Source organism: Phyllobates terribilis, unplaced genomic scaffold, assembly GCF_046119375.1.
Source record: "Phyllobates terribilis strain yellow unplaced genomic scaffold, ASM4611937v1 Scaffold_1__5_contigs__length_1240528914, whole genome shotgun sequence".
Taxonomy (NCBI): domain Eukaryota; kingdom Metazoa; phylum Chordata; class Amphibia; order Anura; family Dendrobatidae; genus Phyllobates; species Phyllobates terribilis.
The window spans coordinates 1,116,072,362-1,116,216,540 of NW_027362761.1; the positions used below are offsets into that span (position 1 = coordinate 1,116,072,362).

Here is a 144,179-nt window from a genome sequence, read left to right on the forward strand (position 1 = left end):
TTTGTGCAGAATATTAGCTGTATTTATTCGATTATGAAGGAGTCAATACTAGAGAACAGAAACAAAGCTATAGTGCCACCTAGTGGTGACTACACTATAAATCCTAGTAAGGAGTACTGTACTCATTGAGAACGTTATTACTTTTGCGAGCTACCCCTTTATTTTCAGTTACATAGTGACGATCCTGGATATGGTGATTGTAGCATTGCTTACTGCACATGCAGCTTCATATGGTCAGTGTATGTACCTCGCACAGACATTAGTCCATATCTTCTGGGTGCACAAAGTGAATAATAAATGTCACTTTTGGGATCTTAAAGATCTTTATGTGTAACCTTCATTTTAATTTTTTTTCTTTCATAAATCAATAGTATACATGAAAATAAGAAACTTTGCAACATTTTATCAGAGAAATCTGCTCCTTCCTCCTCCTGGACTGTCTTCAGTGAATACAGACTTTCCCATTACTGAGATAGGAGATGGCAGTTGGTGCATATAAAGTTCTATGGAGACCAGTAACTGTCACTTCAGGAGAACTTGCAGCAGAATGTTTGTGTTTGCCTCCACCTCCTCCATAGAATTTTAAATTACCAACTGCCATCTCCTATCTCAGTAATAGAAAAGTCTATCTTCACCAAATACAGAGTTTACGGAATAAAACATCAGTCCTGGAGGAGAAAGAAGCAGATTTCAAAGAAAAGATATATCACAAAGTTTCTTATTTTCTTGTGTAACTATTGATTTATGAAATAAAAACAGTTACTCTTTAACCCCTTCATGACATTTGACGCAAGTTTATGTCATGGTGGGGAAGGGGTTCCCACAAACTGCTGTAAATTTACGTCATAGCGAGGACAGAAGCACAATCACCTCTGGGAGCTTGACTTAAATGAAAGCCGAGCCTCTGCTGTCACTGGCAGGAGTGGTGCTCTCACCGCCCTGGGCCTTTTAGCTCCCTAAATGCCGCGATCGAGAGAGATTGCAGCATTCAGAAGTCAGGAACAGGGAGAGGCTCCCTGTCCCTTCAAATTGGCACCACACGACGTCATCACGAGGCCTGATCGTTGCCATGGCAACCCGAGGTCATGACGATCTCCAGGTAAGCCAGCTACGGCAAGCCTGTTAGACCATGCTCAGAGCATATTCTGACTCAATAACTAGACTGCAAGTGTAGAGCGCTTGAGACACTGTTTCTAGGCTGCCTCTATGAACCAGTACCTACACATAGAAATATCTTCAGATAGCTTGAACTCGACTGCAGGAGGCACGTATGAAGATTTCAGGAGAGGATTTATTTTCCAGCTGAATTCTTGTAGTTCTGCACAAATACATCAGGTAAAAAAAATACTTTTCTAAGTCAGAGCTGCAAACACATTATTATTATTTATTATTATAGCGCCATTTATTCCATGGCGCTTTACATGTGAAAAAGGGGTATAATACAAGAACAATTACAATAATCTTGAACACAATGTGACAGCGACTGGTACAGGAGGAGAGAGGACCCTGCAGGCGAGGGCTCACAATCTACGAGGGATGGGTGAGGATACAGTAGGTGAGGGTAGAGCTGGTCGTGCAGCGGTATGGTGGAGCGGTGGTTACTGCAGCTTGTAGGCTTGTCGGAAGAGGTGGATCTTCAGGTTCCTTTTGAAGGTTTCCACGGTAGGCGAGAGTCTGATATGTTGGGGTAGAGAGTTCCAGAGTAGGGGGATGCATGGGAGAAATCTTGTATACGGTTGTGGGAGGAGGAGATAAGAGGGGAGTAGAGAAGGAGATCTTGTGAGGATCGGAGGTTGCGTGCGGGTATGTAACGGGAGACTAGGTCAGAGATATATGGAGGAGACAGGTTGTGAATGGCTTTGCATGTCATGGTTAGGGTTTTGAGTCTCAGAGCGATGGGGAGCCAGTGAAGGGATTGACAGAGAGGAGAGGCCGGGCAATAGCGGGGGGATAGGTGGATTAGTCGGGCAGCAGAGTTTAGGATAGATTGGAGGGGTGCGAGAGTGTTAGAGGGGAGGCCACAGAGCAAGAGGTTGCCGTAGTCGAGGCGGGAGATGATGAGGGCGTGCACTAGTGTTTTTGCAGATTCATGGTTGAGGAATGTGCGGATCCGGGAGATACTTTTGAGTTGGAGTCGGCAGGAAGTGGAAAGGGCTTGGATATGTGGTTTGAAGAAGAGTTCAGAGTCCAGGGTTACCCCCAAGGCAGCGAGCTTGAGGGACTGGGGAGAGTGGGCAGCCATTGACTATGATGGATAGGTCAGTTGGGGGGGTTGAATGAGATGGCGGAAAGATGATGAATTCTGTTTTGTCCATGTTAAGTTTTAGAAATCTGGCAGAGAAGAAGGATGAAATAGAAGACAGACATTGTGGGATTTTGGTTAGTAAGGAGGTGATATCGGTGTCACGCTGTCTCTGTATACTGGAGGTAGGGGGCCTAAGCTGACCCTAAGCTGGGGCCCTGACTAATCCCTCAACCTGGAGGTACTGTTAAAGGTACAGAGGTCCAGGCCGCCAGCGTAACCCCTACCTCCTGAAGATCCCTGCACCTCAGTAATCTAGTCCTGAGAAGGACCCCGATCACAACCAAAGGGAACAAGAAATAATATGCCCAAACACAGTATTTAGACGAACGAGACAGTACAAGGGAAAAACCAAAACCACCTTGCATACAAACAACTTCTCAACTACAACAGAGGGAAAACCAACGGGAAAGGAGATAAATGATAAAGCGAGGAAAGGGAAAAAACACTTCCAAATACACTTATCTCAGCAACTCCAAACACCACGATCCGCTCTGTCAGTCTGAATGAAATGCTTTCACCGACACCTCCCAAACAGACCAGCAGGTATATGAAGGAGTCTCACTACAGAAGTATTGATTGCAGCTGGGCGAGGCTGGACCTCATCTAGCCCAGAGAGAGAGAGAGAATTAACTCCCTCACTGCCGAGAAACACAAAGCACCAACAAGTCAGCTGCGAGAAGTCAGGCTGTGTACTCGTGACGATCTTCGTGGCGACACACCCGTGACAATCGGGTCCAGAGAGGTAGATCTGTGTGTCATCAGCATAGAGGTGATAATGAAAGCCATGAGATTCTATGAGCTGTCCCAGGCCTAAGGTGTAGATGGAGAAGAGCAGAGGTCCTAGAACTGAAACTTGGGGGACACCGACAGATAGGGGGCGAGATGAGGAGGTGGTGTGTGAGTGGGAGACACTGAATGTCCGGTCTGTTAGGTATGAGGAGATCCAGGATAGGGCCAAGTCTGTGATGCCGAGAGATGAGAGAGTCTGTAGTAAGAGGGAATGGTCCACTGTGTCAAAGGCAGATGACAGGTCTAGGAGGAGGAGGACAGAGTAGTGTCGCTTAGATTTGGCGGTTAGTAGGTCGTTGGTGACTTTAGTCAGTGCAGTTTCAGTACAATGGTGCGGTCGGAAACCAGTTTGTAGGCGGTCGAAGAGGGAGCAGGAGGAGAGGTGGGAGGACAGCTCAGAGTGGACATGTTGTTCCAGTAGTTTTGAGGCATAGGGGAGAAGTGATCCTTAGAACACATGGGCTTCTAAGAATGACAGACAGTGAATGAGGATTAAAAGAGGGGTTAGTGACATTAGAGCTAGAGGGAGAGATAGGGAGAGAAGAAGGACACACTTCTAAAGAGGGCAAACCTTATTGCATAGCAATGAAACAGCACAATATAACGACAAAATGATAATACAATACTCTCTATATGATTCCAAAATCATGGGACATGACACTCCCCATTTGAAATCTTTAGATTTCACGATGATCTAATCTTGACATAAAGTCCTTCTATGATGTCCGTCGATCTGTAACCTGAAAGATAAAAAAGAAACACACAAACATGGAACAATAAACTACACTGCTCAAAAAAATAAAGGGAACACTCATATAACACATCCTAGATCTGAATGAATGAAATATTCTCATTGAATACTTTGTTCTGTACAAAGTTGAATTTGTTGTCAGCACAATCACACAAAAATCATCAATGCAAATCAAATTTATTAACCAATGGAGGCCTGGATTTGTAGTCACCCCCAAAATTAAACTGGAAAAACACACTACAGGCTGATCCAACTTTGATATAATGTCCTTAAAACAAGTCAAAATGAGGCTCAGTATTGTGTGTGGCCTCCACGTGCCTGTATGACCTCCCTACAACGCCTGGGCATGCTCCTGATGAGGTTGCGGATGGTCTCCTGTGGGATCTCCTCCCAGACCTGGACTAAAGCATCCGCCAACTCCTGGACAGTCTGTGATGCAACGTGACGTTGGTGGATGGAGCGAGACATGATGTCCCAGATGTGCTCAATCGGATTCAGGCAGCAGATCGCTCTCCACGGCGTCTCCAGGCTCTGTCACGTCTGTCACATGTGCTCAGTGTGAACCTGCTTTCATCTGTGAAGAGCACAGGGCACCAGTGGCGACTTTGCCAATCCTGCTGTTCTGTGGCAAATGCAAAGCGTCCTGCACGGTGTTGGGCTGCGAGCACAACCCCCATCTGTGGACGTCGGGCCCTCATACCACCCTCATGGAGTCGGTTTCTAACCGTTTGTGCAGACACATGCACATTTGTGGCCTGCTGCTCCTCCTGTTCCTCCTTGCACAAAGGCGGGGGTAGCAGTCCTGCTGCTGGGTTGTTGCCCTCCTACGGCTCCTGGTGTGCTGGCCTGTCACGTGGAAGTGCCTCCAGCCTCGGGACACTACGCTGACAGACCCAGCAAACCTTCTTGCCACAGCTCGCATTGATGTGCCATCCTGGATGAGCTGCACTAACTGAGCAACTTCTGTGGGTTGTAGAGTCCGTCTCATGCTACCACGAGTGTGAAAGCACAACCAACATTCAAAAGTGACCAAAACATCAGCCAGAAAGCATTGGTACTGAGATGTGGTCTGTGGTCCCCACCTGCAGAAACACTCTTTTATTGAGGGTGTCTTGATAATTGCCTATAATTTCCATATATTATCTATTCCATTTGCACAACAGCATGTGAAATTGATTGTCAATCAGTGTTGCTTCCTAAGTGGACTTTTTGATTTCACAGAAGTTTGATTTACTTGGAGCTATATTCTGTTGTTTAAGTGTTCCCTTTATTTTTTTGAGCAGTGTATAACAGTTGTATGTCCAAATTCGTGGTTGGTGGCCTGAAGTCCACAACAGTATCATAATCCAAGTCCAATTGGAAACCCATCTTCGGGTTGGGGAAGCCGCAACTTGCAAACACTTCACACCAACCCAACAATCCAAATGGTGAAAGTTCCATGTCCTAACACAGCTGGAGGTGTATACCTGTATGCTTCCCGCCGTGAGCTGTGTCCAGTAGTAATGTCCTTGATGCCTTCTCCCGCAAAGCATTGAGCGATGTGAATAAGACGAGCTATGACCCACACAACAGATGACCAGGCCTCAGCTTCAACCGTGGTACCACACATGTGCAGTATGTAGGGTTAGCTACCCTGATCGCTCTGTCGGACTCTGATTCCACAGGATCAAATGCATTGCTTGCATTGAGAAAACAAGGATACTTGTGTAGCGAGCTTGGTGCTGCTGCAAAGGCTAGATGCAGGGCCGGCTCCAGGTTTTTCTGGGCCCCGGGCGAAAGAGTCTCAGTGGGCCCCTTTAATACATACCACGATTCATGATGCACAGATACCGCAGAGAAATATATATATAAATATATATATATATATATATATATATATATATATATATATATATATATATATATATAGTACAATGCAAAGATTTCACTTCTTACATTACATGAGCGATATCTATTGTAAATTCCACAATAGCTCAGAAACCAGCGAATCGCTCCACACAGAATACTGGCCCCCATATAAGGGCCCCATACGGAATACTGGCCCCCATATAAGGCCCCATACGGAATACTGGCCCCCATATAAGGCCCCATACGGAATACTGACCCCCATATAAGGCCCCATACGGAATACTGACCCCCATATAAGGCCCCATACGGAATACTGGCCCCCATATAAGGCCCCATACGGAATACTTGGCCCCCATATAAGGCTCCATACAGAATACTGGCCTCCATATAAGGCTCCATATGGAAAACTGGCCCCCATATAAGGCTCCATACAGAATACTGGCCCCCATATAACGCTCCATACAGGATACTGGTCCCCTTATAAAGCTCCATACAGGATACTGGCCCCCATATAACGCTCCATACAGGATACTGGTCCCCTTATAAAGCTCCATACAGGATACTGGCCCCCATATAACGCTCCATACAGGATACTGGTCCCCATATAATGCTGCATGCAGGCTGTTACCCCCCACATAATCCCCCATACAGGCTGTCCCCCCCCCCTTATAATGCTCCATGCAGGCTGTTACCCCACACATAATGCCTCATACAGGCTGTCCCCCCCTTATAATGCTCCATGCAGGCTGTCCCCCCCCACATAATGCACTATGCAGGCTGTCCCCCCCCTTATAATGTACCATGCAGGCTGTCACCCCTCCTCTTTATAAGGCCTCAAGCAGGATGTCACCCCCTCTCTCTTTATAATGCCCCATGCAGGATGTCACCCCCTCTCTTTATAATGCCCCATGCAGAATGTCACCCCCTCTATTTATAATGCCCCATGCAGGATGTACCCCCCCCCTTTATGAGGCCTCATGCAGGATGTCACCCCCTCTCTCTATAATGCCCCATGCAAGCAGGATGTCACCCCCCCTCTCTTTATAATGCCCCATGCAAGCAGGATGTCACCCCCCTCTCTTTATAATGCCCCATGCAGGATGTACCCCCCCTCTTTATAAGGCCCCATGCAGGCTGTCACCCCATCTCTCTAAAATTCCCCATGCAGGATGTCACCCCTCCTCTCTTTATAATGCCCCATGCAAGATGTCACCCCCCCATATTATGCCCCATGCAGGATGTCACCCCCCCCCATATTATGCCCCATGCCTCCATACATTAAAAAAAAAAAAATCAAATACCTCCCTCCTCCTCACCTGCTGCCCGCTGTTCGGGTCCGGACTCCAGCGTTGCCGGCGTCGTCCCGCTCTGCGCTCCCTGTGACAGCTCAGGGGAGCGCGCGGTGGAAAGACGTCACCGCGCCCTCTGACCTGAGACGTCACATAGAGCGCAGAGCAGGAAGACAGCGGATCTGCGGAGGCACGGGGAGAGGTAAGTATCCGGCTGCCGGGGCCCTGAGCAAGCGGCGGAGAAGGGCGGGCGTTGACACCGCTCTCCTCCGCCCATAGCCCAGCGGGGTGCGCGACCGCCAGTGGGCTCCCCTGCCTGCTCAGGGCCCCGGCACTTGCCCGGGTGCGCCGGGTGCTGACGCTGGCCCTGGCTAGATGCAGCCATGAGTCCTGTTCCTCAATCAGCTTTTTTCAGGCCAGTGGAGAAGTGGTGCCACTGTCCAGTACAGCATCACAAAGTCCAAACCCTGGTAGAGAGTGTGCAGGCTTTGGAGATAGTTTGGCCTTGTCCAGGACAAATCTGCAATTAACCCTGTTGCTGGCCTCCGAGGTCTTCAGCCAGGCCACTACAGCCATGGCCTCTGTAGATGCATCAGGGAAGACATGTACTGTATTTTTTTAGACTAGAAGAGGAACCGGACCATAAGACACACCACACCTTTTGGGGTGGAAAATGGGAAAAAATATTTTTTTTTTATAAGATGGGGATCTGTCTTATAGTCCAAAAAGGTATCTTATCTGGGGGGGGGGGGGGCGGCGGCGATGGAGCGGGGCCACAGAAAGCATGGTCCCTCAGGAAGCCGGCAGAAGAGTAGCAATGCTGCGAGCCCTGGGTGGGAGAAGAGGGTGCCCCAGCAGCGGGGAGTTGCAGCGATGGTGGAGCGTAATAGCAAGAAGCAGGGTCCCTCCCTCAGGAACCCGGTGGCGGCAGAAGCGGTGAGATGCTGTGGGCCCGGTGTCGGCGGTGAGTGCACTGCTTTTCCGGCGGCCATCTTACAGAAGCCGTGGTCTACAGGGAAATGGCCGCCCTAGCCGGCGCATACACAGACTGGGATATCGGCGGCCATTTCCCTGAGGCCCATGGCTTCAGGAAGATGGGCGCCGGAGGCAGCGCATGCGCTGTTGAGATCTTGGCTGGGCCAAGATCCCAGTTTGGCGTTGGAGCCCACAGCTTCAGGAAAATGGCCGCCATGAAAGCGCTGCCTGACGGTCGATACCAGGCCCGCAGCATTGAATAATGGACCGCATATAATGCTCCATACAGAATAATGGACACCATATAATGCTCCATATGAAATAATGGGCCCATATAATGCTCCATACAGAATGGGCCCCATACAGAAGGGGCCCCATATAATGTTCCTGTAGGGATGGTACTCACTCAGGTGCGGTTTGAGGCAAACAGGAGGCATGTTCCTTTAAATGTCCATAGTGGTTTATTGGCTTCATAAACCGTTCAAAAGGAAAATGCAAACAAAACAGCCTTTAGTGCAGGCAAAAGCAAAGATAACAACAAAGCCTCTGGATGTCCAGTGCTGTGGTCACACAAGCTGGTGTAGCGTCCAGTGTCCTAGCATGGTCTGGAGGCAAAGCATACAACGGAGGCCTTCTCCCTCCACACACAGACCATGTGACAAACAACAGCCTCCATTATATAGGCTGGAAACCACACCTAGAGGTGAAGTATGTGGGTTGCTGGACCCTCCCATCTCTCCTAGCAACCCGTACCCCGGCTCCCAGGTGCAACAATTAGACCTCTTAGTGCAGGCGTGCACTAGAGAAAATACACCGGGTTACATCACAGAAACCAGCCATCTCTGCGATACTTACCGCCCATCGACTACAGGACCATTAGCCACCTTACATACCTCCCCCCTCTGCCTAAAGCCATGGGGCTTGGCACCTTCTATCACTAGACAGGGGATTCTCGAGAGGGCATCAGCGTTACCATGTAGCTTCCCTGCTCTATGTTCTACATGGAAGGTGAAATCCCGCAGGGCTAAAAACCAGCGGGTGACCATGGCATTTTTCCCCTTTGTTTCCCTCATTCATCTGAGTGGGGCATAGTCAGATACGAATCTAAATTTTCGACCTAGCAAATAGTACCGCAATGTGTCCACCGCCCACTTTATGGCCAAGCACTCCTTCTCTATGACCGCATAATTTTTCTCACAGGAGGACAGCTTCCTACTCAGGTAGAGGACAGGGTGCTCCTCCCTGTGTATCTCCTTGGAAAGGACTGCTCCCAAACCAACATTTGAGGCATCTGTCTGGAATGTAAACTATTTCTTAAAGTCAGGGGCAAGCAGGACCGGTTGTCTACACAGAGCCACTTTCATCTCTTGAAAGGCCATCTTCGCCTCTACAGTCCACTTGGTCATGGCTTATTTTGTCCCCTTAAGAAGGTCAGTCAGGGGTACGGCCATCATGGCAAAGTTTGGGATGAACCTTCTGTAGTATCCCACGATCCCCAGGAAGGCTCTAACCTGTTTTTTTGACAGCGGTCTCGGCCAGGTTTGGATTGCCTCCACTTTACTGATTTGGGGTTTGCTCTCGCCTCTACCGACCACATAACCCAGGTATTTGGCTTCTTCTTTCCCCATGGCACATTTCTTCGGGTTTATTGAAAACCCCGTCTTCCTGAGAGCATCAAACACCACCTGGACCTTTTCCAGATGACTCTCCCAGTCCGGGCTGATGATAGCAATATCATCCAGGTATGCCGTGGCGTATTGCTTATGGGGTGCAAGAACTCGATCCATAGCTCTCTGGAAGGTTGCAGGGGCCCCCTGCAGTCCAAACAGAATCCGGACACACTGGAAGCATCCATCCGGCGTAGAAAACGCAGTCTTCTCTTTGGCTCCCTGTGCCATGGGGATCTGCCAATATCCCTTTGTGAAATCCAAGGTGGTTATGTACCTTGCTGGCCCAAGTCGCTCGATCAGCTCATCGACGCGTGGCATCGGATATGCATCAAACTTGGAAACCTCATTCAACTTTCGATAGTCATTGAAGAACCTCCATTACCCATTGGGCTTTGGGACCAGGACAATCGAGCTCGACCACCCACTCTTGGATTCCTCAATGACTCCGAGCTTTAGCATGCGAACCATCTCTTTGGAGATCAACTCTCGTCGGGCCTCAGGTATCCGATAGGACTTAAAGTTAACCCACACCTGTGGCTCCGTCAAAGCCTCGTGTTCTATGACCCCCGTGCAGCCCGGCAGTTCTGAAAACAGATCCCGGTTCTTCTGTAGCAACTCCCGACACTGCTGTTTCTGGGCCTTCATTAGCATTTCCACTATTGCGACTCCTCCAACGTCACCTTCTGGTTTTCCCAGCAAGAATGGAGTCTCCACCGCCTCTCTGTCTTGCCAGGGCTTGATGAGGTTGACGTGGTATATCTGATACGGCTTACGTCGTCCTGGTTGATGAAACTTGTAGTTCACTTCACCAACTTTTTCCACCACTTCATATGGCCCTTGCCATTTGGCCAAGAACTTACTCTCCACTGTAGGTATTAGCATGAGTATTCAGTCTCCCGGATTGAATTGCCTCACCCTGGCTGACCGTTTGTAGATCCTGGCCTAAGCTTTATGTGCCTGGAGATGTTATTTTACAATGGGTATCACCGTCGCCATCCTCTCCTGAATCAGAGCGGCGTGCTCGATGACACTCCTGTGGGGCGTGACCTAGACTTCCCAGGTTTCCTTTGCGACATCCAGGAGACCCAGCGGATGTCGACCATACAGGAGTTCGAATGGCGAGAACTCTGTAGAGGCCTGTGGAAGCTCTCGGATGGAGAACAATAAATACGGAAGCAGACAGTCCCAGTCTCTACCGTCCTTTTCTATGGCATTCCTGAGCATACTCTTCAGAGTCTTGTTAAACCTTTCCACAAGGCCATCTCAAGGGGATGGTATACTGAAGTCCTCAGTTGGGAGATTTGAAGGACTTTGCATAGCTCTCTCATCACCTTACTCATAAAAGGGAGTTCCCTGGTCATAAAGGGAGTTCCTTTGGTAAGCCTGTTCGAGAAAACACATGGACCAACTCGCAGGCTATACACTTTGCAGAGAAGTTTCTCAGTGGAATCGCTTCAGGATTGCATGTGGCATAGTCGAGGATGACCAATACATATTGATGCCCACAAGCAGATTTAACCAGGTCCATAGAAATTCTCTCAAACGGCACTTCAATAATGGGCAATGGCACGAGGGGACTTCGAAAGTGAGAGGTGGGGGCGGTTAACTGACATGTAGGGCAAGACCTGCAATACTTCAGTATTTCCCGGTGACACCCGGGCCAATAGAACCTTTGCACGATCCTTTCCTGCGTTTTTTCCACTCCCAGATGTCCCCCCAAGACATGTGAATGAGCCATGTCCAACACCTGCCGTCTATAGGATCCTGGCACTATTAACTGCTCCACACGCTCCTCCCGCACTTTTGTGACGTGGTACAACAACTCCCCACTCATCATAAAATGGGGAAACCTTGTATCAGCCCCCGGCTCCTGTGAAACCCCATTTATGACAGTGACATTATTAAAGGCTTCCTTCAGAGTTAGGTCCTTATGTTGTGCAGACCCAAAATTTTCGCTGCCAACCCCTAACTCTGAAATGTCAGGCTCAGGGGGCACTACCTCCTCATCCCCCACAAAAACACAAAAGGGAAACCGGTTGATTCTGGGTGTGGTGATACCTCTTCAGGGTTACCTCTTCTGGCTTCTCAACCGCGCCAATAGACTCTGAACCCTTCCCCCACAGATCCCAAAATAAACAAGAGTCCTGGCTTATAATGATAGGGTGCAACAAGTCCTGAACGACGCCGACCTCATGGGACTCGGTACCATGGGCTGTTTCAATGCCCACTCTAGCCATTGGATAGTCCTTATCGCCATGAATGTACCATACGCTGACTTTTTTCCCCGGGATCAGTTGGAGGGGAAGAGTGGCCCTCACAAGGGTCACCAGACTCCTGGAGTCTAGCAGTGCTGTTACCTGCCACCCGCTCACTTTCACAGGACATGCTTGTGGCCCCTCGCTGGGTGGACAGTTCACACTGCAGGCCGGATACGCATAAATAGGAACAACGGCGTCCTATGCTGCAATCCATCTGCTCAGGGGACAACGGGCGGCTATATGGCCTGGACTGTGGCAACTCCAACAGATCACATCACCTGTAGGGACCTTGGGCACCACCTCCCCCGCCCATTTGGACCTTGGATGCACCACCCCCTTTTGGGCCTCCGCCCCTTGCTGTGCTTCCCAGTATGGAGTGCTGCCTCCCAAAGGAGCCCTCAACCCCCTGGTATCTTTCGACCAGTCCAATTAGTTCATCGGCATTTCGGGGATCACCCTGGGCAACCCAAGTCTGTATGGGCTTCGGTAGGGAGTGCACAAAATGGTCCATCACCACCCGCTCTACCATCTGCGCAGGCGTAGAGAACTCTGGCTGCAGCCACTTCTGGACCAGGTGCAAAAGGTCAAACATTTGGGAGCGTGGTAGTTTGTCCCGATCATACGCCCAGCGATGAACCCGCTGCGTCCCGATAGTCATTGTCACCCCAAAACATGCAAGAATCTCAGTTTTTAGCTTGCCGTACTCTTTGGCGTCCTGCAAAGCTAAATCATAGTACACCTTCTGGGGCTCTCCCATCAAGTATGGCGCCAGTACCCCTGCCCACTACTCTGGCGGAAGTTTCTCCCTCTCGGCGACCCTTACAAACAAGGTCAGGAAGGCCTCAACGTCATCTCCTGGGGTCATTTTCTGCCACGCCCGTCTTACCGCCTTCCGGATGTGGGAGTCATCAGCCGGACTCGGGGTTGGGGCGCTCGTCCTGCCCTGGATGGTGGTTGCCAGAAGCTCCATCTTCTGCCGTTGTTCCTGCCGGTGCTGCTGCATCTGCTGTAACAAAAGCCGGTTGGTCTCCTGCTGCTGCTGCGACTGGACCAAGTGTTTCAGCAGGTCCTCCATTTTGTCTGGCGATGCTTGCTGGCTTGCGACAGACTTGACCCAGGAAATGCAGTCCTTCCTGTAGCAGTCATACGTCTCTGCTGGGAACACTGCCCGCATGTCTATCACCAATTGTAGGGCTGGTACTCACTCAGGTGCAGCCTTTAGTGCAGGCAAAAGCAAAGATAACAGTCCTTATAGCAAAGCCTCTGGATGGCTAGCGCTGTGGTCACACAGGCTGGTGTAGCGTCCAGTGTTCTGGCTTGGTCTGGAGGCAAAACATGCATACCATACCATGTACAAATATATGGGGGGACAGTACAAAGACCTTTCTACTGATCTTTTTACTCTGAGGCCTGAGAAGGGGACAAGGGGGCATCTTCTACATCTGGAGGAAAGAAGGTTTAATCATAATCACAAACGCGAATTCTTTACTGTAAGAGCAGTGAGACTATGGAACTCTCTGCCGCGTGATGTTGTAATGAGTGATTCACTACTAAAATTTAAGAAGGGCATGGATGCCTTTCTTGAAAAGTATAATATTACAGGTTATATATACTAGATTCCTTGATAGGGTGCTGATCCAGGGAACTAGTCTGATTGTCGTATGGAGTCAGGAAGGAATTTTTTTTTCCCCAATGTGGAGCTCAGTGTTTGCCACATTGTTTTTTTTTGCCTTCCTCTGGATCAACATGTTAGGCTATCGGTTGAACTAGATGGACTTAGTCTTCCTTCAACCTTAAAAACTATGTTACTAGGAGGCCTTCTCCCTCGACACACACAGAACATGTGACAATCAACAGCCTCCATTATATAGGCTGGAAACCACACCCCGAGGTGAGGTATGTGGGTTGCATATAATACTCCATACAGAATGGGCCCCATATAATGCTCCATACAGAATAATGAACCCATCTAATGCTCCATACAGAATGGGCCCTATATAATGCTCCATACAGAATAATGGACCCAATATAATGCTCCATACAGAATAATGGACCCAATATAATGCTCCATACAGAATAACGGGCTCCATATAGTGCTCCATACGGAATAATTGACTCATTATAATGCTCCATACAGAATAATGGACCCATTCTAATGCTGCACACAGAATAATGGGCCCCATATAATGCTCCATACAGAATAATGGGCCCCATTCAAAGCTCCATACAGAATAATGGGCCCCATATAATGCTCCATACAGAATAATGGGCCCCATATAATGCTCCATACAGAATAATGGGCCCAATATAATGCTCCATACAGAATAATGGACCCCATATAATGCTCCATACAGAATAATGGACCCCATATAATGCTCCATACAGAATAATGGACCCCATATAAAGCTCCATATAGAATAATGGACCCCATATAATGCACCATACAGAATAATGGACCCCATATAATGCTGCATACAGAATAATGGGCCCCATATAATGCTCCATACAGAATAATGGACCCCATATAATGTTCCATACAGAATAACGGACCCCATATAATGCTCCATACAGAATGGGCCCCATATAATGCCCCATACAAAATAATGGACCCATTATAATGCTCCATACAGAATTATAGACCAATATAATACTCTATATAGAATAATGAACCCCATACAATTCTCCATACAGAATAATGGACCCCATATAATGTTCTATACAGAATAATGAGCACCATATAATGCGCCATACAGAAGGGGCCCCATATAATGCTCCATACAGAATGGGCCCCATATAATTCTCCATATATAATGGGACCCATCTAATGCTCCATACAGAATGGGCCCCATATAATGCTCCATACAGAATAATGGACCCATCTAATGCTCCATACAGAATAATGAACCCAGTATAATGCTCCATACAAAATAATGGACCCCATATAATGCTCCATGCAGAATAATGGACCCATTCTAATGCTCCATACAGAATAATGGACCCATTATAATGCTCCATACTGAATTATAGACCCCATATAATGTTCCATACAGAATTATGGACCCCATATAATGCTCCATACAGAATAATGGACCCCATATAATGTTCCATACAGCATAATGAACCCCATATAATGCTCCATACAGAATAATGGACCCCATATAATGCTCCATACAGAATAATGGGCCCCATATAATGCTCCATACAGAATAATGGACTCCTTATAATGCTCCATACAGAATAATGGACCCCATATAATGCTCCATACAGAATAATGGACCCAATACAATGCTCCATACAAAATAATGGACCCCATATAATGCTCCATAAGGAATGGGCACCATATAATGCTCCATACAGAATAATGGACTCATTATAATGCTCCATACAGAATAATGGACCCATTATAATGCTCCATACAGAATTATAGACCCATTATAATGCTCCATACAGAATTATAGACCCATTATAATGCTCCATCCAGAATAATGAACCCCTATATAATGCTCCATACAGAATAATGGACCCAATACAATGCTCCATACAAAATAATGGACCCCATATAATGCTCCATATGGAATGGGCACCATATAATGCTCCATACAGAATAATGGACTCATTATAATGCTCCATACAGAATAATGGACTCATTATAATGCTCCATGCAGAATATTGGACCCCATATAATGCTCCATACAGAATAATGGACCCCATATAATGCTGCATACAAAATTATAGACCCCATATAATGCTCTATATAGAATAATGAACCCCATACAATTCTCCATACAGAATAATGGACCCCATATAATGTTCTATACAGAATAATGGGCACCATATAATGCGCCATACAGAATAATGGACCCATTATAATGCTCCATACAGAAGGGGCCCCATATAATGCTCCATACAGAATGGGCCCCATATAATTCTCCATATATAATGGGACCCATCTAATGCTCCATACAGAATGGGCCCCATATAATGCTCCATACAGAATAATGGACCCATCTAATGCTCCATACAGAATAATGGACCAGTATAATGCTCCATACAAAATAATGGACCCCATATAATGCTCCATGCAGAATAATGGACTCATTATAATGCTCCATGCAGAATAATGAACCCATTCTAATGCTCCATACAGAATAATGGACCCATTATAATGCTCCATACAGAATTATAGACCCCATATAATGTTCCATACAGAATTATGGACCTCATATAATGCTCCATACAGAATAATGGACCCCATATAATGCTCCATACAGCATAATGAACCCCATATAATGCTCCATACAGAATAATGGACCCCATACAAAATAATGGACCCCATATAATGCTCCATATAATATGGGCCCCATACAGAATAACGGGCCCATATATTTCTCCATATATAGAAAAAATCAAATACCTCTCCTCACTGGCCGCAGCTCCGCACTCCGCAGTGTCATCCCGCCCTCTGCACTATGACTGCTCAGCACAGAGGGCGCGCTGTAGTGACGTCATCACACTCTCTGCCGAGACATCAGAATCAGAGGACACGGAAGACACCGGAGCTGCGATGGAACAGGGAGAGTTAAGTATTGCAAGTGCCGGAGCCCTAAGCAAGCTCAGGACCCCGGCACTTTCCCGGGGGTGCTGGGTGGTGAGGCCGGCCCTGCATACATAAATGACGAGGTAAGCAAGACATACATGGTTTAAATACTAAAAAAAAAAAATTCAAAAAAAGGGAGCCAAGACTAGAGGGAGGAGTATATACAGTCACATGTCAAAACACAGCACATGAGGTTGTATAATTACATATATTTTTAAGTTAACCAACAGAAGGACATACATATATTTGATTGTGCTGAAAATGACATAATAAAAATATATAATAAAGTGAATTATTCAAAAACTGTTATCTGTATGATGTGATGCGCTCAAAGATATATGATCACAGTGATTAGTGGGGGAGAGAAAAGAGAGAAGAGATGCACAGTGACTTGCTACAAGTGAGGCTATATCCCAATCTGATTCATCAGTGTCAATAAACTATGAAAAGTACTAAAAACTTTCAGTCAGAAATATATGATAGATATATCCTTTATATTCAAATATTTTTTATTAAATTTTCAAGTAGAATGAAAAAAAATATATATATATAGATTTCATACAAACAGTACATATATAGTGAAATAGAGGTACACAAGTAAACAAGGTGAATACCGTTGTAAACCTGAAATTATTCGGTTGGTGATATGATTCATAGCTTTAGATATGTAAGCTATATCTTATAGGTGCATTTTATAGACGGGTAACTTGATTGATTCGTTCATAACATAAGTTGCCAAGGTATACAAAGATAACTATTTATATATTTGGAAGTACACAGAAATGTTTCAGGAAAACAAGGAGGAAGGGAAAATCGGATGGTGATATTAAGACACGATATGCCCACTATGACTATCCTGTAAGTTAGATACAATTAGATGAATGAGGATGATGAGTCGAGTTAGATTGAGACTAATAAAGTCTTAAACAACGCTAAGGTCTCTACGGTGAATGTTTTGGAATCATAATAGAGTTCCAATCCTCCCATTTTCTGAAGTATTTTTTTAAAAGATTGTTTCTAAGGGCGTATGTATATTCATACATGTTGTGGCATGCTAATTTTTCTATAGTTGTTTCCACAGTTGGGGGAAGAGGGTCTTTCCAAAGGGCAGCAATATTGCTTTTTGCTGTAAGGAGTATATGAGTGATGATAGGTCTGTATCTGCATGGGAGGGTTTCAAGGCCCAAAAGGAGGAGCACCAGTTCTGGTGAAAGATGTATGTTTAAACCTGTGATGTTGTTAATTAAGGATTCATTTCCAGACCATTATGATTTGAGAGCTTTACAGCACCAAAAGATGTGAGTCAGACTGCTAGTAGCATTACAATTCCTCCTGCAAAGGGGGGAGTTAGTGTTCTGAATTTTATGAAGTTTAAGCGGAGTAAAATACCAGCGTGTGTAGATCTTGTAGTGGGTTTCTACAAGGGATGAGCAGGGAATGTCAGTATAGATAGAGTCGAAGACTTTGTGCAGAAGATCGGTCGTTATTTCTATACTTCGTTCTTTTTTCCATGCTTCTATATTTGTTGTATGTGGAAAGTGAGTGTCTTGGTTGAAGTTCTGATATATGTGACCAGTTTTCCAGAAAAGGGGAGTTTGTGGGTATTTGAACATCTGAGCTAGATTTTGAGGGAGAAAAAAGTTTAGGTTGTGAGAGTTGAGGATGTTTTGAATCTTCTTCCATCTCTAAGAGATTGAAAAGGTATGAGTTGTTTCTTCTCATCCATTATATCTGAGATAAATTTAATGCCTACAGTAACTTCTTCCATGAATCTAGTTTGATTCTTGAGGATAACAGTTCAAGAATATCTACAACTATCCAGGTTGGAGAAACCGTGGGGTAGCTTTTGTGAGGTAGTTTTAGTAGTAATCTCCAAGAGAGAATTGCAGATTTAACTGTGATTTCTTCTGGAAGTCTCTTAGTTTTGTAGCATAAGTAGGAGAGGGTGATTAGGCCAAGTCTGCCACTGGGTTTCAAAGGTTCTTCTAGGGCTATCCAGGTCGGCTTTTCTTTTTCTGCCCACCAATTCTGGCTAAGTTTGACTAAGGTGGCGTGGTAGTAGGCAGTTAAGTTGGGCAAGGCGAGTCCACCTCTTTTTTTGTTCTTTTCTAGGACAGACCTAGCTAGCCTAGGTTTCTTTTTAGCGCAGGTAAAGGTGACCAGCTGTCTATGAAATTTTTGTAGTCACTTCTTCGGGATTAATAGAGGGATAGATCTAAAGATGTATAGGAATTTTGGTAAAAGGCTCATTTTGTAGGCATTAATTTTGCCAAGCCAGGAGACTTCTAGTTTAGCTATATGCATAATGTCGATCTGTATGGTTTTGTAAATATCATTTAAATTTGTGTCTATGATTGATGTTAATGGTTTGGTGAGTTTTATTCCAAGATAGCTGATATTATTTTCCCAGGACAGTTCAAACTCCATTTTAAGAGTTTCCAAGATTTGTGGATCAAGGTTTAGGTGGAGGAGTTGGGTTTTAATCAAATTTATTTTGTAATATGAAATTTTGGAGAAGTGTTTAATTGCGTCCAGTAGATTTCTAATTGAGTTAAGTGGGTTTGAAAGAGTTATAATATCATCTGCGAACAATGAAATTTTGTATTGTCTCCGATGTATCTGGATACCACTTATTAGGGGATTTGCTCGAATTTTCTCAGCCAGAGGTTCTATATAGAGATCGAAAAGGGTGGGAGAAAGGGGACAACCTTGCCTCGTGCCATTGGTAAGTGCAATTCCATCTGACAGAACATTGTTGGTCAGAATTTTGGCTGAGGGGCAAGAATAGAGAGATGCGATAGCATTTAAGATGTTTCCCTCAAATTCAAATTTTTTATATATATATCCTTTATAATAATACATCAACGTAATCACATATTTTTGGACTACCTCGCTATTTATGTATGGTTATCTTGAAGAAGGAGTCAGAAAACTCTGAACCACGTCGACAATAAACTTACATTTTTACGTACCACTTACAATCCTGATACTTTACATATGAGGTATCGGTGCACTCAGCAGAAATTGCACAACAAATTGTACGCTCCATTTTCTTCTGTTCCCTTGTGAAAATGAAAAATTTTGGGGAAAACCAATATTTTTGCAGCAAAAATGTATTATTTCATTTTCACGGCTCAACGTTGTAAAATTTATTGAAGCACCTGTAGGTTCAAGGTGCTCACCATACCTCTAGATAAATTCCCTGAGGGGTCTAGTTTCCAAAATGGTGTCACTTCTGGGGGGGTTTCCACTGTTTAGGCACATCAGGGGCTCTGCAAATGATATCAATTCAGCCAATTTTGCATTCCAAAAGTCAAATGGCGCTCCACTCCCTTCCGTGCGCCCAAACAGTAGTTTTCCACCACATATGGGGTATCTGCGTAGCTCAGGAGAAATTGCACAACAAATTGGATGGTCGATAGTCTCCTGTTGACCTTTTGAAAATGCAAAAATTGGAGCTAAATCAAAAATTTTTGAAGGAAAAATTAAAAATTTTAATTTTTTCCTTCTACATTGCTTTAATTCTGGTAAAGCACCTGAAGGGTTCATAAACTTCTTGAATATGGTTTTGTGCACTTTGAGGGGGTGTAGTTTTTAAAATCGTGTCACTTTGAAGCATTTTCAGTCATATAGGCCCCTCAAAGCAATTTAAAATTTGATGTGGTTCCTACAAAAATTGGTTTCGTAAATTTTGTTGGAAAATTGAGAAATCGCTGGTCAACTTAACTTCCTAACAAAAAAAATGTTTCATAATTGTGCTGATGAAAAGTAGACATGTGGGAAATATTTATTAACTATTTTGTGTGATATAACTCTTTGGTTTAAGGACCTACAAATTAAAAGTTTGAAAATTGCAAAATTTTCAAAATTTGGCCAAAATTCCGATATTTTCACAAGTAAACGCAAAAAATATTGGCCTAAATTTACCGCTAAAATGAAGTGCAATCTCAGAATCAGTGGGATCCATTGAAGCATTCCAGAGTTATTACCCCATAAAACAACATTGGTCAGAATAGTAAAATTTGGCCTGGTCAGGAAGGTGAAAGCAGGGTTGGAACATAAAAATATATATATTTTTTAAAAACTTTATTTTTAAAACCCCTCACAGGACTTTAACCTGCGATCATTCGATATCGCAGGATATAGCTGAGCTTCAGAGGAGATACAATATAGCAGCTGCAGACGCGACTCTGCTCTCTGAAGGCGGCTGGTTCATCTGACTTAACTAATGTGTACAGGGTCCTTTAGAATATACATAATTATGCCCCAACAACAGGAAATATAACATGAGAGACTTGGGGTCTTTAAATAAATCCTGCTGTGTGACCATATAATCGGGGTCACAGGGTCCTTGTAACAAAATTAAATGGACGTCCCCTTCTACTCTCTTCCTTCTAATGCTGCAATCAAGGGTTGAAAGGGAGAGATGGGGAGCTCCTCTAATTGCTGTGATTACAGTGGGTCTGTGGCTCTTTATCACAGCTGTTGCCCCAGCCCGAGGATTTCACGATTCAGATCCTGGCTGCCATTTTCCTATCACAGACAACTGTGTCCAGAAGTGATGTCGTCATTAAAAGAAGAATTACAAAATGAAAAGATATATTGCTGTGGTTTCCCTTTATGTATACTTTAATTTTAACAGATTCCATACCGAAAGCTGAAAATTCCACTTTATTATTACATATGTACAAAGTCTAGCATGAGAACGCTCCGACGTATCGGAAACTTCTGACAAGTTTTGATAAATTAACACAAAATCAATTTTATTTCCTTGAAAAAGGGTCACTCCACACCTTCAAGCCTAAAACAAGGGAGAAAAAAAAAGAAAAAAGATTAATTTTAATTTATTAGATTTGAAATTACACAAGACTTCCAGAGAAGTGTACGGCTGAAATTAGCCATGTATTGGTATACATATAATTATAGTGCTGTACGGAAGCACAGGTATAGAGCCAATTAGTTTTCTGGAAGCCAAACAGCTCATACATACGTATTGAAATAAAAAATAACACCAATAACCTACTGATCAGCTGTTTGCAGCTTTGGCGGTCACCGGACGTAGCTAGTGTATCAAGACGGAAAAGCACAGCTCCGGGCAGTGTATAGAAGCTGTGCTGCAGCATCGGAGAATGGCCACTATGTACAATCCCTGGCAAAAATGATGGAATCACCAGGCTCGGAGGATGTTCGTTCAGTTGTTTAATGTTGTTGAAAAAAAGCAGATCACAGACATGGCACAAAACTAAAGTCATTACAAATGGCAACTTTAGGGCTTTAAGAAACACTAAAAGAAATCAAGATTAAAAATGTGGTACTCAGTAATGGTAATCTTTTTCAGACCAAGCAGAGGGAAAAAATAATGGAATCACTCAATTCTGAGGAAAAAATTATGGAATCATGAAAAACAAACACAAAAGAACACTCCAATACATCACTAGTATTTTGTTGCACCACCTATGGCTTTAATAACAGCTTGCAGTCTCTGAGGCATGGACTTAATGAGTCACAAACAGTACTCTTCATCAATCTGGCTCCAACTTTCTCTGATTGCTGTTGCCAGATCAGCTTCGCAGGTTGGAGCCTTCTCATGGACCATTTTCTTCAACTTCCAAAGATTTTCAATTGGATTGAGTTCCAGACTATTTGCAGGCCATGACATTGACCTTATGTGTCTTCTTTCAAGGAACATTTTCACAGTTTTTGCTCTATGGCAGGATGCATTATCATCTTGAAAAATGTCATCATCCCCAAACATCCTTTCAATTGATGGGATAAGAAAACTGTCCAAAATATCAATGGCACCAAACAAAAGTTCCAGCATCATCACCTTGTACAATGCAGATTCGCAATTCATCACTGAATATGACTTTCATCCAGTCATCCACAGTTCACGATTGCTTTTCCTTAGCCCACTGTAACCTTATTTTTTTCTGTTTAGGTGTTAATGATGGCTTATGTTTAGCTTTTCTGTATGTAAATGCCATTTCCTTTAGGCGGTTTCTTACAGTTCGGTCACAGACATTGACTACAGTTTCCTCCCGTTCATTTGTTTTGTTGTGCATTTCCTGTTTTGGAGACATATTGCTTTAAGTTTCCGGTCTTGAAGCTTTGATGTCTTCCTTGGTCTACCAGTATGTTTGCCTTTAACAACCTTCCCATGTTGTTTGTATTTGGTCCAGATTTTAGACACAGCTGACTGAACAACAAACATCTTTTGCAACATTGCGTGATGATTTACCTTCTTTTAAGAGTTTGATAATCTTCTCCTTTGTTTCAATTGACCTCTCTCGTGTTGGAGCCATGATTCAGGTCAGTCCACTTGATGCAACAGCTCTCCAAGGTGTGATCACTCCTTTTTAGATGCAGACTAATGAGCAGATCTAACTTGATGCAGGTGTTAGTTTTTGGAAATGAAATTTTTTTCAGGGTGATTCCATAATTTTTTCCTCAGAATTGAGTGATTCCATAATTTTTTCCCTCTGCTTGGTCTGAAAAAAATTACCCTTACTGAGTACCACATTTTTAATCTTGATTTCTTTTAGTGTTTCTTAAAGCCATAAAGTTGCCATTTGAAATGACTTTAGTTTTGTGCCATGTCTGTGATCTGATTTTTTTCAACATTAAACAACTGAATGAACATCCTCCGAGCCCGGTGATTCCATAATCTTTGCCAGGGGTTGTAGTAATATATCAACATTGGTGTCTTATCCTAATGATGGTCCATTAATATACAAGTGTGTATAATATATATATATAGATAGATAGATAGATAGATAGATAGATAGATAGATAGATAGATAGATAGATAGATAGAGTGCAGTCCGATGGTTTCCATGCACTCATTGACTTGCATTGCCGGGTGCGATCCAAATATTGGATCCAAATGGTGCATGCAGCGATACTGTCTGTCCGAGGAAAATGAGAGAGAGAATATATATATATATATATATATATATATATATATATATATATATATATATATATATATATATATATATATATATATATATATATATATATATATATATATATATATATATACATATATATACATATATATATATATACACACACATACATACAGTGCCTTGTTAAAGTATTTGGCCCCCTTGAACTTTTCTACCTTTTGCCACATTTCTGGCTTCAAACAAAGATATAAAATTCAAATTTTTTTGGGAAGAATCAACAAGTGGGACACAATTGTGAAGTGGAATGAAATTTATTGGATATTTTAAACTTTTTTAAAAAATTAAAAACTGAAAAGTGGGGCGTGCAATATTATTCGGCCCCTTTACTTTCAGTGCAGCAAACTCACTCCAGAAGTTTAGTGAGGATCTCTGAATGATCCAATGTTGTCCTAAATGACTGGTAATGATAAATAGAATCCACCTGTGTGTAATCAAGTCTCCGTATAAATGCATCTACTCTGTGATAGTCTCAGGGTTCTGTTTCAAGTGCAGAGAACATCATGAAGACCAAGGAACACACCAGGCAGGTCCGAGATGCTGTTGTGGCGAAGTTTAAAGCCAGATTTGGATACAAAAAGATTTCCCAAGTTTTAAACATCTCATGGAGCACTGTGCAAGCGATTATATTGAAATGGAAGGAGTATCAGAACACTGCAAATCTACCAAGACCCGGCTGTCCCTCTAAACTTTCATCTTGAACAAGGAGAAGACTGATCAGAGATGCAGCCAAAAGGCCCATGATCACTATGAATGAACTGCAGAGATCTACAGCTGAGATGGGAGAGTCTGTCCATAGGACAACAATCAGTTGTACACTGCACAAATCTGGCCTTTATGGAAGAGTGGCAAGAAGAAAGCCATTTCTCAAAGATATCCATAAAAAGTCTCGTTTGAAGTTTGCCACAAGTCACCTGGGAGACACCAAACATGTGGAATAAGGTGCTCTGGTCAGATGAAAGCAAAAATCTAATTTTTTGGCCACAATGCAAAACGATATGTTTGGCGTAAAAGCAACACAGCTTATCACCATCAAAACACCATCCCCACTGTCAAACATGGTGGTGGCAGCAGCATCATGGTTTGGGCCTGCTTTTCTTCAGCAGGGACAGGGAAGATGGTTAAAATTAATGGGAAGATGGACGGAGAAAAATACAGGACCATTCTGGAAGAAAACCTGTTTGAGTCTGCAAAAGACCCGAGCCTCTTATGGAGATTTATCTTCCAACAAGACAATGATCCCAAACATAAAGCAAAATCTACAATGGAATGGTTCAAAAATAAATGTACCAGGTGTTAGAATGGCCAAGTCAAAGTCCAGACCTGAATCCAATCGAGAATCTGTGGAAAGAGCTGAAAACTGCTGTTCAAACGCCCTCCATCCAACCTCAATGAGCTCGAGCTCTTTTGCAAGGAAGTATGGGCAAGAATTTCAGCCTCTCGATGTGCAAAACTGATAGAGACATACCCCAAGCGACTTGCAGCTGTAATCGCAGCAAAAGGTGGCGCTACAAAGTATTAACTCAAGGGGGCCGAATAATTTTGCACGCCCCACTTTTCAGTTTTTAATTTTTTTAAAAAGTTTAAAATATCCAATAAATTTCGCTCCACTTCACGATTGTGTCCCACTTGTTGCTGATTCTTCCCAAAAAAAATTTGAATTTTATATCTTTATGTTTGAAGCCAGAAATGTGGCAAAAGGTAGAAAAGTTCAAGGGGGCCAAATACTTTCACAAGGCTGTGTGTGTGTGTGTGTGTGTGTGTGTGTGTGTGTGTGTGTGTGTGTGTGTGTGTGTGTGTGTATATACTGCAAAGCAGTCATCAAAGCAAAAAGGTGGCTACTTTGAAGAACCTAGAATATAAGGCATATTTTCAGTTGTTTCACACTTTTTTGTTAAGTATATAATGCCACATGTGTTAATTCATAGTTTTGATGCCTTCAATGTGAAAAATCTTTAAATGAGAATGTGTGTCCAATCTTTTGGTCTGTACTGTATATACACACAAACATATATATACACACACACACACTGCTCAAAAAAATAAAGGGAACACTCAAATAATACATCCTAGATCTGAATGAATGAAATATTCTCATTGAATACTTTGTTCTGTACAAAGTTGAATGTGCTGACAACAAAATCACACAAAAATCAACAATGGAAATCACATTTATTAACCAATGGAGGCCTGGATTTGGAGTCACCCCCAAAATTAAAGTGGAAAAACACACTACAGGTTGATCCAACTTTGATGTAATGTCCTTAAAACAAGTCAAAATGAGGCTCAGTATTGTGTGTGGCCTCCACGTGCCTGTATGACCTCCCTACAACGCCTGGGCATGCTCCTGATGAGGTTGCGGATGGTCTCCTGTGGGATCTCTTCCCAGACCTGGACTAAAGCATCCGCCAACTCCTGGACAGTCTGTGGTGCAACGTCACGTTGGTGGATGGAGCGAGACATGATGCCCCAGATGTGCTCAATCGGATTCAGGTCAGGGGAACGGGCGGGCCAGTCCATAGCTTCAATGCCTTCATCTTGCAGGAACTGCTGACACACTCCAGCCACATGAGGTCTGGCATTGTCCTGCATTAGGAGGAACCCAGAGACAACCGCACCAGCATATGGTCTCACAAGGGGTCTCAAGATCTCATCTCAGTACCTAATGGCAGTCAGGCTACCTCTGGTGAGCACATGGAGGGCTGTGCGGCCCTCCAAAGAAATGCCCCCCCACACCATTACTGACCCACTGCCAAATCGGTCATGATGAAGGATGTTATAGGCAGCAGATCGCTCTCCACGGCGTCTCCACACTCTGTCACGTCTGTCACAAGTGCTCAGTGTGAACCTTTCATCTGTGAAGACCACAGGGCGCCAGTGGCGACTTAGCCAATCCTGGTGTTCTGTGGCAAATGCCAAGCGTCCTGCACGGTGTTGGGCTGTGAGCAGTACCCCCATCTGTGGACGTCGGGCCCTCATACTACCCTCACGGAGTTGGTTTCTAACCGTTTGTGCAGACACATGCACATTTGTGGCCTGCTGGAGGTCATTTTGCAGGGCTCTGGCAGTGCTCTTCCTGTTCCTCCTTGCACAAAGGTGGAGGTAGCGGTCCTGCTGCTGAGTTGTTGCCCTCCTACGGCGCCTCCACGTCTCCTGGTAGCGCCTCCAGCCTCAGGACACTACGCTGACAGACACAGCAAACCTTCTGGCTGTTAGAACCCTCCTGTTTGTTTTTTCCATCTTGTGTTTTTCGGTCACGTGACCATCTGCCTATATAGTCCAGCTCCGCCCTTTTGGCTGTGCTGGACTTCAGTGTTGTTTGACTGTTTTGCTAGCCAGGTGCTTCTGTGCCTATCTCTTTCAGTTTGCTTCGTCCTTCTGGGACCTCTAGTACCTTTTTGTCAGTTTATCTTTTTGTGTACTGCAACAACCTTCTCTGTTCAGGTGTCCCATTTTTGTTCCAGTCCTTAGTTCTTTTAGGGACCCCTTCCTTCATGCTATAGGTCTTCGTTCAGACTAGCCGAGGACTAAGGCGGGTCTGTTCGCAAGGAACAGGCAGCCCGCTACATCGTAGGGATTCAGCTTAGTCTTACTGTAGGGATAGCCTTCACCTTTCTTTCCTTAGTACTTGTTGCAGATCCTAACACTTGCCACAGCTTGCATTGATGTGCCATCCTGGATGAGCTGCACTACCTGAGCAACTTCTGTGGGTTGTAGAGTCCGTCTTATGCTACCACGAGTGTGAAAGCACAACCAACATTCAAAAGTGACCAAAACATTAGCCAGAAAGCATTGGTACTGAGATGTGGTCTGTGGTCCCCACCTGCAGAACCACTCCTTTATTGAGGTCTTGATAATTGCCAATAATTTCCATCTATTGTCTATTCCATTTGCACAACAGCATGTGAAATTGATTGTCAAACAGTGTTGCTTCCTAAGTGGACAGTTTGATTTCACAGAAGTTTGATTAACTTGGAGTTATATTCTGTTGTTTAAGTGTTCCATTTATTTTTTTGAGCAGTGTATATCTCTAATTTTCCTCGGACAGACAATATCGCTGCATGCAGCAGTTGGATCCAATATTTCGATCGCACCTTACTTAGGAACCAGCTGATTTCCAAAAGGTGTAGGGACCTTGGATCATCCAGGCCTCAGCACCTGGAATTTCATGTGAAGTCACACGCTAAGGCTGTGTTCACAAGATGTGTTTTTTCTACAGGCAAAGCCTGCTCTCTTGGCAGTAAAGAAGGTTTGCTGCGTTTTTTTCTGTGTTTTTCAGGTACATTTGTCTCTTGTGCATGCTGATACAGTTTAGTCCCAGTTGTTCCTGAGTTTTCTGCACCAAAAATGCAGCAAAACCTGATACCTGCATTTTTTGCACTTACTTTCAATGGGTGAAAAAAAATGCTGAAAGTAGTGACATGCTGCTGTTTTCAGAAACGCAGCAGTTTTCCAATTCAGTCAGGAAAAAAAAAAAAACAATGTGCATGCAGATTTCTGAAATCGCGTAGGTTTTGCTGGTACTGTAAAGTGCAGCTTTTAATTTGCATTAAAAAATGCAACATGTGAACATAGCCCAATTGTGGCCCGACTTTCTGCTGAAACCAGAGATGCCACCAGCTAGGGACAGGAGAGGACAGAAAATATTGCTAACTTATTTGGATTTCATTTCTCGCTCATAGGACAAAACAGATGGCTATTTGACAGATCAGTTTCCCCATAGACTTCAGTGTTAAATAACACGAATCCAGGTAAAATCAGTTTTTCTCAGGCGGGCAAAAAAGTGTCAGCACTTTTTTTTAATCAATGGATTGCTGCTGAATCCGTTCTAACGGATGATTACTGGACATGTGAACATAGGCCAACATTCATGTTCTTATTGGAGAACTCCTAGCTTTTCAGGTCAGTAACTATCTCTACTTCTATGTAGTAGAGCTCGTGCATTATATGGTTAGTATACCCTGAGCGCGGTTATTTGCTATTTTCTCTCATGGTACCCAATTTTTGTGCACAGTTAGGTGCATTACAGTCACCTGCTACATTAGGTATATTTCAGCTGGCGCAGTCGTCATCATTGCTAGTTTTAATTGCACCAAATTGTTCATAAATGTTTTTTGACATCTAAATGGTTTGTCTCAACTTCTTACACGGGTAAAACTTCAAAGTGCTTGTAAAAAAACAAGTAACTGCCATTTAACTCTTTCTAAAAATTCTCTCCAGAACAGAAGGTTTGGTAATTTATTAGTTTCCCAGCCACCTCTGCAATCTATCAGAGGTGGCCGATCACCTAGGCAGGGAGCGTTTGCCTACAAGCGGTTTGCTATACAGCCAGCGTGGCTTTGTGCTCCTCCGATGCTTCAGAAGCCTTTTTTGCAACATGGGAGAGTGAACAGTTTTGGCCAGCGGATCAGCCGTGCCACTTTTCGGAACGGTCAATCTTCAGGAGCGCAACACACAAAGCAGGCGGCTGGGAGACAGAGGAGTAGGGCCCTCCTGAAGAAAGATTACACAATCCTTTTAGCGTACGTCTTTTTTAGACTGTTCAAGCCAGCAGTTTTTCAAAAGGAAGACACTTTGGGAATGCCATGGAAATCTGAAGGGGTTAAAAAGACGCTCAAAATGTCTGAAAGCATCAAGAGCAAGTTGTTTTTACATAGAAATACATATGTTCATTATTTTGAGCACTACTTCAGGTGGGTTACAGAGAGCACCTGCTGGAAAAAGATATTGTGTGCACATACCCTTAAAGGGAACCTGTCAGGTCGGATAACGCCATTACCTGCAAATGTGGGGTTACACTGCAGGTTAATAGTTAGGGAGGTGCCCGGGAAAAAATGAACTTTATTTCTCTGGCTTCAGTCATCGCTCACTGTTTTGTGTACTGTACTCACTGCTTTAAGCATGCCCGACACTGACTGACAGCCGGCTTTTCATTAATGCTAATCACAATTATTGGTACAAGCTTCAAAAAAAAAAAAATTTGCAGATACATCCATTTTTTCCAAATGGACGCCGCAGGGGACGGGAAAGACTCCATATACAAAGACTCACCTGTGGGCTGCACGGATTCCTGGTCCACACCGGCTCGGTTCACGGCTTGTTCTTTCTCTAGAATAACAGGAGGAGAATATCAGCCCACGCGATTAGACTGCGCCCGCAAGTAACTATGGTTGTGTGACAATTGTGGCACAGTGCAACTTGTGTGTATGATTAACCCAAGTGCTCCTTTATAGGGCTCATGCCGACATCCTCGGATCTCCATCTGATCACAGACTGGCTGGGAGTCTCCTGTTTGGAGCATAACAGCTTCATAGAAACATATTAAGCAGACATTCTCCGGTTGGGAGACCTGCGGCCAGTACGTGCAATGCCGTACATGACCAGACCGTGATCCACAGATGTCTGTATAAGCCCTTACACTGATGAATGGCAGCAGTGCGGCACCTGCTGTTACAGTAAGGCCATGATCACACGCTGCAGACGATCACAAGTCAAAATCCACAAACAGAATCCACGTGTTACTTGCTGATTTCACTGCAGACTTCACCGTACTCCATTAGTAAGCATTGTATATGGGGACATTCACAATGAAAATCCACATAAGAATTAGCCGGCTGATGGATTTTTCCCCACAAAATGAGAGGAGTGTTGGAGGTGTCATTTACTTTTATTGCAGTGTAAAGTTGTTGCGGAATTGCAGTGTGGAATTCGTGCAGCAAATCCTGAACCTGTGAATGTAGCCCAAGTGTAGCATCTACACAGCAAAAAAAGGCTCAATGTGCTGCTGCAATAACACCGTAATATGTGAAATGATGGAGAAGAGATATATGGGGGGGAGCAGAGATATACAGGGGGGTGGGGGGAGGAGAGAGCAGACATATATGGGGGGGGGGAAGCAGAGATATACAGGGGGGTGGGGGGAGGAGAGAGCAGACATATGGGGGGGGAAGCAGGAGAGAGCAGACATATACAGGGGGGTGGGGGGAGGAGAGAGCAGACATATATGGGGGGGAGCAGAGATATACAGGGGGGTGGGGGGAGGAGAGAGCAGACATATATGGGGGGGGGGAGCAGAGATATACAGGGGGGGTGGGGGGAGAAGAGAGCAGACATATATGGGGGGGGGGGGAGCAGAGATATACAGGGGGGTGGGGGGAGGAGAGAGCAGACATATATGGGGGGGGGAGCAGAGATATACAGGGGGGTGGGGGGAGGAGAGAGCAGACATATATGGGGGGGGAAGCAGAGATATACAGGGGGGTGGGGGGAGGAGAGAGCAGACATATATGGGGGGGGGGGGGGAAGCAAAGATATACAGGGGGGTGGGGGGAGGACAGAGCAGACATATATGGGGGGGGGGGGGAGCAGAGACCATCACCCACAGCTGAACCAGACATCCTGCTGGTATGTGTATCACCACACACAGGGGTCTACATCATCCACCATTCACTACAGGCTGAACTAAGGGGACGAGACCTGTCAAGTGGAGTGGGAGGGTGACAACACTTTTGTCAAGAGGCAGCTGAGGGGTGGGGGACATGGCATTTGCACCACAGGAGCTTTGGGAGGAGGGAGACCGAACTGTATCGGGATAGGGGCTTTGCTGGGAGACCACACAACACTTGCACCAGTGAGGACTTTGGGGGACACACATACAGGTGGCTGAGTCCTCAGGAGCTCGCACACTACAGGCTGCAGACATGCCCCATCACTGTGCTGTTCCCACGTCACTCACTGTACTGGTCTATGTGTGCCATCGGGTGGTAATATATGGGGTACAGTGCGGTCGCCACCATTGCTGCGAACCCCCCGAATATCAGCACCACTCTGCCGCTCCTCCCCATGACCGACGCTCACTGCAAGGTCCAGCACCACGTGGTCCCGAACCCGGAAACCGCCTGGAATATGACTCAGATTCTGATTGGATGGTACTTTAACAGTTTTTTAAAACAACCCTTCTAATTGGTAGGTTTCTCAAATGACAGCGCTGATGTTTGCCGTGCAGCGCGCGCTCCTGTCTGTACACCGAGATCTATGAGAACGGGGTCTGTTATCCTAGCAGCCAATCTGATTGCCCCTCTCATTTCTCTCGCGGTGTTTTGGAAGTAACGGCAGCGTCCTGATTGGCTGGCTTTAGCAAATGAGCCATATATTTATGACACTAATTAAAACACCTCTCCTCCCTTTGTATTATGGAGAGGAGGGCACATAGGGGCAGCTAACCCAAACTGCTATGAATTACAGGCACCCTAATATCATAGTGCGCTCAGTGGCGAAACATGAAGCTTATGGGCTCTAATGCAAACGCTCCAGCTGGGCCCACAATTATTGCAGGTCTTTAATAGTATTGGTCTTTTCATACAGGCCAAAGAATCCTTTTGGGCCCCTTAGGCTCCAGGGCCCGGGTGCGATTGCATCCCCTGCACCTATTGTAGTTACGCCCCTGAACGCAGTTTAAAAGATTATGATCTGTGTTGCAATGTTAACATAGAATCATAGAATGGTAGAGTTGGAAGGAACCTCCTGGGTCATCTGGTCCAACCCCCTGCTCAAAGCAGGATTCACTAAATCATCTCAGACAGATGTCTGTCCAGCCTCTGTTTGAAGACGTCCATTGAAGGGGAACTCACCACCTCTCGTGGCAGCCTGTTCTACTCATTAATCACCCTAACTGTCAAAAAGTTTTTTCTAATATCTAATCTGTGTCTCCCATTTAGTTTCATCCCATTGCTTCTAGTCTTTTCCTGTGCAAATGAGAATAAAGATGATCCTTCTACAATGTGACAGCCCTTGACATATTTGTAGACAGCTATTAAGTCTCCTCTCAGTCTTCTTTTTTGCAAGCTAAACATTCCCAAATCCTGCAACCGTTCCTCATAGGACATGGTTTGCAGACCAGTCACCATTCTGGTCGCTCTTCTCTGAACTTGTTCCAGTTTGTCTATGTCTTTTTTAAAATGTGGTGCCCAAAACTGTACACAGTATTCCAGATGAGGTCTGACCAAAGAGGAGTAAAGACCGATAATGACTTCACGTGATCTAGACTGTATGCTTCTGTTAATACATCCCAGAATTGTATTTGCCTTTTTTGCTGCTGCATCACACTGTTGACTCATGTTCAGTCTATGATCTATTAGTATACCTAAGTCTTTTTCACATGTACTGTTGCTTAGCTCTATTCCTCCCATTCTGTATATGCTTTTTTCATTTTTATTGCCCAGATGTAGTACTTTGCATTTTTCCCTGTTAAAAACCATTCTGTTGGTTGCTGCCCACTGCTCCAGTTTATTTAGGTCTTTTTGAATCCTCTCTCTCTCTTCTCTAGTATTAGCTATCCCTCCTAGCTTTGTGTCATCAGCAAATTTAATCAGTTTACCCTCAATTCCTTCATCTAAATCATTGATGAAGATGTTGAACAATACAGGTCCCAGGACAGAGCCCTGTGGTATCCCACTTGAGACATTCATCCAGCTGGATGTGAAGCCATTTACAACCACCCTTTGAGTCCGATCACTAAGCCAGTTATGAATCCACCTAACAGTTGCCTGGTCCATTGCATACTTGGTCATTTTTTCAATAAGGATGGTGTGAGATACTTTGTCAAATGCTTTGCTGAAGTCAAGATATACTATATCTACAGCATTTCCCTGATCCACCCAGTCAGTGATTCTGTCATAGAAGGAAATTAAGTTAGTCTGACATGACTTGTTAGTTACAAACCCATGCTGACTCTGGTTAATCACTTCATTCTTATCCAGGTACTTACATACATGATGTTTAATAATTTGTTCAAAGATCTTTCCTGGTATAGAAGTCAGACTCACCGGCCTATAGTTCCCTGGGTTCACCTTCTTCCCCTTTTTGAAGATAGGAACAACATTTGCTCTTCTCCAGTCTTCTGGGACTTCTCCTGTTCTCCAAGAATTTTCAAAGATTATGGAGAGTGGTTCTAAAATTTCTTCTACGATCTCCTTCAGTACTCTGGGGTGTAATTCATCTGGACCTGGAGACTTGAACTCATTTATGTTAGCTAAATATTCCCTCACAATCTTTCTGTTTACAGATAACTTGGATTCTTCTATTCCTTTAAAAGGACAGTGAAAATCAGTTGATGTTACATTTTCTTTCTGAGAGAAAACAGATGCAAAATAGGAATTAAAAAGTTCGGCCTTCTCAACATCCTCTCTTACCATTTCTCCATTTTCATCCTGTAAAAATCCTATAGCATCTTTGACTTTTCTTTTACTTTTGACATACCCCCAAAATCCTTTTTTATTGCTTTTGACATCTCTTGCAAGCCTTAATTCATTGTCAGCTTTAGCTAACCTGATACGTGCCCTGCAGGATCTGCAGACTGCATTATAATCTTCTTTAGATATGCCTCCCTCTTTCCATTTAATAAACATTTCTTTCTTTCTTTTTAGCATGTGTTTAAGTTCTGTGTTCATCCATCCTGGTTTCCTTAAATGCTTCCCATTCTTCCTACTTTTCGGGATTGTTAACGATTGTGCTTTGAGAATCTCATTTTTAATAATTTCCCATCCTTCCTGGACATTTTTGTCCTTAAGGACATCCAGCCATTGGATCCCTCCTATTCTCTTTCTGAGTCTCTTAAAATCTGCCTTTCTAAAATCTAACCTTGAAGTTTGAGTCTTCACATGTCTTCCTCCTCTAGTTATCCAAAATTCTATAATAGCATGATCGCTGCCTCCTAGGGTCCCAGCCACCTTTACCTCCTCAACCATTTCCTCCCTGTTTATAAGGATTAGATCCAAAGTAGCAGATCCCCTTGTTTTCTCCCCTACCTTTTGGAAGATAAAGTTGTCCGCAAGAGAGGATAAGAATTTGCTTGACCTGTTAGTTTTACTTGAGAGAGATTCCCAACAAATGTCTGGATAGTTGAAATCTCCCATGACCACTACGTCATATTTTTTGGAGAACTTGGTCATTTGATACATAAAGAGTTCATCCATATCTTCAGCTTGCCCAGGTGGCCTGTAGTAAATGCCTACAATGGTGTCCTTTCTGTTGTTCTCTCCTTGTATTCTTACCCAAACAGTTTCCACAGAACTCCCAGTCTCTGAAGCTTCAATCTCTGTGCAGATATACGCTTTTCTAACATACAATGCGACACCTCCTCCTCGTTTATCAATTCTGTTTCTTGCAAATAAGTTGTATCCTTTTAGCCTTTTATTCCAATCATGTGTATCGTCCCACCAAGTTTCAGTGATTCCAATGACATCATATTTCTTTTCCTGCATTAGTAGTTCCAATTCTCCTTGTTTGTTGCCCATGCTTTGTGCATTTGTATAAAAACATTTTAGTTTGTGATTGGTTTCTCTTCCTCCCATATTTTTATTTAGATTTTTTTGTCTTTGTTCTTTCTTTCCACTTCCAGTAGCAGAGATCTCAATAGTATTTGTCAGCTGTATGGCTTTTTCTGGCCTTTTGCTTCCCTTCCCACATTGTTCTAGTTTAAAGCTCTTCTGATGAGTGTAGCAAGGCGACTTCCAAATACATGTTTTCCAGTCTTCGTAAGGTGCACCCCATCTCTAGCAAGTAGTCCATCGTATAGGTAATTCATTCCGTGATCCAGAAATCCAAATCCTTGTTGACGGCACCATCGACGTAGCCAGTTGTTCACCTGTAGAATCTTATTCCACCTCATTGTTCCATGGCCATCCACTGGGAGGATGGATGAGAAGACCACCTGCGCTCCCAATTCTTTCACTTTCTTGCCTAAGTCTTCAAAATCACTGCAGATGGTTTCCAGGTCCTTTCTTGCGGTGTCATTTGTCCCCACATGTATTAGCAGGAATGGGTAGTGATCTGTAGGTCTGAAGAGTCTTGATATCCTGTCAGACACATCTTTAATTTTTGCTCCAGTCTTCACAGATCACCACGGTCCTTCAGGTTTCCTCTAACATTGATCTTCTTGTGTGTGACCTTTTTTTTGCCTTAGTATGAGAGGTTTCCTTATGTCTTGTACATCGTACTTATTCTTCAAAAATCAGATAAGTGTTTCTAAAGGGGATGTTGTCTCTGGGCTCGTGCACACGACAAATTTCCTTGTCCGAGCGCTGTCCGTGAATTTCATGACTATAGCGCTATGATATTCCCATATCTATGATATTCCAGGGGGCTGTGCATACGTCCGAATTTTTACTTAACTCCTCTGTGACTGTAGACTGCTGAACGGTCTGTATGCACTGTGCACACTGTCATGATTCTCCTTTGTTCCCTGTGCGAGCGAGCGGTTGCGTGGCCCTATGTATAGGATTTCCAATTCCTCTCAATTCTCTTTTATTAAGAGAAGCCAAATGAGACTAGCTGGCAAGTATGCAAGTCATATAAATGGGTTCACTTGACCACCCACTTGCAGGAGAATTGTAACAGTGTGCGCTTCGGACACTCACAATTTGGCAGTCTGCAGTCACAAAATGAATACTTAGACTGGAATATCCATTTAAAAGGAATCTGACAAAGGCAGATGCCGAAACACACGTCAGGACGCCATACCAGCAGGAGGAGATGTCCACAGGTCAGTGCACATGCGGTAATGTTACATTATATATGGCCTGAATATATCAGTATATGTAAATGTGAGCTAATATTTCTAAATCTATTATGTACTTGGGCGGCTTGTAAATATATATATATATATATATACATATATATATATATATATATATATATATATATATATATATATATATATATATAGTGCTGGCCAAAAGTATTGGCACCCCTGCAATTATGTCAGATAATACTCAGTTTCTTCCTGAAAATGATTGCAATCACATTCTTTGGTATTATTATCTTCATTTAATTTGTCTTCAATGAAAAAACACAAAAAGAATTGTCCTTAAACCAAATTGGATATAATTCCACACCAAACCTAAAAAAGGGGGTGGACAAAAGTATTGGTGACGCGCCCCCTGGGCCAGTGTTGTTTGGGGGATACCCGGATCCGGATCAGATGGGGGTTGTAGTCTCCGAGTGGCGGTGACCCGGTCCGTGCCCAGGGTGTCAAGCTCAGTGTGTGGCAGTCCTACAGATGTTGCTGGATGTTCTTTAGTGTCGACTACGCCACCCGTTGATTTGCGGTCAATACGGCCGCCGCTGCAGCAGGGTCCGCTGAGGCTGATGGTGTGTGTGCAGCTTCTGATAGTATAACCCCCAACGGGAGGGGTATAGCCTCAGGGGGTCAGTTGTGGAGGATGGTGGTTGTGAAGGTGCAGGATGAATCAGCAAGAAGACTCAGAGTCGGGCTGTGCAGTTCAGGGGTTTTTACTTACGGGTGTTCTTATGGTCACTCTGGCCTGAAGCGACCACCCGAGCCGTGCTGCGTCCACCAGGTCCTGGACTCGGCTAACCCCCAGGCAGTTCTGGAGCGTGGTCCTGAGCTCCTGTCTGACTTTCCCTCTCTTCTGGCCGTTCTCACCAGGGATCCACCTATGTCCGGCTCCCTCGGGTCTCTTGGTGGGTACACCTCCTCTGGGTTCCCTGACCCTATACTTGGTCTGCCTTCCTGGTGGATTTGGTGAGGGTCGTGGCAGATCCTGCCCACGACCTCCGGTCTCTGGCTAAGGTGTGCTTTTCTCTCTGCCAGCTTGGGATCCGGTACCCTAGGTGCCAACCCTTCACCCTGTTGCTTGTATTCTGGGGTCTTGGGGTTCCTTTCTTGTCTCCTCTCTGGGTCCTTCTGACTCCTCTCTCTCTCTTGGCCTTGGAGCTGGGCCCAGCCGGAACCACCACTCCCTGTCAGCCCTTCTGGCTGAGCTTCTCTGCTCTGCTCCTCAGGTTACACTCTGACAGACTGACCCTGATCTAAGATGGTGCCCACCTTATATACTCCCTCTATGTGTGAGCTCAGGTGACCAGCACCCAATGAGCTCCTAGCATTACCCAGGCTGCTCCCCCTATCTGCCCCTACACTACTGGGATGTTCCAACCCCCTCCCACTCCAGCCAGGGACAGACACTATCGTACCTGCACATAAACTGGTGGGAGTACCGTTGATCTGTCCCCCGGAAATGGGATGTATGTAGTGCATGCAGCCTACTGAGCTCAGTTCCACACTCCATCCTTACCCGGGAGTGGAATATCACACCTCTGGCTTGAGGTGCAATACCCCTGTAGCAGCCGAATCCTCAGGGTGCTACATTCCCCCCTGGTAAATCACAGCACGTCCTCGGGCTGTAAGAGAATAAACATCCAAAACATACAAAATTATTATTTTTTTTTTTTCATAAAACATAAACATATAAAACATCATATATTATCAGCATAAACTTTTCATATAATACTTTTCATAAATAACACTCTTGTTCCTCCGGCCACGGTGCAACTTGTGACCGGGTAAAGTGCGACAGTCTCTTGTAGTAAAAACAACAGTTTCCTATAAAACCGGTAGAGGGCGCCTTAGAAAGCGCAACTATATACAAGGGAAGGTATGGCCGCTCTCAGTCCTCGGCCAGTGGGGAAAAGGGATGGCTGTTCACAGTCCTCAGCCTGTGGGGAGATGGGACACACTGGAACAGTTCACACTTGTCCCAACGGGGACATATTTAAAGCAGCAACAGTTCACTGTACCCCGACAGGTAACTATTTACAGTCTCTTTACCGTACTTTAACGACGGCGTACTCCTGCTCCTTCTTTGGATTCAGACCCGTCCGGGTCCTCCTGCTCCTCCTCACACCGCAGCTCCTCCTCTGTCAGGCGATGTACATGGAGGGCGTAGGGTCCTTTGGCACACTTGTGCCGGGTGAAGGTGACCTCGTCCCCTACATACAGGTCACGACCTCTGTGTCCCTCCGGCAGATGGCTTTCTACGTCTCTGCGGGTGACAAAGACGTCGCCGGGGGTATGATGGTCTCTTATGAAGCCCCACCCATGCTGCAGGTTGAATTTAATCACAGTCCCGGTGGTACGGGGACCATGAGCTGCACGGGGATCTCTCCTGGTCTGGCTCTTCTGCTCCGCGCTCCTTATCTGTGCTTGCTGTTCCCGGACCCGCCTCTCTCTCCGCTCCTTCTCGAAGACCTCGAGCTGCTGGCGGCAGCACTCTACACGCTCCGCTGCGGCCGCCCGAGTCTCCTGAGTGAACCCCATGAGGTCTCCTCCGGTGGGGTCCCACTCAAACTGTGCCTCCTCTAGCGGGGGCTGGGTCCTCCTGACGGGCTTCGGAGCCGGAATCAGGGGCTCACACAGGGGCCTCGCCCTTTGGAGTTCCAGTTGGTAGTACTCCTGGGGCCATATGAAGGGCTGCCCATCCGGGCACGTATGCTGGGCGAACAGGTCCTCACCCAGGTGCGGTACTTTAGGTGTTATGGGCGCTGTGGTGGTAGCGGCGCCCGAGTTGACCAGGCCTTGCGACCAGGCTTGGGGCACGCTAAAGGAAAAGGGCACCGTAAGAACGGCGGCGCCCGTGGTTACTCGGCCCTGCGACCAGGCTGGTGGCTCCGCGGAGGTAGGGGGCGCTGTTGGAATGGCGGCGCCCGGGTGTACTAGGCCTTGCGACCAGGCCGATGGTATTTCCTGCTTTGCCACGCTCAGGGTCGAAGCGCGTGACGTCACAGGGGTCGCGGCCGCGGTTTCCGGTTGAGGCCTAGTCTGCGGCGGTGACGATGCAGCGACGGGCACGGCAGGGGGAATTTCGGGCTCTGCGACGGGGAGCTGGGGCAGGCACGCGGTTTCCCGGCTCGGGGTAGAGACGTCCCCTTTACCTGCCTCCATTCGTTCAGCTCCCTTCTCGGCGCCGTCTCCGGCCTTGAGTCCTCCTGCACCATCCTCAGAGGCGGTCTGTCTCCTCGTCTCGGGTGGCGTGCTCCGCTGACGGGTTTCGGTCCGCTGGGCCATCTCTCGGCTCCACTCCGCCAACGTCTCTCGCTGCACCCGGGCCATCCTCCGTGCGAGGCCCTCCAGCGCAGTCTGTGCACACTCCCGGTCTCGGGGAAGCTGTGCCAGGACCTCCACTAGGCCTAGTGGGGTTGTGGCTTGTAGCAGGCTCCTGACCACTGGGTCGGTGCTGCCTGACTCTCCCTCCATCTCCGGGTAGGCTCTCTCTGGACTCCTCTCCAGACTTCTTGTCTCCGGGTGCGCTCTCTCCAGACTCCTCCAGGCTGCACCCATCTTCGTTCTTTTCTTCAGTCTCCGCCCACATTGAGGGTGGTCCCGGGGCAACTTTGTGATTGTCAGTTCCAGGGGCAGTTCTCTTACGCTGATGGACACTTCCAGCATCACAGTCTCTGTTGGTGGGGGCGGTTTCCGCTTTTGGCGCCATTCCTTGACCTGGCCCACGATGGGAGGTGACCTCTTGCCACCCTCTGGCACGCCCATAATGGCGTCCGCTCTTCCAAGGCGGGAAATCTTTGGAAATGGCGGGAATCGTCTCCCAGTGGCGGGAAACTCCATGGATGGCGGGAAAAAGCTGCAAATGGCGGACAACCGGCGGGAAACGACCTATGATGGGGTCCGTTGGCGGGGACCCTCCGGAACCGGCGGGAGACTTCTTTTTGAGGTAACGATGAACTTTTCTTCAGGCACGCAGTACCCGGTTGTTGCGGGCACGTAATCCTGCCGACTACGCCAAAGTTGACGCGCCCCCTGGGCCAGTGTTGTTTGGGGGATACCCGGATCCGGATCAGATGGGGGTTGTAGTCTCCGAGTGGCGGTGACCCGGTCCGTGCCCAGGGTGTCAAGCTCAGTGTGTGGCAGTCCTACAGATGTTGCTGGATGTTCTTTAGTGTCGACTACGCCACCCGTTGATTTGCGGTCAATACGGCCGCCGCTGCAGCAGGGTCCGCTGAGGCTGATGGTGTGTGTGCAGCTTCTGATAGTATAACCCCCAACGGGAGGGGTATAGCCTCAGGGGGTCAGTTGTGGAGGATGGTGGTTGTGAAGGTGCAGGATGAATCAGCAAGAAGACTCAGAGTCGGGCTGTGCAGTTCAGGGGTTTTTACTTACGGGTGTTCTTATGGTCACTCTGGCCTGAAGCGACCACCCGAGCCGTGCTGCGTCCACCAGGTCCTGGACTCGGCTAACCCCCAGGCAGTTCTGGAGCGTGGTCCTGAGCTCCTGTCTGACTTTCCCTCTCTTCTGGCCGTTCTCACCAGGGATCCACCTATGTCCGGCTCCCTCGGGTCTCTTGGTGGGTACACCTCCTCTGGGTTCCCTGACCCTATACTTGGTCTGCCTTCCTGGTGGATTTGGTGAGGGTCGTGGCAGATCCTGCCCACGACCTCCGGTCTCTGGCTAAGGTGTGCTTTTCTCTCTGCCAGCTTGGGATCCGGTACCCTAGGTGCCAACCCTTCACCCTGTTGCTTGTATTCTGGGGTCTTGGGGTTCCTTTCTTGTCTCCTCTCTGGGTCCTTCTGACTCCTCTCTCTCTCTTGGCCTTGGAGCTGGGCCCAGCCGGAACCACCACTCCCTGTCAGCCCTTCTGGCTGAGCTTCTCTGCTCTGCTCCTCAGGTTACACTCTGACAGACTGACCCTGATCTAAGATGGTGCCCACCTTATATACTCCCTCTATGTGTGAGCTCAGGTGACCAGCACCCAATGAGCTCCTAGCATTACCCAGGCTGCTCCCCCTATCTGCCCCTACACTACTGGGATGTTCCAACCCCCTCCCACTCCAGCCAGGGACAGACACTATCGTACCTGCACATAAACTGGTGGGAGTACCGTTGATCTGTCCCCCGGAAATGGGATGTATGTAGTGCATGCAGCCTACTGAGCTCAGTTCCACACTCCATCCTTACCCGGGAGTGGAATATCACACCTCTGGCTTGAGGTGCAATACCCCTGTAGCAGCCGAATCCTCAGGGTGCTACATTCCCCCCTGGTAAATCACAGCACGTCCTCGGGCTGTAAGAGAATAAACATCCAAAACATACAAAATTATTATTTTTTTTTTTTCATAAAACATAAACATATAAAACATCATATATTATCAGCATAAACTTTTCATATAATACTTTTCATAAATAACACTCTTGTTCCTCCGGCCACGGTGCAACTTGTGACCGGGTAAAGTGCGACAGTCTCTTGTAGTAAAAACAACAGTTTCCTATAAAACCGGTAGAGGGCGCCTTAGAAAGCGCAACTATATACAAGGGAAGGTATGGCCGCTCTCAGTCCTCGGCCAGTGGGGAAAAGGGATGGCTGTTCACAGTCCTCAGCCTGTGGGGAGATGGGACACACTGGAACAGTTCACACTTGTCCCAACGGGGACATATTTAAAGCAGCAACAGTTCACTGTACCCCGACAGGTAACTATTTACAGTCTCTTTACCGTACTTTAACGACGGCGTACTCCTGCTCCTTCTTTGGATTCAGACCCGTCCGGGTCCTCCTGCTCCTCCTCACACCGCAGCTCCTCCTCTGTCAGGCGATGTACATGGAGGGCGTAGGGTCCTTTGGCACACTTGTGCCGGGTGAAGGTGACCTCGTCCCCTACATACAGGTCACGACCTCTGTGTCCCTCCGGCAGATGGCTTTCTACGTCTCTGCGGGTGACAAAGACGTCGCCGGGGGTATGATGGTCTCTTATGAAGCCCCACCCATGCTGCAGGTTGAATTTAATCACAGTCCCGGTGGTACGGGGACCATGAGCTGCACGGGGATCTCTCCTGGTCTGGCTCTTCTGCTCCGCGCTCCTTATCTGTGCTTGCTGTTCCCGGACCCGCCTCTCTCTCCGCTCCTTCTCGAAGACCTCGAGCTGCTGGCGGCAGCACTCTACACGCTCCGCTGCGGCCGCCCGAGTCTCCTGAGTGAACCCCATGAGGTCTCCTCCGGTGGGGTCCCACTCAAACTGTGCCTCCTCTAGCGGGGGCTGGGTCCTCCTGACGGGCTTCGGAGCCGGAATCAGGGGCTCACACAGGGGCCTCGCCCTTTGGAGTTCCAGTTGGTAGTACTCCTGGGGCCATATGAAGGGCTGCCCATCCGGGCACGTATGCTGGGCGAACAGGTCCTCACCCAGGTGCGGTACTTTAGGTGTTATGGGCGCTGTGGTGGTAGCGGCGCCCGAGTTGACCAGGCCTTGCGACCAGGCTTGGGGCACGCTAAAGGAAAAGGGCACCGTAAGAACGGCGGCGCCCGTGGTTACTCGGCCCTGCGACCAGGCTGGTGGCTCCGCGGAGGTAGGGGGCGCTGTTGGAATGGCGGCGCCCGGGTGTACTAGGCCTTGCGACCAGGCCGATGGTATTTCCTGCTTTGCCACGCTCAGGGTCGAAGCGCGTGACGTCACAGGGGTCGCGGCCGCGGTTTCCGGTTGAGGCCTAGTCTGCGGCGGTGACGATGCAGCGACGGGCACGGCAGGGGGAATTTCGGGCTCTGCGACGGGGAGCTGGGGCAGGCACGCGGTTTCCCGGCTCGGGGTAGAGACGTCCCCTTTACCTGCCTCCATTCGTTCAGCTCCCTTCTCGGCGCCGTCTCCGGCCTTGAGTCCTCCTGCACCATCCTCAGAGGCGGTCTGTCTCCTCGTCTCGGGTGGCGTGCTCCGCTGACGGGTTTCGGTCCGCTGGGCCATCTCTCGGCTCCACTCCGCCAACGTCTCTCGCTGCACCCGGGCCATCCTCCGTGCGAGGCCCTCCAGCGCAGTCTGTGCACACTCCCGGTCTCGGGGAAGCTGTGCCAGGACCTCCACTAGGCCTAGTGGGGTTGTGGCTTGTAGCAGGCTCCTGACCACTGGGTCGGTGCTGCCTGACTCTCCCTCCATCTCCGGGTAGGCTCTCTCTGGACTCCTCTCCAGACTTCTTGTCTCCGGGTGCGCTCTCTCCAGACTCCTCCAGGCTGCACCCATCTTCGTTCTTTTCTTCAGTCTCCGCCCACATTGAGGGTGGTCCCGGGGCAACTTTGTGATTGTCAGTTCCAGGGGCAGTTCTCTTACGCTGATGGACACTTCCAGCATCACAGTCTCTGTTGGTGGGGGCGGTTTCCGCTTTTGGCGCCATTCCTTGACCTGGCCCACGATGGGAGGTGACCTCTTGCCACCCTCTGGCACGCCCATAATGGCGTCCGCTCTTCCAAGGCGGGAAATCTTTGGAAATGGCGGGAATCGTCTCCCAGTGGCGGGAAACTCCATGGATGGCGGGAAAAAGCTGCAAATGGCGGACAACCGGCGGGAAACGACCTATGATGGGGTCCGTTGGCGGGGACCCTCCGGAACCGGCGGGAGACTTCTTTTTGAGGTAACGATGAACTTTTCTTCAGGCACGCAGTACCCGGTTGTTGCGGGCACGTAATCCTGCCGACTACGCCAAAGTTGACGCGCCCCCTGGGCCAGTGTTGTTTGGGGGATACCCGGATCCGGATCAGATGGGGGTTGTAGTCTCCGAGTGGCGGTGACCCGGTCCGTGCCCAGGGTGTCAAGCTCAGTGTGTGGCAGTCCTACAGATGTTGCTGGATGTTCTTTAGTGTCGACTACGCCACCCGTTGATTTGCGGTCAATACGGCCGCCGCTGCAGCAGGGTCCGCTGAGGCTGATGGTGTGTGTGCAGCTTCTGATAGTATAACCCCCAACGGGAGGGGTATAGCCTCAGGGGGTCAGTTGTGGAGGATGGTGGTTGTGAAGGTGCAGGATGAATCAGCAAGAAGACTCAGAGTCGGGCTGTGCAGTTCAGGGGTTTTTACTTACGGGTGTTCTTATGGTCACTCTGGCCTGAAGCGACCACCCGAGCCGTGCTGCGTCCACCAGGTCCTGGACTCGGCTAACCCCCAGGCAGTTCTGGAGCGTGGTCCTGAGCTCCTGTCTGACTTTCCCTCTCTTCTGGCCGTTCTCACCAGGGATCCACCTATGTCCGGCTCCCTCGGGTCTCTTGGTGGGTACACCTCCTCTGGGTTCCCTGACCCTATACTTGGTCTGCCTTCCTGGTGGATTTGGTGAGGGTCGTGGCAGATCCTGCCCACGACCTCCGGTCTCTGGCTAAGGTGTGCTTTTCTCTCTGCCAGCTTGGGATCCGGTACCCTAGGTGCCAACCCTTCACCCTGTTGCTTGTATTCTGGGGTCTTGGGGTTCCTTTCTTGTCTCCTCTCTGGGTCCTTCTGACTCCTCTCTCTCTCTTGGCCTTGGAGCTGGGCCCAGCCGGAACCACCACTCCCTGTCAGCCCTTCTGGCTGAGCTTCTCTGCTCTGCTCCTCAGGTTACACTCTGACAGACTGACCCTGATCTAAGATGGTGCCCACCTTATATACTCCCTCTATGTGTGAGCTCAGGTGACCAGCACCCAATGAGCTCCTAGCATTACCCAGACTGCTCCCCCTATCTGCCCCTACACTACTGGGATGTTCCAACCCCCTCCCACTCCAGCCAGGGACAGACACTATCGTACCTGCACATAAACTGGTGGGAGTACCGTTGATCTGTCCCCCGGAAATGGGATGTATGTAGTGCATGCAGCCTACTGAGCTCAGTTCCACACTCCATCCTTACCCGGGAGTGGAATATCACACCTCTGGCTTGAGGTGCAATACCCCTGTAGCAGCCGAATCCTCAGGGTGCTACATTGGCACCCTTTGAAAAATCATGTGATGGTTCTCTAATTCATGTAATTAACAGCACCTGTAACTTACCTGTGGCACCTAACAGGTGTTGGCAATAACTAAATCACACTTGCAGCCAGTTAACATGGATTAAAGTTGACTCAACCTCTGTCCTGTGTCCTTGTGTGTACCACATTGAGCATGGAGAAAAGGAAGAAGACCAAAGAACTGTCTGAGGACTTGAGAAACCAAATTGTGAGGAAGCATGAGCAATCTCAAGGCTACAAGTCCATCTCCAAAGACCTGAATGTTCCTGTGTCTTCCGTGCGCAGTGTCATCAAGAAGTTTAAAGCCCATGGCACTGTGGCTAACCTCCCTAGATGTGGACGGAAAAGAAAAATTTACGAGAGATTTCAATGCAAGATTGTGCGGAAAGTGGATAAAGAACCTCGACTAACATCCAAACAAGTTCAAGCTGCCCTGCAGTCCGAGGGTACAACAGTGTCAACCCGTACTATCCGTCGGCGTCTGAATGAAAAGGGACTGTATGGTAGGATACCCAGGAAGACCCTACTTCTTACCCCGAGACATAAAAAAGCCAGGCTAGAGTTTGCCAAAACTTACCTGAGCAAGCCTAAAATGTTTTGGAAGAATGTTCTCTGGTCAGATGAGACAAAAGTAGAGCTTTTTGGGAAAAAGCATCAACATAGAGTGTACAGGAAAAAAAAGAGGCATTCAAAGAAAATAACACGGTCCCTACAGTCAAACATGGCGGAGGTTCCCTGATGTTTTGGGGTTGCTTTGCTGCCTCTGGCACTGGACTGCTTGACCGTGTGCATGGCATTATGAAGTCTGAAGACTACCAACAAATTTTGCAGCATAATGTAGGGCCCAGTGTGAGAAAGCTGGGTCTCCCTCAGAGGTCATGGGTCTTCCAGCAGGACAATGACCCAAAACATACTTCCAAAAGCACTATAAAATGGTTTTAGAGAAAGCACTGGAGACTTCTAAGGTGGCCAGCAATGAGTCCAGACCTGAATCCCATAGAACACCTGTGGAGAGATCTCAAAATGGCAGTTTGGAGAAGGCACCCTTCAAATATCAGGGACCTGGAGCAGTTTGCCAAAGAAGAATGGTCTACAATTCCAGCAGAGCATTATAAGAAACTCATTGATGGCTGCCGGAAGCGGTTGTTCGCAGTTATTTTGGCTAAAGGTTGTGCAACCAAGTATTAGGCTGAGGGTGCCAATACTTTTGTCCGGCCCTTTTTTGGAGTTTTGTGTGAAATGATCAATGATTTGATTTTTGCTTCATTCTCTTTTGTGTTTTTTCCTTGCAAACAAATTAAATGAAGAGAATAATACCAAAGAATTTGTGATTGCAATCATTTTCAGGAAGAAACTGAGTATTATCTGACAGAATTGCAGGGGTGCCAATACTTTTGGCCACCACTGTATATGTGTATGTGTGTAATTATATATATATATATATATATATATATATATATATATATATATATATATACTTGATGTATCTGAAAGTGCAGATTATATAGGTACGCACTCACTTCTTTGTATCTATATATTTGATTTTTATCTTGTTATTTATATATATTTCTTTGCACCATGCGCTTTGCCATTATAACTAGCTATATATGAAACCTGCACCATGTGTCATATAATTAATTTCTATACATAGAGATATATATGTACAAAGATTTATTTGAAATAAATTGAATGTCCTCTCCTCCTGCGGTTGCGCCCCCTTATGTGTATTCATGTTAGTTGACCTTTAATAAAGATAGTTATTTTAACTTGATTTATAGCCTTTATCCTTTGTGGTTTTCCTTTTTTTGCATATATTGGTGATGCATTGTTCAGTAGTATGGCCGCACCAGTTATTTGCCAATATGGGGAGCTGATATTATTAGTATCACCTGAGTAAATATTTTATGAATTTACCATCTCTGGTATCTATTATGCAAACCTAATGTGGCTGATTTTTGGTATTATACTCTATAGCCAGTGAGCTGTCTATAGAGTGTGTATGAGATAGATGGATAGATAGATAGACATTTTGACGTGTTGTGTCCATGAAAATAACAGAACACGGATATGTGAATGAGGCCTAAGTTTCATGAGTGTTTCTCAGAGTTTGGGTAGCGTCAGCTTTTACCATCAGAGTTTTTTCGAGTTTCATCTATTTTTCTCTGTTAAAAAATAATAATGAAGGTTTCCAAACAGTCTGTGAAAAATAGACACCACACAGATGGCATCCGAGTACTGTCTGACTTTTTTCACAGGCCCATACTCTTGCATTGGCGAGTATGATCAGAGACTCATCAAAACTGTTTATATCTCCATGATCTTGTGCGGAGTCCTTAGTCCGCAAGAATATATGGATAATGTGAACAGCTCCATAGACTGTAATAGGAGAGAGTTCTTTCAATGAAAACTGCGGATAGCACCTATACAAGAAAACCAGATGTCTGAACGAGCCCTTACCCTGATCTGACATCACACCTTTTCTCTGCCCGTTCTTATCACCTGGTGGGCCCCTCTGATATCAGCGCCCCCATACAGCTGCAACCTAAAAGCCGCCGCAGTGTGAGACCACACTATAAGGAAATCCTATCCAAATAAAAGAGCATTGGCCCATCCATTTTGTCCATGTATATGTTGTCTATACTGTAAGTTCCCCCTACCGTATATCAGCGCTCTAAAAATAAATCACCAATGCAGACGTGGATCTAATGAGATTACCTGAGAAGGAGGGGGCGAGACAGGAGGGAGGATCAGAGCAGCACCTGCCCATGTACACAGGTATTCCTGTGCTTCCACCTGGCAGCCCCACCCTGCAGCACAAGAAGACGAGGACAGGGAAGAAGAATGCGGCACTGGTGGTCATACATGCCAGGTGCCCCCTTTGTTCTGCTGCTTTGCATGGTGAGGACTCCAAGCTTTATCCACTCTCTAATCCTCTCCCATGCCAGCCTGGCACACTGTGCCCCTTGCCCTCCCTTGTGTATCTACATTGTACTCCTGCTAAGTAGATGATCTGTCTTATCTCATTGGCTTGAGTGTTGTCTTCTCTATACATTGTGTCTATGTGAGTCATTACTCCTATATATACAATGTAACAACCGGTTCCGTGGCTGGTTACATTGATCGCTGCGTATTATACCTTGCCCTAATATTTCCACCTATATATATCATATTATTTGCATTATAATCATACTATATGTTAGTTTTCAGCTTCCAATCTAAGCCTCTCCAGCTGTCAAACTACAACGCCATGCATGCTGGGAAATGTAGTTTCTCAACAACTGGAGAACCTCAGATTGAGGATCCCTGACACGGATCTCAGATACTAAATAATTTATTATTTTTTGCAACACATTTATATTTGAACAATTGTAACATAGCTCATGTTTGTGCATTGCATATTGTACAGGAATATTGCAGACATTTATTTATCATACAGATGAGGCTTTAGCTGATCTCTGAATCTCGGATTGTTCAGAACTTGTTTTTCTTCCCCAGATATTAGTCGCTAATCCTGCAAGCGGTGGGACTTCAAATCCCTGTTATTACAACTCTACAATTAGTCCCCCACATGAGAACTGTGAGAGACGGCGCGTTTACTAACGTCAGGATAATGGCGCTCCCGTGCACTCAAATTATTAATTTAATTAGTGACAAATCCAATAAAATCTGCGCAATTAGAAAATCCCATGCAGGATATTTGGTTTGTAAGGGTGCTGTAAATCTATGGATTCTAGTCATTATATAGTGTGTATGTATGTGTATATATGTATATATATATATATATATATATATATATAATGTCATGGAGATGCCTTCATCATTAGGTTAGTTTCAGCGTCGCCATTTGTATGGAAACGCAGGACTTTTTTTTTTTTCCTGCTCAAAATCATTGCAAGTCTATAGTCAAAACAATGTTTCCTTTAAATTTGCGGCTTTTTGGTAACCGCATGCTCCTAGGTGTGGCATTTTTTTTTTTTGGTCTTTTTCCCCATGCTTTTCTACCGGACTTGAAAAGCCCCAGAAAATAATGCATGTTCAGTATTTTACATCAGTATTTGTAAGCCAAAATCTGGAGTGGAATCAGAGGAAAAGTATAATAGAAACACGTCACCACTTCTGTATTTATCACCCACTCCTGGTTTTGGCTTACATACTGATGTAAAATACTGACCAAATACTTCCATGTAGACTGTGACCCCTCGCGGGCACGGTCCTCGCTCCTCCTGTACCAGTCGCCGTCATGTTTTGTTAAAGATCATTGTAATTGTTTTTGCCATGTATACCCCCTTTTTCACATGTAAAGCGCCATGGAATAAATGGCGCTATAACAATAAATAAATTAATAATATGGAATGGAGTTGCAAAGCTTCATTCAATGCGTAGCGTAATTAGCGTGGAACAGCTCCGTTAGGGTATGTGCACATGATCAGGAAATGCTGCGTGCTTATGCAGCGTCAAACCCGCGGCTGCCAGATGTTACAGCATAGTGGATGGATTTCTAGATATCCCATGTCCACGGTGTGTCTCCGTGCACCTGCGGATCACCCGCGGAAACTGACATGCGGCGCGTCTTTCAGATCCACAGCTTGTCAATTTCTCTTGCGGGTCCGCATGTTAGTTTTCCCCATAGACTTAACATCCATGAGGTAAGTCAGCATGTACAAAAAAAAAAAATAAATAAATGGCGCCGCTCATTTGCATAATGAATGCGCGGAAGACGCCAGCGGCTATTCTGCAGTGTCGGGGTCACGGGCTGGTACACATCGTGGGCACATACCCTTACACAGTGAATGAAGCCGCACTATGCAGATCCGTTCCATGTGTTTACATCTGGCAGCCGCCTGAGCAAATAAAAGATGATCTTAGGGGGGTGCCAACCCCTTTAATTTTGTTAATTCTGTTACTTTAAAGGACTGTCCAGATTTTTTTTCTTTTAAAGTCCTAAAAACAGGAAATGTGTTAAACTGGATTAGTCACCAGACTTCAAAATACAAATCACATGCATTATTAAATAAATCTCTTAGACCTGATGAGGCTGATGTATTTACTTTTGAAAAGTAATTTATGTGAGAATGACTATACAATCCTGATACTAAAATGAGCATTTTTATGAATCCAGCTAAAGGGTGAAAGAGTTCACAAGTCCAAGTATGTTCAGTCTCTGTCCACCCAGCCTGATGATCCTCTTAGCCGCAGTGGGTTTGGTATTGGCTCGACTGAGGTGCGGAGACTACATAATATCCCTGTTATTATCCTTAAGGGAATGTGCTATCAGAAAGTGAACGAACGTTTAAACCAGGATTTTATGTTAAATGTATTTTATACAAGTTTTGGGGATTTTTTTTATTATTATTGTGATCTGTATTTGAAAGACCATACTGCCTTGAATGGGGTTAAAGGGAATATATCATCAGAAAATAACCTGCTGTTTAAATCAGGTTTTTATGTTGGACCTATTATTATTATTATTATTTTTTTTTTAGTTTGTTTTTATTTAGACTTTTTTTTCATATCATGATCAGTATGAAAAGTGCTTTCAGTGAATTGACATAGACATTAACAGCAATAGACTACCATTGCTATCCTGCCTGTGATGATAATGAAGATTCTGAAAACTCTTCCTGAAAGAACAGAAAGTGTGAATCTAGAGCAACCCTAGTGGCCAGTGTGAAAACTGCAAGATTTCTAATTTGTTTTTAATACAGATTGTGATGTGACAAAAAAAAAAACATAACCAACATTTTTTATACAATACATTCATCACAAAAACCTGATTTTAATAATAGTTTAATTTTTTTTGATGATACATTCCCTTTAACTCCTGCAAGGCTGTGTGGTATTTCCTGGACAGACTCCCAGGTTGATTTATCCTGATTGGTGTCCAGTGTGAAGACGTCAGGAATACAGCCAAAAGGTACCAGAATAAGGAATCCGGATGCAAAAAGCCAAAATGTGAGATAGAATCTCAGACTACAGGCCAGGAGTCGATTCCTGGAATGGATCCACACAGGAACCAGAGAACAATTCTAAAGGAACAAGACCGAGGTCAGGAGCAAGTCAAGAACACAGTAGATGTGATTGCAACAAATTGCCAAGCATGGAAAAAAATCAGACTAAGCGCAGAAGCTTGAGTAGCCTTTAATTAGGCCACCAGGGCCTGATACCACATGGGGGTTTGATTGCCTTCAGAGGTATAACCTCAGAATTTTCAGTTACGTGCGAGCCTGGAGGGTTGGGAAGGGCAAAAGGTCCCTTCACCAATTTGTGAAGACCAATATTTTCAAAGACGTGTGAAAGTTGGAGGCCCTTTCAGATACTGGAGGCCCTTTTAGATATTTTGCGTTGCATGCAACCCTGGAGCTTTAAATTACAGTACTGAATGTCTTGGTTGTCTTGCAAACAAGGAAAGCAAAGGCCTAAACCACCCGGGTCTGAGGCAGAAGACGAGCCAACGTTAAATCAGAAGGGAAGCAGGGTTATCTAGCATGAGGACTCGCAGCAGGAACCAGGTGAGGTGGGTTGTATCTGATATTGTGGAAAATAAGACAAAGCTGCAATACCACACACAACCTGAAGACAGGTGAGGCACTGTTTTTTAAATGATATGGGCTCCATGAGGATTATAATTTTTGTATAAGTTTAGATGCAACAGTAGTCCTCTCTGCCAATATAGCACACATATATGCAAGTATATTCTGTTTGCCAATGCTGTATATTACATGAAAATCCGTCACTGCAATGTCCCAGAGATTGATGATTTCCTCTTTCTACAGGTTCCATTTTTATGCTACATGAAGGAGACAACATCAGTAACCAAACACTCGGAACAATACTTGAATAACAAAGACTATGTAACTCTTGAGGATTTGCCAGAAACACTTGCCAATGCAAATCTTTCTGTGGAGTACCTGTGCTCCGGCCCTTGCACGGTGCATCTGGATGTTGTGGCTTCCTCGGAATTTAGAACGGGTATTGTAGTGTTCAAAAAGCAATGGAGAAATGAGAGAAATCTTCATCAGCTTCGGAGACTCTGGGTGAGACTGGAGTTTCCGAGTAGCATGGTCTACAGGGAGGACTCTATAGATATATACTATGCGGTGGTCAGGGCCTGGGTTGTGCACAGTCTGGAAGTAGAAGTCCAACACAGTGAAACCTTCTTCTATGCCACAGCCAAAACCTACAGAGTGCTGGACGTCAGTCCTCCTCACCAACGACCTTCCAAGGATCCTCGTATCTGCATGTCATGGATTTCTGGGCATTTGAGAAGGTTGGAAGAAAAAGCAATACTTGTGTGTCCATTGGAATCAGGTATATTACTTCTGACATGTAGAGTATTTGTTAATACATGTCTATAATTTTCAAAAATTTGCATAAAATATTTAAAAGGAATCTGTCAGGACCCCCTCAGACTCTCAAACCACCCTTGTACCATTTATAGCCCTAATCCTTCATCCCAATCAAGTCAAGCATAGCTCAAACAATGGTTCCTACCAGCGCTAAAGCCTCTTTTATTGCCATCTTTAGCACGTCCTCATCATTGGACTGGTCCGGCAGGGCATTGCTGCACCCAGACTCTGATCATTCGCGGCTTCCTCACTGGTCACAACAGGGGGGTGATCACAACATTTGAGGCCGGACTGTTCTCAGTATAGCGACGTCCCACCATACTAGCCTAAGGTTCTTGGCACATGCCAAAGACAGCAATCCAAGGGGTTGTCTATTGATTGATGGGGACCTGCTAATTGCTGCAGGTCACAGCGGTCAGGACAGGGAATTTTTATCCCCAATCAGGTACCTTTTATCCCTCATACATAATGAAGCTGCAAGTTGGATGCCCCACCGCCACTCCACTCGTTCTCTATAGGGCTAAACAGTTATTCACCGGGTGAGATTATCAATGGGGCTGCCAGAGAAAGCCAAGTGCAGCATTCGGTAACCCCACAGGGAATGAATAGAGGGGCAGACCCACATACATACTGCCTCTCCATTCTAACAAGGATAAAAGTCCTGCCCATTGGTGCGGATCCCAGCAGTCGGACCGCCGCCGATCAACACATATTCCGCTGTCATGTAGAGGAGTATAATGTATGAAGATGTGACTCACCCAGGAGGATATGGGGGGACTTGGTACCCGGGCCTTTACCTTCTTGGGATGTCACGGCGGTCGGCTCCCGGGCCCGTACCCTGGGGTCACTCTTTAAAAGGGGGGTTTGTTGCTTGAAGGGATGATAAACGGTTTTGTCTCGTGATGCCACCTGTGGTTCCCGGTAATGGGTACCGGCGCTGCTGCAGACCTCTGGAGCAGATGTTAGGGCAGCTGGGTTGGTGCGGCTCTCCACAGGCAGAGCACAGCTCCAGGACAGTGTAGGTGCAGATGGTGATGCTGGGCGTTGTAGTGCAGGAGCGATAGCGTGGTAGAAATGTTGAACTGAAACAGTGGGGTGCAGTCATCCAAGTTTACTCAGTTATTCAGGTTCCTCAGGTAGCACTATACAGCTGACAGTCTCACACGTCGCACTGCGTTAACCAGGGAGGGGTTCAGCACTTCCTCAAGGATCTCAAGAACACTTAATGAGACCCCTCTCTGTATGTTCCTTTCTTAGCCGACTTCCTGCGCTGGGTCTCTCCCTCCTTCCCTGCGCCCCGCCACACAAAGTCCCGATCGGGTACCTTGAGATCCCTCTGGGCAACTCGAAGTTCCCGGACCTTGCTTGGTGCCCTTCTCGGCGGCTTAGGTGCGGATGTGGCAACTGCACCTTGAAAGTGCAGAAGCCTCCGGTTTTCTAGCTGAGACTTAAAGTAACTCGGCTAGTCCATGGACCGGTTCCCTTCTTGCGGCCTGATCCCTGTGACGCCTGGCAGATTCGGCCGTATGGGTGCCGTCCTGCACTCACCGTACCCCCTGGGATCCCTTCTTTTACTGGAGCCTTCCTCCCTAGCTCCCACTCCTCTCTGTCTTGGGCATGACAGGCCGAGCCTGCCTCCCGAGCAGAGCTCCTGAAGAGCCTCTGCTCCCTTCACTTCTCCTCTTCTGACTCGCTCTTACTACTCCCTAAAAAGATGGCTTCATAGATATATAGAGATAGATAGATAGATAGATAGATAGATAGATATATCTATCTATATATCTCTCTTCAAGTGCTCCACTGTTCTGCATCCTCCACCCACACCCACTACTTGGTACCCCCCCACTCCAGCCAGGGACGGGGCAGCAGAAGAAGTGCATAATGCCCTTCCAGCCGGCCTGGAGTAGTGTAGTGTTGAGTGCAGGTGTTGGGGTCCCGGGCAGTACTCCATCCTTACCTGAGAGGAGATGCCACACCTCTGGGTGAAGTGCATTACCTCTGTGGCGACTGAACTCTCAGGGGCGCCACAGATGCTTGCGGTGCCGAGTGTTAGGGTGTGTGCCAATGACTGGTTTTATTTTAGGCGAAATTGCATTAAGAAAATACAGGCATTTTCCTGAAGCGGCTTCGCTGGCGGCCTGGCCATCGGTTTTTGCAGAGGTTCAGCTGCGGATGTTTTTCTCTTCATTTTACACTGTAGTGGTGTAGTGGCAAAAGGAAGCTATCCAAAGACTGAACATGTAACTTCTTTTAACCGCGCTTAAAAGACATATCAATGCATAGAATATGTGCACAGCAATGTCGTTTTGATATTGCTCTGCACTTTGTTCATTTTTGTTTTTTTTTACGCTTTTGCAGCACTTTTTAAAGTGGCTTTCAGGAGGATTCCAGGTGGAATCTGCCTGGAAAAGATGCCGTGTGCACATATCCTTAAGCTGGATTCATAGAGTGTAGGTTTAGCTATAATTATTGTGCAAATTGTCTCTTCAGTGAGGAAGAGGACCAGAACTCTAGTGCCACCTATAGGAAGTAGCAATCCTAAAAGTCAATAGTGACCCTTTAATGAGCCTTATCACATGACTTAGAATATAAAGGTCTTCTCACTCAACATGCTTAACATGTCACTCTCCGCAAGGAGAAATATTACCCCTTGGATTCCTATAATTATTGTGTAATACATGGGTCTTAAATGTGTTTTTCAACTTCTAACATTACTAGCATGTTCTTAAAGGGGTATTCCCAAGACCCTAATAGGTGTAATAATGATATTGGCACATACCTCCCAATTATAAATGTAGTATAGTTCTTCTGATTCAGTGTGTCACTTAACCCATGTGCAGGGCATTGCAGTAGCTTAGGTATCCATGGTTAAAACCACTCATATAGTGACAGTTAGCTATTAGTGGTCGTAACCTTGAATACGTAAGCTACTGCAATGCCCTGCACATGGGGTAAGCGACGTAGCGAATCAGAAGAACTGTACTATATTTCTAATTGGTGGTATTTGCTAATAATATGATTATTATTTTTTATTATTATTACACCTACTACATATTTGGATAGGATCTTGGAGATAGGAATGCCCCTTAAGTTATCCATCAACCTGTGACTAATGTGGATTTAGAGAATGAATACACCTGTTTACTTCGGTACAGACAAAAACCATAATTATTTTTTGCCTGTCATAAGGATAGTTCATTAATTTTAAACACTGGAAAACCCCTAGATTACTTTTACCGCTATTGTATCCTCCCACATAATCTGTGAAGATAAAATATAATATCCTTCCTAATAGCAGGCATAGCTTGAAGAACTAGTCACAAGATAGTGAGATTTTACAGGAATGTGTAATAGAAGATGATGAGCTGATGAGAAATAATTGACCCATTTACCTAAAAAGAGGCATATTTATCATAGAATCATAGAAACCTAGAATGTTTAGAGTTGGAAGTGACCTCCAGGGTCATCTTGTCCAACCCCCGGCTCAATGCAGGATTCACTAAACCATCTCAGACAGATGTCTGTCCATCCACTGTATGAAGACTTCCATTGAAGGAGAACTCACCACTTCTCGTGGCAGCCTGTTCCACTCATTGATCACCCTCGCTGTCAAAAAGATTTTTCTAATATCTAATCTGTATCTTCTCCCATTCAGTTTCATCCCATTGCTTCTCGTGTTCCCATGTGCAAATGAGAATAAAGCTGATCCCTCTACGCTGTGACATCCCTTCAGATATTTGTAGACAGCTACTAAGTCTCCTCTCAGTCTTATTTTTTGCATTCTAAACATTCCCAGATCCTTTAACCGTTCCTTGTAGAACATAGTTCGCAGCCTGCTCACCATCCTAGTAGCTCTTCTCTGAATTTGCTCCAGTTTCTTCATGTCTTTTTTTAAAATGTGGCGCCCAGAACTGGACAAAGCATTCCAAATGAGGTCTGAACAAGATGAAGTAGAGCTGGATAATTACTTCACGTGATCTAGACTCTATGCGTCTCTTAATACATCCCAGAACTGTTTGCCTTTTTTGCTGCTGCAGCACACTGTTGACTCATGTGCAGTCTGTGATCTATTAGTATAGCCAAGTCTTTTTCACATGTGCTGTTGCTGCTTAGTCCTATTCCTCCCATTCTGTAGATGTAGAATCTTGAATTTCTACCTGTTAAATATCATTCTATTAGTTGCTGCCCATTGTTCAAGCTTATCTAGATCCTTCTGAATCCTTTTCTGTCTTCTCTAGTTTTACCTATTCCTCCTAGCTTTGCATCCTCAAATTTGATTAGTTTACCTTCAGTTCTCTTATCTAGATCATTTTAAAAAATGGTAAATAACACTGGGGCCAGGACAAAGCTTTGTGGTACCCCACTTGACACACTCTTGCAATTAGATGTGCAACCATTTATTACCACTCTTTGAGTACAATCGTTGAGCCCGTTATGAATCCACCTATCTGTAGCCTTGTCAATCCTATACTTGGTAATTTTTTCACTAAGGATAGTATGAGACACTTTATCAAATGCTTTGCTGAAGTCGAGATATATAGGTGCATCTCACTAAATTAGAATATCATCAAAAAGTTCATTTATTTAGTTCTTCAATGCAAAAAGTGAAACTCGTATATTATATAGAGTCATTACAGAGTGATCTATTTCAAGTGTTTATTTCTGTTAATGTTGATGATTATGCCTTACAGCCAATGAAAACACAAAAGTCATTATCTCGGTAAATTAGAATACTTTATAATAACAGCTTGAAAAATTATTTTAAAATCTGAAATGTCCTACTGAAATGTATGTTCAGCAAAGGCTCTCAATACTTGGTTGGGGCTCCTTTTGCATCAATTACTACTACATCACCGCGGCGTGGCATGGCGGTGATCAGCCTGTGGCACTGCTGAGGTGTTAGCAGTCTTCAGCTCGTCTGCATTATTGGGTCTGGTGTCTCTCATCTTCCTCTTGACAATACCCCATAGATTCTCTATGGGGTTAAGGTCAGGCAAGTTTGCTGGACAATCAAGCACAGTGATACTGTTGTTTTTAAACCAGGTATTGGTACTTTTTTGCAGTGTGGACAGGTGCCAAGTCCTGCTGGAGAATGAAATTTCCATCTCCAAAAAGCTTGTCGGCAGAGGGAAGCATGAAGTACTGTAAAAAGTGCTGACTTTGGTCTTGATAAAACACAGCGGACCTACACCAGCAGATGACATGGCTCCCCAAACCATCACTGATTGTGGAAACTTCACACTAGACCTCAAGCAGCTTGGATTGTGTCCTCTCCACTCTTCCTCTGGACTCTGGGACCTTGATTTCCAAATGAAAATTGGAAATCTGGGACCTTGTGGAGTGTGTCAATGACTGCATTCTGGACATTGGTCAAGTCAGCAGTCTTCCCCATGATTGTGGAGCCTACTAAAACAGACTAAGGGACCTTTTTAAACACTTAGGAAGCCTTTGCAAGTGTTTTTTGTTAATTATTCTAATTTACTGAGATATTGACTTTTGTGTTTTCATTGGCTGTAAGCCATAATCATCAACATTAACAGAAATAAACACTTGAAATAGATCACTCAGTAATGACTCCATATAATATGAGTTTCACTTTTTGTATTGAAGAACTGAAATAAATTAACTTTTTGATGATATTCTAATTTAGTGAGATGCATCTGTATCTAAATGTATGTAATATCTACTGCATTTCCCTGATCCACCCTGATTAATAACCTGTGGTATGCTGGGGCTTCTGGTCTAAACATTGATAGAATTTTTCAGGAGGTGAGCAGCCAGGACGACTACACGATACCCACCAGTTCTGTACTCGTCCTGGCAAGCACATGTCAACAGGAGGTCATCAGTGCTGCTCACCTCCTGAAATGAAAGTAGCTACCCTTTAATTCCGCCTGCTTAAAAGAGATGTCTTATGAGTAAATAGATGCTAAAAGCTGATTCATGCTGCCCGAACTATGGGCCGTATAAAGCTGAGTGCAGCTCTGTAATTTCAGGCAGGTCTAATATAGTCTGAAACGCAGCGGCATTTCAGAGAAGACGTACATTTAACAGCCAGCCAGGATCAGGCTGCTTGGGGAACTTGTCCAAGAGGCATCTCCACGCCCCGCTCACCTAGACTTACAGATCTCCCCTTTCATGTTTGTCTAGGGAGAGATTTGTCACTCAAGGAGATCGTAATGGGGAGAATCCTCCAGAGACCGCCTTTCTTGGACTGGTGACCGGAGCGGATTGGTCCCTAGCTGGCTGATAAATGGATTTTCTCTTAAATACCGCAAACTTTCAGAGTAAAACATATCAGCCAGAAATGACAGAGCTGGACTCTGATTTATGCTGCCAAATCTCTTTAAACATTGTGCGAAATAACAGAAAAAAAACAATGTGACAATTTTTTAGTTCTGGTGCTTAGATCTCATTGTTATGGCTCCCCCTTGTATTCCTTTGATTCCCTCTCAAAATGTCCTCCCAAAAGTTTGAACATATCAATGCTTGTACTCCACTTACATAATGGAAAAAAAATCATAAATGTCAGTAACTTTTTTCAGAAAAGTTTGCGCCTCTCAAAAGGGAAGGGAGGCCGTATGCAGCCAGACTAGGTCGGCCCCCAGTTGATGTGGCCTTGCTGTGCCAAATTTACCAGGAACCGTGCACTTCTCAATCAATTTGACACATCTTACCCCATCATTCTTTAGGAAAGAAGTTGCTTTTGGAGTCCTGATTCTAACTGGTTGCCCTACTTGATAGATGGAATTACTCTGCAATTTATGTGCAAGAGGATCCAAACAGTGGGACTGGCGTACTGACCATGTCTGACCTCCAGCTCTTACCCTCTTCATGACTTAGCAATTTTTCCACTTTTGCGCATTCACTTTTCCTCCCCCTCTTGCAAAAGCTATACCCTCCCTTTTTTTTTTTTCCTTGTATTTTTCCATCAGCACAGTCATATGAGACTTGCTTTTTTGCAGGACAAGTTTATTTTTAAATGACACCATTCACTTTACCATATAAAAAGTCCAAATGGGCTGAAGTGGTAAAAAAATAAGAAAGTAAACTGAGAGAAAAAAATCTGAAATTTATCAAAATAAATTATTAGGTCTCCATTCAATGAATCCCATAACATTTGCATTTTTCTGTTATTGGAGCTGCATGAGGGCACAGTCCATGAGTTTACATGTTTTATTTGTACTTAGGTTGCATACAAAGTGTTGATAACCAAAAAAATGCAATAGTAAGTTGAGTTTCGGCGACCTAAAAGCTGGTGTTTTTGATTTTTTTCTCCTTACAGCTGAATTAAGTTTATATTTTGACAGATCAGACTTTTACAGATGCAGCGATACCAAATATGTTTATTTTTTTGGTTCTTAAAGAGAGAAAATGGGGGTGATTCATTTATTATTTTTATTAATAAACTCATTTTTTTATACCTTTTATTTAGTCTCCTTGGGGAACTTGAACGTGCAATCGTCTGATCTCTTGTTCTGTAGTATTTGTACTGTAGTATGTACGAAAATATATAATAATGCTAGTACTGTGAGATCAGAACTTTCCATAATATGTATGTATATTTTTAAGTTGAATCCTAAACAATCCTCTGAACGAATGAGCCTCAACATCATGGCCGTTATTATATTTCAAACTTCCTATTGTGCCAGAAAACCAAGGGTTCTCCTGAAGGCCAGTGTGACACCATCTTCAAAAACCAAACCAGATCATGTATCTTTGTATATGAGTGACGTTTTCATCATCTCCTTTATTCAAAAATAATGCAACCCTTATCATCCTTATGTGCTTATTTTAAATGAACATATATCACTACTACTTTTTTTTTTTTTTTACATGTGAGATTTATATTGTTCATTGATGTTTTACTTTTAGATGTAGTCACGATCCTTCCATTTCCACTTGCGTCAAATAGTGAACACAGCGGCCTCATCAAGACCTTTCAGCCGTTCACAAATGGAGACCTAGAGAAGAGGAGACTGCAGCACGTAAAGCACTATCCAACGTGAGATACAATCATTCACCTTTTGAATACTCTTTTACGTTACACTTTTGCGTTTTCCATCAATGCACCATTAGCTGGTCAGACTTAATGTCTATACCACATTACCCTGATCATGGCTTCCTCACTTAACCTACCGCTGATCAGCATAATGCTATTGTGACATGCAGAAGTAGTGCTGTTGCTTTAAAAGCATTCAGCAACTATTAGAAGTAACACAAGCACAGGAGACAACACTTTCTGTGCTCCAGAAGCATCCAGCAACTAGAGGGGTTAACACAGTCGCAGGAGAAGGGGAGTGTTTTAGCAGAGCCCCAGGGGGATTGTGGGGAAGTTGTTTTCTGTCTGGCTGAAGGGAAGAGAAAGGTGGCTTATGATCTGTATCTCACAGAAGGCAAGTGAAAAGGAGTCAAGTCAGGAGTGAAGCTAAGCACAGGTCAGGTAGAGTTCCTGAACTAGCAGTGCAGAGTATTGTCAAGCAGAAAGATAAGGACTGTAAGAAATGGTGTCACAGGGATCATCTCCCTCAGCAAACCCTCCCCTCTCCTCCATCTCACTGTGCTGTAAAGAATGCTGTGTTCATTAATGTGCCTTTGCATTAGAACTGTGCTGTGCTGTACTACTGGGAAGCCTGTGAACTGTTGTGCTGATAAGGAAACTGTACTGTTTGTCACTGGAGCCTGCTGCTTATAAGACTTAACTTGCACAGGCTGTGCAGCTTCTTATTAAATGCTACTTTTCTACCGTTTATGAGGACTCTTGTCAAGCGTGTCTGGTCAGCAAGTGAAACAACCTACGTGTCTGTCCTGAGGGTCAATACCCCTGTGTGCCTGAGAGAAGCTGCAGCACATGGTCTATGGTCGCCCTGAGTAACGGTTCCCCCAGGATTCCAAAGAATTCATGTAATCTGTCTCGGGCCCATCTGAACCTAGCGGTGTGCGTGTAACATTACAGGCACGTTAGTGGCCTTTGGAAGCAGAAGACTCCACTTGGGGTTTATTTGTAAATCTGACAATTTACTTAATGTTGTACAACTCCATTTGGGTGCGCCAGAGTAGTCTGACCAGAGGCTTGGGAAGCTTACCACATGTGAGTTCCTCCCTGGGAGTGGTTGTGATTTGGATGACCTGGCTTGGAAGGACACAACAGGGGTCATCTGCACAAATCATGGCAGGAGATTCTGCAACAGTAGGTAGTGGGCATCCCCAAGGTGGAAGCCATTCCTCACAATCCTTGGGCGACAGAATGGAGTTTGAGATGTCGACAATGCCTCTGTGGGTCGCGGTGGCACAAATAAGCTTGGAAGTGCTTGTTCCAGGGAAAGAAGGATGATTTTTGACCCCTTTTACAGACATGCTAGAGATATTACCAAACATAATCCAAAAGCTTTGAATCAGTCTTCCCCATTATTACTTGTCTACAGAAAACCTCAGTCCTTCACCGGACGACATAGACATCAGATTATTATAATAATCTGACGTCTATGGTGAAATCGAGAAGGTCATTTAACTGATATTGTTGTTCTGCGCAATAATGTGTGTCCACAGTTACAATTTGGTCAGAAGGTGCAATATTTGTCCTCACTTGACAAATGGAAAATGCTGCTAGTAAGTTCCCGCCTGCATGAGCACTCTTCTCATTAGCCGTTTAATGTTCAACTCTTTTTTTTCTTCTCTTTTATTCTTCACACTTGACGAATATCCATGGTGTATCATCGCCTGCCCAAAAGGTCTGACCTCCCATTTTCTATTTGTTTCAGGTTTACGCTTTCTATCTGGATATATTTGCTAGATTATTGTACTAGTAAAGAGTGTGGAATATTCCACCATGTGGATACTAACAAAATGTATACTACACCACTCTTATTCTTGACTGGTAAAGGTATGTGAATTCAAGAGAAAACTAAATGCGTGACTGATTATTTATATATATATATATATATATATATATATATATATATATATATATATATATATATATATATATATATATATATATATATATATGTGTGTATGTATAAAACTAATTTTATAAAAGTCTTCTTATGTGTGTGGCCTATGTCCACTTGAGGATGGCGCAGTGACTCACAAAGACAAAGCAAGTTTCAATGGGAACATATGTTTACTCATCAGGAGGCAAATGGCACAGGAGTTATAGTCTCCCTCAATAAGGCCACATTCTTGGCAGTTACACACAGCATTAAGTCTCAGAGCTTGTAGGTTACACATGAGAGTTTATGCACAGAGCTTGGAGGTTGCACATGAGAGTTTATGCACAGAGCTTGGGGATTACACATGAGAGTTTATGCACAGAGCTTGGAGGTTACACATGAGCGTTTATGCACAGAGCTTGGGGATTACACATGAGAGTTTATGCACAGAGCTTGGAGGTTACACATGAGCGTTTATGCACAGAGCTTGGGGATTACACATGAGCATTTATGCACAGAACTTGGGGATTACACATGAGAGTTTATGCACAGAGCTTGGGGGTTACACATGAGAGTTTATGCACAGAGCTTGGGGGTTACACATGAGAGTTTATGCACAGAGCTTGGGGGTTACACATGAGCGTTTATGCACAGAGCTTGGAGGTTACACATGAGAGTTTATGCACAGAGCTTGGGGGTTACACATGAGCGTTTATGCACAGAGCTTGGGGGTTACACATGAGACTTTATGCTCAGAGCTTGGGGGTTACACATGAGCGTTTATGCACAGAGCTTGGGGGTTACACATGAGAGTTTATGCACAGAGCTTGGGGGTTACACATGAGCGTTTATGCACAGAGCTTGGGGGTTACACATGAGCGTTTATGCACAGAGCTTGGGGGTTACACATGAGAGTTTATGCACAGAGCTTGGGGGTTACACATGAGCGTTTATGCACAGAGCTTGGGTGTTACACATGAGACTTTATGCTCAGAGCTTGGGGGTTAGACATTAAATTTGAAACAAAGAACTTGGTGCTTTCACATCAGAGTTGAGCAACAGAGCTGGAGCTCATCAGCAGCAGATACGTACATTGTGAACTGTGCTAAAAGACTGTAACACACAGCAGGCCTAGGAGGCTGGCTTGATCTACATCGCATGATACAGTGGTCCACAACCATTTGCAATATCAAGAGTTGTCTCTATTCAGTCTTCTCTCATGCACGCCCAAGAGTAATAGCAGTCCAGAAATTGGTAGATGTTGGTCTAAAATCTTCCTCAGATATTAGGGACACTACCCTTGTTCAGGACTAACTCATACCATGGATCTTCCTCGCTGCTACTAACGCACAACAGTGCAATACTTTACCCAATACATTCACTCTCTGACCGTATCACCGACTAATCGTTTTCTCTGAGGTGCACTAAGCCACCACCTAATACGTATATCCTGTTCCCTATAAGAATAAAGCCTAAGCGAATCAATGCTTCAGTGTGCACACTTCTGACTTGGCTAATTTGCATGCCCACCACTACACATGTATCACAGACTTAAAAGGCACCTGTCAGTTGTATTCATACATCCAAACCATGTATATGAGCATGTAGGTCATAGAAAGTTGAATAAAATGATACCTTGATATCTGCTATCTGATGTTTTATTCCAGAAAAATACACATTTTTCTTAATATGTAAATGAGCTGTTAAGATCTTTTGGCCGGACATAGATCTCCCTGAAATTCAGCCTCCAGAGCTTTTATTACATGAAAAGGGGACATTACCAGTGTGAGACATAATGACTGACAGTCTGCTCTCCTGATCGACATGCAATTGGGTGAGGAAAGTGGTGGTTAGGAATCTGCATTGCCAAAGGTCCAAACTACAATCCTAGACAAAGATGAGGTATGAATGCGGTTTATTTTATCAACACATTTCAAGGTTTTCAAACCCTTTCATCAGGACAAAACCACAATAATCTCAGGATCTACATGTCTAACACTAGGAATGTCCACTTTCACTTAAAATAATCCCTTGCGGCAGATTCTCAGGGAGATCTGTGTCCGGCCCAAAGATCTATACAGCTCATTAACATATTAAGAAAAATGTGGATTTCTCTGGAATCAGATAGCCTGATATCTGTGATTCGATATCATTTTATTCAACTTTCTATGACCTACATGCCCATATAGATGGCTTAGGAGGGTAGATCCTACTGACGGATTACTTTTAAAGGGGGTATCCAGGACAAAAAAAAAATGTGCACTAACAGGGGGGGTAATTGCTACTTACCCGCCTGTTGTGCCCGGCGCCGTTCTTCCCCGGCACAGAGCTGTCACAGACCGTTCCTGCTGGGAATCAGAAGCCTCTGCTGACGTCGCGTCTACAGAGCGGAAGCTTCTTTTCCACTTCGCTCTGTCGGTGGGGTGGCACTTCTGACATCATTCTGATTGACAGCTGGATCCCTGCTACCTAACTGCAGGAGCCGGCTGTCAATCAGAATGACGCCTGAAGTCCCACCCCAATTATTTTGTTAATGTTATATGGTCAATGCTGATATCTTTCTTTTATCAGGTCAAGTCCATGTCCAGTTGCAGCTGACAACAGGGAATGATATTGCAACAATGTCAAAGTTATATCTACCTCTTCACCAATGGGTCCGGCTGGACTTTACAGTTGCAAACAAACTGGTAATTTTACTGTATGAAGATGATTATGGAGTTTATGCAGCCGTGGCCTCTATCTGCGACAATGAAATTCATTTTTCATACGCAAAACACGTTAAATACATTCTGCAGAGTTAGACCAGACTGTTACAAAGAACCGGTTCATGGACACAGCAATTTCACGTCCAAAGACTCAGTACTGTGAAAAGCAGAGTCCCTGTAGGTCTGTGCCACTATATGGTGCTTATATCCGCAGCTTTATATGGCTGCCCATACATCCCATGCCCTCGCTGCTGTTATCCTGATAACTCCTTGCATGCCAGTTACACATACTTCTCCTAATTTAACCTTTTAGCACATTTGGATGTCCTTGTGTTGAGATATTTGCATGTACAGGTACATAATTGACAGAGGTGCCCCCAGAATAATGGCAGGTGTTGGAGGGAACCCCAATCCTTCCTCTTTTCATGAGATGCACCAGTAGGAAGAATTCAATAGCCGGGACTAGCTTTGTCCACTCTCTGATTGCCCTGGCATCATGATCACTGGAGTATATGAAAGCCTGGTGCATAAATTTTTTATTTTTTTTTTCCACAAATTTTATAAAAAATCTGTGTAAAAAAGTTATGTTGTTTTTAATATTGTTTCTTTTTGCATTTCTAATCAAAGGAAAATCAAGATGAAAAATACTAAATTTTACTAAACTCAAAATATTCGGATTGGAAAGTACAAATCATCCCACAAACAGGGATGTATACCTTTTATTACTTGCCAAAAATGTCCTCTGCAGGATAATCCCATGTTATTGGGTTGAGAAGTGGAAAAAAAACAAATGATGCTCTCATCCAAAATCGGCGCCGTTCCTTAATGCTCAGTGCTGCAGCCCTTTTCTCATTAAAGTCGCCTCCCTGTTCCCATTAATAAGTGTTGTACAGTAGTGGACAACCCCTTTAGGATCAGCCATACACATTAGATGGCTCTTGCTCGAACAAAAATTCAGCAAAATGATCACTAAGGTTTTCGCCACTGGGACCCTCAAAAATCACAAGAGCAGAGGTCCCAAACTCCCCTATGCTAATTAAGCGGTTGAGCACCTGCTTCTCCACCGTCCCATTCACTGTCTATGGGAGAATGGACACGCTCATAGAAGTGAATGGCGCATTAGTCACACATGCACATTATGGCTCATTCCCATTTGGGATTTTAGCACACCTGTGCTCGTGACCCTTGGGGTTTCTGGCAGTCGGACCGCCAGAAATCAAACATTTTACACCAGTTCAAATGTTAATTGTTGTCTATGTAATTGTATCATGAACATATATATACAATGATGAATAGACCGCACGTGTCCAATGTCCATATGTTGCACTTATTATTTGTGATTACTTTTCTAACCCCCTGTGTTCTGTTGTTTATAGATATTATTAAACTCCTTTTTTGGAGAAGATTTAGAAAGTTTTAACAGCCAATCTTTCAGGTGAGGGATGTTTTTCTTCATTCTTAAACTAGGAGTGGGCCCTTAAGGGGAAATTTTAATTTTTTTTCCTGTTATAGCTAAAAATTGGTATGCAAAGCTTCACTATCAAAGGTAAAAGGAACCTGTCATGTTGGTAATGGTATCTGATCTGCAGGCAGGATCTTACAGAGCGGATCAGACTGATTAAACATTTTTCTACAAAAAGTTTCAGTAAAACTTACATTTTATTCATTAAAATCCCTGATGTTTGTATGTATAGGAGTCCAGTGGGCGGTCCCACTCAGTGATTGAAAGTCTTCCCTGTATGACTGCATTCAGGCCTGTCAATCAATAGTAGGACCGCCCACTGGACTCCTATACATACAAACATCAGGGATTTCAATGAATAAAATACAAGTTATACTGAAACTTTTCCATTCTACTGTCTACATTTCTTTGGGCTTTGTGTGTGTTTTTTATTAGGATTGCGTGCTTTCCCTGTCATTATTTCTGTGCTTTATGCAATCAGAGTATTGAATACAAACCTATAGGAAGGCCTTATGTAACCGGCGGCATTTTACTATCTGTGCGCCCCAGTCCTACTGCAGGTCGAGTGACCAGAACTAGCAGCATCATTGGAATCTATCAGTGATGTAAGTAGTTATTCACAGCACAAGATTATACTTGATGAATATTAACCTTTTCGGGACCAGACAATTTCCATTTTTGTGCTTTAATTTTTTTCCTGTCTTTCTTCCTAGAGTTGTAACTTTTTATGTTTTTAGTTGCTACAGCGGTAAGGGCTTTTTTTTGCGGGACAAGTTGTAATTTTGATTGACACCATTCATTTTACCATATGTACTGAAAAACAGGTAAAAAAAAAAGTAGACAAGGGGTTAAATGTGAAAAAAACCTGCAATCCTGTTATTGTTTTCCATGTTTTTTGTTACAAAGTCTATAGTGCAGTTAAAATGACCAACATGACTCCTTCATGAGATTTTGATGATACCAAACTTTTTTTTTTTTTTTTACATTTTAGTAGTGTAAAAAAAATTCTGAATTTTGTCAAAGAAAAATAAATAAATGTGGAAACCACACTTAAGAAGTTTATTAACCCTTCAGGTTCTTCACAGGAATTTTAAAGCAACGTGGAAGAAAAAAAATAAAAAAATGTCTTTTTATCACAAAAATGTTGCTTGACCCCAAATTTTGCATTTTCACAAGAGTAACAGGAGAAAATGGAGCATACAATTTCTTGTGCAATTTCTCTTGAGTACACAGATACCTCATATGTGGTAGAAAACTACTGTTTTGGCGCATGGCAGTGCTCAGAAGAGGAGGAGTGCCAATTGAATTCTGGAGCACAATTTTGGCTGGAATAGTTAGCGGATGCCATGTTACGTTTGATGAGCTCCTGACATGCCAAAACAGCATAGACTCTCACAAGTGATCCCATTTTGGAAATTACTCCTCTTGAGGAATTAATCTAGGGGAATAGTGAGCATTGTGAGCTCTCAGGCGGTTCACAGAATTATATAACATTGGGTTGAGTCAATTGAGAATTACCAATTTTTTCACTAAAATATTGCTTTGGCTCAAGTTTTTATTGTTTAAAAGGGATAATAGGAGAAAATGAATGGTACGATTTGTTGTGCAATTTTTTCTGAGTACACCGATACCCCATATGTGGTCGAAAACTACTCTCATCGCTACAGAAATACCAAACATGTGGACGAAAATGTGGTTTAGGCACACTGTGGGGCTCAGAAGGGAGGGGAACATTTGGATATCTTTTGGAAAACGAGAAGCCATAGCACTATTCCAGAACCTTTGTGTTACCAGTAGCATGGAAGCCCCTTATATTTCCATTGACAAGTGACCTACCTGAGTGAGGACTTTTTTTGTGAAGCTTTTATGGGAACATATTACATTAACATTTTGGATCACGTTCATCCTGTGTTTTCTCTGAGCACTTACATCAGGGTTTCCATCTAAAGCTCCGAATGACGTGATTCAGATGAAACCCCCAATACATCTATTCACTATAATGAGGCAGTAGAGTTACTCTGGACTCCGTCTGGCCTCTGTTCAGCAGTGTCCGTCTCAAAAGTGCTCAAAACAATCTCCTGACAAGTGCGCTTTTCTGCACACTTAAAAAGACGGTCACCGCCAGATCAAAGGCCAGACTGTGTCTACAGTGCCTCCATCTACCTCATTATAGGGAGTTCTGTCTGAATAATGTATTTCAGAGATTTACAGCGTAGAGCGCAGGATAAATGTGAGCTGAACCTTACTGCGATCTTTGGGAAGCAGAATGAACAAATCAACAGCAGGTGAAGAATTGGTTTTATTTATTTTTTTACGCCGTTCCTCGTGTGGTATAAATGATTAGATGACTTTATTCTTTGGGTCGTGCATTTACAGCGATACCAGATTTATATAGATTTTTTTTTGTTTGGCTGAACACAAAAATGCTTTTTTCGCCATATTTTGATAGCTATAATTTTCCTATGTCTAGTGACATTCATATGAGGGCTTATTTTTTGCGAGACGAGTTGTTGTTTTATTGGTTCCATTTTCAGGCATGTGACATTTTTCTATTACTATTTTTGGGAGTCAGAATGAACAAAACCAGCACTTTTTAGGATTTTTTTTATGTCATTCCACATGTGGTAAAAATTGTAAGGCAGCTTTATTCTTCAGGTCAGTACGATTACAGCGATGCCACATTTATATCATTTTGCTATGTTTTGTAGACAATAAAAACTATTTTATAGAAAAAATAATTGTTTTTGCATCGCTTTATTCTGAGACCTATGGCTTTTTTATTTCTCCACTGACAGAGCTGTATGGCGGCTTTTTTTTTTTTTTGTGGGACAATATGGCGTTTTCAGCAATTTCCATTTTACATACATTTGACTTTTTGATCGCGTTTTATTCCACTTTTTGTTTGGCGATATGATGAAAAAGCATCGTTTTTTGCCACTTTTTTTTTTTTTACTGTGTTCACTGAAAGGGATGATTAGTGTGACAGTTTTATAGATTAGGTTGTTCCGGATGTAGTGATACTAAATATGCTCATTTCTTTTTGAACATAAATATATGTATTTATAGATATCAAAATTTTTTTTTTACTTAGTCCCTCTATGGGACTTTAACTTTCATTTACTCTGATTGCTGGTATAATGCATTGCAATGCACCAGCACAGCAATGCATTATACCTGCCAGGAGCAGGTATAATGCCAGGAGCATGCACCAGCACAGCATGCTCCTGGCATGGTCTAAGCAGGCCACCGTCACTGGCAGGCCTGGAGGTCATCATGACTACCTTGGGTTGCCATGATGACTATTGGGCCCTTGCAATGACGTTGCGGGAACATCGATTGGAAGGAAGTGGAAGCCCGCCCCTTCTCCTAGCCTCCTAAGTGTTGCGGTATTTAGGGGGTTAAACAGCCAGGGGTGGTGCCGGCACCGCTCCCGGCTCTGCCATCCGTGGCTCAGCTGTTACGTCAGCCATGTTCCCGGCGGCGATCACGCAGGCACAAATCCTGTGCCACGCACAATCGCCATGACATACCTATACGTCAACGGTCAGAAACCCCTACCAGACCATGACGGACAGGTACGTCAAAGTTCTTGAAGGGGTTTTAAGTGCAAAAAGTAGAAAAATTACGTTTATTTGTGTTGGTTCCATTGGATATCTAAAGAGTATTTCTATTTTTTAAAGTTTTGACGAGAACATTCATTTCGATGATACCAATGGATACTTCGCCGTCGGAGGAAGCAAGTATGTGGTCGGTATTAATGGATTCTTTGGGCCTGTGAAATATTATCGGCTGAAGGCTCTACAGATGGATCAGGTACATGTAACTATGTGATGTGTGCCCTGTGCTGATTCTACAGTGTCGTCTGCTTCATGCTTTAGAGGTTAAATATGGAACCATACATGCAACTTTTTAACGGATGCACGAATAAAGAAAACCAAGGTTTAATCTTCCTCGGAAGTTGCAGCTCTTTTTCTTCATTTTCTTCACATTTTATTTTAATTTATATTGTGGTTTATTGCTGCTAAAAATGAATCCAGTGATTTGTAACTGAGCGTACAGGGGATCATATAATTCACGTAGAGCAGTGGAAAGAAAACCTTGTCTGCTGATTCATGGTGAGCGAGTCATGGGCAGCATGATTCAGATACTTGCTGTATTATTGCAGAGTGTATGTTTTACTCTAAAATGCTTCTGTGTTTCAGAGAAATCAATTTATTTTAAAACTCGGCCAGGGACTATATGACTAAGATGACCAGGACAATTAGGCGGCTCCACCCTGCTCTGCTCACTTGGACTGATAGGTCTCTCCCTCCGTGCCTACAGGGAGAGACCTATCAATCTAAGGGAACGGGACAAGGATCGGCCTCTTGGACTAGTCCTCACAGTTGCATAGTCCCTGGCCGAGTTTTAAAAGTCTGATTTCTCTGAAGTGCAGCCAAGAGAAAAACGTGATTTGCAACAACAGAGCCGGTCTCTGATTCGTGCCGCATTTGGTTTGAGCAACACAAATTACCAATCAGGTTTTCTTTAAAGAATATATATACGACATCGGGGGCATTTATTTTTTTTAGTAAATGCATGTTTTGGGTTTGTTTTTTAGGTAAAAAAGATAAAAATTCCAATAGGGTTTCTTATATTTTTTGAGCTGTTTGGCTTCTACTTCCTCAGACTCGCTGGTAACTCATGCTGCAATGACAATGAGCTCCTTCTGACGACACTTTGTAAACTTCACCATTCTTTTCCTTATTGATCTTTAAGGGTGCAGTCAGACGGCCGTATAACACGGACAATGATCTCATTGCGATGCACGGACTGGCCGGCGGCTCTCCTGACCCGAGCGTGACAGTATGTATGTCTATGCAGCTATCACGCTCGGGCCTTGAGAGATGCCGGCCAGTCTGTCCACTGTGATGCCATTGTCTTCCATGTTATACGGCTGTCTGACTGCGCCCTTAATGTGATTTATAACTAGTTGAGATTTCAACTTTGATGGTTGCATGTGAGAATCGCAGCACAAGTGCGGAGAAGACAGAGAAGTTAATTTCTCCATTGTCTGTGTCCACGGATGTCTGACTGCACTCGGATGATATCTGAGTTCAGTCCAATGTTTCACAAGCACCCATACACTTGCAGCATGCTGTGGTTTATTTCTAATGCTGAATCTGCATGATAAAAATAGCAGCTCTGCACTGTCCTATTGGTCTGAGTCCTACCGGATAAAACATTGGGTAGCACTAGGCCATGTAAAACGCTCTTGTGAGTGGGCGCTATGGGTTAGAGACCCTGCCATTATATAAGTCTAATGTATAAATCAGAATTGTTCAGCTGACTGAGTACCCCTCAGAGATTTTCAAAACAATATATAATTAAAGGGGTTGTCCACTACTATTTAAAGTATGGCAAATCGTTTTTACGATGAAAAGCAACTTCTTTCTAATTACCTCCCTCTGCCTTTTCTGCCTGTGAGCGGCTCTGACGTCACGACAAGTCCAGGCTGCAGTCGAGGGTCCCTCTTCCGCGTTCCACGGTGACTGTTGGGTTGTGGGCGGGGTCACCCCGCGCATCACACCCGGCATCAACCGCGCGCTCTGCCTCTCCCCATTCATTGGGAAAGCGCGCGGTGAATGCTGGGTGTGACTTGGTGGGGCAACCCCACCCACAACCCAGCAGCCACCGCGGGGACCCCAGCGCTGAATCACGCCTCAATAGACGGGACGTCAGCGAGGGGTCATGTGCTACCTATGAGCAGTCAGTGATAGCGCCACTCACAGGCAGACAAAGCAGAGGGAGGTAATTATAAAGAAGTTGCTTTTCATCATAAAAACGCTTTGGCATATTTTAAATGGTAGTAGACAACCCCTTTTAAGTGACCAAGAAATGGGAGGCATGGAAAATAGGACCATGTGAAAGGGCAACCAAAAGCGCAAACATAGAGGGAAAAGAAAAGACAGAAAATGAGGAGACCATAATAAAATCAATGTCTATAAAAATATGAACTTCATTGTGTAAAATGTCACCGTAAAATGTGAGTCCAACAGTGAGGAACAGCATCATAAGCAGTAGGTGAGGACAATACAGGCATATGGAATGTTTACTGCGATATTTATTTATTTGTTTTACTCACTTGTATAGCGCCATTAATTCCACAGCGCTTTACAGACCTCATCATTGCTGTCCCCTTTGGGGCTCACAATCTACATTCCCTATCAGTATGTCTTTGGACTGTGGGAGGAAACCGGAGAACCCGGAGGAAACCCACGCAAACACGGGGAGAACATACAGTACAGACCAAAAGTTTGGACACACCTTCTCATTTAAAGATTTTTCTGTATTTTCATGACTATTAAAATTGTGCATTCACACTGAAGGCATCAAAACTATGAATTAACACATGTGGAATTATATACTTAACAAAAAAGTGTGAAACAACTGAAAATATGTCTTATATTCTAGGTTCTTCAAAGTAGCCACCTTTTGCTTTGATGACTGCTTTGCACACTCTTGGCATTCTCTTGATGAGCTTCAAGAGGTAGTCACCCAAAATGGTCTTCCAACAATCTTGAAGGAGTTCCCAGAGATGCTTAGCACTTGTTGGCCCTTTTACCTTCACTCTGCGGTCCAGCTCACCCCAAACCATCTCGATTAGGTTCCGGTCTGGTGACTGTGGAGGCCAGGTCATCTGGCGTAGCACCCCATCACTCTCCCTCTTGATCAAATAGCCCTTACACAGCCTGGAGGTGTGTTTGGGGTCATTGTCCTGTTGAAAAATAAATGATGGTCCAACTAAATGCAAACCGGATGGAATAGCATGCCTCTGCAAGATGCTGTGGTAGCCATGCTGGTTTAGTATGCCTTCAATTTTGAATAAATCCCCAACAGTGTCACCAGCAAAGCACCCCCACACCATCACACCTCCTCCTCCATGCTTCACGGTGGGAACCAGGCATGTAGAGTCCATCCGTTCACCTTTTCTGCGTCGCACAAAGACACGGTGGTTGGAACCAAAGATCTCAAATTTGGACTCCTCAGACCAAAGCACAGATTTCCACTGGTCTAATGTCCATTCCTTGTGTTCTTTAGCCCTAACAAGTCTCTTCTGCTTGTTGCCTGTCCTTAGTATTGGTTTCCTAGCAGCTATTTTACCATGAAGGCCTGCTGCACAAAGTCTCCTCTTAACAGTTTGTTGTAGAGATGTATCTGCTGCTAGAACTCTGTGTGGCATTGACCTGGTCTCTAATCTTAGCTGCTGTTAACCTGCGATTTCTGAGGCTGGTGACTCGGATAAACTTATCCTCAGAAGCAGAGGTGACTCTTGGTCTTCCTCTCCTGGGGCGGTCCTCATGTGAGCCAGTTTCTTTGTAGCGCTTGATGGTTTTGCAACTGCACTTGGGGACACTTTCAAAGTTTGCCCAATTTTTCGCACTGACTGACCTTCATTTCTTAAAGTAATGATGGCCACTCGTTTTTCTTTACTTAGAATTTGTATTATGGCAAGAAAAAAGCAGCTAATAGTCTATTCAGTAGGACTATCAGCTGTGTATCCACCAGACTTCTGCACAACACAACTGATGGTCCCAACCCCATTTATAAGGCAAGAAATCCCACTTATTAAACCTGACAGGGCACACCTGTGAAGTGAAAACCATTTCCGGTGACTACCTCTTGAAGCTCATCAAGAGAATGCCAAGAGTGTGCAAAGCAGTCAACAAAGCAAAAGGTGGCTACTTTGAAGAACCTAGAATATAAGACATATTTTCAGTTGTTTCACACTTTTTTGTTAAGTATATAATTCCACATGTGTTAATTCTTGTTTTGATGCCTTCAGTGTAAATGTACAATTTTCATAGTCATGAAAATACAGAAATGAGAAGGTGTGTCCAAACTTTTGGTCTGTACTGTACAAACTCCTTGCAGATGTTGTCCTTGATGGGATTTGAACCCAGGATCCCAGCGCTGCAAGACTGCAGTGCTAACCACTGAGCCTCGGTGCAATTCTATATAATGTGGCAAAATAAAACTAAGTACTCAGAGGAAATATACCCATAATAAGTCCTCTCCTGCTGGGGCGACATTATCCCTGATGTGCGTTTCGCCGCAATGCCTCCCTCTGGGGAGTTTAAGTTGGGGGTGGGGGTGGGGGATAGAGAGTGTCCATATACCTTTTAATGAAAGGAAGTGTAGGAATGATGTCTCTCATTGCTGAATGTACAGCTAAATCCTAAATTGGTGACTGCACACGATCACAGTGAGGAGTAGAAGGAGATCTGTTTTACTCTAAAACGTCATTTCCATGGTCCACTAGTGCACAAATTGACCCAAGTATGTCCAATTGATATATTTCTATGAGGCTGTCATGCTCTGGTTGGGAGACCTGCGGTCACTCTGTGCATTAGGGTCTGATCTCACAGCAATTTGCACTAACATCTGAATTAGCCCCCATAATGACGTTGTGTGTATTCCCATTTTTAAATTGATGTTATGCGGGGGAAACAGACCAAACCAACCAGGATTTTACAACAATAATTGCTTTTTGTGCCATTGCAGATATCAAACCCTCTCCCGGATGATAAGATTTACCGTCAGATAGAAGAATATTACAGCAGGTGTGCGCATATCAGAAATATAATTCTACCACATCTCCGTATTCTACAGGAGAGACGTGACCTGGAGACTAAGTGTGAGTACATGGAATTGGTATATAGAATTCTAGTCTCAATCATATGTTAAGTATATACACACGTGGTCAAAATTGTTGGTACCCCTCGTTTAATGAAAGAAAGACCCACAATAGTCACAGAAATAACTTGAATCTGACAAAAGTAATAATAAATTAAAAATCTATGAAAATGAACAAATGAAAGTCAGACATTGCTTTTCAACCCTGCTTCCACAGAATTTAAAAAAAAAATTAAACCCATGAAATAGGCCTGGACAGAAATGATGGTTCTTCTTAACTTAATATTTTGTTGAACAACCTTTTGAGGCAATCACTGCAATCAAACGATTCCTGTAACTGTCAATGAGACTTCTGCACCTCTCGACAGGTATTTTGGCCACTCTTCATGAGCAAACTGCTCCAGTTGTCTCGTGTTTGAAGGTTGCCTCTTCCAGACGGCATGTTTCAACTCTTTCCAAAGATGCTCAATAGGATTTAGGTCAGGGCTCATAGAAAGCCACTTCAGAATAGTCCAATGTTTTCCTCTTAGCCATTCTTGCTGTGTTTTGGGTCATTATTCTGTTGCAATACCTATGACCTGCGACTGAGACCAAGCTTTCTGACACTGGGCAGCACATTTATCTCTAGAATCCCTTCATAGTCTTGAGATTTCATTGTACCCTACACAGATTCAAGACACCCTGTGCCAGAGGCAGCAAAGCAGCCCCAGAACATAACAGCTTCCCCCATGTTCCATAGTAGGGATAGTGTTCGTTTCTTGATATGCTTCATTTTCCATCTGTGAACATAGAGCTGATGTGCCTTGCCAAAAACTTCCATTTTTTGTCTCATCTGTCCATAAGACATTCTCCCAGGAGCTTCGTGGCTTGTCAACATGTAGTTTGGCAAATTCCAGTCTGGCTTTTTTATGTTTTTTTTCCAACAATGGTGTTCTCCTTGGTCATCTCCCATGAAGTCCACTTTGGATCAAACCACGACGGATGGTGCGATCTGACACTGATGTTCCTTGAGCTTGAAGTTCACTTTTAATCTCTTTAGAAGTTTTCCTGGGCTCTTTTGTTACCATTCGTATTATCTGTCTCTTTGATTTGTCATCATTTTTCCTCCTGCGGCCACGTCCAGGGAGGTTGGCTACAGTCCCATGGATCTTAAATTTCTGAATAATATGTGCAACTGTAGTCACAGGAACATCAAGCTGTTTGGAGATAGTCTTATAACCTTTACCTTTTAACATGCTTGTCTATAATTTTCTTTCTAATCTCCCGAGACAACTCTTTCCTTTGCTTCCTCTGTCACCAAACAGCACAGTGAGTATCAGTAGCCCTATATACAGGCCCACTGACTGGTTACAAGATTGTAGACACCTGTGATTCTAATTAGTGGACACATGTCCCTTTTGTCACATTATTTTCAGGGGTACCATCATTTCTGTCCAGACCTATTTCAAGAGTTTAATTTTTTTTTAAATTCTGTGGAAGCAGGGTTGAAAAGCAATGTCTGACTTTCATTTGTTCATTTTCATAGATTTTTAATTTATTACTTTTGTCACAGTTATTTCTGTGACCATTGTGGGTTTTTCTTTCATTAAACGAGTGGTACCAACAATTTTGACCATGTGTGTATAATGAACAACTTCTGGACCAGAAAAGTTTTTATTCCTTCAGAAAGATTTATTTTTTAATGCCTTTTTTTTTTTTTATCTTCCAACATTCAGGTCATCATTTTATTTTTACTTAATCAGGCTGTATGGGGTCTTGTGTTTTATTTTTTTTTGTTGAACCAGTTGTCACTTGTTAGGTAACTATTTTAGAGAACATTCATTTTTATAAATTTATACTGTGGGGAAAATGTTTTTTTTTTAATTTGTATGCTGTTATATTAAATAGTGTTATGAATTAGACCGGGTCCTGCAAATTAATTTGCACCAACTCTATCGGCCACGTTGGTAATCTTTTGACTACTGGACGGGATCTTGGATTACTACTTCCAACTCCCAGCATCCTTGACTCTTCTTTCATTAGCTGGCCTGGCATGAGCCACGGATGATGGGAGGTGGTGGGAGCAGGGCTCCCAGTTGCCGATGGACCTGGATAATAATTTATTACAAATGTACTATTCCAATTGCTGCAATTATGGCGACAGCTGTTGTGTAGATATTATATGTTGTATTCCAGTTTAATAATTTAATATTTATTTATTGTAAAAATGTGCCGTAATCACTTTTTTTTATTCTATTTATTTTTTAAATCCTTTTTTTCCTCCCATATGGATTTATTTTTATGATTTTTCAACTTTTTTCTTATTACAGTGTAATATGCTAGTATGTACATACAATTTATAGAAATGGTCTTCAGAGTTGCTGTTAATGTAATTTATTACAGGTCAAGCAGAGAGTTATTATAAAGACCGTTATCTAAAATATGAAGAGAGACCAACTACTAAGATGGATCCTTGGACACAAGAAGAACGAGAAAAATATAGCAATTTGTTTTTGATGCTGAGCGTTAGTGATAGTGTTTCCTGGGGTAAGTATTGCATTATGTTTATTAATTCCAGTTTTGCCCTATATGAATGTATTCTGAGTGATCATAAATAGATTGAAGTACAGTGGACCTCGTGTATTAATACAGTGGAGTCGTATGCCATCAGTCCAGTGGCATTCCCCATGGCCTGCCGCTGTACATGCCTCACTGAATAGAAACGAATTTGTTCATGACAGGACAACTGATAACTCAAACATTTCTGCAAGTAAACTCCTCTTTTAAGATTTTCATCATTTTGTTTTATTACAAAATTAATTACAAACCATATTTACTTGGTTCAGTGCTTTTAAAAGATATTAAAGAGTAACCGTCATTTAATTTTTACTACATAAATGGTACACATGAAAATAAGAAACTTTGCAATATATCTTATCAGAGAAAGCTGATTTTTGTCTCTCATCCAGGACTGATATTTCATTCTCAATATTCTCAATAAAACTTTGAGGCCTGTTTCTGCATTTTTTTTCAGGTTTATAGAATTCAATAGAAGAAAGAATTCACTTATTTTTCTGGTAAAGTCACAAAAAGAAATTCACAAACGTGGCTAAATAATTCACCAAGTGTCCCAATGGGCAGTGAATCAGTGATACTCAAATCGGGTGAAAATGCCAAGAGCCTGAACTTAACTTCACAATTCTAAAGTTCTAAAGATTTAATTTGCAAGAGCAGGACATAGCTGCATCTAAAGAATTAATGGGCAAGAAGGGGACACAGCTGCTTGTAAAAGGGTAATCCTAAAAAAGAAATCTGCCTGAAAAGAGTTAATCTGAGTCTTTCACTAAATACTGTGCAAGAGGATTCACCTCCGTTGCTGTTGCTAATCTCCTTATCCTACATAATTCACAAGAATCCATTTTAAGTTGCCTCAATATTATATTATAGCATCCCTCATTAAATAAGACAGCAGCACATATGGTATCTTCCAGCTCAAACACAGGAAGTCTCACACAGCTGTAAAGAAATAATGAGACAGTGCAGAGCCCTGGCTTCAGTCTCACATTTCTTAAAATGCCATAGCTGTTGCTACTAAATCAAAAGAACTTTTTAGTTCTCCTAATTAGATATACTGTACTGGAGAAAGTTTTTATATTTTGGTTTTCTCTTTTATTTTGGTTTCCTTTATATTTCGTTTAGTTTTCCAGTAGGTAATCCGTTTTCTTTAACCCCCTTTACCCCCGAGGGTGGTTTGCATGTTAATGACCGGGCCAATTTTTGCAATTCTGACCAGTGTCACTTTGAGGTAATTACTCTGGAACACTTCAACGGATCCCCCTGATTCTGAGATTGTTTTATTTTGACATATTGTACTTCATGATTGTGGTAAAAAATTTTCGATATCACTTGCATTTATTTGTGAAAAAAATGGAAATTTGGCGAAAACTTTGAAAATTTTGCCATTTTCAAAATTTGAATTTTTATGCCCTTAAATCAGAGAGCTATGTCACACAAAATAGTTAATAAATAACATTTACCATATGTCTACTTTACATCAGCACAATTTTGGAACCAAATTTTTTTTTATTGGGGAGCTATAAGGGTTAAATTCTTCCAACAAAATTTACAAAACCATTTTTTTAGGGACCACATCACATTTGAAGTCACTTTGAGGGGTCTACATGACAGAAAATACCCAAAAGTGACACCATTCTAAAAACTGCACCCCTCAAGGTGCTCAAAACCACATTCAAGAACTTTATTAACCCTTCAGGTGCTTCACAGGAATTTTTGGAATGTGGAAGAAAAAAATTAACAGTTTAATTTTTTTCACAAAAATGTTACTTTAGACCGAAATTTTTTTTATTTTCGCAGGGGTAGCAGGTAAAAATGGACCCCAAAATTTGTTGTGCAATTTCCCCTGAGCATGCAGATACCCCATATGTGGGGGAAAACCACTGTTTTGGCGCACGGCAGGGAAGGAGCGCCATTTGACTTTTTGAATATAAAATTTGCTTGAATAATTAGCAGACGCCATGTTGCATTTGGAGAGCCCCTCATGTGCCTAAACAGTGGAAACCCCCACAAGTGACACCATTTTCGAAACTTATCTAGATGTGTGGTGAGCACCTTGAACCCCCAGGTGCTTCACAGAAGTTTAGAACATTGATCCGTAAAAATAAAATTTTCACATTTTTGCAACAATAATGTTTTTCAGCCTCCAATTTTGCATTTTAATGAGGGTAACAGGAGAAATTGCACCATGTAATTTGTTGTGCAATTCCTCCTGAGCATGCCGATACCCCATATGTGGGGGGAAACCACTGTTTGGCGCACGGCAGGGCTCGGAAGAGAAGGGGCGCCAGTTGACTTTTTGAATGTAAAATTTGCTTGAATAATTAGCGGACTCCATGTTGCATTTGAGGAGCCCCTGATGTGCCTAAACAGTGGAAAACCCCCACAAGTGACTCCATTTTGGAAACTAGACCCCTCAGGGAACTTATCTAGATGTGTGGTGAGCACCCTGAACCCCCAAGTGCTTTACAGAAGTTTATAACATGGAGCCATGAAAATAAAAAAAATCAAACGTTTTCCACAAAAATGATGTTTTAGCCCCAATTTTTTTTATTTTTACAAGGGTAAGAGGAGAAAATGGACCCCAAAAACTGTTGTGCAATTTCTCCTGAGTACGCCAATACCGCATATGTGGGGAAAATACAGTGTTTGGGCACACAACAGATTTCAGAAGGGAAGGAGCACTGTGTGACTTTTTGAACGCAAAATTGGCTGGAATTGAGAGCGGACGCCATGTCGCGTTTGGAGAGCCCCTGATGTGCCTAAATAGTGGAAACCCCCCACAAGTGACTTCATTTTGGAAACTACACCCCTCAAGGATTTTATCAAGGGGTATAGTGAACATTTTGAATCCAGAGGTACAACACACAATTTGATAACATTGGGTCATCATATTGAATAAGTTGTCATTAATCTTGAGCGCAAGTGCTCGCTGCTTGAGTTTGCATCGGGTACTCAGGTATGGACCATGTATCATTCGTGCTTGAGTGACATGCTCGAGTCCCCGCTCGCGTGTTTCATGGTTATTAGACACCCAAAAAAAACCATGCGGGGATCGCTCGTGCATGGCAGGCAATCCCCGCGAGTTTTTTTGGCCACAAAGCATACGGGGCGTTGACTCGAGCACCCGCGATACTCAGTGCATACCCGAGCACCCAATGCAAACTCAAGTAGCGAGCACTTGCGCTCAACACTAGTCAAAAAATCCTAACCCTAACCCTAACACTAGCCCAACCCCAACCCTAACACAACCCTTACCCTAGAGTTTATTTTTTACGCCGTTCCTCGTGCGGTATAAGTGATTAGACGACTTTATTCTTCGGGTCGGTGCGATTACAGCGATACCAGAATCATATCGGGTTTTTATGTTTGGCAGATGTCACACACTAAAAGACCCATTTTTTTGTAAAATCTAGTTTTTGCATCGCCATATTTTGAGAGCTATAATTTTCCATATTTTGGCCGACAGAGTCATATGATGGCTTGTTTTTTGCGGAATGAGTTAACGTTTTTATTGGTACCATTTTCAGGCACTTGACATTTTTTGATTGCTTTCTATTCCGATTTTTGGGAGTCAGAATAAATAAAAACCAGCAATTCTGGAATTGTTTTTATGTTTTTTTTTTTTATGCTGTTCCGCTTGTGGTAAAATTAATAAGGCAGCTTTATTCTTCGGGTCAGTACGTATACAGCGGTACCACATTTATATAGTTTTTCTATGTTTTGGCGCTTTTACACCATAAAAGCTATTTTATAGAAAAAAATATTTTTTTGCATCGCTTTATTCTGAGAGCTATAACTTTATTTTTCTGCTGATGGAGCTGTATGGCGGCTTGTTTTTTGCAAGACAAGATGACGTTTTCAGTGGTACCATTTTTATTTATATTCGTCTTTTTGATCGCGTGTTATTCCATTTTTTAATTGGCGGTATGATGATAAAGCATTGTTTTTTGCTTCATTTTATATTTATTTTTTTTACCATGTTCACTAAAGGGGTTAACTAGTGGGACAGTTTTATAGGTCAGGTCGTTCCGGATGCGGCGATATCAAATATGTGTACTTTTATTGTTTTTTTTTTGTTGTTGTTTTTTCATAATAATATTTATTGATGGGTACATTATATTTTTTATTTTTGGTGGATTATTATTTATTTATTTTTTTAACACTTTTTGGACTTTTATTCTGTGTCCCACTATGGGACTTTCACTTTTTTTATTCGGATTACCTGTATAGCACAGGGATGGAGCACCATCCCTGTGCTATATAGACTGTCAGTGCTGCAGATGCCGAAGATGCTTTGGTCATGCACTGTGCAAGACCAAAGTATCTTCCTGCTGTCTGGTGACCTGGATGTTGTCATGATGACATCGGATCGTCATGGCAACATTCGGGAAGCTGCGGCAGACAGCGCTGGAGGCCAGGAGAGGAGGTGAGTATTGCGATCACCTCCCCTTGCCCCTGCAATGCTGCGATCGACTTCGATCGCAGCATTGCGGGGGTTAATGTGCCAGGAGCTGTGCAGGCGCGATCGCCATATGACCTAATAATTCGTCATTGGTCCAATTGGCCCAGGTCACCATGACGTACTATTAGGTCACATGTCAGAAAGGGGTTAAAGAAGTCCCTACAAAATATCTATCTCACAAACTGTCATAATAACCTATCCATTTAAGTATACTGTATTAAAATATGTACGGATTGTGGTCTTCCCCAGTTTCCAGTTTTGCTCCGGTGCTGCTCTTGCCCACGTGACCTACAAACAGACCAAGTGGCTTGCTTCGAGGTTTAGGTGTGAGCCGGAAGTCACTTTCTCTATGTACTGTAAGTCAATAGTCGCTTGTTCTGACATTCCATAGATTTACAATAAAGGAAGTAGCTCCGAGCCACACAATGGTCACTCTGTGAGCCGTCAAAGAGGAGTGCTCGCATGGGAGCGGTTAGGCTCTGGAAACTGGAGTAGACTGCTTTTGGTAAGGATAGGAATACACTTGCTCGTCATCACATAAGTAATTAGAACAGTTTTTGAAATAAATACTTTATTGGGATTTCTTCTGTAAGTAAAAGCAAATAGTACCTGTTCAATTTTTTGTGTTTTCATTATCTAACAATCTTTACCAGCCCCTTTTTTAAAGTTAAAAAACTGTGTCTATTGGTAAATTTTATTTTATTTTTTTTTTTTAGATTTTTCTAGTGATTTAGGCATCCAATTTGGAAAATATATATTTGAGGAAACTTTGAAAAATTTGTCATATAGTTTTCATCACCTCAAAGATGCTGTGCCCAATTTCCTGGATGCCAGCTGCAGTAGATACCATAAAGCCTCTTACCTACTCGGTGTCATGTATGAAATTGGTCTTGGTGTACCTGCTGATCCAGCTGAGGTGGGTACAGTCATGTGAATCATCTCTTTATCAGTTTGTATTATTTCAGCTTAGGATGGTTCTAAGAGTAATTAGGGATGTGGTTCATGACTTTTGACATCTCTGTGTTGACCTTCCTCTGTTTCTAGGCTCTGCTCTACAGCCTGGTTGGGGCACAGGGAAATGATAGGCTTGGTCTACTGAAGCTTGGCTATAAGCACCTCCAAGGAATAGACAATCATACCTTGAATCTAGATGTTGCCTTCTCTTACTATATGAATGTTGCAAAAAAGACGCCAAAGGATCGATTGTCAAGAAATGCAGAACAAGTAATGCTATTTCTCTCACTTGAAATCATACGTTATCAAGATGTTAAACTCTGAGGTTTGATACACCCTTGAGTCCTCTTTCTCCTCCTACAGTCTCACCTCCTTCATTGCTCCAAATTATTAAAATCTCCCACTAGAGATGAGATGATGAATAATGGACTGTTGCTTTTGCAAGCCCCATAAATTGACACTCGCCACAAGGAGAAATGTTACCCCTTAGATCCCTGTCAGAGGACTCTCACCCAGCCAAACCAGTTCTCCTACTTTGCACTGATGAGGGGTAAGCACCCTGAAACAAGTATCTCGAAGTGGAGTTTCTGATTTGGTTTCTTATCTAAAGTCATGTAAAGGGTCAATATTGATTTTTTAGGATTACTACTTCCTATAGTTGGTACTAAAGTTCCTGTACTCTAACTCTCTGAAGAAGCTATTTGCATATGACAATCTTTAACGCTGAAACCATATGAAAAAGTAACTGCCCCCTTATAATAAATATTGTTTTTAGCAGCATTAAAGGGGTTGTACAGGTCAGGACTCACATAGGTCCTCAGTATGCGATTGGTAGATGTCCGACACCTGGTACACACTGATCAGTAGATAACTGCTCCAGCAGCAGACGGATATAAGCAAGGTTTGGCACCTGCTCCTGTCTACTGCACCTCATCTCCTATTAAAGTAAATGGGAGATGAAGTGCAAAAGCAGGGACTGACCACTAAGCAATGCATGGACCTGCGCTGTTCTGTCTCTGTACATTGTTTCCACCCGACTCACGCCTGATTGGCGCCGGTTGTTGGACCCTGACTGTTTTTACAGATTTTTCTTTATTTTTTAGTCCCCTTACCATACCACAGTGATTTCAAATATTAATCTACTTCTGTTAGGCTCTGATGGAGATGTGTCTATCATGGTTAATACTTTTCCAATATTATTTTTACTTTTAAGGCATTTGTGGAAACCATAAGATTAATGGATGAAGACATATTGAAAGAACAGACTAGAGAAAATGATGACCTATTTTTATGGCTTAAACAGAATGCAGAGAGAGGAGATGTGTATTCCCAGGTAACCGAGACGTCCAGACTTTACTATCTTTAAAGAGAAGCTTTATTAAAAAATGACATATAGTTTAAAACAGGTTTTTGTATTTTAAATATATTTTTGGGATTTTTTTTTTATATATCTCACAATCTGCATGAACAACAGAAATCTTTCAATTTTCACATTGTCCACCGGGGCTTTACTAGACTCTGACTTCCTATTGTTCAGGAAATGACACATGCACATTAGCCACAATCATCAGTCACCCTATTTTTTTGCATTGAAGCATCTAATGAGCGTGTGCAAGGAGGAGGAGGGGGTGAGCTATGACATCACCTATAGTGATTTGTGGATACGTTTGTCATCAGCAGTGTATAGAGATGTTACCTGTCATTGTATTCCTGCCTCTGATGATAAGGAAACTCCTCTACATCTTCCTGAAAGCACAGGAAAAATGAGTCTAAAAGAGCTCTAGCAGTCAGTGTAAAAACTACAAGATTACTTATTTTGTTTGTTTTTTTTTTGAATAAATATTATGATATGAATTTTTTTTTTCCAATTTTGTCTTATATGTAGTATAAAAACCTGATTTAAACAATATCCTGTTCTGATGATGTCTTCCCTTTAGCATTATTACTATTATAAAAATCAATCAAATGGAGCAGCGAAGTTATCTGTTTACTAGGGAACAAAAGACGGATTTCATTCAGTCCAAGCATTGTATGTAAATTAATTATAATTAATTTACATACAATGCTTGGACTGAATGACACCCATCTTTTATAATTATTGCATTGAATTACCATAGATAAATGTATTTTTTGTCTGGTATGAGGATGTACTATGTGGATAAATAATAGCTGCTATGAAAGAACAGTGGAGCCATAGTCCAGGACTGCTGTGCTCCCCAGAGCTCCTCACACAAGATTTATGGCTTTTCATGTACATCCCTGTTCACATGGGGGCTCTCAATCATTAGTGACGTGCTAGAACTGATTATTGGGCTCATAAAAATACAGCAAACTCATCACTATGAGTGCATTGTATTCTTTCTTAGTGACTATTACCTGTTTGGTAGTCAGACATATTATAATAGTATGCTGACCTTTAAAAATGATCTGTCAACAAATTTTACAATGCAAACCGTGCACATTATGAAATAGATCTCATAGACCTTATGAGGCTGGTGTGCTTATTGTGAAAATTCATGTGAGTATAGCTGTATAAGTTCGAGTGTATTCATTAAGCTAAATGTGATCTCCACCCTGACAGCTGCAGCTTGTACTGAACTGTGTGAGATTTCAGTAGCAGCAGGGAGGAGGGGCACTGAGGAGCGGTCAGGCATGATGGGTGGGCAGATATTAAAGGGAACTTGTCAGCTGCTCTAGCCCCATAAACTGCCGCCATGTCTGTATTTATTTCAAACTTTTCTTACATTTTAAAAAGCCCCTTTTGTGGCTTAATGATTAGCTTCATACTCGAGCTATGCAAAGTGTGCGCGTGCGTGGGATTTCCTGAGCGCTGACGGAGATGTCCCAGGAAAATCAACGCCCACTGATTAGTCACCCGCTGATTTGCATAGCTAAGGTCGCAAGTTTATAGTTCATTCTATAGCTATCCACCAATCAATTAGCCACAAAAAGCGGCTTACTAGAATGTTGGGAAAGGCTGAAATACAGACATGGTGGCAGTTTAGGAGGACTAGGGTAGCTGACAGGTTCCCATTAAATTTTGCTCATGAATACATTTGATCCCAATCTCTAGCTCGATTATACTGTTATACAGCCACTCTGAAATGGATTTTAAAAGCAAGTACACCAGTCTAATCAGGTCTAAAAAGTCTAATAATGTAGGCCATTTGTTTTGTGGAAAAACTGTTGATGGATGTTCTTTAAATAGTATAATATATTTTGATGCAAATCTGGTTAAAATTTATAATTATTCTATTTATTTGAGTGACCCACACTCCTCAACATTGAGAATGCAACAACTAAAAAGGAAAAGTATGGAGTTATGATAACTACAAGATCGATTAGACAGGTTAATGATATGCAAGTGATGAAAAACTGGAAGCAAAATTATCAAAACATCTCGATTTATTCAGTATTGAGTATGAGCACCATATGCAGAAATCCCCGCACTTACACACCTTAGCTGCTATCAATGAGGCTATTAATGGTTGTCTGATGAATGTTCTGCCACACTGGATACACTTGTGGCCCTCAAATTATCAAGATTTGATGCTGGCGGCTCCGTTTGCAATTCCCGACCAATGACATCCGAGATGTCCAGGTCATGGCAGCATGTTTATGCCACACAGGCTGCTCACAGTAGCATGGACTGGTGTTGTCAGGTTGAAAAATGGCTCCTGAGACGCTTTGTAGAAATGGCCGTGCTGTTAGTGAACCTGGAAAAAAGAAAAGAGGGGCTCGACTACCTTACATTGTCATCACCACACCATAATCCTGGGAGTAGGACTGGTGTGACGTTCTCTTCCTGGCATTGCCCATGTAATCTCTGGCTATCATTGCATCCAAGACGGAAGTGTGACTAATTACTGAAGAGGATAGACCTCCATTCCGTTCTTTACACCATGATGGCCTTTGAGAGAGGTGGCGTAAGGTCAGTGGAACATCTGTAGCTGGACGTCTGGCTCTTAGCCCAATGTCGTGCAAACACCTTGTAAAGGTTTGTATAAACACTGTTTGATGCTTTTAGTCTCTGTATGTGACGTCAAATTTCACCTGCAATACAACATTGAGCAAGCGTGGAACCAGTGGTACCACTGGCATTTCTCCAAAGTGCCTAAGGAGCCATTTTTCAACACAAGAACACCATGTTGCTGTGTGGCCTAAATGGGCTGCCATTGCCTGCAGAGTCTCTGGACTTCTCTCCCATCGAGCATATGTGGGACATCATTTTGCTTTCATGATTGCTAATCACTTTTTTTACCTTAACTTGGGTACTCTCATCTTTTAAACTAATGACTTATAGCTAGGAAATACCATAATTCTGCATTGTACCACTCCCCAGCCACCAGACTGTGCAGGGAACCAGCAGCAATGCACCAATTGATAGGACGGCTTTATTTCCCCGCATGACTAAGCAGGGAAGAAAGCTACTAATCTAGCAGCATGTCCGCCCCTTCTTTCTCCTGATTGGTGGTCCTCCATTAATCACTAAGTGATAGTATTTGCAGTTCCATTTAGTTGTCCACTGTGTAAAGGTGGAGGAGATGGCGTAACATCTCTCTGAAGACCTCTAATGTTTTATTGTGTGCAAATTTTATTTTATTGCATATTTTATCCTCCTGGAGGCTGCAGTTCCTATTAGTTAGGGGTGACAGGGTTAACTGTAGGACCGGCCCATAGTTGGGGAGGAGTAGTGGGGGCTAGTGTGTGAGTTCCTGGTTTTAGGAGTTAGTTGAGAGTCAAGAGAGAACAAGAAATGGCACCCACACAGAGTTCCATCATCACTGAGTGTGTGTGAAAGTAACAGACCGGCAAGGGAGCAAGTAATTTAGCAAGCAATCCTCATAGCAGGCAAGTTGGGACAATAAAGCTGGAAGAGTTAAAGAAAATCTCCATGTTAGCTAGAGCTGGAGGTCTGCAGTGAAGTAATACGGAGTCAGCCAGGCTGGGGCACATCCGTAAGGTGGTAGCTAGTGAGAGCTCCCTTGTACCATTCACAAGAGTGCAGCTAGGGTCCAGTGGGCACAGCGTAACACATTGACCCGTGTGTCCCTGTACCGGGAAGATGAAGGCCCTCAGCGTAACCTGCTATGCAAATGTAACGTTACACGCAAGTGATGTGCCGCCGTCCGAAACTGTTTATGCACAAACCTCTGTCATGTAATGCAGAAGAAAAAGCCAAGCATTGTTCCTGCTAACCCCTTGTATACTGTATATGTTCTAACCTCAGTAAACAAGACTTTATTTTTGCAAACCTTCATCGGGAAGTTAAAGGGGTCCGGTGCCGCACGAATTGTGCCAGAACGTATCCTGAAGGTATCTGTAACAGAAACTCAACTGCATGCACACACCCAGGGAACCCCTCTGCAAGGTGTTTAGGGTGGAATTAAATGTCGGCGGAATTCCCCCTTTACACACAGCACACGTCTTGTTTAGGTTTTAACGTGTTTTTTTTTTTTTAAACAGTTTAAGCATATAAGGTAATTGTGCCGATGTTTGCTTTGTCATCTAGCACAGACTGGCGCAGATGCTTTTCTGGGGTCAGCAAGGAGTAACGAAGAACACTAGAGCGGCCATAGCATGGTATGAGCGAGGGGCCCTGGAGAACGAGGAGCCGGTGCTGATGTACGATTATGCTGTCCTGTTGTTTAAGGTGTGTCCACTGTTACACAGTATTGTGCAAGCACATCAGTAGCCATGTACAAAGACAATAGAAGGTGTTTCACATTTCTGAGTCACTCTGTGACTGGAGATTGCTGAATGCCAATGACTATGTGAATTTGCTCAGCAGGAGGCCTCATTCAGACGTTTTTTTTTTTTTGTTTTGTTTTTAGTCTTTTACACATGACCTAAAAACAGTGCAATTTTTATCAAAGTGTTAGATCTGATTTTCATCCACTTTTCTCATATGCAAAAAAAAAAATAAACATTTCCAAACTTCCCCTACTCAGTAAAAAATGGACATCACTCAAATGATAAACACTTGGATGCCATCCTCATGTCCTTTTTTTAAAGTATCCGTTCACATAAATATGTAAATTTGATCAAAGCTCAATAACGGACATGCCTGTTTTTTTTTTTTTTCACAATTTTTTTTTTACATATTTTATGCTTGAAAAACATGGATGTACATGAAGAAAAACAGACGTGTGAATGAGGGCTTACTTACATTTCAATATTAGAACATGACCTAGTCATGTGTCCTGTTCCATAAAAATAATTCATGTAGGTATTACTGATTTTTTTTTTTTTTTTTTAGGGTGACGGTGTCCCAAAGAACGAAAAGCTGGCATTAAAATTAATGAAGAAATCTGCCGCAAAGGTAAATGTATGTTTTAGGGCTCATTCAGACGTGAGTGATTATTCTCAGATGCCTAAAAAGCTGACGGAGTTTCTTCATAGTTTTGGATTATATTTTCATCAGTGTTTGGTCAGTGTGTCCATTTTTGTCAGTTTCAACAGTTTTTAAGTTTTCTCCGGCTTCTCTTATCAAATATGAAAATCGGACAGTAGTAGGATTGCACTCAGACGGCTGATTTTTTTTGATTTTTTTTGTTTTGTTTTCATGGTCTCATAGCTTTGAAGTAAAGAGTTTGATCGTGAGTCAAATCAAAATCGGACATGTCTCCATGCTTAGGTGCAGACCACTCGGCTCACAAAACATGGACATGTGACCAGCCCCATAGACTATAGTGGGTACAAGTTCTCCAGGACAAAAACATGGATAGAAGTCGCATGTGATAAACTGATGTCTGAATGAGCCCTTAGGCTGGGGAGATGCCTCGACTTTGGCTGCCATGTACGGCACGTGGCCAAAGATCGCTGTATGCTACATACGCTGCTGCTACATTGCAGAATAATGCCAGGGAAAGGGGTGGCATTTGTGACCCGCAAAGTTCCACAACTAGCAGGATGCAAACATTCAGAACAATTTGGATTTTTTGTGACTTGTTTGCCGCTGTTGTGTTGCCTTGCACATTGCAATGTAACCCCATCGACTTGCACTGTGCTGCAATGTACCAGTGGCGTCATTGATCTTTGGCCTCAGCATAAAAGGTAAATATTTTTTAAATAAATTTAGCTTTTTCCATACCTTATATCTCTTAAGATCTCTGCTTGCTTTAATTCAGTTGGAATCTACATAATTTACTTCCTTGGATAAAAATGTGTCCAGATCATGTGATTGACAACGTGTCACATAATCAGATAACTATAGTGTAACTGCAACGAGCCGTGCAGCTGAGTGTCCGTCACATTACCAGGACAGTTTCTTTTTTAGCCCTTTAAAGGGAACCTGTCACCAGGTTTGTCCCATGTGAGATAAGACCAGCACCTTTCATCCCTCATATACAGCATTCTAATAGGTCGGTCCGATAGGCGTTGCGGTCCTGGTCCGGTGCCTCCCTTCTTCTTGTGATGCCGTCCTCCTTCTTGCTTCATGTGAATGACGCGTCCTACGTCATCCACACAGTCTCCCTGGCATCGCGCTCCTGCGCTGGCGTACTTCTCTGCCTTGTCGAGGGCAGAGCAAAGTACTGCAGTGCGCATGTACCAGGAATGGTCAAAGAGCCCCGGAGCATGCACACTGCTGTACTTTACTCTGTCATCTGTCAGGGCAGAGAAGTACACCTGCGCAGGAGCTCAATGCCGGGGAGACTATGTGGGTGACATAGGACGCGTCATCCAGACGAAGCAAAAAGGAGGACGGCATCGCAAGAAGAAGGGAGGCACCGGACCAAGACGAGTGATGCCTCTCGGACTGGACCGCCCTGTAGGTGAATATTACATAAGGTATTTTTCCTGTCTTGCAGGCCAGATTGGGGGGCAGCAGGATGGCTCAGTGGTTATCATTGTTGCTTTGCAGCGCTAGGGTCCTGGGTTCAAATCACACAAAGGACCACATCCTCCCACATTCGAAAGACATACTGATTGGGGCTCACAATCTAGATTCCCTATGGGGACAGTGATGATAATGTCTGTAAAGCGCTGGGGAATTAATGGCACTATATAAGTGAGTAACATATATACAGTATTATAGAATTCTGTATATCAAGGCTGAAAGGTGGTGGCCTTACCTCAAATGGAACAAACCTGGTGACAGGTGACATCCCTTTAAATGATTCAATACTAATTGTAATTGTAGATGTCCTATACACAAGAACATTTTTAACCCAAGGTAATCTTTGTATCTGCGTGTGAGAATTCATTATTAAAGGACGGAAAATAAGACTTTGCATCAGCCAGACACTGATAAAATGTATGTAAGATTTTTGGTTGATAAACTTGAAATAATGCATATAATAGTTGTATATCCTGTAAAGTCTATACAGTACACGGTTAGGGACTAGGTTTACACTATAAGATTTGACCCTCAATTTGATTATTTTGATTGCAAGCAATTGTACGAAAGGTTTTATTCAGCTGCTCGTTAAAGCAGTTGTCTTTGACTTTGATAACTTATTGATGACTTATCCTTAGGATACATCACCAATGTCAGACTGGTGGGGTCCAACTCACAGCACTCCCTGATCATCATAGTTTAGTGCATGGCAGCTGAGCTGCAGTACTGGTAACGGCTACTACAAAGTGCACTGAGCTGTGGTGTCCGGCTGCGCATATTGTTTCCTTAGACATACTACTACTTCTCTGCATGTTGTAGAAGATAATCACTAGTCATGAGCACAAATGCTCGTTACTCCGGTTTGTTGAGGGTGCTCAGGTATGCAGAGTATCACGGGTGTCGGAGAGAGATGTTTACGTCCCCGCACCCCCATGTTTTGCGGCTGTTAGACAACCACAAAACATGCGGGGATTGCCAGTGTTTGTCAGACAATCCCTGCTTATTTTGTGGCTAACAGCTATGCGGCCGTGGGGACTTGAACATCTCACTCCAGCACCCGCGATGCTCTGTGCATCCCGAGCACCCTCGACAAACTCAAGTAACGAGCACTTGCGCTCATCACTAATAATCTCCGCTTTTCAGGACATGTGTAGAAGAAGCAATATGTCTCCTGCACCTCAATCAAGATGACTGCTAGGAAATATACGGCACTCCAGTGGTGTGTAGAGGTGCTCAAGTAGGGTTTCCAGCCTGTAACTAATGAAGATATCACTTGGCACGCAGACAGTATTGCGGTGAAAATAGTTTGTCTATTTGACAATCTTTTTTTTGTTAAACGTTTTTGGTCCCACACTTTGGACCTTCGTCAGAACTGATTGCCCCTGCCTCTGTGTCGCATACCCAGGTGCTACATCTTGCAGCACCCCCAATCAGTTTAGATGAAGGTCCAAAGTGTGGGACTGAAAACGTTTAACAAAAAAAGATTGCCAAATAAACTAACTTTATTTTCACCGCTATACTGTCTGAGTGCCAAGTGATATCTTCATCAGTCAAGATGACGTCGCTGGTGAGGTCCCATCTACTGAAACAGCAGGAAAAGAAGATGGAGCACAATGGTCGAGACGTCAGTGGATGTGAAGGAACCCTGGACCGCTAAGGTCACGTGGTGCTCTCTGAAGGCAGGAGAAAGGGATAAACAGCAGACTAGAGTTGAGCAAAAAGATTTGTAGGACACTGATCTGCAGCCATGTCAATAGTTTGAGGTCGCCTGATCAGAGCCCTACGAGCTGTCTACTACATTCCGGCTTCCCTGGCTTCTCAAGATTAGTCCGCCCAGCGTGACATCACCTTTGGGGCATGACTTTGTGCCGGATCAGAGAAACAAAAGAGGAATTGGGGATGCCGGCAGGTAGTTGGATCACAGGGATCTAGTCCAGAGACCTTGCACTACTGACGTATCTGCTGGACAATGGTCCTTCAAATTTTTTTTGTTCAACCCTGTGGAGACTTAGCACGTGATATAATTATATAAAGATTTAGTTTTCAATTGGACATGAGCTGTATGGTTCATTTATATGTAACATTAATATTATCAGAAGCGTATAAAACTTGTAAGGTAGAATCAAAGTGGTTCAGATCCAAAGAGAAGACCAGGACGGGAATATACAGTCCAGGAATGTCATCCGAGATCACCGTTTTATAAGTATGGGGGTCATTATTCTGAAGGTTATAAAGCTGCAGAAGAGAAGTACTCAGTGAGATCCTTGCAAATCTCGCAGCCCTGTAAGTTCACATGGAGCCCTCCTTGCAAATATATTATTCCTTTTAGTTTACAAGAATGAAACCTAATTTATTAATACACGGGTTCAGACTTTATAAGGAAGACGTTTTCTACCTCATTGTTGGCATCTATAATATTTTTGATTGTGTAAAGCAGGAAATCAGGGCTAGACTCTTAGGCGACAGTCAAAATAGCATAATAAGCATCTGCTCTAACAATGGTTGATTATTGTTGTCCTTGTACCCAGGGACTGGTTGAAGCTCTGAATGGCTTGGGTTGGTATTACCATAATTTCCGGAAAGATTATGTCAGAGCTGTGAAATATTGGAGTGAAGCATACGAGAAGGGGAATGCCGACGCAGCGTTTAACCTCGGAGTGATGTATCTACACGGCACCTACCCCGGGGAAGACGGGGACAATGAAGTGAGTCTGACTACTCTGTGACATATTGATGACCTGTAATCTCCACCTTTCTTAGGGTAATCAACAAATGCGGACAGTGTTGGGGATGTTTGTGAATTGCTGTGGAATTAAAGGGAATATGTCATCAGATTTTTACTATGTAATCTGACAGCAGCACGATGTACGGACAGTGACCCTGATTCCAGTGATGCATCACTTATGTTACTGGGTGCTGCAGTTATGATGGTCACAATTTTCTCTGCTGCAGATCTAGCCGTGCTCGGAATGCTGAGCTCTGTATAACCCCGCCCACACCACTGATTGGCTGCTTTCTGTGTATATTGACATAGAGCTGCTAATCAGTGCTGGGGGCGTGGTTGGACAAGGGAGCACGAGACACCTAGTGCTCTAGTGATAATCTCCTGCTGATAAAACACTGATTGTATTAAAACAGCAAAACACAGCCAAGTAAGTGATACATCACTGCAATTAGGCTCTCTTCTACTACGTCATGCTGCTCTCAATTACAGAGTAAAAACCTACTGACAGATTCCCTTTTAATGGTGATCTATAAGTGAATAAAATAAATAGTGCCGAAGATCCGGATCAGTGCACATACCCCGTCCTTCTGCCTGGATGCCCTGGGTTTTCTGAGTGAATTCCCCTATAAAATGTGTGGAACAGGAAGTCAAAGACAACAAGATGTCAGAATCACCATCCCTTTATTGCGCTACCTTTGTCGACACGCTCAGCGTGCATGGGAGGAGAAGACTTGACCACTTATGTATGTCTGAACTTTTTTTTTTTTAGGGTGGGAGGCGGCGGGTGGCACAAAGGTGGCATTATTACTTTTGGTGCACTCAGGGGGCATTATTTATTTTGAGGAGGCACTCAGAAGACATTATTTTTAAGGAAAAATGGAAGCTGGCACGTTTAGGCGGGCTGCGCTGCAAGAATGAAGATCCTTGGGATCCAAAACGGATTTTATTAATAACAACACATTTCTGCGCCGGACCGTCGCCTTTCTCAAGATACAGAAACCAAGTGAGAGCTTCTCATTATTTTTAAGGAGGCACTTATGGAAATTTAAAATGTATTTACGTTTCTTTATTTTTAGCATGAGATAGGAAATAAAATACAATATTCTGCGCACCTTAAGGGCTTATTCACACCTCAGTATTTGATCAGTATTTTTGCATCAGTGTTTATATGCCAAAACCAGGAGTGGAACTTACAGAGAAAAACTATAATTGAAAGACTGATACCTGTTCTGTGTTTTGGAGAAACTCTTGGTTTTGACATACAAATACTGCTGTGTGAATAAAGCCTAAGTGTGGCTGTAGTTCTCCAGCTGCGATGGAATTACAACTCCCAACATGCCCTAAGAGTCTGAGCCCTGCTGTGGGGTGTAGTTCTTCATTAATTTTATACTAACACGTAGCCTTTTTTCGGCAGGCCAGGAACATGCTTGTGACCACCACGGATTCTGGACTATTTGCCACTCTATCAATAAATGGTTATTGCCATATGAGCGTGCATTTAATAACTTCTATAAAAGACCTTAAAGAAATGTATTTTGTTTGTATTTCCTTCCAGACACAAGCCTATGAATTCATGGCAAAAGCTTCTGAAGGCGGCCATGTTGAAGCGTCCATCAATGTAGCACAGTACCTAATCACCGGAATATTGCATGGCGTCCAGAGAGATCCACAGACGGCCATATTGTAAGTCTAAGTCCTAGTGATCGCTGCTGTGATCTCTACACCACAGGAGTCATCTGCAGCTGGATATCGGCCTTATAGCTGACACTGAATGTTTCCGTTAAGTAGAAATTGAATAGCGCTTTCGTTTTTTTTCTCTCCTTCTTCCAAGAGCCGTATTTTTTTTATTTTTTCATCGACATATGAGGGCTTGTTTTTTAATGGCTATGTTGCAGCTTTCAGTCACACCATTAATTTAACCTCTTTTATAATGTACGAAAAAACGGGAAAAAAATTCCAAGTAGAAGTAAAATGGTGAAAGGAAAAAATACAATTCCGTCCTTGATTGTGGAGGGTTTTTTTGTGCGTTCATTGTGTGGTAAAAAAAATTACCTGGAAATAAGTTTTTTTATTTTATGTATATTTTAGTGATTAAAAAAAATTCAGAAACTTAGAAATGGTGACACACAAACATTATACATACAGGTGTAAATTAGAATATCATCAAAAAGTTAATTTATTTCAGTTCTTCAATATAAAAAGTGAAACTCATATATTATATAGTCATTACAGAGTGATCTATTTCAAGTCTTTATTTCTGTTAATGTTGATGATTATGGCTTACAGCCAATGAAAACACAAAAGTCATTATCTCAGTAAATTAGAATAATTAGCAAAAAACACCTGCAAAGGCTTCCTAAGCGTTTAAAAGGGTCCTTTAGTCTGTTTCAGTAGGCTCCACAATCATGGGGAAGACTGCTGACTTGACAGGTGTCCAGAAGGCAGTCATTGACACACTCCACATGATCCCAGATTTCCAATTTTCATTTGGCAATCAAGGTCCCAGAGTCTGGAGGAAGAGTGGAGAGGCCACAATCCAAGCTGCTTGAGGTCTAGTGTGAAGTTTCCACAATCAGTGATGGTTTGGGGAGCCATGTCATCTGCTGGTGTAGGTCCACTGTGTTTTATCAAGACCAAAGTCAGCGCAGCCGTCTACCAGGAAATTTTAGAGCACTTCATGCTTCCCTCTGCCGACAAGCTTTTTGGAGATGGAAATTTTATTCTCCAGCAGGACTTGGCACCTGTCCACACTGCCAAAAGTACCAATACCTGGTTTATAAGCAACAGTATCACTGTGCTTGATTGGCAGCAAACTCGTCTGACCTTAACCCCATAGAGAATCTGTTATAGAGAATCTATGGGGTATTGTCAAGAGGAAGATGAGAGACACCAGACCCAACAATGCAGATGAGCTGAAGGCGGCTATCAAAGTAACCTGGGCTTCCATAACACCTCAGCAGTGCCACAGGCTGATCGCCTCCATTTCACGCCGCATTGATGCAAAAGGAGCCCCGACCAAGTATTGAGTGCATTTACTGAACATACATTTCAGTAGGCCAACATTTCAGATTTTAAAAACATTTTTCAAGTTGCTGTTATAACGTATTCTAATTTACTGAGATAATGACTTTTGTGTCTTCATTGGCTGTAAGCCATAATCATCAACATTAACAGAAATAAACACTTGAAATAGATCACTCTGTTTGTAATGACTCTATATAATATGAGTTTCACTTCTTGTATTGAAGAACTGAAATAAATAAACTTTTTGATGTTATTCTAATTTAGTGAGATGCACCTGTATATGCGGGATGCAATTATTTTTTATATTCAATCCATGTAGCTGGGCGAGGGCTTGTTTGTTTGTGTGCTGGGTTGACCTTTTTATCGATACCATGGCAATTCTGGTGGGTTTTTTTTGGGAGGTGGGGTTTAACATATGGTTCAATTATTTTCTATTTTGATCGTATCTGAAAAATCCAATCATATCAAATCTATTTTACTTTTTTAGTAATTATATTATTATTGAAAGGGGAAAAGAGATAGGTGTATACATATTAAATATTTAATATATATATATATATATATATATATATATATATAATATATTACACACACATACATTTTATTTTTTAGTCTTCTTAGGGGACTCCAGCCTGCAATCATTCTATTGCTCATACTATATACTGCGGTATTTAGTGTACTGGCTGTTCTCCTGTGAAGCATAGCCACAGGCTGGAACTCATAATAGGACGAAAATGGCAGCCACAGCTGCGTTCAGCAGGCCCCCAACTGTCATGGTAATCCATCAGCTCCCTGTGATCCCATCAGTGATTGACAGCAGCATCTAAATGGTTAACAGCAGCTGTTGCAGCTAGCTCCGATCACTTCTGTTACAGATACCAACAATGTAACTGTGAAGACCCGGGGTCTTCCATGGGCGCAATACTATTCAGACAACACAGGGTGAGGGTAAAGCAGTGTGGCAATACTTTATTGAACCACAAAACAGGCAATAAACATATAGAACAGTCCCAGCAAATATCTAAGATGGTACAACATTACACAGTCTCACCCTTCCGCTGGCCCGCCTGGGATAGAGCAGGTGTGACTTTAGGAGTTCCAGGGCCAACTACCTCAACCTGTGGCTCCCCACTTCTGGTGGGCCCCCACAGAGAGAAGGTAGAGGCAAGCTTGGGAAGCTAGTAGTCCATCGAGGTGCAAGCCCAGGAGACCCGAGGGTCCCACCCTGGCCTTTCAAAGAGTTTCCATGGGGCCAGATGACCGGCTAGTCCCAATCTGGCTTCTCCGAATGTCTCCATGAGTTCCAGGCGACTGTAGGGTCCCACCTGGCAACCCCAAACAATATATCCATGGGGCCAGGTGACTTCATCTTCCCAACCTGGTCTCCCCAAATGTATCTGATGGGCAATGGAGCAGATCCATATCCTTCCAGTCAGGGCCGTATACCCTTAGGCCGGAATAATGTAGAATCCAAATCTGTGTCTCTTTGGATGGAGCCGCAATGCTATCCATCTACTGTCCTGAAGGATGTCTCTCATTCTCCTTGTAAAGTCTTTCTGATTCTCATTAATTCTGCTTGCAGCACTACAGACATCCCAATTTATATTTATATCTGTGTAAGGTCATCATTCACAGGTCGAGGGTCAGGGATGAAGGTGGAAGGGGCTCATGACTCATTGTTTGAGCATTTCATCAACTTGCATAGTTTGTATCCATCCTGCTCTTTAAATTCACATCTAGCTGGCTTAGTACAATGTCATTAGCATATTAACAAACATCATTGTTTCCAAACAAAGAGAAGTCAACATACTATTATGTGTATAAAATTGAATGTCCTTCTTGACCAGCCACAGAAATACACATACATTTACAAGTCAACATAAACACAATCGTGTATTTCTCTTGGCTTAACAAATCTAATCCTCTAGCTGATTAAGATTATAAACTGTATCGCCACAGTAACAAAGCTGGCATCTGCCTCGTATGTTGCAGGCTCTTGACGTGAGCTCACTCCATACAGCCCTCAGCAACCGGTGACAAAATGTATGTCGAAAGTCGCTAAGGGGTTAAAGTGTGAAGCTTTCAAAGACCATTATTAACAAGTTCATAAATGTTCTGTTAAAATGCAGGTTGGCAAAGTTTGTTGCGGAGCAGAATGGAAACATTGGGCTTATCATTCGGAAAGCTGTGAATGCGTACCTGGATGGAGCTCTGTAAGTCATATTACAGTTAGTTATTTCAAATATCCGTTCACCCCAGGGGGGAAGTAAAGTAGATTTGTCACCAGATTTCACAATACAGACTGCATATAATAATGAATAGAGCTCTTGGGCCTGATGAGGCTGGTGTACTTACTGTGGAAAACCATGTTAGAATGGCTGTATAATCCTTTTCAAAAGTTTTCATTCCAGATAAAAGCTAGAGCTGGACCCATAAAATGTTCATCTTAATATAAGGATTATACCGCAGTTCTGACAATAAATATAGCAGCTTCATCAGGCCTAAGAGATCTGTTTAACAATGTATACTGGTTGTATCGTAAAATCTGGTGACTGATCTTCTCTAAAAATGGGAATCAATGAATGGGGTTTAGCTGCAATCCCAGAAACCAGTGGCGCCTCTCACAGATGATGGCACCACAATCTGCACAGCTATGGGGACTTTCCCTTAGGAAATGACTTATACTATTACAACCTCACACTAAGTTTTACTTGTGGGCAGATCTGGCTTTATCTAGTGAAAAAAAATAAAAATAAAATAAAACATTTTGCTATTAATCAATTACAGAAGGTTTGCTCCCTAAATGTAAAAATGTCCATGTATTAGTTGGGTGTTATGTTTTGTACATACAGAGTCTTTACCAGTTTCATGTTTCGTTGCTGCGGCCATTTGTGCAGAAGTGACATTAAAAAGGGCAGCCATATTGGTTGTAATTTTTGAATCGGTGAGAATTACAGGGGTCTGAAGTGCGATTTCTTCCCCCTTTCCCATCCTCTGTCAATCACAACTTTAGACATCTCAAAATTCTTTTAAAGTCACCGTAACCACATCAGTAAATAATTTGGGGTTGTAACGGTAACAGATGATCTGATTTATTTTTTCTTTCTTGCAGAGATGAGGCTTTTCTTAATTTCATCTTGACTGCAGAAGCCGGATTGGAGATGTCACAGACGAATGTGGCGTATCTTTGTGAAGAGCATTTAGTATGTATCTCTTTGTTTGTCATTTAGTAATATCCTAGTTCTCAAGCTCAGCACTACGACTGTTTCGAGCTGCAATATTATTACAGGATCTTCCACTGTAGGAAATGTCATTCTCTGGTGATTCATATAGAGTGAGCAGCATCTACCTAGGGTCATCGTTGTAACCTGTGACGGGAGCACGGAGGCCAACCCAGGTTGTGACGGGAGCACGGAGGCCAACCCAGGTTGTGACGGGAGCACGGAGGCCAACCCAGGTTGTGACGGGAGCACTGAGGCCAACCCAGGTTGTGACGGGAGCACGGAGGCCAACCCAGGTTGTGACGGGAGCACGGAGGCCAACCCAGGTTGTGACGGGAGCACGGAGGCCAACCCAGGTTGTGACGGGAGCACGGAGGCCAACCCTGGTTGTGACGGGAGCACGGAGGCCAACCCTGGTTGTGACGGGAGCACGGAGGCCAACCCTGGTTGTGACGGGAGCACGGAGGCCAACCCTGGTTGTGACGGGAGCACGGAGGCCAACCCTGGTTGTGACGGGAGCACGGAGGCCAACCCTGGTTGTGACAGGAGCACGGAGGCCAACCCAGGTTGTGACAGGAGCACGGAGGCCAACCCAGGTTGTGACGGGAGCACGGAGGCCAACCCAGGTTGTGACGGGAGCACGGAGGCCAACCCAGGTTGTGACGGGAGCACGGAGGCCAACCCAGGTTGTGACGGGAGCACGGAGGCCAACCCAGGTTGTGACCGAAGCTGCTCCTGCACATGAGTGGGAATATCGCCCTTATATCCTCTGCATACACACTGGGGCTATTTGAAGCAATCTAGTTAAACATTAAAAAATATTCTGTCCAACAAGCCCATATAAAAAGGTTGCCACCGTTCAGGTCCCCATACTGATTAGACTAAAGTCAGCCAAACCTGCTGATATTGATTTAATGTATACAGGAGCCTCTCATCTCTCCTCTGGCTGATGATGTCAGGGGAGAAAAGAATCCAACATGTTGAATTTCCAATGGCCAAAAGTTGTTGTTTTTTCTGATATGTAAGTTGCTACCAGATTCCTCTGTCAGATACAAAACAGGAGCCATGGGCTGACGATATGGGGGACTAAGAAGAGATAGCTGTCGTACAGCTGTCCAATGTGTATGGGTGGACTTTAGATAGTGCTTGAACAAATCTGCCAGACTCTGCCAACTGTTGAGGTGGCCATACACATTACATGAATGAAGGAAGAACATGTGATGTAATCTTCAACATGCCCAATCCGTTGTTTGTATAGCAATATGATGATAAAAGATATGAATTGGGTTCCATGTGATAAGTCCTTTATTTAATATACTGAGGGGCTGTTACACAATTATCTATGGGAGTATATGGACTATTAGGCAGCCTGTGTCATGGGTTGTTGAGACTGGCGCCCTTATGGGTACTTGTCTCCCATCTCAGTAAGGCCACTGGGTTGCCATCCCCAGCTAATGGGGGGCGTTCCCATGCCTCTCGGGCTCAAATGTCTGTGACTCCTACCTTTAAAAGAGTGCAAGATTTAGTTACAATGTGCACTTTAGTGCTGTGTCCCCTGAAGTTTTATAATGTGTATATATATATATATATATGTGCATAGTGCTCTGACATAGTAAGATTTGGGCGAGCTGCCCTTAATAAACATGGATGCCCTGGCTATAAGTCTGTCTATGACCGCAGTGAGGGATGTGTCTGTGCCTCCTCGCGCATGCGCGGGCAGTTTTGTATGGGTTTCTATAACGGCGCCGGCATTTCTGGTCTTTGGAACGCAATTGCGCTCCAGAACTATTATATTCCTTCCGGACATGCGCAATAGAGATAGTAGGGACGCCGAGATTTCGGCGCGTCTCATGTTTATACTATGGGGTGAGTCATGTGGCTATTTAAATATGTACAGCTGGTGACTATGATGAATTATTAATAGAAATGGCTTTTATAATGATGATTTGAACCTTTTTTGTCTTCCTAGCACTTTTGCACTTTATATATTGTGCACACTGTATGAATCATGAAATCATGATAAATGATGTATTGATTGTATCTGTATCATGTCTAAAATGTATATGTTATATTAATAACTGCTAATCAATTTGTGTGATTAAGCAGGTTTAAATATTTTGCACATTGCACTTTCACATAGCTTGAGAAAGGTCCACATCTCTGGACCGAAACATTGCTACAGCCACATGGGCTATTAAAAGACAATTTTTTCGTCATCCGTCTGTGTGCTGCCTCCATTCTCTTTGTGGATATACACAGGACTGGTGTGTACCTGGGGGGCTTTGCACCTTTTCTTTTTTTCTGTGGTGCTGCTTTTGATCCATTTTTTAGATATAGATATATAGATAGAAATATATATATATACAATACAGACCAAAAGTTTGGACACACCTTCTCATTTAAAGATTTTTCTGTATTTTCATGACTATGAAAATTGTACATTCACATTGAAGGCATCAAAACTATGAATTAACACATGTGGAATTATATACTTAACAAAAAAGTGTGAAACAACTGAAAATATGTCTTATATTCTAGCTTCTTCAAAGTAGCCACCTTTTGCTTTGATGACTGCTTTGCACACTCTTGGCATTCTCTTGATGAGCTTCAAGAGGTAGTCACTGGGAATGGTTTTCCAACAATCTTGAAGGAGTTCCCAGAGATGCTTAGCACTTGTAGGCCCTTTTGCCTTCACTCTGCGTTCCAGCTCACCACAAACCATCTCGATTGGATTCAGGTCTGGTGACTGTGGAGGCCAGGTCATCTGGCGTAGCACCCCATCACTCTCCTTCTTGGTCAAATAGCTCTTACACAGCCTGGAGGTGTGTTTGTGCGTTACCCATTGTCCTGTTGAAAAATAAATGATGGTCCAACTAAACGCAAACCGGAAGGAATAGCATGCCGCTGCAAGATGCTGTGGTAGCCATGCTGGTTCAGTATGCCTTCAATTTTGAATAAATCCCCAACAGTGTCACCAGCAAAGCACCCCCACACCATCACACCTCCTCCTCCATGCTTCACGGTGGGAACCAGGCATGTAGAGTCCATCCGTTCACCTTTTCTGCGTCGCACAAAGACACGGTGGTTGGAACCAAAGATCTCAAATTTGGACTCATCAGACCAAAGCACAGATTTCCACTGGTCTAATGTCCATTCCTTGTGTTCTTTAGCCCAAACAAGTCTCTTCTGCTTGTTGCCTGTCCTTAGCAGTGGTTTCCTAGCAGCTATTTTACCATGAAGGCCTGCTGCACAGTCTCCTCTTAACAGTTGTTGTAGAGATGTGTCAGCTGCTAGAACGCTGTGTGGCATTGACCTGGTCTCTAATTTGAGCTGCTGTTAACCTGCGATTTCTGAGGCTGGTGACTCTGATAAACTTATCCTCAGAAGCAGAGGTGACTCTTGGTCTTCCTTTCCTGGGGCGGCCCTCATGTGAGCCAGTTTCTTTGTAGCGCTTGATGGTTTTTGCAACTGCACTTGGGGACACTTTCACAGTTTGCCCAATTTTTCGGACTGACTGACCTTCATTTCTTAAAGTAATGATGGCCACCCGTTTTTCTTTACTTAGCTGCTTTTTTCTTGCCATAATACAAATTCTAACAGTCTATTCAGTAGGACTATCAGCTGTGTATCCACCAGACTTCTGCACAACACAACTGATGGTCCCAACCCCATTTATAAGGCAAGAAATCCAACTTATTAAATCTGACAGGGCACACCTGTGAAGTGAAAACCATTTCTGGTGACTACCTCTTGAAGCTCATCAAGAGAATGCCAAGAGTGTGCAAAGCAGTCATCAAAGCAAAAGGTGGCTACTTTGAAGAACCTAGAATATAAGACATATTTTCAGTTGTTTCACACTTTTTTGTTAAGTATATAATTCCACATGTGTTAATTCATAGTTTTGATGCCTTCAGTGTGAATGTACAATTTTCATAGTCATGAAAATACAGAAAAATCCTTAATTGAGAAGGTGTCCAAACTTTCGATCTGTACTGTGTGTGTGTGTGTGTGTGTGTGTGTATATGTATGTGTATATATATATTTATTTATAGTCAAAAATTAAAGTACAATATTTTCATTTTCTCTGATTTTTCTCTTTATTGGTATATTTTTGAGTAAAATGTACATTGTTGTTCTAGTCTATAAACTACTGACAACATGTCTCTGAAATTCAAAGCTAAAAATGTTGTATTTATTTGCAGCAAACAATAAAGCGTCAAAATAATATGTGTTTATCCAGCTGGATACAAAATACTAAAAAAGAAACAGTGCTTTCAGACCTCACATTACTCCTGTTTTAATTGTGAAATCAATATTTGGTGGACTAACCATGATTTTTAATCACAGCTTTCATTCGTCTTGGCATGCTTTCCACCAGTCTTTCCAATAGAAATTTTAATTTTTGCCAGAGCTGCACATATATGTGTATGTATGTATGTGTATATAAATTATAATTGTCAGGACATGGAGCTCTATATTAATGTTGGTATTCATAATTGTCTAAAAAATATTCAATAATATATCGATAATTGTTTTTTTTGACTGAAAACTAAACTAATTTATTTATGGGAATTTATCATGTTGCAAATTCATGGAATCTTTTTTTGTTTTGTTTTTTTAATGTTCTATCGTTATATTTCTGTTTGTCCATTGCAGGAATTGTCCGCAACAAGTTTAGGAGACCTTTGTATTTGGAGATATTATAACTTGTCTGTACATCAATACAATCCTTCTAATTACGGTATGTATCGTATAACAGTAGATGCCTATTTTGTTCTATATTTTACATATATTTACAATATGAATGTGGACATGTGCAAGTCTCTATATTGTGTACCTTCAACATGAAACTATTTTTCTTGTAATGCAATACCAACTAATGACCAGTAGATGGAGCCGCATATATGTATAGTGTGCGTGTGCGTTTTCATGCTTGTATATGTGATTTGTACTCTTAGCCATGTATTGTTGTGTTTTAGTAACCTATGCATGTATGAATGCTCATTACAATATCTAATAATAATTACGTAGAGTTTTTTTCCAGCTTTATTGAAGGTGGGTGACATATATTACTACGGTGGCAAAAATCAGCACAAAGACCTGGGACTTTCCATGAAGATGTACACCCAGGCCGCGCTACAGGGTGAATCTCAGGTAAAGGAATACACCGGATGTAACCGTCCTCTAAGCAGCAATATTCATCGAAATCCCATATTTGTACTCTACCCTGATCTTCCATATTCTGTGCATGAAGAACCCCTTGTTGACCGAGCTCTTATTATCTTTTGTAGGGTTTTTTCAATCTTGCCCTGCTGGCCCAAGAAGGAATTTCTATACCTGAGTATTTATTAAGACACCTGAAAATCGAGACATCTTTGCATCTTGACAATCATTCCCTGGCCATAGAGCTGTATGAAAGGTACAGTTGTTGTGGAGCCCAAATATTGGACCCCTTTTCCAGTGCTGCAGTTAATCTCAATCTCATTATTACATATGTAGCTAGTGTACATTCTTCAATTTAGTTGTAGATGTTTGCTGGCAATTTACCAGTTAAAAAAATGTGATTAGAATTTTTTTTTTAACTTGCAAGTGAAATGTATTAATTTTAATATCATTCATTCATTCAGTAATTAATTGGGCTTCTGCAGTGTCGGTGCACACACGGGGATGCAGATTAAGTTCAGGTAGCACTCACTCTGGGGAAGCGATCACTATCAATTAATATCAGGGGTAGTACTAAAAATGCAAATTGGGGGTGTAAGAGTCCACTGAAGCCTTCTAATTTGCATATGGATTAAAAGTACATTTTTCTGCTACTAATACATTACAATATTTTCCTAGTATAATTTTTAAAAGGGTTAATTCTCTAATATAAATGTTTAAAGAGAACCTGTCACTTGCTCAAACAGATTGAGTTATATATAAATACCAGAGCTCTCTTGATTCTGCAGCTATTTCCCATTTTGCACTGTGTTGCTCCATTGGCAAGATATTCACATTTCTTGCTTCTGGAGTGCAGAATGTGAAATCTCTGCTTAAAGACCAACTGAGCATTTCTTCGGAGTTCTCTCTGGAGCTGTGCGCTTTCTGCCCTCCCTCCTAGACACTGCCAATCACAGGTCTGCAGTGCCTGAGGCTGCTATATGCTGCCAAGCTGTGATTGGCAGAGGCCTGGAGGGAGGGATGAAGGCGCACAGCTCCAGAGATAACTCTGAAGAAATGCACAGTTGGACTGCAAGCAGAAATTTCTTCTTTTAAGTAGTTTATTTTGCATTTTGGGGGTGACTCACTCCCTTTACTTAGTTAATTTATTATATGTATGCTTTAAAAGATTATGATATTGTGGGTGTAAAAATAGCCCTATTATTTTGCTGCAGCAGGATTTTTGTAAGTTTTTATGTAGCTAAGTGCATTTGCAAAACTGTTACAAATAAGTCAAGGATCCTGCTCCTGGTTCTGATGGCTCTCTCATCTCTCCCTCTTTATTCTCTCAGTGTTAGAGACAGCAGCAGGAGGGCTGAGGGGTTGTTCACAGATCTGAACAATAGAGAGGGAAGACCTTATATACAGTCTCAGGGGGTTAAGTAAAAACTGCCATAGAAAAGAAGGAAATAGGATGAAGAGGAAATAAGTGCAGGATAGAAGCTGTGCTGATAAATAAGCAATTGTGACACCAATGAAAGCAGTACCCCTGGATACATATATACATTTTATCCAGCCTACATTACATGAAGGGACAGTCCCAGAATAGGAAACTTTGAAACTTAGATCAGGCTGTAAACTATATATATTGGGACTTGAAAATTGAACTCTGAAACTTGATGAAATTATATTAACTAACATAACCACCAACATACAGTATGTAAAAATCATTTTGACTTTTCAAAGGTTTATAGCCATTTGTTTATTACAAGCTGTAGCATTAAATCCTATATAGAAACATTTAGTTCTTACTTACTATGCAGTCATGATTTTTCTTACCAGGATTGGATTAAAAAAATGTATGAAGCTGGTCATAAGTATGAAAGATATCATTAGAGATGAGACCATGGAGGAGACACAGGAATGATATTAAGTCTTTGATGATTTTATTATTTAGAACTGTAGAGAAATACGATAACCTTCCTATTATTCTCTCTGCAGGTGTCAGAATCACAGCAGTGATGAGACCATCAGTCCTTGCACATTGGTGCTGCTTTACCTGCAGCTGACTGACGCCTGGCATTTCATACTGAATTCCTCTTTGGTACTGTTCAGCACTACCCTTGACAGTAATATATTGGAATTGTCCAAAGTTATTGTGCAATTTCAATAACTATTTTGTGTTTTGCTTCTTTTCTAGGTTCATTTACTGGTGATTGTCATACTGGCTACATTTACATTGCAGTGTGTGTATACTCTACAAGGTGAGACCTCATCAAATATCTGTACCTAGGCTAGCCAGCTTTATTCATTGCAAGGGCAGCCTGAGAATCTACGGTCGTTTCTTAATTCTTCACTGGGACTGATGGATACAGATTAGAAAATAATTTTTATACCTTCATTTATATTGAAAAGTTATGCAATATGCCTTATCCATCACACCATGGCGTTCTGATTGCTGCCATTGAACGAGGACTTTCATTGTTTTCTTCCAGAGGACAAAATGTTGTCATGGTCATGTCATGAATACTCAGATACACGACTAGTAGCAAGAAAGAGCTGTCATACTTGTAATGCTGTGCTCACAAAGAAGGTTTGGAGACTTATTTTTTTTTAGCAGAACCGCTCCAAAACCTTTAGAAAAACTATTTAAAAAATGCTTGGAAAACTCTTCTATTTGATTTTTATGCTATTCGTAAGAGGAGTTTTTTTTTTTTTTCTCATGAGGTTTTGAAAAAACAAAATGTATGCCATGTCTTCAAAATGGATCCCGATGGAATCCTCTCCAAACTAGGCACTGTCCAATCAAAAGGGTGCAAGAAAATTAATTTAATTTTTTTCAAAAACACTTCCAAACCTCTTTCGAAAAAGACAAACTTCTCCAAAATTCCCAAAAAACTGTATGCACACAGTGTCTTGTCACCTGACACCTGCTGCCTAGTTCGTGGGCTGCATGTATCCGACTCTGGTTGTATGAACTTGTACTGTATGAACTGAAAAAGTGCAGCGTTTCAGAGGAGAACATACTTTAAAAGGCGCCGAGGACAGAGATCACGCTATAGACTGGTTTGATGGGCGGCTCTCCGGCGGCTTCTCCTCGACTGCTGCCCTGGATTGACAGATCTCTGCCTATACTTACACGTAGGGAGAGACCTGTCCATCCAGGGCAGCAGGGAGAAGCCTCCGGGGACCCACCAATCCAGATTGTAAAGTATGTTGTTCATTGAAATACCTGGCTGAGATCATACACCTAGTGCCGGAAGCATGATGCCCACGGACTGGGCAGCATATATCAGATGTCAGGTTCACCTTAGGTGCAATTGGAACCGCCAAAGTTATTCTAAGTGAAGCTTCTTTAGGAAAAAGCCAATGGTCTTTCCTGAAACAAATTCGCTGGCGCTTTTGCCTTCCCCTATGCAGTGTCTGTGCCCCAGCATCTTTCTTTTAATCATTTAAACTATAAATACAAAAACGTACATGATACTACTTCTGACCACTTCACGGTTTCCGAACCCAGAAGCAGTTTAAAGAAGTAACAGAGAAGTGAACATGTGCACAGCAATGTCGTTTCTACATTGCTGTGCATTATGTTCCTTTTTTGCGGCAGTTTTGTGACACTTTTTCAGATGGATTCCAGGTGGAATCTGCTTGAAAAAGATGACGTGTGCACATAGCCTGGTTGTTTCTGCAAAACCAAACAAGCTGTGCACATTACTAAGCATCACATGAACCCATCCATTAGGTGAGTTCTGTTTTACCCAAGTCAACACCATCAAGAATTGACTAATTACAGTTACACAGGTAAATATTGGCAGTGGTGTCATCTGTCTTCTGTCAGGACCTTAGTCTCCCTCTGTTATCTGCACTGTGATCAGTGTTGACTCCTGGTAAACTCGTCAGTTTCACAGCATGACAGTAATGGAGATAATGCTCAGTCCTGTTTGTGGTTCCTCTATAAATTTAACGAAAATGACCCCGCTTAGACAATACTTAACCTATGTAAAGTTCTTACATAAAGTGGTTGTCCACTATTTGGACAACCCTTTCTTAAACACTATAATCCCCAGTGTAAAATAAAAATAACAGATACTTCCCTCCCACACCGGCACCGTTCCAGCAATGTCTGTTCCCCGGCTTTGCTGAGCATGCGTGTACTTTTATTGAGAAGAGGGGGTTAAGCACTGCTGATCATGGGTATGTTACAGTTCCACTGCTCGAGCTTTCTCTGAACAACTTCTTTCAGGGGAGAGTTGGGGCACCACATACACAATAGATGAGCTACTGGTCCCCATCCCACCACCCCTCCTAAATCGACAAGTTCGTCAATCTAATGTACACGGGCATCTTAAGTGTTATGAGACGAGCACCTATGTGTCTACTACGTGATCTAGACCACATGTGTCAAACTCTGGCCCATAGGCCAAATTTAGCCCCCAGGGTGATATTTGGCCCTTGACGCTGGCACAGCCTCCCTTCCCTCAGCATTACACCTTCAACTGTATCAGCATTGGGACTGGGGTAGATGTTTTTTTTTGTTTTTTTTTTAATGTGGGGCCATTATACTGTATAGAACACTGAGGAACCATTATACTGTATGGAGGACTATGTGGGGCCCATTAATTATTCTGTATGGAGGACTATGTGGGGCCATTATACTGAGTAGAGCACTATGTGGGGCCATTATACTGTATGGAGGACTCTATGTGGCCGATTATTCTGTATGGAAGACTATATGGGGCACTATGTGGGTGGGCCCATTATACTATATGGAGGACTATGTGGGGCCATTATACTGTATGGAGGACTATGTGGGTGGGCCCATTATTCTGCATGGAGGACTATGTGGGGCCCATTATTCTGCATGGAGGACTATGTGGGGCCCATTATACTGTATAGAGGACTATGTCGGCCCCATTATACTGTATAGAGGTCTATGTGGGCCCATTATACTGTATGGAGCACTATGTGGGGCCCATTATACTGTATGGAGCCCTATGTGGGGCACATTATACTGTATTGAGTACTATGTAGGGCACATTATACTGTATGGAGCCCTAAGTGGGGCCCATTATACTGTATGGAGCCCTATGTGGGGCCCATTATACTGTATTGAGGACTATGTTGGGCTCATTATACTGTATAGAGGTCTATGTGGGCCCATTATACTGTATGGAGCACTATGTGGGGCCCATTATTCTGTATGGAGGACTATGTGGGGTCCATTATTCTGTATGGAGGACTATGTGGGGCCATTATTCTGTATGGAGGACTATGTGGGGCCATTATTCTCTATGGAGGACTATGTTGGGGCCCATTATTCTGTATGGAGGACTATATGGGACCATTACACTGTATAGAGGACTATGTGGGGCCATTATACTGTATAAAGCACTATACTGTGTGGGGCCACTATACTAAGGTCCTAAATAATGTATATCTTTAGGATCTGTCATCAATGCCAGCTCGGTGGAGGTCCAGCTGTTTGTAAATCCCACTGCAGCTGGATATAAACAGTAATAGAAAGCTGGACCTGCACTGCTCCGTGCTCCCATTCACTTCAGAAGGAACTAAGCTGCATTACCGGACAGCGGGCACTACTCCGTGCTGCTCCATCTTTGCACACCGCGTACATGTGGCCACATCAGGAGCTTCAAGCAGATGAGCAGTGGATGTACCGGGTGTCAGATCCCCACTAATCTGATATCGATCCAAAGCATACTTCACTAATATATGTCTTGGACCACCCCGTTGATGTCCGTATTGAATGATTACAAGCTGAGAACTGAAAAAAAATAAAGTGAGTTTGTTTCAGTTTTCACGCTTTGTACTGACCTTAACTTGACAGCTTCATGAATGGCTGTGAAGTTCAGGTCATCATGGTCGCTATTCACTGTGATATACAGGCGCCTGAATTTATTGTGAAATCTTGGGTCATTTCATCAAAAACCATACGTCTTCCAATCGACTGGGATCCATGCTGAACAGGTGACTAGTCCAAGAAGCCGGGCCCTGGTGACTTCTCCCCGCTGCACTCTCCTTGAGTGACAAGTCTCTCTGTATGTATGTTTGTGTGTGTATCTCAAGTGAGGTGGAGTAGTCGCCAGAGACTGACTAATCAATTAAAAGGCAAAATCGAAATACGAGAAGTTTATTTATCTATTCTCTATATCTATACTCTTGATTATTTTTATGCTAGGAATACCTCTGTACTAGAATAGGCAGTGACTTTACCCTTTGTGCTTAGTTCACCTGCTAGGGCACAATAGGGACAGGAAGGGACAGCCGCCGTTGAGCGGGGGCGCCAAATGCGCTACTAGGGTGCCAACCTCCGCGTCAGGCAGAATCACAATAGAGCTGTATCAGGGCAATATAAGTCCTTATTATTTACCCTCCTCAGCGAGTAATGTCATTATTGAATATTCGTAGTTGCCACATTTATTTTTAATACACGGGCAATGGTGTGTTTTAATGAAACAAAATAAAGATATACATTTTTAGAGGGTTTAAATGTTCACGCTGTTAAAGTTCCTTCTTAGTGCATCAAATTTGTTCATTTCTTGGACTAATCACCCGAGCGGCATTGGTCACTGCAGCATTTCAGAGTTAACCATACCTGGCTGAAATCATGCAGCCAATATCTGATTCACCCTGCCTGTGGTTCAGGCAGCATGTATCACCTGTTCATCTCCCTGTAACCACAGTTCTGTTTATATTCACAGAAATGATATAATCAAACAATGTATAATTCCATTTTTTTTTTTTATTTATTTTTTTTTTTTTTTCAGGTATTATTTTTCAGTCTAGAAGAGCTGGAAACGTCCATGGTTCTTCACAACCAGCAGACAATGCCTATACTTCTCCAAGACCTGAGCAAACTGAAGCGTCTGTGGTCAATAATCTTCCACCACCCCGTTCCGAGACTAGAAACCTAGACCTGACCAGATGACAGACAATACACAGTGAAGGCCATAAAGCCAACTTATGGACATGACATGAAGAAAAAATGGCTTTGATATGTGCTGCTACATAGGAGTTGTATGTCCTCTAAATGAACATTCGGTGGATGATGTGAGATGTAGCACTACTATTTCATTATTGCCATGAAGATATGAAGGAACAATTCTGTTTAATTTAGGAGGAAATTGACGAAGAAAAATTGCAGGCAATTTTCTACATATGAAAGAGAATAAAGATGTTTCTAACTTTTAAGGTTCTTACTACTTATTAATAGATGCTGTCAATGTAACAACATGGGATCTTAGTGTACCACAGAGGAAATGGTATTGAATCTCCTGTCTGTCCTAATACATAAAGATCGCTGTAGATATTGTACAAATTATAGCCTACATAACACTCGTATAAGAAGAGTCCTTTCCTCAGGATCCCTCTCTATGAGCTGAGCATAAAGCTGCTGCAAACTGTGGCTCTGGTGGCGCTGACCCATTCATGTTCCATGTAGTAGAAGGAAAAGTTGTGGAATTATGGAAATCACTGGATGGATAGACCGTTACTAATATGCAAATTATCAAAAACCACAATATTTCAAAACATCTTGATTTATTCAGTATCGAAAAAATTAGCACCATGTGCACAAACCCCCGCACTTGCACGCCTTGCTGCTATCATTGAGTTTATTAACAGTTTTCTGAGGAATGTTCTGCCACACTGAATATACTTAGGCATGAAAATCATCAAGATCTGCTGCTGGCACCTCCTTTTGAAATTGCAGATCAATGACACTCAGATGTGCTTGATGGGAGACAAGTCTTGAGACGTTCCAAGCTATGATATTCTGTTCAGGACTTGCAGGTTGCTCAAAATAGCACGAGCAGCATGTGGCCTGGCGTGTTATGTGGAAAAATGTCTCCTAGGACATGTTAGAGAAATAGCCATACCACTGGTTCTACCACCAAATCAATGTAACTCCGTGCTGTTAGTGTACATGGAATGAAGACCAGAAGGATTCAGTTACCATGCATGGTGTGATGTTACCTTGTGATTGTGTATTAATGACGTTGCCCACATGGTCTTGTCAGATTCAAAAAATGGCGCTACAATCTGTACTGCAAGTGAAATTGGACATCGCATACAAAGCCTAAGGCATCATACAGAGTCTACAGAAATCACCAGAAGGTATATGCATGACATTGAGCTGTCAACCAGATGTCCAACTTCGGGTGTTGCATAGTCCTCACACCACTGCTTGCAAAGGCTATCATGGCGCAGAGCAAGACTACAATGGACACTCTTCAGTAATGAGTCCTGCTTTTGTCCTGGATGCAATGATAGTTGGAGACCACGTGGGCAATGCCATGAAGAAGCCTTCACGAGGTAATGTGAAAGTCTCCCAGGAGCATCTGTGGAATTATCTTCCATCGAGGAAATCTATGACTTCCTTCTCAGTCTTACAATTTTAATGTTGAGTGTATTTGGTCACTAAAAGGATTGTAATATCTCTGCCTCTTTTATTTCCTTCTGGAATTACAAATACACAGGATATTTCCATACAAGCAAATTATTTAAGAGTCTGTAATCTCTGTTTTTGCCTATTGTATGGACCAACCTCAGGCACAAAGGCAACAACCAGGCTCACGTAGGAATGAAAGAGCTGCTCAGCTATGAAGACATTATCGAAATTTCAATTAGTATAAATCTGTTGGCTGAAGATAAGATGCTTAAAACTGGTTCCAAGTTTGTTATTTTTCAGGGAAGGGGATAATCATGGAGCAAAGTATGTAAGTAGAGGTGAGAGACTAGAAAAAAAATGAATGTAGGTACTATGCTGAAGCTGGTGTACACAGAATCTATCATTTCCGATCTTCATTTCATCTCTATTAGGGGAGAGCATAGAGCATCATTTATGGGTTAGTTACTCCTTTTTTTACCATATTGGCTGATGTTGCTATGCTTAATGAGAATAGGAGCCCTATGCAGGGTCATATTGCACAAGGGAAGAGAGAACAAGGTCAACCTTCGCTAGATTGCCCCCACCAAAGGCCACGTATCATATGCCAGTACTGCTTCCTGGTTACTTGTCCATTATTGTGGACTTTACTGTAGCAAGTAGATAATGGTATCCAACATTTTAGAAGCAAATTTAACAACCCGTTTAGGATAGTGTGGGGAGAGGCATCACTGTTTTATTAAGGATTCACTGGGACTCCCAGTGATCCCAAGAACGGGACTGAGGAAGCCAGAGAATTGGGCTTTGCAAAGCCCCATTTTGAATGGGGCAGTAGTGAATTTATGTCTTGGGGACTGCCAGGGAAAGACAAGTACCCTGTTCAGCGATTTCTGGCAGTTCCATTGATAGTGAATGGAGCAGAGGTCTAGCATGCGTGCTTCTGCTGTATTCAAGCTAGGTTTCTACAAATCTGTATTCTCTGGATTCCAGAGTCCTTGTCTTAGGCTCACCTGGTAAGTCAATAACTTTCAGATAAATCAGTGTGGATCAGGCCAGCATGCATGCAATACAACAGATGGGCAAAAAGCTGAACCAGTTGATGCAGCTGTCAGACTTTTACATACAGGAAGAGCAGAGAAGCATATACAATCAGGTATCTTGCAGCAAAGATATGGTTAGCAACAGGAACAACAGATACGTATATCCAAACAGGAATTTGCAGCAGGAATACGGTGAACCACCGGAATAGCAGACATGTGTTTGTAGTCAAACTTGCAGCAGGGATAGAGTTAACCGCTAGAATAGCAGAGGCATATAGTACTGTACAGTTGGTGAAAAGTTTAGAGATGAACCCAAATTTCGTTTTTTACAAATTTTGCTGCTTCAGGTTTACCGTGACAATTTGTATTAACACTGGGTTGCTGTAAAGAGTCATCAAATGAATTGCAAAAAGTTGCAAATTCTTTCCTTGTCAAGAAAATTATTTTAATCACAGAAATTCCAGCAATTGCCAGGACCATCACCTAAAGAGGTTTCAGTTATTGTTCAACACTAGTGCCGATCTTGCTCAGCAATTACATTGTCATGAAAAGAATTAAGCATCCTGAGAGTGTGATCTTGCTTTCCATCCATGGAGTGGGCTCACTCACAATTTTGCCTAGGAACATTGCCATTAATAAAGAATAGTATCTAGATATCCTCCAAGAGCAACTTCTCCCAATGGTTGAATAATTTGGTGATTGAATAATGCTTTTATCCAGCATGATGGAGCACCATGTCACCGGGCAAAATTGATAACTAAGTGGCTCGGTGAACAAAACGTTGACATATTGGATCCAAGGTCAAGAAACTCCCCAGATGTCAATCCTTTCAATTCATTCAGCACTATAAATATTGAGTCTTTGCATAAACTTGATATATTTGTCAATTAAATGTTTAAAATCTTATGAAATCGAAAGATGATGGATGATGACCAGCAGTGCCATCAGCTCATAACTGACGGCAACCATACACCCATCTGTTCGGACGTTAAAGTCTAGCCAAAAGTGGTCTTCATTGAAGAACTGCAGCCAAAAACCAAACCTTTGACATGGAGAGTGACTGAACTATACTGTATATCAAACATGGGAACTGGTGTGCAGAAAAATGGCAGTAGGTTTTCTGGACTGATGAGTCAAAATATGAAACATTTGTCTAACAATAGACAGTTTGTTCACCTAAGACTGGAGAAGGTACAATAACGAGTGTCTGCAGGCAACAGTGAAGTATGGTGAAGGTTTCTTGCAAGCTTGAGCTGCATTTCAGAAAATTGAGTTTGGAATTTGGTTAAGATTAATGTTGTCCTCAATTATGAGAAATCCAGACAGATACTTGGTTATCGTCCAATACCATCAGGGTATAATTCAGCAGCAGGACAGCGACCCCAAACATCCAGTCATTGTCATTAAATACGGTCTATGACATAATGAAGAACTTGTCTTGGGATTGAGGATATAGCCCCCACAGAGCATCACAGAAAAAAAGACAGCTAGATTTATCTACTCCAGGTCACAATACTAATCCACTACAGGATTCAGCAGGCCCCTATAATAAAAGTGTAGGTAACATGGATGTAAAATGCTGCTGAAACCATTCACATGCCTACCATTCATGGAGGAGGTGGTTTTGTATTATTATTAATGCACACAGAGGAGGCTTGTATAAGGCGCCAGTCACACAAATACCTGTGAAACACAATGTCCTACTTACAGCCTATTAGTGCCACCCATACTATTAGATCAGTCGGGTTTCCCAGCACTATATAAGTGCATCCCAGAGGGACAGGCACCCCATATTCCCTCAGCCAATACTAAAGTACCCGGTTGCATCTTGCAAAAGATGAAAAAATATGCAACAAAAGAAGAAAAAAAAGTCACAAATGCATGAAGTATTGGTCAATATTTTGGCCAAAATACACAAGCTTCCAAGCCATGTCAAGGGTTTCTTCGTATTGAGAGTTCCTGCATTAAAAGCCCCGTTTGCATATGAATTAAAATGCTAATTTCTCAAGAATGCAGCAACAGATAGAATATGTAAAGGTGTGGATGGATTTACAGTGCAAAGAACTGTATGCCCATATATGGTATGTGTGGGTTGAGGGGTGATACTGGGGGCATCATACAGTGTGTGGGTAGCTGTGGGGGCATCATGCTCATGTTGTATGGAAACACTGTGGGGCATCATACTGTGTATGGGGCAATGCGGGGACCATGAAAGGAATACTGTACTGTGTAGAAACAGGAATGCTCTTCACTAGCTGCAATATTTATGGGTGCGCATAAAAGGACTGAGCAATTTTAGTGAAGTTGTTTAGCTCATCTTTCCTATTTTTCAAAGATTAGAGATATGCTCGAACTATTAAGGTTATAGAGGCATGTGATGAGCTATAGTCAGCCCCAAACAGAGTTGTCTTCTGATAAAATTCTGGGACTTAATATGTTTCAGAGTCTGTGCCCACCAAAGGATTGTTTGGCATTTTATTGGGTATGAGCCACAGAGCTCTCTTTTGCACCCATCCTGTATCCGTTCTTTGCTTCCCTCTCTACCGTCCTCTAAACTCTGTGATGCTCTACATTGTGCTTTGCAGAAGGCACGGTGTGCTTCCATGTGATCATCAGCCCGGGCCTATATGAGGCTCATCAAGAGGCGTACATGTGTCTTGGTATTAAGACTTTAGTACCACTACGATTCAGTTTGTTGGTACACCTTGACCTGCTCTGCTGGCTGCCCGTGGTCTCCTGGACGTCTACCTGCCTACAGTTGCCAGCGTCCCAGCTGCCTGTCTGTGGTCTCCTTGGCGTCTCCTGTCTGCCTATGGATTCCAGCATCCCAGCTGCCTGTCCGTGGTCTTCAGGACATCTCCTGTCTGCCTGACATTCCAGTAACTCTATTACCTGTTTCACGTGTGCAATATCCGTCTGTTGCACAGATGTCCATGTGTCCCCCCGGACCTTGAGCTTGGAGGATTAACCTCACCTAGTGAGTCTAACAAGCCCCAAGCAATGCCAGTCAAAATGCCCATTGAAGGAATCCCAGTATACAGCCCATCCCATAACTATACTGCTTTTCTTCATATGAGCAGTTAGCAGGCTACCATTATGACTGTCATATTATGATTATCTTTTGACATTTCTATTTCTTTCTATATTTTAGTAGTATCTCTCTACAGCCTCATTGCAATATAATGTTGTTGACTGTTTTGGCAATTAATCTATAACTTACCGCTATACCATTTACCCATCGGCGGGCGTTTTAATAGCCTGTCTACACACTAAATGATCCGCACTGAGCTATGTGTAATAGGCTGCCATAGTTTTCGGCAGTGCCATTCTTGCTTACACAGGACGATGCACCGCTGAGGACTTCGATCTCTTGCTCAGCCCAAAAATCAATTTTCGCCGATGACTGAGCATTTCGCTCTTTCATCAGCTTTTACACTGAAATCTTATCTTGGACTCCTTAAGAACGATCGTTCTCGATAATCTTGCATTGTAGATGTAGCTTTAGTGTTTGACTTCAATCCTTTCCAGAAGCTGTTTTTCTTATGTACCAATTAATTTCTATGTAGAGCAGGACGACTTATTAATATATGTACAGTAAATTTAGATATCTCCTCATGGGCTGTGGCTTTGTATTGTAATTAATTAGAATTCCTATGATTAATTGGCGTAATATGAAGTTCTTGTGCCCCAATGAAAAATTTCCAACAGGGCCCCAGCAATCACAGATCTTTACTAGCAATGGTCTTTTTATATGGGGCAAAAGGGACCTTTTGGCCCCCTAAGCTCCAGGCCCAATGTACCTACTACAGTTGTGCCCCTGCTTTGACCATAGATGTGCCTGACAAGTCCGGTGCCCCCTCCTATAATACTGGTAGTTTCTGTCCACTGCTAGATGTCAGTGATGCAACTTCTTACAAATGTATTTATTATCCCAGTAACTATTGATCTGCTACAATGCCGCACTTGCAAAACTGTCTAGTTTCAATGGCCACTATCTCCAGCATACTACCCTCATTGTCATTGCTTTTATTTGCTTTGTAAAATGTCCTGTACATAAAGAAAATCAAATACATTTAGATACCTGTAGAGAACAGGACGTAAAAAGGGTCACCATAAATATATAACAGATTTTAATAGTGTGATCACCTATCTTCTACACAGTTTGCTGCAATTCATCTACTCAGATACTTTAGGAAAAATGGATGAAGTGGAAGATGAGAGCGTAAATTCTAAGGGCACAGTTAATCAAAGCTTTTATTACAGTATTTTGGCATAAAAAGCTTTGAAAAGTTGTATAATTTTGCTGCAAAGCAACGCTGCACTAGAATTTTGCGACTTTTGGCATTCTCACGCCATTTTTGTCCGACTCCAACAAAGCAGACTATGTTCACACGCAGCATTTTTGCAACATTTTTTTTTTCTCTGCAGACAAAGCCTGCTCTATTGGCAGTAACAACTATGTGGTCAAAACGCTGCGTCCTTGCTGCATTTTTTACAACGTTTATGCTGTTTTTTATCTGCTATTTTTGGGTGTGGATTACATGCTTGTTTTGTCCTCAGTACATGTTCAATGAAGTTTGTTTTATTCACCAAAATCGCCGCAAAAACGCAGCCAAATCTATTTCCTGCATTTTTGCCGCATTTTTGCGCTTGCTTATTGTTTTCTGTGGGTGAAAAAAACGCTGAAAGAGTTGACATGCTGCAGATTTAAAAAACACTAGTTCTCAAATTGTCAGGAAAAAAAAAGCTGTGTATGAAATGTCTGAAATCTCATAGCTTTTGCTACAAAAACGCTGCATGTGAACAAACTGATACACGTTCCAAGATGCGATGGTCTGGAGAGTTCTGCAGGGTTGTCTTGGGAGATGTTTTGCAATCCAACAAAGGCCAGGTTCTTACAAATATTTAGGTGGGTAAAATAGGGAAGGCTACAGTCAGGAGATACAGTAAGTACACTGTAATACTTATTCAACAAAAAGTAAGAAAAAATGGAGAAGTATTGTCTAAAAATGAAATACACCTTAAGTACAACCATAGGAACGAAGAGGGCAAGTAGCTGCAAGGTGCTGCAAGTCAAAGGCACTTGATTAATTGTTCTTCTCAAGTTTGACCACCTCTATAAAAGCAGAAGTTTGCGCAGTTTGCTGCACTGGATCATTTAGGCATGTGTCAACACAATGCCAAGGAGGAAAGAAATTCTCATTATTCTTAGAGAAGCAATTATTTCTGCCCATCAGACTGGGAAAGGTTCTAAGGCCATTTCCAAAAAATGTGGAGTAAATCACTCCTACAGTGAAAAATATTCCCTGGAATGGATGTAACGGAAAATTCACCCCATAGTTAGACCACACAATGCTCAGCGAAATTTCTCAGAGAAATTGCAAAAAACTAAGAAGCTAAAGCTCAGGATCTAAAGGCATCAGCATGTTAAACGCTCAAGTTCCTTACAATACCATTAGAAAAAGACTGAACAAATATGGGTTGTTTAGAGGGCTTGGCAGAAGAAAGCCTCTGCTTTTGAAAACGAATATGGCTAAACTTTGCAAAGTAGCATCTGAACAAACCAAAAGACTTGTGAGATAGTGTTCTCTTGACAGATGAGATTAAAATGGAAATGTTTGCCCATTATTCCCTCAGTAATATTTGGCTAAAATCAAACACTGCACATAAGCACAAACCCTTCATACCAATGGTGGAGAGGTTGACTTGGACTTGTTATGTAACCACAGGACCTGATAAAGTCAGTGAGCCGACCATGAACTCCTAGGTATACTAAAGTATAAAGTATTCTAGAGTCAAACATGAGGCTGTCTATCCAAAAGCTAAATCTTGGCTAAAACTGGATCAGGATAATGACCCCAAGCACACCAGGAGATCTACATTAGAATGGATGAGAAATAAAAGAATCCAGGTGTTGCAATGGGCCAGTCACTGTCCAAACCTCAATCCAACTCAAATGCTGTGGTGGGACCATAAGAAATGTGTACATAAATGAATGCTGGGAGAGCATGAATTTGTCGCACTTTTCTCCATTATTCTTTGTCCCTACAGCTTATTTCACCTCATGTTCAGAAAGGGAATATTTCTTAAGACATATGAATGTGCCTATCTATGACCTGGGACCAATGTACCCTTCCTGTATGTCATCGTGCTCCCACCCACCAGAACGTTCCAAAGCACAATGTCCCGTCACCCCTGCGTACCTTGCCAAAGTCGCTGAGATGACCCTGTGTATGACTACCCTCCCATAGAACAATGCCCAAGGATTGCAACTTTCCACTTTTGTACCTAAACAGAAGGCTCAATTCAAAAATTACTCTTGTTCCTACCTTCACCACTGGAGCACCACCTGACCATACACCACTTGGTAACACCTTTATACTTGCATGTTTCTGCCTTAAGGCTATGAATCTGATCACATCAAATTAGGTCCATATTTACCCACAGACATCAGCATAGAACAGTCTGGAGAGACGGAACATGTTCAGGTTCAAACTTTTTTTTAATACTAACGTTTCCATGGAAAGGCATATTACTCCATGTTGTAACGGGTCTGGGAGGCGGAACCTCTGGGCTACTATACAAGGGAGCGGTCCTTGTAAGGGAGCGGGTGGCGACCAGGCAGGCAGTCACAGCAGGTGACCGGGACAGTCTCTGGGTGTACGGGCAGGAGGTCACGGCAAGTGACTGGGGCAGTCTCTAGGTAAAGGGTAGGTACGACCTGTGATGGCTGAACCTCCAGGTAGGCTAGCAAGGCAGATGGAGGATGTGTGCTCCCAGGTGAGCAAGCGAGAGTCTCTGGAATAGCAGGTGGTCACAGCACGTGACGGCGGAGCCTCCAGGTAGGCAAGCAGGCAGGTAGCGGAGAAGCACTCCCAGGTGAGCGGGCAAGAGTCTCTGGAATAGCTGGTGGTCCCAGCACGTGACAGCGGAACCCCCGGGCAGGCAAGCAGGCAGGTAGTGGAGAAGCGCTCCCAGGTGAGCGGGCAAGAGTCTGGAATAGCTGGTGGTCACAGCACGTGACAGCGGAGCCTCCGGGCAGGCAAGCAGGCAGGTAGCGGAGAAGCGCTCCCAGGTGAGCGGGCAAGTTGGTCCTTAGACAGACTGACCGGAGTTGTAAGGCAGACCGTCGGACCTCAGGCAGGCAGGCAGGTAACAGGAAATCAGGCAGGATTAGGACAGCAAGCTGGCAGGAATCTGGCAGGTAACTGGCAGGTAACTGGCAACGGGACCTGAGGGCTGAAGCAGAGTAGAACGGTGCAACGACATTGCTCGGGCACCTCCATTTTGGAGGAGGTGCCTTATATATGGTAAAGTCCTCCGGCCATTGGCCGGGGACTCCTTAGGACGGCGCGCGCGGCCCCTTTAAGAGGGAGGGAGGGCGCGCGCGCGCGCCCTAAGCACAGTGGCCGGGAAGGAGCGCGCGCTGCCAGCAGAGCGGGAGAGGGACGCCGGGCACGGAGCAGAGCGGTGAGGGGAACAGCGTCCCTGCCTAGCAGAGGGCAGGGACGCTGGCACTACAGTACCCCCCCCTTTAGGCCCCCCCTTTTTTAGGCCAGATAGAAATTTAGCTAGGATGAGAGGGGCATGGATGTTCTCCCGGGGCTCCCACGTTCTCTCCTCAGGACCAAACCCCTTCCAATCTACCAGAAAAAAGGTCTTTCCTCTTACCCTTTTGGTGGCAAGAATGTTCTCTACCTCAAACTCGTCCTCAGCAGAAACCGGAGCAGGAGGCGTACCTGTAGACTTGGAAAAAGAGTTAAGCACCACGGGTTTGAGGAGAGATACATGGAAGGAGTTAGGGATCCGTAAGTTGGCCGGGAGTTTCAATTTATAGGCCACCGGGTTGATCTGACTGATGACCTCCAGAGGACCGATGAACCGAGGCCCTAACTTGTAAGAAGGTGTCTTGAGTCGAACATATTTAGATGAGAGCCAGACTATATCTCCTGGACGAAATTGTGGAGGATCCAGGCGTTTTTTGTCAGCGTGTCTTTTCATACGCTCGGATGACAGAAGGAGTGCGGACCGGGTACTCTCCCATATGGAGGAAAATTTGCTAACGAGAGATTCCGCAGCCGGGTTGTCCACAGAGGTGGAGACAGGAAAAGGAATCCGAGGATGCTGACCAAAGACTACAAAAAACGGGGATTTGGAGGAGGATTCGCTCTCGTGATTATTATAAGAGAACTCGGCCCATGGTAGGAGATCCACCCAGTCAGAATGGTGGGCATTAACGAAGTGCCGGAGGTAACTGGTCAGGTTCTGATTGATCCGCTCCACTTGACCATTGGACTGTGGGTGGTAAGCGGAAGAGAAGTCCAGGGTGACGTCTAGTAGTTTACAAGTGGCTCTCCAGAAACGTGAGGTGAACTGTACCCCACGATCCGACACGATGTGGAGGGGCAGGCCATGAAGACGGAAGATGTGGCGGATAAAGTCTTTAGCCAGCTCGGGTGCAGACGGAAGGCCTGGCAGGGGAATAAAGTGAGCCATCTTGGAAAAGCGGTCAGCGACCACCCAAATGACCGTACAACCGGCAGAGACGGGGAGATCAGTTATAAAGTCCATTGCTATATGCTGCCAGGGGGCAGCAGGTACAGGAAGCGGAAGGAGGCGTCCGGCTGGCAGATGTCTCGGGACTTTGTTGCGGGCGCAGGACACACAGGCAGAAACAAAGTCTATTATGTCCTTGTGCAGGGTAGGCCACCAATAGTGCCGGGCAATAAGCTGGAGGGTCTTTTTCTGACCGGCGTGGCCAGCTAGTTTAGACGAATGGCCCCAGTGTAGGATCTTCTCCCGATCAGGTACTGAAACAAACGTCTTACCGGGAGGGAGACGATTTAGACTCATGGGAGCCACCTGCATTACTCTGGCGGGATCGATGATATGTTTAGGTTCTTCCTCGAGATCGGACACCAGAAAGGATCGGGACAAGGCGTCTGCTTTGACGTTTTTGTCAGCTGGGCGAAAATGAAGAACAAAATCAAAGCGAGCAAAAAACAAGGACCACCGGGCTTGGCGCGGGTTAAGTCTCTGGGCATGCTGGAGGTAAGCCAAGTTCTTGTGGTCAGTGTAAATTATTACCGGATGAAGAGCCCCCTCGAGTAGGTAACGCCACTCCTCCAACGCCAGCTTGATGGCCAATAACTCTCGGTCTCCTATGGAATAGTTGCGCTCAGAAGAGGAGAAGAGTTTGGAGAAGAAGACACAAGTTACCATTCTCCCGGAAGATGATTTTTGAGTAAGTACCGCTCCGGCTCCAGAGGAGGAGGCGTCAACTTCCAGGAAGAACTGCTTGTTGCCGTCCGGGCGATGCAGCACCGGGGCGGAAGAGAAGGCCTGTTTTAGGGAAAGAAAGGCCTCCTCTGCTTCGGGCGGCCACTCTTTGGGATTAGTACCCTTACGGGTGAGCGCGGAAATTGGGGCAGTCCGGGAAGAGAAGTGCCGGATGAAGAGGCGGTAATAGTTGGCGAAGCCCAGGAACCGTTGAATAGCCTTCAACCCCTCTGGTCGGGGCCATTTCTCGATGGCAGACAGTTTCTCAGGATCCATTTGTAGGCCGGTCTGAGAGATAATGTAGCCCAGAAACGGAAGCGAGGTCTGCTCAAAGAGGCACTTCTCATATTTAGCGTAGAGATGGTTCTGCCTGAGCCTGAGCAGGACCTGACGAACATCCCTCCGGTGAGTCTGGAGATCCGGAGAGAAGACCAAGATGTCGTCCAGGTACACCACTACGCAGGAGTAGAGAAGGTCCCGGAAGATGTCATTGACCAACTCTTGAAAGACGGCAGGAGCGTTACAGAGGCCAAAGGGCATTACCAGATATTCATAGTAGCCGTCCCGGGTGTTGAATGCCGTCTTCCATTCATCCCCCTGACGGATACGAACCAGGTTGTACGCCCCACGGAGGTCCAGTTTGGTGAAGATTCTAGCCCCCCTCAGACGATCAAATAACTCCGGAATGAGCGGAAGGGGGTACTTATTCTTCACCGTGATCTGGTTAAGGCCTCTATAGTCTATACAGGGACGGAGAGAGCCGTCCTTCTTTTTGACGAAAAAGAAGCCTGCTCCCGCCGGGGAGGTAGATTTCCGGATGAATCCCCTGGCCAGATTCTCCTCAATATATTCGGACATCGACCGGGTCTCAGCAGCGGATAATGGATAAATACGCCCACGGGGAGGAGAAGTACCAGGTAACAGGTCGATAGGGCAGTCGTATGGTCTATGAGGGGGTAGTGTCTCTGCCTCCTTTTTATTAAAGACATCAGCATAAGACCAATAAGGAATCGGAAGTCCAGGTAGATTAGCTGGGGTAGGAGAAGGACGGACGGGATGAACGGGAACCAGACAGGTCTTATGGCAGCCCTGTCCCCAGCGAAGGACTTCTCCGGTCTGCCAGTCAAGAACGGGTGCATGTTTCTGGAGCCAAGGTAGGCCTAGCAAGAGGGCGTGAGAGAGTCCAGGCAGAACATGGAAGGAGATACTTTCAGAATGCAGCATTCCCACCTGCAGAGTAATGGATTCGGTGATGAGTTGGATGGGGCGTGGTGAGAGCCCCCCCATCCACGGCAGCAACAGACAAGGGTACAGCCAGAGGTTTGGTGGGGATGCGGTATTTCTCTACCAGGGACTGTGAAATAAGATTCCCGGCTGCTCCAGAGTCCAGTTGGGCTAGTTCGAAATAACGGTTCTCCCCGTAGACGATTGAAACTGACAACAGCAGGGATGGAGAGGATTTATTCTTGTCTAGGTGGACCTCTCTGAGCGAACCTAGACACAGGCGTTTCCCGACCTCTCCGGGCAGGCACGGATCCGGTGCTCCTTACTGCCACAGTAGAAGCAGGTCCCCTTGGCACGGCGTAAGTCCTGACGGGTCTTGACCATCTTGGTCTGGTCGACCTGCATAGGCTCAGGAGGGTGTACCTGGTTAGAGACAGAAGGAGTGACGGGTTTCTGAAAAGTAGGAGCTAGACGTGGTTACCTCCTCTCACGGGTGACCTCTCTGGCACGCTCCTGGAACCGTAGGTCAATCCGGGTGGCAAGAGTTATTAAGTCATCGAGAGTGGTAGGAATGTCCCGACCGGCAAGTTCATCTTTAATACGGCCGGACAGACCCTCCCAGAAGACGGAAACCAGAGCGTCGTTATCCCAGGCCAGCTCCGAGGCAAGGGTACGGAACCGTATGGCATATTGGCCCACGGTGAGACTTTCCTGACGGAGGCGTAGCAACGATGATGCGGATGAGGTCTTCCGTCCGGGTTCGTCGAAGACTTTCCGGAAGGCCGTGAGAAAAGCAGGCAAGTTGGACACCAGGGGGTCTCCTCTCTCCCATAGAGGATTTAGCCAGGCCAGGGCCTCCCCGGTGAGATGGGACATGATGAATGCAATTTTGGCTCGGTCGGAGTTAAACTGGTGGGACAATAGTTCAAAGTGCAGGGTGCACTGATTTATGAAGCCCCGAGCCTGGGCTGAGTCGCCTCCGAAGCGAGGAGGTGCAGAAAGCCGAGGTCCGGGGTAGGATATCATGGTGTTAGTGGACAGCGGAGCTGCCGGATTGCGAGACATGGCACTGGCGGAGGTTGTTGGTGGAACAGTCAGAGTGTCCAGGCGAGTATTGACATTCCGCAGGTGACCCAGGATGGACTCCTGTTGGGACCTTTGACGGGACAGTTCATGACACCGGTCCGAGAGCGAGGGAGCTTGGGTGCCACCGGGTTCCATGGCCCGAGCAAACTGTAACGGGTCTGGGAGGCGGAACCTCTGGGCTACTATACAAGGGAGCGGTCCTTGTAAGGGAGCAGGTGGCGACCAGGCAGGCAGTCACAGCAGGTGACCGGGACAGTCTCTGGGTATACGGGCAGGAGGTCACGGCAAGTGACCGGGGCAGTCTCTAGGTAAAGGGTAGGTACGACCTGTGATGGCTGAACCTCCAGGTAGGCTAGCAAGGCAGATGGAGGATGTGTGCTCCCAGGTGAGCAAGCGAGAGTCTCTGGAATAGCAGGTGGTCACAGCACGTGACGGCGGAGCCTCCAGGTAGGCAAGCAGGCAGGTAGCGGAGAAGCGCTCCCAGGTGAGCGGGCAAGAGTCTCTGGAATAGCTGGTGGTCCCAGCACGTGACAGCGGAACCCCCGGGCAGGCAAGCAGGCAGGTAGTGGAGAAGCGCTCCCAGGTGAGCGGGCAAGAGTCTGGAATAGCTGGTGGTCACAGCACGTGACAGCGGAGCCTCCGGGCAGGCAAGCAGGCAGGTAGCGGAGAAGCGCTCCCAGGTGAGCGGGCAAGTTGGTCCTTAGACAGACTGACCGGAGTTGTAAGGCAGACCGTCGGACCTCAGGCAGGCAGGCAGGTAACAGGAAATCAGGCAGGATTAGGACAGCAAGCTGGCAGGAATCTGGCAGGTAACTGGCAGGTAACTGGCAACGGGATCTGAGGGCTGAAGCAGAGTAGAACGGTGCAACAACATTGCTCGGGCACCTCCATTTTGGAGGAGGTGCCTTATATATGGTAAAGTCCTCCGGCCATTGGCCGGGGACTCCTTAGGACGGCGCGCGCGGCCCCTTTAAGAGGGAGGGAGGGCGCGCGCGCGCGCCCTAAGCACAGTGGCCGGGAAGGAGCGCGCGCTGCCAGCAGAGCGGGAGAGGGACGCCGGGCACGGAGCAGAGCGGTGAGGGGAACAGCGTCCCTGCCTAGCAGAGGGCAGGGACGCCGGCACTACACATGTACAGTAAAGATGAATTCCCATTACTGGACCCTCTCTGTCGATGGACCACCATGATGTCCTATGGTTGACAAAAGAAAACAACCCTCCTCCTGTGCTGTTAGTCATTGATGCTTCTTGTTATAGTTACTTATATTAAAAAAAACAAAGGGGCCAATACCGCAAAGTGTTAACGCTAGAAAACTGGCATAAAACACTTTGAGTAGTTATGCCAGTTTCAAACAGTTGTGCCAAAATGGGCAGAGCTGGGAAGGACCCAAGGCAGGACAGGGTATGGTTACATCCGCCATCAAATTCTTTAAAAGTGGAGGTGTTTTGTACACCAGAAATGTTACTCCAGTCGGGGAGGACCACACACAAATGATAAGATGTGCCGAATTTATTAAGTGGCGTGCACACATCTTATTCCTGCTCAAACCTTATTACGACTGGTGAACGAATCTGGGCCTAAGATCGTTAAACAGATCTCTGTACCTAACTTTAATATATTTAAAGAAGACCTGTCACTTCCCATAAATAAGTAATTTCTTACATAGAGGAGCAGGAACAAAATACAATTACGCCTAATTACACACTATGTTCCTGGGATATAGCCCCCGCTTCCATTTTTTTCCCTGTATGTAAATTTAGTAGTCATTTTAGCTATAGGGGCATAATCCTTAAAGGGGTATTCCCATCTCCAAGATCCTATCCCAACATGTAGTAGGTGTAGTAGTAATAATATTAGCAAATACCTTCCATTAGAAACTTAGTATAGCTTTTCTAATTCACTATGTTGCTTACCCAATGTGCAGGGCACTGCAGTAGCTTAGGTATCCATGGTTATGACCACTAACAGCTAACTAACTGTCACTATATGAGTGGTCGTAACCATGGACACTTAAACTACTTTAATGCCCTGCACATGGGGTAAGCGACATGGCGAATCAGAAAAACTATTCTAGACTTCTAATTGGAGGTATTTGCTAATATTATTATTACATATACTACATATTGGGATAGGATCTTGGAAATAGGAATACCACTTCAAGAAAACGCCTACATAGGACAGTAGCGTGTCAAGCCCACTTGGCTAATAAGACTAGTTTTACAAACAAAGATGAGGGAATCATATCTCAGGAATGGAGAGATAAACAATAAAAGATCTCCAGATATACAGTAGATAATAAAGATATTTAGAGCAGGTAAATAAATTACATATTTATGGCAAATGACAGGTCCTTTTTAAGCATCATAATTTGATGGTCCTTAATCTACTAAATTTAAGAAACAGTTTTGCTAATATTTCTTAAAATAAATCCCTTATTATGAACACCTCTGCTTCTGCTCCAGTAATCTCAGGGCTCTTACAAATGCACAGACTACTCAATGTCTGGCCCTTTTTCATGCATCCTATGATCTTATTTGCCTTGGCGGCAGCTGCCTGGCACGGGTTTCTACAAATCCGTTTACAGTTCCTGGAGTGCTTTTCAGGACAGTCTGTTTGTTACTGACCTATCATTTAATGTTTATTCTGAAAAGTATTTTCTGATTTGAAGTGTTTGACCTTACATTTGCTGCTTCCATAGCCAAGAAGCTTCCCCCTTTTTTTCATATTTGTAATATGATGCATATATGTAGTTTTCAAGAAATGGGCACAAAAAAAATGAGGAAACCCTTGAAAATGTAATTTTTATTCAGCCATTGCTGAAAAGAATTCCAAATAAATAAAATAATTTAATATTCAGATGAATAGAGTAATTCACACCAATACCCAAAATTGGACCAAGACCCAAATAACCAGATGTGGCATGGGTCTAAATAGATATACAGTGCCTTTGGACAAGGAAACTTGTTCATTGCAGCCAATGAGACACGTCATTCTTATTTCCCTTCAAAATCTGAAGATGTCCAGCAGTGCCATCAGTTCAGAACTGGCAGCAACCAGTAGAATCCAGCTACACCCATCCACTGTTCTGAGAAGTTTGGTCAGAAGTGGTTTTCATGTAAGGATTACTGCCCAAAAGCCATACTTTCCACATGGAAAAAAAGCCAAGTGACTCATTGCATGATCTAGGAACTGGGGTGCAGAAAAATGACAGCGGGTGCTTTGGATTGATGAGTTAAAATGTGAAATATTTGGCTGTAACAAAAGGCAGTTTGTTCACTGAAAGACTCTAGAGCGGTACAATAATGATTGTCTGCAGGCAACAGTGAAGCATAGTGGAGGATCCTTACAAGTTTGTGGCTGCATTTCAGCAAATGTCGTTGGGGAATTGGTCAGGATTAATGATATCCTGAATGCTGAGAAATACAGACAGATACTTATCCATCATGCAATACAATTAGAGAGGCATCTGATTGGCTCCAAATTAATTCTGCAGCAGGAAAATGACCCCAAATATACGGATAATGTCATTAAGAACTATCTTCGGCGTAAAGAAGAACAAGGATTCCTGGAAGTGATGATATGGCCCCCCGAGAGCCCTGATCTCAACATCACTGATTCATTATGTCTTTGTAGGATTACATGAAAAGACAAAGATTTGTGTAAGTCTACATCCACTGAAGTTCTGTGGTTAGTTCACTGAGATGTTTAGAACAACCTCCCTGCAGAGTTCCTTTTAAAACCTGTAAGCAAGTGTATCTAGAAGAACTGATGCTGAATGTAAAAGGCGGTCACACCATATAGTGATTTTATTTAGATTTCTTTTTTTTGTGCATTCACTTTGCATTTTGATTATCCCTTTTTATTGGCATACTTCTTTTCTTTGTTGTTGTTTTTTTTTGCATTTTTTTAAGTTGATAACAATAAACTATTAACACTCCTATTTTTGAAAGCATCCTTACTTTGTAGCATTTTTTTTGAAACCCAACTATAACTTAAAACTTTTGCACAGTGTTGTATACCAGATCAATCTTAGGGGTCCACTCCTCACACAAACAAACAAACCCAATAATCATATGTCAAAGCATGTAGGGTTACTCTAAAAAAAACAAAAAGGTTCAAATATCAACCCTTAGGTTCATATGCAGAAGAAGAAGAAGGGAAGAGAGAAAGATGGGACCCTATTTTGCCTCATTATGACCATGCAAATGATCCCATCCTTAACTAAGAGGTTGGCACTCTAAAAGAATATAAATGCGATGGTGCCTCCACTCCTTATCTGTTCCTAAGGCTTTCCTAGGGCAGAGGTGCTTAATTGTCCCACGTTATCAGTGTCTGTCTCCTGTAAGACCAGCGCCTCACTAGGAGATGGACACTGGAGTTGGACGATTGGGTCCCTATGCTACACTATGTCTTGTGTCCCCACGCTATTACTTTGAGGAACCTCCAAACCCCAGAGATGAAACGTGTTGGAATCTGGATTCCAGAAGACAGATGAGAAGATGGGTCAGAAGGGACCATTGTCTCCACATGACTGTTTACTTTGGCTGCTTTTAGAGCTTTTTCGGCTGGCATGTCTGCTCTAATCTGTCTGATATCTTATTTGTCTGACCAGTGTAGACTCCCCAGAGATATCCAATGTAAATATCCATGTGTGTTGTCACTGCATGTGAATACATATGTTGTCGTTCATCTTTCTAGCATGGAATAGTGTTGAATAGGAATTCTAAATGGACAGATGTCGGGGAGTGGTGCGCCATTACACTTATTCTTTTAGGGTACCAACCCCTGTAAGGAAAGGATTATTTTCAGGGTCATAACAAGACAAGACAGCCCCTTATCTTTTTTTCCATTTCTTCTTATGCTTCATTTAGATATATGGTTGTTATATCTGTACCACTCTATTTTTTAAGATAATCCCCGATGCTTTGACATATGGTTATTGGGCTCGCCTGTGTGAGCAGTGGGCTCCTAGGATTGATCTAGTGTATACCTGTCTGTTTAGCAGCATAACACTACAGGTCATTTGGACAATGTCTGAATCTTTGTGATTTGGGCTCTGCAGGCTACTACTTTTTATTTAAAATGAAACAGCTGAGATGTAATTGAAGTGGAGACTTTCAGGTTTAATTAAAGGGGTTGAACAAAAATTTCCTGTGAAACGTTTAGGAATTGAAACCATTTTTCTACAAAGCCTCCTTATTTCAGGGGCTCAAAATAATTGGATAAATTAACTTAACCATAAATGAAATGTTAATTTTTAATACTTTGTAGAAAATCCTTTGCGGGCAATGACTGCCTGAAGTCTGGAAGCCATGGATGTCACCAAACACTGGGTTTCCTCCTTTCTGATGCTTTGCCGCCTTTACTGTAGCTGACTTCATTTGTTGCTTGTTTGTGGGTTGCTTTTGCGGTATGTTTTGGGCATTGTCCATCTGTACTGTGAAGCGCCGTCCAATCAACCTTGCTGCATTTGGTTGAATCTGAGCAGAAAGTATTGCTCTGAACACTTCAGAATTCATCCGGCTGCTACTGTCTTCAGTCACTTCATCAATAAAAACAAGTGACCCAGTGCTATTGGAAGCCATGCATGCCCTTACCATCACACTGCCTCCACCATGTTTTACTGAGGATGTGCTGTGCTTTGGATCATGAGCTGTTCTAAGCCTTCTCCATACTTTCTTCTTCCCATCATCCTGGTAAAGGTTGATCTTGGTTTCATCTGTCCAAAGAATGCTTTTCCCGAACTGGGCTTAGATGTTTTTTGGCAAAGTCTAATCAGGCCTTTTTATTTTTAAGGCTGATTAATGGTTTGCACCTTGCAGTGAACCCTCAGTATTCTCTTTATGGTAGACTTGGATACTGAAACACCTACTTCCTACATATTAAAGAGCTGTAATTCCTAAACCCTTACTGCAATAATGATGTTAATACCCTGAAGTTAAAGCTGAGAGTCTGCACCTTAAGGGTATGTGCACACGATGCAGAAATGCTCAGGATTTTTTCCTGAGCGTTTCTGCATCTCTCTGGCAGGAAAAAACGCATGCGGATTGTACATGCGGATTGTACATGCGGTTTCCTGCCAGGGACATGCGGAAATGAAGCGGTCTTCACTTTCATTTCCGCATGCAGGTTGACAAGCGCTTCCCAAGCGATTTTAGCATCACTTGGAAAGTGCTTGTCAACTTCACACTATATAAATCCATGCAGCCGCCATGGATTTATATAGTGTGTGAATGTCAAAAAATAAAAAATAAATCTACACTTTACCCTCTGATGGCCCCCGGTGTCAGAAGGTGAGAATATATATATTTTTTATTTTATTCTTTTTTTTTTAATGGTACCTGGGTCTGGATGCGAATCCTCTCATCCACACCCGGGTACCATCCGCACATTAGATCGCATGAAAAGCGCATCAACATATACAGTGATGCGGATTCCATGTGGTCTAATGCAAGTCAATGGCGGCAAAAGAGCAGCGTTTCCGCAAAATTAATTGACATGCTGCGGATTTTTGACCGCAGCGTTTACGCTGCGGAAAAATCCGCATCATGGGCACAGCACATGCGGATTTCCATTGGGGAACATTGCTGCCCTTCTACCATGCGTTTTTCATGCGTTTCCGCGGCGTTTACGCAACTGCAAAAACGCCGCGGAAACGCATGAAAAACGCATCGTGTGAACTCAGCCTAAGTCCAAACTAATTTTATATCTGTATCTTGAATATATTTTTGTTACCAGCTAAAATGCCAAAACTTGTGTCACTGTACAAATATCTCTGGCCTAACTGTATCGAAATATTGAATACTATTTCTTGGAAATTCTTTTTAGCAATCGCTGAATAAAAGTACAATTTTCCACTTTTCTTAGATGTTATATACTGTATATGTTATAATTGGCAAATTTTTGAGCTTCTAAACTCTGTATAGTGTTTTATTAATTCTGATATGCTGCACCTACAGCTACTGTATGTCCTAGAGACACATGTCGAAGGCAACGGGAATGTGACCGCAGTTTAGAAGTTGTTCCAGTAATTCAGTCTCCTATTTACATCTCAGTAAGGGCTGGATGGCTTCATGTGTTGTGCCATGGCTGGGGTAGGAGCATGACATGGCTCCAACCACGTAGGAAGATGCATTATTGCAGTACCTTAGGCTACAGAATAAAACTAGTTGGATCCAGTCTTGTCGTCCTCTGACTATTGATTACCCCTCCTGTATTTGTCACACATTAGCCAGCAGCTCGGGTGATGTACGTCCACAATGAACTGTATGACTGGAGGAGGAGGTGAACTTTGTAATCCGCATTGTAAAACACTTTTCCCATAACATTCCTTTATTATACTTGGAAACATTAGAGATTACAAGGTTTTTCCTCAGTGGTATTTTTTCCAGTTACTACAGGATCTGATAGTATTTAAATCAGTGAAATATTTGCATCTTTAGGGAATGTGCTTTTTGGGTTTGCGTTTTGCAAATCCAACCTGTAATTACTGTCAGAAACTTGCAAGAAATCTTAGCTTAAGCTCAAAGTTTTGCTGCAAACTTGCTGCAAATGCGATGTGGGTGCACAACAGATCCGCACGAGGATTAGCCTCATTGTTATTCCTTGGCTTTTCTGTGCAGAATCAAGTAGCTACTTATTTACGCTGTATATTTTTTTTCTGTCCACATGTTAAATATTTTCTGTTGTTTTTAAACATGGTGCAAATCAATTCGCAGGACCTGGTACAGGGACAGCATCAGTAATCTGTGGCTGCTGGACAAAAAAAACAGAAAACCAGCTCTTATCTGACACCACCCCCGGCTCCTGTTTTAATTAGCCGGTTTGGGGCAAAAATCATTGTTGCAATATGATGCACATGTGACTTTACACCAGGCCAGCTATTCAAAAGAAGAGCCGCGGATGCTGTCAGGTAGGTGGCTCGTAGGGCTCCCTTCTGACAGCCACAGATTACTGGACTGGTGGTCCTTCTGTCATAACTGTGGTAGGGGATGGTTTATGATGAAAAGCATGCTTTCTTTTTTTTCCTTTAGCAGGGCAGCTTCCCCCTTTTCAAAATGGGGTAGAAAGACCCTTTAATGCTGGACTAAAATTAATGTGAAGTTGAAGACTTGTTTAAGAGACCCTGTCACCAGGTTTTCCCAATATAAAGTACAGCCATCACCTGTAAACCCCCTGTTACCGACTTCTAGTATGCTGCATACATGACGCGTCCTACCTAATCCACACAATGTCTGCCATTAGGCTCCTGTGCAGGCGCATTTCTCTCTGCGCTGCCGGCTTTACCTATGGGTGATCTTTGGCCCTTCCCGGCACATGTGCACTACAGTGCTTTGCTCTGTCCTCGGCAGGGCAGAGAGAAGTGCGCCTGTGCAGGAGTGTGATGGGGACACTGTGGGGTTGGCGTAGGATGCATCATCCACACAGAGCACCGAAGGAGCACGGCGATCGCAAGAGAGGAGGCACCGGATCAAGACCAGAGACGCCCATCGGACTGGACCGCCCCGACTGTGGGTATAATAAAAGGTCTTTTTGTGCCTTGCATAGGGGATTGGGGACATATATAGAGCATTCCAGTATGCTGTAAAAAAGGACTTAAAAGGTGCTTGCTGTACTTTGTGTGGGGAAAACCTGGCGAGAGATCTTGTTTGAAATTACCTTATTTTAATTATTTTTTTAATTTTGTTGAATATTATTACTTTCTATAGCATATATTTTATATATATATATATATATATATATATATATATCTTTTTTGTTATTGGGGCATAGACAGTTTATTAATGTAGTCATTTTGCATAATGTTTTTTTTTTATAATGAGAATATGGACATAATTTGAGCTTTCTATTATTGATTAGTCAACACAATTATTCACTTCCGTAATGTTTAGTGATTATTTCCATGTACCGTACATTGTGGCATTTTTATTGTTTGCAATTCAAGTGTATGGCTTTATATTTCATGTTGCTTTGGATATATGACTGATATATTAAAAGCAATCATTTTGGCCACATGATCAACATGATGATCTTTGGACACCATTGTAAAACTCTCATGCTTTAGTATCGAGCTTACCTGACAGCAGTTTATGTCTTGCTGTTGTAGATGGGGCTATATAATTAATATCTGAAAAATACCGATTATATTTAACCCCTTAAGCCCTGGAGCATTTTTCGTTTTTGCATTTTCGTTTTTGCTCCCCTTGTTCCCAGAGCCATAGCGTTTTTATTTTTTGGTCAATATGGCCATGTGAGGGCTTATTTTTTGCGGGACGAGTTGTACTTTTCAACGCCATTACTAGTTTTACCATATCCTGTACGGGAAAACGGGAAAAAAATTCCAAGTGCGGTAAAATTGCAAAAAAAGTGCAATACTACAGTTGTTTTTTATTTATTTTTTTTACCACGTTCACTGAATGCTAAAACTGACCTGCCCTTCTCATTCTACAGGTCATTACGAGTTCATAGACACCAAACATGTATAGGTTCTTTTATATTAAAGTGGTGAAAAAAAATTCCAAAATTTGGTAAAAAAAAAAAATAGCACCATTTTCTAAGACCCGCAGCGTCTCAATTTTTCGTGATCTGGGGCTGGTTGATGGCTTATTTTTTGCGCACCGGGCTGACGTTTATATTGATAACATTTGGGGTAGATCCGATGTTTTGATCGCCCGTTATTGCATTTTATTGCAATTTTGCGGTGACCAAAAAACGTAATTCTGGCGTTTAGAATTTTTTTCTCGTTACGCCGTTTACCGATCGGATTAATTCTTTTTTTATATTGATAGATCGGGCGATTCTGAACGCGGCGATACCAAATATGTGTATGTGGGGTTTTTTTTATTTATTTTATTTTGAATGGGGCGAAAGGGGGGTGATTTAAACTTTTATATTTTTTTATTTTTTTTTATATTTTTAAAAACTTTTTTTTTTTACTTTTTGCATGCTTCTATAGTCTCCATAGGAGACTAGAAGCAGCAACTATCCGATCGCCTCTGCTATATACAGGGGACGAGCAGGTCCCCTGCATGCAGCAGAAATGGTCCTGTGCTATGAGCGCCGACCACTAGGTGGCGCTCATAGCGACAAGATCATGACAACCACAGGCATCCGCTGCAGACCCTGGGTTGTCATGCCCACCCATCGGCGACCCGCGATCACGTGACGGGGTCGCCGGTGGGCGGGGCTTATGACGCGCTACCCGGAAGCGCGCGTTAAATGCTGCTGTCGGAGATTGACAGCGGCATTTAACATGTTAACAGCCGCGGGTGGATCGCGATTCCACCCGCGGCTGTTGCGGGCACATGTCAGCTGTAAGAATCAGCTGACATGTGCTCCGTTCAGTGAGGGCTCAGCGCAGCAGCCCTCACTGAACGGAGGGTACGCAAATATGCATAGTAATACGTCCCCGGTAAGTAAGGGGTTTAAAGGGGTTGTCCACTACTTTTACATTGATGCCCTATCCATTCAATTGAATAGGAGGCAGATGTGCAGTACACCGCGGCGGCCACTACCACTTGACGGTGGAGCCCCGAAGGTGAGCACTTCCGGCAGGCGGCCGGCGCCGATAACAGCCAATCAGCGGGGGTGCCGCGTGCGGGACCCCGTCCGATCATACATTGATGCCCTATCCTAAGGATAGGGCATCAATGTAAAAGTAGTGGACACCTTCTTTAAAGGGATATTCTCATCTTGTTAATTGGGTAACATAGTAACATAGTTTGTAAAGCCGAATAAAGACTTGCGTCCATCAAGTTCGACCTGTTAGTTCTATAATTGCTAAAGTTGATCCAGAGGAGGGCAAAAACCCCAAATGATTTAGCCAATCTTCACCTGAGGAAAAATTCCCTCCCGACTCTGAAACCAGCAGTCAGAATAAATCCCTGTATCAACCTACTATTTTATTTTATTTTTAAGTATACGCTGAAATCTGCCTGGTATCTAGAAATGCATCCAGTCCCCGCTTGAACTGGTGTAGTGAATCCGACATTACCGTCTCCTCACTCAGTGAATTCCATATTCTCACTGCTCTTACCGTAAAGAACCCCTTCCTATGCTGGTGCTGAAACCTTTTCTCTTCCAGACTTAGTGAGTGCCCTCTTGTTACCGTAATATCCCTCCTTCTGAACAAATCCCGGGCAAGATCTCTATACTGTCCCCTAACATATTTGTGCACATTTATTATGTCCCCCCTCAACCTTCTCTTTTCCAGGCTGAATAGTCCTAGTTTTGACAACCTCTCTGGGTATTGCAGTCCCTCCATTCCCTTTATTAATTTTGTTGCCCTCCTTTGTACCTTTTCAAGCTCATTTATATCCTTTCTATATATTGGGGCCCATAACTGAGCACAGTATTTCAAGTGTGGTCTGACCAGTGCTTTGTACAGTGGAAGAACAATGTTCTCATCCTTTGCAGCTATACCTCTTCTGATACATCCCATTACCCTGTTTGCCCTTACAGCAGCGGCCTGACTTTGGGCACTCCAATTTAGTTTGCTATCAATCAAGATGCCCAAGTCCTTCTCCATCTCTGAATTCCCCAATGATTTCCCATTCAGTGAGTACTGGTGACTTCCATTTTTCCTTCCCATATGTATGACCTTACATTTCTCCTCGTTAAACCTCATTTGCCATTTAATGCTCCACCTACCCAGCTTATCCAAGTCCCTCTGTAGGTCTGCACTGTCCTCTTTTGTATTAATTGTTTTACATAACTTTGTGTCATCTGCAAATATTGATATTTTACTATTTATCCCATTGACTATGTCGTTAATAAAGATATTAAATAACATTGGGCCTAGTACAGACCCCTGTGGTACCCCACTAGCGACGCTTACCCAATCTGAGTATATTCCATTTATAACCACCCTCTGCCTTCTATCCTTTAGCCAGTTAGCTACCCACTTACAGACATTTTCCCCCAGCACCATCATTCTCATTTTGTATACCAACCTATTATGTGGCACGCTATTGAACGCTTTTGAGAAGTCGAGATACACGACATCCACTGGTTCCCCCTGATCTACTCGAGAGCTAACCTCCTCGTAGAAGTCAATCAGGTTAGTTTGGCAGGAGCGATTCCTCATGAATCCATGTTGGTTCAGGATTAAAAGATTATTAGCATCAAGATGCTCCGTAATTGCCTCTTTAATGAAGCTTTCAAAAATTTTGCCCACAACGGACGTCAGACTCACCGGCCGATAGTTTCCGGCGTCACTTTTCGCTCCCTTTTTGAATATTGGCACTACATTCGCCTGTCGCCAATCAAGTGGTACAGACCCAGTCTCAACAGAGTCCTTAAATATAAGATATAACGGTCTGTCTATCACATTACTTAGTTCCCTTAGTACCCGTGGGTGTATGCCATCAGGTCCTGGTGATTTGTTTATTTTAATGTTACTGAGGCGTTTCTGTACCCCAACTTGGGTTAGATTAGTCATACTTAGTGGAGGATTAAGTTTGTCACTTCTCATTTCTCCTGTTAGTTCTTTTTCCTTTGTGAAATTATTTAATAGATTAGCTTTATCCTCATCTTTCTCTATGATTTTGCCTTCCTCACTTTTTATCGGTCCAATATTATCCGATTTAATCCTTTTACTATTTATATACGTAAAGAACAGTTTGGGATTTGATCTACTTTCCCTAGCAATACGTCTCTCTGTTTCCTCCTTCGCTATTTTTATTTGTTTTTTGCAGGTTCTCGTTTTTTCCTTGTAACACATTAGTGCCTCCTTACTGTTTTCCTGTTTTAATCTCTTGAATGCCTCTTTTTTGCTATTTAACGCCCCTTTTACGTTCTTATTCAACCATATTGGTTTCCTCTTATTTCTGGCCCTTTTATTCCCATACGGTATATACCTCTCGCACTGAGTATTCAGAATTCTTTTGAAGGTTTCCCATTTACTATTCGTATTCCTTTGATTAAGAACTTTGTCCCAGTCAATAAGTTGAAGGCTTTCTTTCAGCTGATCAAACTTCGCCCTCCTAAAGTTTAATGTTTTTGTTGTTCCCTTATTGATAACCCTACTGAAGGGCATTTTGAAGTCGATAATATTATGATCGCTATTACCTAGGTGCCCCCCTATCTGTACCTCAGTTATTCTATCAGGCCTATTAGTCAATATTAAGTCCAACACGGCCTTCCCTCTCTTCATTATGTTTTGCTACTTTGTCTATTTGTCCTAATAGCAGATTCTCATTCTCCTCTGTTATATTGGTGGCTTATAGCAGACCCCCAGTAATATTTTATTATTATTTTTTGCCCCCTCTATCTCTACCCACATGGACTCGACCCCCTCTTCTCCCTTTCCTATATCTTCCCTTAGTCTGGGTTTTAGACATGACTTTACATATAAGCAGACTCCTCCGCCTTTCCCCTGTTTCCGGTCCCTTCTAAATAAACTATAATCTAATAAATTTACCGCCCAGTCGTAGCTATCGTCTAGCCAAGTCTCTGTTATACCTACGATGTCATACCTCTCCTCCGATATAAGCGCCAGCAGCTCATCCGCCTTATTGGTCAGGCTTCTTGCGTTGGTCAGCATGCAAGATAAAACTTTGGGGTTATTTAGCATCCTATTCTTCTCTAACGATCTAACTGTACTATCCCCACCCCCCTCTCCACCCTCATTATATTCACTTCTCCCCTTCCCCCTTGCTTGCCTCACATCCCACCTATTTCCTTGGTCGCCCCCCCCCCATCTCTAGTTTAAAAACTCCTCCAACCTATTAGCCATCTTCTTCCCCAGCACCGCTGCACCCTCCCCATTGAGGTGTAGCCCGTCCCTACGGTAGAGCCTGTAGCCGACTGCGAAGTCGGCCCAGTTCTCCATGAACCCAAACCCTTCTGCCTTGCACCAACTCTTTAGCCACTTATTCACCTCCCTAACTTCCCGTTGGCGCTCCTGTGTGGCTCGCGGGATTGGTAGTATTTCTGAGAAAACTACCTTGGAGGTCCTTGCCCTAAGCTTCCTACCTAGGTCCCTGAAATCATTTTTAAGGACCCTCTATCTACCACTCACTTTGTCATTGGTGCCGATGTGGACCATGACCGCTGGGTCTTCGCCAGCCCCACCCAGTAACCTGTCAACCCGATCCGCGATGTGCCGGACTCGAGCGCCAGGGAGGCAGCACACCGTTCGGCGTACCCGGTTTTTGTGACAGATTGCCCTGTCTGTCCCCCTAATAATAGAGTCACCCACTACCAGGACCTGTGTTGCCTGCCCTACACTTCCCCCCTACCCCTCATTACTGGAGCATACACTCCCCCGGCGGTCAGAGGATCTGTCGTGCTCCAATAATGCCGGTTCTGAACCAGCCTTCCTATACTTCTTCCCTCTATCCCTCCTGTTATCCAGCTCCCTGCCTGTTCAGCCTGCACTTCCCCTCTATGCTCCACCCCCAGTATTGACCCATTGAGTGTCTGCTCGGTGAGCAGCAAACTCCGTTCCATGTTGTCGATGCTCCTCACTATCGCTATCTGAGCACTTAGATCCAGAATTTGGGCTTCCAAGTGCACGATATGCTCACATCTCTCGCAGCAGTATGGATCCTCGAGCGGTTGCTCACGGAATGCATACATTGCACAAGATGTACACTGCACGGCTCCGGCCAACATGGACGTCATTCTAAATATGGGGATACAGTCAGTATATATATACAAGTACAAAGCACAATTATTTATATATAGGTGTATGGACGGGGATCAATTACGGATGTGCAAGTGTATCAATTAACTGATCTCCCGCCGATATCTAAGTATGGACGGGGGATCAATTAAGTATCAAGTATGGACGGGGGAATCAACTAAGTAGGTCAGGTGGATTAATTAAGTATGGACGGTGTGTCAATTAACTATGGACTGGGGATCAATAAATATGGACTGGGGAAATAATTAATTGTGGACTGGGGAATCAATCAATTAATTATGGACAGGGGGTTAATTAAATATGGATGGGGATAAGGCAAATAAATAGGGACTGGGGATCAGTAAAAGTGGACAGGGGGAATCTATTAAATATGGACAAGGGGGATCAATTGATTATGGGCTGGGGGGGATCGATCAGTTAAATGTGGTCGGGGGGATCAATTTAATATGGACGGGGGTGGTTGGGGGATCAATTAAATGAGGACGGGGGGGTCAATTTAAATGTGGTCAGGGGGATCAGTTAAATATGGACGGGGGGGTGATCAGGGGATCAATTTAAATATGGACGGGGGGTGATCAATTAAATATGGACTGGGGGATCACTAAAGATGGCCGGGGGAGTTGTATTAAATATGGATAGGGGGGAGATCGATCAAGTATGGACAGGGGATTAATTTAAATAAGGCTGGGGGGGGGAACACTTAAATATAATACAATTACAATACAAATACAAATACTGTACAGTACAGTACACACTCGGGTTCAGTAGGGCCGCTTATCGCGGCCTCCTGCCCCTGACTCACCTCCTCTAGGGACGCTGCATGCTATCACAGCGCGCTCGCCCCTCCGGTCGCCTCTTACCAGTCCTCCTGGTCACCTCCTGGTCACCACCACCTGGCGCCCTCCGCTGGCCGGCGCTGCACGCTATCACAGCGCTCTCTTGCGCTCGTCCCTCCGGTCGCCTCCAATGGTCCACCCGGTCCACTCGGTCACCTCCGCCTGGCTCCCTCGCCGGAGGGCCGTGAGCCGAGTCGGACCTCGCCGCACGCCGCTCACCACAGCCACACCACAGCCCACGTGCTCACTCCCCGTGCGCGCTCTCACTTCCGGTCACGTGTGCGAGTTGCCTAGCTTGAGAGCCGCCACCAGGTTCCGGCTATTGTCACACACGACCATGCCTGGCTGTAGGTTCAGCGGTGATAGCCACAGATCTGCCTGTTCTCAGCTCCTCGGTGTCATCACCACAGCCTCAGCAGCTTGCAAGTGCTGCTCTGAAGCTGATTACATTGCTGGACCTATCCGCTTCAGTGCCCCTGCACTCCTCTGATGCCAAATGAGTGGCTTAAAGAACACAACAGTAAATAAATAATTATTAAATAAATCCCATAAGTATCCATACTACTGCTTGTAAAACAGACTGATATAAGACCAGTCGTCATTAAGTATTGGGAGAGGAGGTGGCCATATAGCCAAAGAAGACGACAAAAAAAGTCATACTATCAAAAATAGAAAACACTTTATTAGTCATGCATATAAAAGGTTTATGGCGAGAAGACGCATAGGGCCAATACTCACACTAAAACTCAAAAACAACTGAACATTACAGTGGAGAACCCTGTAGTGAAATCACTTCTATCATAAGTATATATATAACAAGCTCCTATGTTATAAAAATCAGAGGCGGGTATACATAGACTACTCCTGATATACTATGTGCCCAACAATTGCTGTTGTCTAAACCCATATATTACCTCAAGGAGCTAATGACAACTGCCATGACCACCGCGCTGCGCACGTCACCCCGACGTGCGTTTTGGTGCAAGCCTTTCTGAAGGGGTCAAGGGTCCGATGCTGCAGAGATAAAACTGCCCGTGGGAGCAGCTCGGGAGAGTGTACAATCTTGGGTGCGAACTGGCAGGAGCGTGCACCTCCTATCCCAGCAAACAGGAAGTCAGGAGGAATGAGAGCAGCGCACTTCTGAAGATAAAAGATGTGACATCCCTGTAAGGGTACTCTCATACTGCCATATATTCTCTCTTGTGAGAGAATCAGGCCGATTATGCTAATGACACTCGGCTGATGAGTTTTCAAGTGCAGGGGGCTTGGCATGCACTCACGGCCACCGGCCTCCTGTCAGTGATGGACAGGTCACTCTTTTCTGTTCAACATCTTGCTCTGGTGCCATCATTCCCAGGGGTGGCACATTCGCAGATTGATAGTCAGACTCTCATGACATCATCAATACCTTCTTTCCCAGTAATGAGAGCACCTCGGGGGAGAAGGTGGAACAGGTCATAGTGAAGAGTGACCTATCAGTCACTAACAGGAGGATGGCGGCAGGAAGGGAAAGAAGGAGAGAGGCTGGAAAGCTGTAACTGCAGGCCAAGCCCCATACATTTGCAAGCCCATTTGCATAAACATTCGCTGATGCAATTCTAGAAAATGGAGAAACAGACTTATAATACAAAAATATAGACAAAATCAACATTTCAGATGCTTTACATAGATGACATTACGTTAGGGAGGGGTGGAGAACCTCCGGTGTCCTTTTCTGCGGCCGCTGGGCAGATTCCAGATTCCCCTGGGCAGATTTAATTGCTCCTGAGACTGTGAACATGCAGCGTTCAGTACAGATGAATATATGCCCAGAGCCCCTCCTGCGATGTCTATATGCCCCCAGCCCCTCCTGTGATGTATATATGCCCTCAGCCCCTCCTGTGATGTTTATATGCTCCCAGCGTCTCCTGTCATGTGTATATGCCCCCAGCCCCTCATGTGATATATATATATGTAGCACCCCGAGGACTCGGCTGCTACAGGGGTATTGCACCTCGAACCAGAGGTGTGATATTCCACTCCTGGGTAAGGATGGAGTGTGGACCGGGGCTCAGTTAGCTGCATACACCACACACACCCCATTTCCGGGGGACAGATCAACGGTACTCCCACCAGATAGATGTGCAGGTACGACAGCGTCTGTCCCTGGCTGGAGTGGGGAGGGGGGAGGAATATCCCAGTGGTGTAGGAGCAGAGAGGGAAGGGACTCTGGGCATAGGTAGGAGCCCATTGGGTGCTGGTCACCTGGGCTCGGGTGTCAGAAGGGAGGTATATAAGGTGGGCACCATCTTAGATCAGTGTGCAGTCCGGTTAGTTCAGTTCAGAGAGGAGCTCAGCCAGAGAGGGCTGACAGGGAGCTGTGGCTCAGTCCGGGCCCAGTTCCAGAGTCAGGCCTGAAGTGGAGGCCTGAGGCAGAGAGAGAGAGAGAAGGAAGAAGAAGAAGGAACAGAAACACAGGGAAAGGCCCAGAGACGCAAGTAAAGAGGGAACCCTAAGATCCCACGAGATAACGGGTGAAGGGTTGGCAGAACAGGGTACCGGATCCCAAACTGGTGGAGGCCAATTATCCTTAGCCAGGAACCGGAGGTCGTGGTCAAGTCTTGGCGCGACCCCTCACCATATCCACCAGGAAGGCACGCC

The 144,179-nt window shown here is 43.8% G+C and overlaps 2 protein-coding genes across 2 annotated transcripts; one reads left to right on the forward strand and one right to left on the reverse strand.

Moving 5' to 3' along the window:
* Positions 1-18,169: 18,169 nt before the first annotated feature.
* On the reverse strand, positions 18,170-31,375 carry SMIM20 (small integral membrane protein 20). The gene is made up of 3 exons (XM_073646561.1): positions 31,183-31,375; positions 29,499-29,555; positions 18,170-21,283 (listed from the first exon to the last, which is right to left on the reverse strand). The coding sequence occupies exons 1-3, from the start codon at positions 31,289-31,291 to the stop codon at positions 21,246-21,248; spliced, it is 204 nt and encodes a 67-aa protein (XP_073502662.1). The 5' UTR covers positions 31,292-31,375; the 3' UTR covers positions 18,170-21,245.
* Positions 31,376-47,722: 16,347 nt separating this feature from the next.
* SEL1L3 (SEL1L family member 3) lies at positions 47,723-112,208 on the forward strand. Its single transcript, XM_073646571.1, has 24 exons — positions 47,723-47,877; positions 51,753-52,287; positions 60,201-60,330; positions 62,087-62,208; positions 64,829-64,944; positions 66,339-66,397; positions 70,105-70,237; positions 74,969-75,101; positions 77,483-77,626; positions 82,835-83,034; positions 83,163-83,342; positions 84,286-84,405; positions 88,585-88,725; positions 89,332-89,394; positions 93,441-93,617; positions 95,193-95,320; positions 98,791-98,874; positions 99,774-99,864; positions 104,539-104,623; positions 104,927-105,036; positions 105,174-105,301; positions 107,026-107,128; positions 107,225-107,288; positions 111,810-112,208. The coding sequence occupies exons 1-24, from the start codon at positions 47,821-47,823 to the stop codon at positions 111,968-111,970; spliced, it is 3,264 nt and encodes a 1,087-aa protein (XP_073502672.1). The 5' UTR covers positions 47,723-47,820; the 3' UTR covers positions 111,971-112,208.
* Positions 112,209-144,179: the final 31,971 nt, after the last annotated feature.

Excerpts from the sequence above, each read along its gene's own strand:
- SEL1L3 (XM_073646571.1), top strand. The coding sequence starts at position 47,821 with ATGCGGCACTGGTGGTCATACATGCCAGGTGCCCCCTTTGTTCTGCTG. Across the intron at positions 64,945-66,338 it reads TTACAGTTGCAAACAAACTG|ATATTATTAAACTCCTTTTT; the intron begins GTAATTTTACTG and ends TGTTGTTTATAG. Across the intron at positions 93,618-95,192 it reads GGGAAGACGGGGACAATGAA|ACACAAGCCTATGAATTCAT; the intron begins GTGAGTCTGACT and ends ATTTCCTTCCAG.
- SMIM20 (XM_073646561.1), bottom strand. The coding sequence starts at position 31,291 with ATGGGGAGGAGCGGCAGAGTGGTGCTGATATTCGGGGGGTTCGCAGCA. Across the intron at positions 29,556-31,182 it reads GGCACACATAGACCAGTACA|AGAAAGAACAAGCCGTGAAC; the intron begins GTGAGTGACGTG and ends CTGTTATTCTAG. Across the intron at positions 21,284-29,498 it reads GGAATCCGTGCAGCCCACAG|GCTTGAAGGTGTGGAGTGAC; the intron begins GTGAGTCTTTGT and ends CCCTTGTTTTAG.